The sequence below is a fragment of the Triticum dicoccoides genome, chromosome 4B (assembly GCF_002162155.2).
Source record: "Triticum dicoccoides isolate Atlit2015 ecotype Zavitan chromosome 4B, WEW_v2.0, whole genome shotgun sequence".
Lineage (NCBI taxonomy): Eukaryota > Viridiplantae > Streptophyta > Magnoliopsida > Poales > Poaceae > Triticum > Triticum dicoccoides.
This window is the reverse complement of record NC_041387.1, coordinates 380,296,484-380,440,662: the sequence shown is the minus strand read 5'-3', so window position 1 is coordinate 380,440,662 and position 144,179 is coordinate 380,296,484.

Sequence of the window (144,179 nt, the reverse complement as noted above, 5' to 3'; positions counted from 1 at the left end):
ACACATTTATATCATTTTTGGGACTAACCTACTAACCGGAGGCCCAGCCCGTATTGCTGTTTTTTTTTGCCTATTTCAGTATTTCAAAGAAAAGGAATATCAAACGGAGTCCAAATGGAATGAAACCTTCGAGAGCGTGATTTTTGGAACGAACATGATCCAGAGGACTTGGAGTGCAAGTCAAGAAGCAACCGAGGCCTCCACGAGATAGGAGGGAGCGCCCCCCTATAGGGCGTGCTCCCCTGTCTCGTGGGCCCCTCGGGCGGCCACCGACGTACTTCTTCCTCCTATATAAGCCTACGTACCCCAAAAACATCCAGGGAGCCAACGAAACACAATTTCCACCGTCGTAACATTCTGTATCTACGAGATCCCATTTTCGAGCCTTCGTCGGCGCTCTGCCGGAGGGGGAATCGACCATAGAGGGCTTCTACGTCAACACCATAGCCCCTCCGATGAGTTGTGAGTAGTTTACCACAGACCTACGGGTCCATAGTTATTAGCTAGATGGCTTCTTCTCTATTTTTGGATCTCAATACAATGTTCTCCCCTCTCTTGTGGAGATCTATTCGATGTAAACTCTTTTTGCGGTGTGTTTGTCGAGATCCGATGAATTGTGGGTTTATGATCAAGTTTATCTATGAATAATATTTGAATCTTCTCTAAATTCTTTTATGTATGATTGAGTTATCTTTGCAAGTCTATTCAAATTATCAGTTTGGTTTGGCCTACTAGATTGATCTTTCTTGCCATGGGAGAAGTGCTTAGCTTTGGGTTCAATCTTGCGGTGTCCTTTCGTAGTGACAATAGGGGCAGCAAGGCACGTATTGTACTGTTGCCATCGAGGATAAAAATATGGGGTTTATATCATATTGCTTGAGTTTATCCCTCTACATCTTGTCATCTTGCTTAAAGCGTTACTCTGTTCTTATGACTTAATACTCTAGATGCAGGCAGGAGTCGGTCGATGTGTGGAGTAATAGTAGTAGATGCAGGCAGGTGTCGGTCTACTTGTCGCGGACGTGATGCCTATATACATGATCATGCCTAGATAATCTCATAATTATTCGCTTTTCTATCAATTGCTCGACAGTAATTTGTTCACCCATCGTAATACTTATGCTATCTTGAGAGAAGCCACTAGTGAAACCTATGGCCCCCAGGTCTATCTCTTATCATATTTGCTTCCAATCTACTTTTATTTGCATCTTTACTTTTTTCATCTATATTATAATATACCAAAAATATATTTATCTTATCATACTATCTCTATTAGATCTCACTGTCGCAAGTGGCCGTGAAGGGATTGACAACCCCTTTATTGCGTTGGTTGCGAGTTCTTTGTTTGTTTGTGTAGGTGCGTGGGACTTTTGAGGAGCCTCCTACTGGATTGATACCTTGGTTCTGAAAAACTAAGGGAAATAATTATGCTACTGCTGCATCACCCTTTCCTCTTCAAGGAAAACCAACGCAAGCTCAAGACATAGAAAGAAGGATTTCTGGCACCGTTACCGGGGAGGTCTTCGCTCAAGTCAAGACATACCAAGTACCCATACAAACCCATCTCCCTCACATTTACATTATTTGTCATTTGCCTCTCATTTTCCTCTCCCCCACTTCACCCTTGTCGTTTTATCGCCCTCTCTTTCCCAATCTCCTCCTCTCTTTTTCGCTTGCCTTTTTCTGTTTGCTTGTGTGTTGGATTACTTGTTGCCATGGCACAAGATAATACCAAATTATGTGATTTCTCGAATACCAATAATAATGATTTCCTTAGTACTCCGTTTTCTCCTCTTAATAATGTTGAGTCTTGTGAAATCAATACTGCTTTGCTGAATCTTGTTATGAAAGATCAATTCACCGGCCTTCCTAGCGAAGATGCCGCTACTCATCTAAACAACTTTGTTGATTTGTGTGATATGCAAAAGAAGAAAGATACGGATAATGATATTGTTAAATTGAAGTTATTTCCGTTTTCACTTAGAGATCGTGCTAAAGTTTGGTTTTCGTCTTTGCCTAAAAATAGTATTGAGTCTTGGAACAAGTGCAAAGATGCTTTTATCTCTAAGTATTTTCCTCCCGCTAAGATTATCACTCTTAGGAACGATATTATGAATTTTAAACAACTTGATCATGAGCATGTTGCCCAATCTTGGGAAAGAATGAAATTGATGATTTGCAATTGCCCCACTCATGGTTTGAATTTATGGTTGATCATACAAAAATTTTATGCCGGTTTGAACTTTGCTTCTTGAAATCTCTTAGATTCGGCCACGGGAGGCACGTTTATGGAAATCACGTTAGGAGATGGTACAAAACTTCTTGATAATATTATGGCTAATTATTCTCAATGGCACACCGAAAGATCTTCTAGAAAAAAAGTGCATGCTATAGAAGAAATCAATGTTTTGAGTGGAAAGATGGATGAACTTATGAAGTTGTTTGCTACTAAAAATACTCCTCTTGATCCCAATGATATGCCTTTGTATACTTTGATTGAGAATAATAATGAATCCATGGATGTGAATTTTGTTGGTAGGAATAGTTTTGGAAACAATGCTTATAGAGGAAACTTTAATTCTAGACCGTTCCCTAGTAATTCCTCTAATAATTATGGAAATTCCTACAATAAGTCTTACGGTAATTTTAATAAGATGCCCTGTGATTTTGAGAATAGTATGAAAGAATTTATGATTTCTCAAAAGAATTTTAATGCTTTGCTTGAAGAAAAATTGCTCAAAGTTGATGATTTGGCTAGGAACGTTGATAGACTTTCGCTTGATGTTGATTCTCTTAAACTTAGATCTTCTCCTCCTAAGCATGATATCAATGAGTCTCTCAAAGCCATGACAATTTCCATTGATGAGTGCAAGGAAAGAACCGCTAGATTGCGTGCTAAGAAAGATAGCTTTGTAAAGGCGTGTTCTTCTAGTTTCCATGAAAATAATGATGAAGATATTAAAGTTATTGATGCGTCTCCTATTAGATCTATGTTTTGCAATATGAATCTTGATAATTATGGCACTGATGATGAGTCAACTTTACCTAGAAGGCGTCCCAAGAATTCGGAGTTTTTAGATCTTGATGCTAAATTTGGTAAAAGTGGGATTGGAGAGGTCACAACTTTAAATAGCATTGAACCCACTATCTCGGATTTCAAGGAATTTGATTATGATAATTGTTCTTTAGAAGTTTGTATTTCCTTGTTGCAATCCGTTGTTAATTCTCCTCATGCTCATAGTCAAAATAAAGCTTTTACCAAACACATTGTTGATGCCTTGATGCAATCTTATGATGAAAAACTTAACTTGGAAGTTTCTATACCTAGAAAACTTAATGATGAGTGGGAACCTACTATAAGGATTAGAATTAAAGATCGTGAGTTTTTTGCTTTGTGTGATTTGGGTGCTAGTGTTTCCACGATTCCAAAAACTTTATGTGATATTCTAGGTTTCCATGATCTTGATGATTGCTCTTTAAATTTGCACCTTGCGGATTCCACCATTAAAAAGCCAATGGGAAGAATCAATAATGTTCTCATTGTTGCAATTAAAAATTTGGTGCCCGTAGATTTTATCGTTCTTGATATAGATTGCAATCTTTCTTGCCCTATTATTCTTGGTAGACCTTTCCTTAGAACGATTGGCGCGATTATTGATATGAAGGAAGGGAATATTAGATTCCAATTTCCATTAAAGAAAGGCATGGATCACTTTACAAGAAAGAAAGTCAAATTACCTTATGAATCTATCATGCGGGCTACTCAAGGATGGCACTACTTAGATCTACCTTCGCTTTTATGCCTAGCTAGGGGCGTTAAACGATAGCGCTAGTTGGGAGGCAACCCAATTTTCTTTGTGTTTTTTGTTTTTGTTACTGTTTAGTAATAAATCTTGCATCTAACTTCTGTTTAGATGTGCTTTTATCTTTTAATTAGTGTTTGAGCCAAGTAGAACCTATAGGATAACCTATGATGATAGTTGATTTGATTCTGCTGAAAAAATAGAAACTTTTAGCGCACGAAATTAGTTTTGTTAAATCACAGAAATGTGATTTTGCGTTGATTATTTTTGCTGATTATCAATAGATAAATTGTACAGGACTTCCTATTTTGGTACGATTTTTAGAGTTCTATAAGTTTGCGGTAGTTACAGATTTCTACAGACTGTTCTGTTTTTGACAGATTCTGTTTTTCGTGTGTTGTTTGCTTATTTCGATGAATCTATGGCTAGTAAATTAGTTTATAAACCATAGAGAAGTTGGATTACAGTAGGTTTAACACCAAAATAAATAAAGAATGAGTTCATTACAATACCTTATGTGGTGGTTTTGTTTTCTTTCACTAACGGAGCTTATAAGATTTCCTGTTGAGTTTTGTGTTGTGAAGTTTTCAAGTTTTGGGTAAAGCTTTTATGGACTATGGAATAAGGAGTGGCAAGAGCCTAAGCTTGGGTATGCCCATGGCACCCCAAGATTTTCAAGGATATCCAAAAGCCTAAGCTTGGGGATGCCCCGGGAAGGCATCCCCTCTTTCGTCTTCGTTCATTGGTAACTTTACTTGAAGCTATATTTTTATTCGCCACATGATATGTGTTTTGCTTGGAGCATCTTGTATTATATTAGTCTTTGTTTTTTAGTTTACCACAATCATCCTTGATGTACACACATTTTGGGAGAAGCCTATTTGATTAGAATTTGCTAGAATACTCTATGTGCTTCACTTATATCTTTTGAGCTTGATAGTTTTTGCTCTAGTGCTTCACTTACATCTTTTAGAGCATGGCGGTGACTTATTTTTGCAGAAATTGCTAGTCTCTCATGCTTCACATATATTATTTTGAGAGTCTTTTAGAACAGCATGATATTTGCTATGGTTATAAAATTGGTCCTAGAATGGTAGGCATCCAAGTTGGGTATAATAAAAACTATCATAGGAAGTGAATTGGATGCTATGATCAATTTGATACTTGATAATTGTTTTGAGATATGGAGGTAGTGATATTAAAGTCATGCTAGTTGGGTGATTATGAATTTAAAGAATGCTTGTGTTAAAGTTAGCAAGTCCCGTAGCATGCACGTATGGTTAAAGTTGTGTAACAAATTTGAAACATTAAGTGATCCTGGCTTGTGCATCCTTATTAGTGGCGGTCGGGGACGAGCGATGGTCTTTTCCTACCAATCTATCCCCCTAGGAGCATGCGCGTAGTACTTGATTTTTGATGACTTCTAAATTTTTGAAATAAGTATATGAGTTCTTTTGACTAATGTTGAGTCCATGGATTATACGCACTTTTACCTTTCCACCATTGCTAGCCTCTTCGGTACCGTGCATTGCCATTTCTCACCTTGAGAGTTGGTGCAAACTTCGCCGGTGCATCCAAACCCCGTGATACGATACGCTCTATCACACATAAACCTCATTATATCTTCCTCAAAACAGCCACCATACCTACCTATTATGGCATTCCATAGCCATTCCGAGATATATTGCCATGCAACTTTTGATCAGGACATCAATACAATTGTTACACCCACAGCCCTTGCTGCTATACATACTGGACCAATTACTAGAGCTCGCGCACGCCAACTAAATTACCAGGTACTTTCATTTCTTGGTAATGATTCTAATGTTCATGAGAATATGATGCTGCCTAAATTGGATACATTTGTTTTGCTTACAAATGAAGGGCCTAGCTTGGAGAAGGATGAACATTGGAGCAAGAACAAGCATGGAGATGATGGCATGCGCAAGGGGAACCAGAACGGAGTTACAAGTGATGATTTCAGGACTTTGAAGCCACCATAATGGGTGCATGAAGCCTTGGACGAAATATACAAGATGCCACTTCATAAATTTCGTCTCGAGGCTATTATAGGTGCTGCGTCACCTTATTATTGGGCCAGGCCCATGTAATTTCGAAATACATAAGTCTAGGCTATTTTTAGAGTCCATATGTGTGGGGAAACAAGAGATAGGGTTGATTTTGGACCCCTCCACCAAGGGTCACGAAATTCCCCCCTCTTCCTCCATATATACAGCCCTTAGGGCATCGTTTAGACTTTGGGTTTTGTTTAGATTAAAAGTTCGCCATAGCTGCAACTTCGCGTACTTCGTTTGTGTTCAACGACCAGACAAAGGCGTCACAGAACCCCGCCTTGATCAATAAAGCTTTCATCTTATATTCGCAATATCCAGATTGCAATCTCAGTTTCTTGCTTGTTCTTCGTTTGCTCGCAGGAAATAGACCCTCGTGGTCAGGTTGATCATGCTCCGAGGTGGTCAATAACCTCTCGGAGTTTGTTTAGCGATTGCTAAGGCGCGACGTCCTCGCACGTTCGTTGTCGGATCGTCAAAGTCGACTGCCACCAAAGCGATATCCATCATCTCATCGAAAGACGGGACACCTTTGCCTCTATCAAGTGGTATCAGATTTCTAGGTTGCTCGGTGAGATTTTACAGTTTTTCGTAGTTTAGATCGAGTCTGTTATTCATACCTACAGTCCACGAAAAAGCCAAAAAAAAGGGTTAGTTCATCATATCCGAACCAATCTGAGCCTTTGCATAATCTTTTTAGGGTTTTGCTTTGTTGAATTTGCGGTTGCATCATTGTGTCTAGTTGCTGGTCTTAGCGTTAGTCTTTTAGAGTTTCGAGTTCTGGTCATAAGTTGTCACGCCGCCACCGCACCATCATCATCGCCCCTGTCACCTACCACCACCGCTCTGAATCCGTATCCATATACCACCACCAATCCGTATCCATATACCACCACTGATCCGTATCCATATATTACCACCGCTGCCATATACCACCACCATATATCCACCACCAATCCGAGTTCTTTGCATATTAGGTGTGTTTTCGAGATCCATCTAGTTTCCGATTCGTGTTTCCTTGCCGGAGTAGGTTTCGGAAAAAAAAGTCTAGAAACCACCCTCCGTTTAGGCCCAAAAATTTTCGAAAACGCATTTTTCGAAAAAAAATTCTGGCAATCCTATTTTTAGGTGTTTCTGAGTGTTTTGAGACAGGTGCCATTATAGGAAGTTTTTTTGGACCCGTTTCCAGTTTTTGGGTCCGGGCAGTCAAAAAAACGAAAAAAAAATTTGGTCGAAAAAATTTCGTGCCCATCCTGTCAGTTTGACCTAGGAAGAGTTTTGAGACACTTGCCATTATAGTGATTTTTCGCCAAAAAAAAAGCAGCGCAAAAAAAAGAGCGAAAACACAAAATTCCAGAGTGTGCTTTTCCCTTGTTTACGTGCAGCACCGTGATTTTGTTAGTGTTCTAGGCTCGCGTCTCTAGCACGGTCTAGCCTAGGACCAGCACAGTACCGTCGTTGAGCGTTTATTCAACTTTGCATCTCTGAATTGATTTTTGCTGACCCCTTTTGCTACCATATTATAAGCCTTCCCAGCTCCACATACATCTACGTCGTGCGGTTGACTCTCCCTGGTAATCTCTATCCAAGCTTTGAGAGTTTTGACTACAACGGTTGCCGATCACCACCTGCTGCTGGGTAAGAACTGGTAAGAATTTGAGATTTGCTTGACGAGTTTGTGATACACCACCACCACTTCTTAGTAGTCTGTAGGATCATATTCTTGTGTGTTTCTATTTGCTGCTAACCATGGTAGGATCACAAGCCGATGAGACTGATTGGGAGAACCTGACTAACAAACAACTACATGATAAATTTCAGCAAATGATGAGTGGACAGGTGCAAGATGTGCTAAACAGATTTGATGAGGCCATGGAGATGATAGATGGCATGGAGAAGACGTTCGAAACAAAGCTTGATAGCAAGTTTAATGAATTGCTCGCGCGTTTACCACTACCACCGCCGGCTGCACCTATCGCACCTCTGCAACACCAACAACAACGCATCCTTCCGAATCAGTATGGACGAGCGAAGCATGTTCCTATTGAGGATGGCCAAACTTCTGGTGCTGTTGTTCCTGTTATTGATGCTTCTTTTGCTCCTGCTACTGCTGCTGCTGGTACCCAGGAGGATGATGAGTATGCGGGCGATTATGAGGATGAGGTTGATCAAAATCAGAACTACGTGCACCCACCAGCACCACCACCAGCAGGTCGACCTCAGGTATATATTCGTAATGGTAGGCCTGCACCACCACCTCAGGTACGAGATGATGTCCATATTCCTAAACTGAAATTGAATATTCCACCATTTGAGGGTAGATATGTTCCTGATATATATCTTACTTGGGAGTTAGAAACTGAACAACATTTTACATGTTTACAATATCCCGAGGAGAGACGGGTTGCTGCTGCTATTTGTGCTTTCACTAGTTTTGCATGTGTATGGTGGTCTGAACATTGTAGATTATATCCTATTCCAACTACTTGGGCTGCTTTGAAAACTGCTATGTGTACGCGTTGGGTTCCACCATATTATCAACGTGAATTGCTTCAAAAATTGCAGCGTTTAAGACAAGGGAAAAATTCTGTAGAAGAATATTATCAGGAATTACAAACTGGCATGATTAGATGTGGTATTGTTGAGGAGAATGAAGCTATGCTTGCACGTTTTCTGGGTGGACTAAATAGAGAGATTCAGACCATTCTAGACTATAAGGAGTATACTAATATCACTCGTTTATTCCATCTTGCTTGTAAAGCCGAACGTGAAGTGCAGGATCGACAAGCATTGGCGCGATCTAACTTTTCTGCAGGCCGACCTTCATCATGTACACCGCGTGCATCTTCTACTTCAACTACACCAGCACCTCAATCAGGTGCCTCCTCCAGTCGTGATACAAGAAAACAGGCACAACCACCATTATCTACCAAGAGCGCACCTGCTGGGCCTGCACAGAGTTCTTCTTCTTCCATGGCATCAACAGGGCACACAAGTGATATTATTTGTCATCGTTGTAAGGGAGGAGGTCATTATGCGAGAGAATGCAAATCTCCGCATGTGATGATTGCTACCTCGGATGGTGGATATGAGTCCGCTAGTGACTATGATGAGGAGACTTTGGCTCTTATTACACGTGAAGAACATGGTGGAGACGATTCTGATCATGAGACGCAATACATGGCTCCTGAAGACGCTGACAGGTATGAATGTTTAGTTGCTCAACGTGTTTTGAGTGTGCAGGTCACACAAGCTGAGCAAAATCAGAGGCACAATTTGTTCCATACCAAGCGAGTTGTGCGCGTCATAATAGACGGAGGGAGCTGCAACAACTTGGCTAGCATGGAGATGGTGGAGAAGCTTTCTCTCACCACAAGACCACATCCACATCCTTACTACATCCAATGGTTCAACAATAGCGGCAAGGTTAAGGTAACACGTACTGTTTGTGTGCATTTTAGTATCTCTACATATGCTGATTATGTTGATTGTGATGTGGTACCTATGCAAGCATGTTCCTTATTACTTGGTAGACCATGGCAATTTGATAAAAATTCTGTACACCATGGTAGAAACAATCACTATACTCTTGTTCATAAGGATAAAAATATTACTTTGCTTCCTATGACTCCTGATTCCATTTTGAAAGATGATATTAATAGAGCTAATAAAGCAAAACAGGAGACGAATAAGAGTGAAAATCAGATTGTGGCAAAAGAATTTGAGCAACAAATGAAGCCTAATAATAAACCATCTAGTGTTGCTTCTGAAATTAAATTGAAAAGTGCATGTTTATTTGCCACCAAATCTGATATTGATGAGCTAGATTTTAGCAAATTTGTTTGCTATGCTTTTGTGTGCAAAGAGGCATTATTTTCATTCGAGGACGTGCCTTCCTCTTTGCCTCTTGCTGTCACTAACATTTTGCAGGAGTTCGCTGACGTCTTTCCACAAGACGTGCCACCGGGATTACCGCCTATTCGAGGGATTGAGCATCAGATTGACATAATTCCCGGTGCTTCACTGCCAAACCGTGCACCATACCGTACCAATCCAGAGGAGACGAAGGAGATTATGCGTCAAGTACAAGAGCTTCTCGACAAAGGTTATATACGTGAATCCCTTAGTCCTTGTGTTGTTCCTATTATTCTAGTGCCGAAAAAGGATGGAACATCACGTATGTGTGTTGATTGTAGAGGCATTAATAATATTACTATTCGTTATCGTCATCCTATTCCTAGGCTAGATGATATGCTTGATGAATTGAGTGGCTCTACAATATTCTCCAAAGTTGATTTGCGTAGTGGATACCATCAAATTCGTATGAAATTGGGAGATGAATGGAAAACAGCATTTAAAACTAAGTTTGGATTATATGAGTGGTTAGTCATGCCTTTTGGGTTAACTAATGCACCTAGTACTTTCATGAGATTAATGAACGAAGTTTTACGTGCTTTCATTGGACGATTTGTGGTAGTTTAGTTTGATGACATATTGATTTATAGCAGATCTTTGGAAGAACATTTGGAACATTTACGTGCTGTTTTTATTGCTCTACGTGATGCACGTTTGTTTGGTAACCTTGGGAAGTGCATCTTTTGCACCGACCGAGTATCTTTTCTTGGCTATGTTGTTACTCCACAGGGAATTGAAGTTGATAAAGCCAAGATTGAAGCTATTGAGAGTTGTCCGCATCCCAAAACGGTCACACAAGTGAGGAGTTTTCTTGGCCTCGCTGGATTCTATAGGCGTTTTGTGAGAGATTTCAGCACCATTGCTGCACCTCTCAATGAGCTTACAAATAAAGATGTGCCTTTTCTTTGGGGTACCGCACAGGAAGAAGCCTTCTCGGTATTGAAAGATAAGTTGACACATGCTCCTTTACTCCAACTTCCTGATTTTAATAAGACTTTTGAGCTTGAATGTGATGCTAGTGGAATTGGATTAGGCGGTGTGTTATTACAAGATGGCAAACCTGTTGCATACTTTTCTGAAAAATTGAGTGGGCCTAGTCTGAATTATTCTACTTATGATAAAGAATTATATGCTCTTGTTCGGACTTTAGAAACATGGCAACATTATTTATGGCCCAAAGAATTTGTTATACATTCTGATCATGAATCTTTGAAACATATTAAAAGTCAAGCTAAACTGAATCGTAGACATGCTAAATGGGTTGAATTCATTGAGACTTTTCCTTATGTCATTAAACACAAGAAGGCAAAAGAAAATGTTATTGCTGATGCATTGTCTCGCCGCTATACTATGCTTTCACAACTTGACTTCAAAATATTTGGTTTGGAGACCATCAAAGATCAATATGTGCATGATGCTGATTTTAAAGATGTAATGCAGAATTGTAAAGAAGGAAGAATGTGGAACAAGTTCGTCGTTAACGATGGATTTGTGTTTCATGCTAACAAGCTATGCATTCCAGCTAGCTTCGTTCGTCTTTTGTTGTTGCCGGAGGCGCATGGAGGAGGATTAATGGGACACTTTGGCGTGAAGAAGACGGAGGACGTACTTGCTACACATTTCTTTTGGCCAAAGATGAGACGGGATGTTGAGCTTTTTATTGCTCGCTGCACTACATGTCAAAAAGCTAAGTCACGACTCAATCCTCATGGTTTATATATGCCTTTGCCTGTACCTAGTGTTCCTTGGGAGGATATATCTATGGACTTTGTTTTAGGTTTACCTCGAACAAAGAAGGGGAGGGATAGCATATTTGTTGTCATGGATGGATTCTCGAAAATGGCACACTTTATACCATGTCATAAAAGCGATGATGTTGTTAATGTTGTTGATTTGTTCTTTCGTGAAATTATTCGCTTGCATGGTGTGCCCAATACTATTGTTTCATATCGTGATACTAAATTTCTGAGCCACTTTTGGAGATGTTTATGGGCTAAGTTGGGGACTAAACTGCTTTTTAGTACTACTTGTCACCCCCAAACTGATGGACAAACTGAAGTAGTCAATAGAATGTTGTCTACTATGCTTAGGGCTGTTTTGAAGAATAATAAGAAAATGTGGGAGGAATGCTTGCCTCATATTGAATTTGCTTATAATCGTTCATTGCATTCTACTACTAAGATGTGCCCTTTTGAAGTTGTGTATGATTTCCTACCTCGTGCACCTATTGATTTGTTGCCTCTTCCATCTTCGGAGAAGGTTAATTTTGATGCTAAACAATGTGCTGAATTGATTTTAAAAATGCATGAGTTAATTAAGGAAAACATTGAGCATATGAATGCTAAATATAAACTTGCTGGAGATAAGGGTAGAAAACATGTTGTGTTTGCACCTGGAGATCTTGTTTGGTTACATTTGCGTAAGGATAGATTTCCAGATTTGCGCAAATCAAAGTTAATGCCACGTGCTGATGGTCCCTTTAAGGTGTTAGAGAAAATAAATGATAATGCATATAAACTTGAGCTGCCTGCAGATTTTGGGGTTAGTCCCACTTTTAACATTGCAGATTTGAAGCCTTATTTGGGTGAGGAAGATGAACTTCCGTCGAGGACGACTTCATTTCAAGAAGGGGAGGATGATGAGGACATCAATACAATTGTTACACCCACAGCCCCTGCTGCTATACATACTGGACCAATTACTAGAGCTCGCGCACGCCAACTAAATTACCAGGTACTTTCGTTTCTTGGTAATGATTCTAATGTTCATGAGAATATGATGCTGCCTAAATTGGATACATTTGTTTTGCTTACAAATGAAGGGCCTAGCTTGGAGAAGGATGAACATTGGAGCAAGAACAAGCATGGAGATGAGGCATGCACAAGGGGAACCAGAACGGAGTTACAAGTGATGATTTCAGGACTTTGAAGCCACCATAATGGGTGCATGAAGCCTTGGACGAAATATACAAGATGCCACTTCATAAATTTCGTCCCGAGGCTATTATAGGTGCTGCATCACCTTATTATTGGGCCAGGCCCATGTAATTTCGAAATACATAAGTATAGGCTATTTTTAGAGTCCGTATGTGTGGGGAAACAAGAGATAGGGTTGATTTCGGACCCCTCCACCAAGGGTCGCGAAATTCCCCCCTCTTCCTCCATATATACAGCCCTTAGGGCATCGTTTAGACTTTGGGTTTTGTTTAGATTAAAAGTTCCCCATAGCTGCAACTTCGCGTACTTCGTTTGTGTTCAACGACCAGACAAAGGCGTCACAGAACCCCACCTTGATCAATAAAGCTTTCATCTTATATTCGCAATATCCAGATTGCAATCTCAGTTTCTTGCTTGTTCTTCGTTTGCTCGCAGGAAACAGACCCTCGTGGTCAGGTTCATCGTGCTCCGGTGTGGTCAATAACCTCTCGGAGTTGGTTTAGCGATTACTAAGGCGCGACGTCCTCGCACGTTCATAGTCGGATCGTCAAAGTCGACTGCCACCAAAGCGATATCCATCATCTCATCGAAAGACGGTACACCTTTACATCTATCAACTTTCCACCATTCCGTTCATCATCATCATGACATACTTTACTTTTGTCATATTGCCATTGCATGATCATGTAGTTGACATCGTATTTGTGGCAAAGCCACCATGCATTATTTTTCATACATGTCACTCTTGATTCATTGCACCATCCCGGTACACCGCCGGAGGAATTCATATAGAGTCATATCTTCTTCTAGTTTCGAGTTGTAATTCATATGTTGTAATCAATGAAAGTGTGATGATCATCATTATTAGAGCATTGACCAAAGGCCAAAAAAGGCCCAAATGAAAAAAAAGAAAATAAAAGAAACTAAATAAAAAGGGCAATGTTACTATCTCTTTTTCCACACTTGTGCTTCAAAGTAGCACTTTGTCATGTAGTGAGTCTCATATATTGTGCTTCAAAGTAGCACCATGTTTTTCATATAGTGAGCCTCATAAGTTGTCTTTTTCATACTAGTGGGAATTTTTCATTATAGAACTTGGCTTGTATATTCCTACGATGGGCTTCCTCAAATGCCCTGGGTCTTCGTGAGCAAGCAAGTTGGATGCACACCCACTAGTTTTCTTTTGTTGATCATTCATTTATAGCTCTAGTGCATCTGCTGCATGGCAATCCCTACTCCTCATGTTGACATCAATTGATGGGCATCTCCATAGCCCATTGATTATCCTCATCAATGTGAGACTTTCTCCTTTTTTGTCTTCTCGACACAATCCCCATCATCATATTCTATTCCACCCATAGTGCTATATCCATGGCTCACGCTCATGTATTGCGTGAAGGTTGAAAAAGTTTGAGATTATTTAAGTATGAAACAATTGCTTGGCTTTTCATCGGGGGTATAGAAGTTGGGAACATCTTTGTGTGACGAAAATGAAGCATAGCCTAACTATATGATTTTGTAGGGATGAACTTTCCTTTGCCATGTTATTTTGAGAAGACATGATTACTTTGATTAGTATACTTGAAGTGCTAATATTTATTTTATCAATATGAACTTTTATTTTGAATCATTTGGATCTGAACATTCATGCCACAATAAAGAAAATTACATTGAGAATTATGCTAGGTAGCATTCCACATCAAAAAATTCTTTTTTATCATTTACCTACTCGAGGACGAGCAGGAATTAAGCTTGGGGATGCTTGATACGTCTCCAACGTATCTATAATTTTTGATTGTTCCATGCTATTATATTACCCGTTTTGGATATATATGGGCTTTATTTTACACATTTATATCATTTTTGGGACTAACCTACTAACCGGAGGCCCAGCCTGTACTGCTGTTTTTTTTTGCCTATTTCAGTATTTCGAAGAAAAGGAATATCAAACGGAGTCCAAACGGAATGAAACCTTCGGGAGCGTGATTTTTGGAACGAACGTGACCCAGAGGACTTGGAGTGCAAGTCAAGAAGCAGCCGAGGCCTCCACAAGATAGGAGGGCGCGCCCCCCCTATCTTGTGGGCCCCTCGGGCAGCCACCGACGTACTTCTTCCTCCTATATAAGCCTACGTACCCCGAAAACATCCAGGGAGCCAACGAAACACAATTTTCACCGCCGTAACCTTCTGTATCCGCGATATCCCATCTTGGAGCCTTCGCCGGCGCTCCGCCGGAGGGGGAATCGGCCACCGAGGGCTTCTACATCAACACCATAGCCCATCCGATGAGTTGTGAGTAGTTTACCACAGACCTACGGGTCCATAGTTATTAGCTAGATGGCTTCTTCTCTCTTTTTGGATCTCAATACAATGTTCTCCCCCTCTCTTGTGGAGATCTATTCGATGTAAACTCTTTTTACGGTGTGTTTGTCGAGATCCGATGAATTGTGGGTTTATGCTCATGTTTATCTATGAATAATATTTGAATCTTCTCTGAATTCCTTTATGTATGATTGAGTTATCTTTGCAAGTCTCTTCGAATTATCAGTTTGGTTTGGCCTACTAGATTGATCTTTCTTGCCATGGGAGAAGTGCTTAGCTTTGGGTTCAATTTTGCGGTGTCCTTTCCCAGTGACAGCAGGGGCAGCAAGGCACGTATTGTATCGTTGCCATCGAGGATAAAAAGATGGGGTTTATATCATATTGCTTGAGTTTATCCCTCTACATCATGTCATCTTCCTTAAAGCGTTACTCTATTCTTATGAACTTAATACTCTAGATGCAGGCAGGAGTCGGTCGATGTGTGGAGTAATAGTAGTAGATGCAGGCAGGTGTCGGTCTACTTGTCGCGGACGTGATGCCTATATACATGATCATGCCCAGATAATCTCATAATTATTCGCTTTTCTATCAATTGCTCGACAGTAATTTGTTCACCCACCGTAATACTTATGCTATCTTGAGAGAAGCCACTAGTGAAACCTATGGCCCCCGGGTCTATCTCTTATCATATTTGCTTCCAATCTAATTTTATTTGCATCTTTACTTTTTGCATCTATACTATAAAATACCAAAAATCATATTTATCCTATCATACTATCTGTATTAGATCTCACTTTCGCAAGTGGCCGTGAAGGGATTGACAACCCCTTTATTGCGTTGGTTGCGAGTTCTTTGTTTGTTTGTGTAGGTGCGTGGGACTTTTGAGGAGCCTCCTACTGGATTGATACGTTGGTTCTCAAAAACCGAGGGAAATGCTTACGCCACTATTGCTGCATCACCCTTTCCTCTTCAAGGAAAACCAACACAAGCTCAAGACGTAGCAGTGTGCATCCAACTTGCTTGCTCACAAAGACCTAGTGCATTTTGGGGAAGCCCGTCATTGGAATATACAAGCCAAGTTCTATAATGTAAAATTTCCACTAGTATATGAAAGTGACAACATAGGAGACTCTCTATCATGAAGGTCATGGTGCTACTTTGAAGCACAAGTGTGGTAAAAGGATAGTAACATTGTCCCTTCTCTCTTTTTCTCTCATTTTTTTATTTGGTGGGCTTCTTTTGCTTCCCCCTTTTTTTCATAAAGTCCGGAGTCTCATCCCAACTGTGGGGGAACCATAGTCTCCATCATCCTTTCCTCACTTGGAACAATGCTCTAATAATGAAGATCATCACACTTTTATTTACTTACAACTCAAGAATTACAACTCAATACTTAGAACAAAATATGACTCTATGTGGATGCCTCCAACAGTGTACCGGGATATGCAATGATTCAAGAGTGACATGTATGAAAGAATTATCAAGGCGGCCTTGCCACAAATACGATGTCAACTACATGATCATGCAAAAGCAATATGACAATGATGGAGCGTGTCATAATAAACGGAACGGTGGAAAGTTGCATGGCAATATATCTCGGAATGGCTATGGAAATGCCATAATAGGTAGGTATGGTGGTTGTTTTGAGGAAGGTATATGGTGGGTGTATGGTACCAGCGAAATTTGCGCGGCACAAGAGAGGCCAGCAATGGTGGAAGGGTGAGAGTGTGTGTAATCCATTGACTCAACATTAGTCATAAAGAACTCATATACTTATTGAAAAAATCTAAAAGTTATTGAAATTAAGTACTACGCGCATGCTCCTAGGGGGATAGATTGGTAGGAAAAGACCATCACTCGTCCCTGACCGCCACTCAGAAGGAAGACAATCAATAAATAAATCATGCTTCAACTTCATCACATAACGGTTCACCATACGTGCATGCTACAGGAATCACAAACTTCAACACAAGTATTCCTCAAATTCATAACTACTCAACTAGCATGACTCTAATATTAGCATCCTCATATCTCAAAACTATTATCAAGTATCAAACTTCTCATAGTATTCAATGCACTTTCTATGATAGTTTTTATTATACCCAACTTGGATGCCCATCCTATCAGGACCAATTTTATAACCAAAGAAAATACCATGCTGTTTTAAAAGACTCTCAAAATAATATAAGTGAAGCATGAGAGATCAATAATTTCTACAAAATAAAACCACCGCCGTGCTCTAAAAAGATATAAGTGAAGCACTAGAGCAAAATTATCTAGCTCAAAAGATATAAGTGAAGCACATAGAGTATTCTAATAAATTCCGAATCATGTGTGTCTCTCTCGAAAGGTGTGTACAGAAAGGATGATTGTGGTAAACTAAAAAGCAAAGACCCATATCATACAAGACGCTCCAACAAAAACACATATCATGTGGTGAATAAAAATATAGCTCCAAGTAAAGTTACCGATAGACGAAGACGAAAGAGGGGATGCCTTCCGGGGTATCCCGAAGCTTAGGCTTTTCGTTGTCCTTGAATTATATTGGGGTGCCATGGCCATCCCCAAGCTGAGGCTCTTGCCACTCTTTATTCCATAGTCCATCAAATCTTTACCCAAAACTTGAAAACTTCACAACACAAAACTCAACAGGAAATCTCATAAGCTCCGTTAGTGCAAGAAAGAAAAACCACCACTTAAGGTATTGTAAGGAACTCATCCTTTATTTATATTGGTTTTAAACCTATTGTATTCCAACTTCTCTATGGTTCATACCCCCCGATACTAGCCATAGATTCATCAAAATAAGCAAACAACACACGAAAAACAGAATCTGTCAAAAACAGAACAGTCTGTAGAAATCTGTAACTTTAGAATACTTCTGGAACTCTAAATATCCTACCAAAATAGGAAGTCCTAGGAAATTTGTCTATTGATCTACTGCAAAAATAATGAACTAAAAATCACGTTTCTGTGATTTATTAAAATTATTCTCGTGCATGCAAAAGTTTCTGTTCTTCAGCAAGATCAAATTAACTATCACCGTAGGTTATCCTATAGGTTCTACTTGGCACAAACACTAATTAAAACATAAAACGCATCTAAACAGAAGCTAGATGAATTATTTATTACTAAACAGGAACAAAAATCAAGGAATAAAAATAAAATTGGGTTGCCTCCCAACAAGCGCTATCGTTTAACGCCCCTAGCTAGGCATAAAAGCGAGAATAGATCTAAGTATTGCCATAATAATAAGATAAATCACGAAAAATCATCTCATATTCCCTATGTTCAGCAGCAAGTTTTCTTTGTGGCAAGCAAAAGTAATCAAAAGGGCTATATTTAATGGGACAGAAGTCCCCAAGATCAAACTCGGGAGGTATGGGTTCCTCCTTTGGCCCTTCATATTGCACAACCAATTCATCATTATAAGCATTCTTTTGGCAGAAAGTCATGAGCCTATACTCAAGAGAATATCCTAACTCATTGTTTTGAATTGCAAAATCATTATTAAGCTCAGAAATTCTATCAAATAGAACATTGGTAGGAACCTTTTTTATAAGGTTTTCATTAAAAGCAACATGATCTAGAGATTGTAAAAGCATTATGTCCTCTTGATTGAAGAGGATTGCCTCTATGGGAGGACGGCCAGTGTCCACCCTATATTGCGCAAAAATTTCTTTGTCTTCTTTTATTATAAATCTGAACTCATGTGCGAAAAAGATAGTAGCTGCGCGCTTAACACAAGAATGCTCAATATTGGAAAATTCTAGGAAAATCCTTTGTATGCAAGGATGCATGTCCATAAACTGTCTTTCAAGTTCAACTATAAGCAAGGCGATAGCATCCACAAGACTACTAGTTCTATGAAGAATAGAACCACCCATAGAAGGTAAAGCACCGGCACAAGTAAAGAAATCTTGAATAACCCCTTTTCCAATCATATTACCACTACCGATTCGAAACTTTTTAGTATATAAGATAGTGGGTTCTTCAGCAGGAGCATCAAAATTTTCCATGTTATTACTATTGCCTTTATCAATGATAACCTCCCCAGTTTCATACATAGTGACGACAAAAACCACAAGAAGCGAGCAAAAAAGAGGCGAACGGGAAACAGAGGGCGAATAAAACGGCAAGGGTGAAGTGGGGGAGAGGAAAACGAAAGGCAAATGGCAAATAATGTAATGCGAGGGAGAAGAGTTTGTGATGGGTACTTGGTATGTCTTGACTTGAGCGAAGACCTCCCCGGCAATGGCGCCAGAAATCCTTCTTGCTACCTCTTGAGCACTGCGTTGGTTTTCCCTTGAAGAGGAAAGAGTGATGCAGCAAAGTAGCGTAAGTATTTCCCTCAGTTTTGAGAACCAAGGTATCAATCCAGTAGGATGCTCCACGCAAGTCCCTCGTACCTACACAAACAAAACAAGAACCTCGCAACCAACACGATAAAGGGGTTGTCAATCCCTTCACGACCACTTGCGAAAGTGAGATCTGATAGAGATAATAAGATAAGATAAATATTTTTGGTATTTTTATGATATAGATTGGAAAGTAAAAATTGCAAAATAAAGTAGATAGGAAACTTATATGATGGAAGATAGACCCGGGGGCCATAGGTTTCACTAGTGGCTTTTTTCTCAAGATAGCATAAGTATTACGGTGGGTGAAAAAATTACTATCGAGCAATTGATAGAAAAGTGCATAGTTATGAGAATATCTAGGCATGATCATGTATATAGGCATCATGACCGCAACAAGTAGACCGACTCCTGCCTGCATCTACTACTATTACTCCACACATCGACCGCTATCCAGCATGCATCTAGAGTATTAAGTTCATAAGAACAGAGTAACGCATTAGGCAAGATGGCATGATGTAGAGGGATAAACTCAAGCAATATGATATAAACCCCATCTTTTTATCCTCGATGGCAACAATACAATACGTACCTTGCTGCCCCTGCTGTCACTTGGAAAGGACACGGCAAGATTGAACCCAAAGCTAAGCACTTCTCCCATTGCAAGAAAGATCAATCTAGTAGGCCAAACCAAACTGATAATTCGAAGAGACTTGCAAAGATAACCAATCATACATAAAAGAATTCAGAGGAGATTCAAATATTTCTCATAGATAAACTTGATCATAAACCCACAATTCATCGGATCTCGACAAACACACCGCAAAAAGAGTTACATCGAATAGATCTCCAAGAAGATCAAGGAGAACTTTGTATTGAGATTCAAAGAGAGAGAAGAAGCCATCTAGCTAATAACTATGGACCCGAAGGTCTGTGGTAAACTACTCACAACTCATCGGAGAGGCCTTGGTGTTGATGTAGAAGCCCTTCGTGATCGATTCCCCCTCCCCCCCGGCGGAGCGCCAGAAAAGGCTCCAAGATGGGATCTCACGAGTACAGAAGGTTGTGGCGGTGGAATTAGGGTTTCGTGGTGCTCCTGGATGTTTTTGGGGTATGTAGATATATATAGGAGGAATAAGTAGGTTGGTGGAGCCATGAGGGGCCCACAAAGGTGGGGGACGCGCCCACCCCCCTAGGGCGCGCCCTCCTGCCTCGTGGCCGCCTCGGATGCTTCTTAACGTCCACTCCAAGTCTCCTGGATTGCGTTTGTTCCAAAAAGATCGCTCCCGAAGGTTTCATTCCGTTTGGACTCCGTTTGTTATTCCTTTTCTTCTAAACACTAAAATAGGAAAAAAAAACAGCAATTTGGGTTGGGCCTCCGGTTAGTAGGTTAGTCCCAAAAATGATATAAAAGTGTATAGTAAAGCCCATAAACCTCCAAAATGGGTAATATAATAGCATGGAGCAATCAAAAATTATAGATACGTTGGAGACGTATCACACCCCTGTAGTATCTACGTAGGGGCTGAAGCCGACGACTGGTAAACTTTCAGACATATAAACAACAAAATAGGAGGATAAACTAATAAGAAAGTATAATAACAACTATCATACATTACGAGTTCATTACATAACTCTTACAACCGGAAACAACTACTCAAATATTATGTCCTTGGAGCACTGGCCTTCTACAATACGGGCTCCCTTGAGGACCTCGTCGAAGTACCTCTCCGGTTGTCGGCGCTCCTTGCCCTCAGGTGGCCCTGTGGTGGCAATCTCGGTGGATTTCATCTGCACCCACTGAACCTTCACACGGGAAAAGGCCACTCGAGCACCCTCAATACAGGATGACCGCTTAAGGGCATCAATCTGAGGAAGCGCCTCCACCAGACTCTTCACGAGCCCGAAGTGGCTGCTGGGTATGGCCTCGGCTGGCCATAGATGGACTATTACGTCCTTCATGGTCAGGCCGGCCACCATATGCAGCTCGGACAACTGCTTCATTTGGTCGCTCAGGGGCACCGGAAGCTCTGGCGCAAGGTACTGCGACCAGAACAGCTTCTCCGTTGAGCTCCCCTCTTCGGCTCGGAAGAATGCGGCGGTATACACAATGCTCCTTGGCAAGTTGGCAACGGGACCTGGAGAACTCCGAACTCGGGTTAGTAAAATATATCTTCTACTAGCATACCTACTCTCATAATAAAGGCCTTACTGGCCGCAATCCGCCTCGCCTCTTCGAGCTCCTGGTGAGCGTCCTAGGCATCAGCCCGAGCTTCCTTCAGGCTCTCACGGGCTTTGGCGAGCTCGGAGGCCTGTTCCAAACTCGTCTGCTACAAGGACTCGCATATAGCAATGGCGTCCTTGAGCTCTTTTTCAACCTCACCCACCCGCGCCTCATGTTGTTGGCGGGTGGTCTTCTCCTCCTCTAAGCTTTTGGCCGCCTTGTCCGCGTCCGCCTTGCTCGCCTCCGCCTCCTTCTTGGCTTCAGCAAGGGCACTTTTGAGGGACTCGACCTCATCGGCGCCAACTGCGTGCATAGTTAAAATATTTTTAGTTTGTTTCAAACGACTAGCACATGTACAATTGGAGATATATACTCAATGCACGCATACCTTGCGTCTCCTCAAACCGCTTATTAATGCGGACAACCTCTTCATCGGCCAGCTGCAGCTTCCGAGTAAGTTCTGAAACTTCGGCGGACTGGGCGCTCGCCGCCAGTAAGGAAGCATGTTGCACAATAGAGTAAAATGTCACCTCATCCGAACACTATGTGATCCTCTATCCGTCTTTGCCAAAGCCGGATAGAGTCTCAGGGGCTACTATCTATGCACAGACATATTCCTTTATTAAAATTGGTTAGAACATTACATCACATACCTCAAAGCCTGTAAACAGGCTGGTAAAGTCTTTGTTCAGCCTGCTTTTGGTAGAATGGATCTTCTCAACCACCGTACCCATCAGGGTACGGTGCTCCTCCATGACGGAAGCATGACGAAGCTCTTCCGCCAAAGTATCCGGCCCTTCCGGATTGATGGAGGTCGCCAGTGGAGTCGACGCTCCCCCTCCCTCAAAGGGGGTCGCTCGCCCGACTCCGGAGCCGTATGGGTCTCCGGAACAGTGTTCAGCTGGGGGCCGGATTGGTCATGGCCCCCGTCATCAGTCTCCATGGAGATTGGTCCCCCATTTCTTCGGCAGCAGAGGTATTACCCTCTGGCACCGTCCTGGCGGCCTCCCGCGCCTCTCCATGGCCTAGGGAGGCTCTTTGGGACAAGACTTCGGTATCGTCCGGAGCGGTTGGTGGAGGGGCCTGCGAAGGCGTCTCACTCTCCACCATCCCTGGCTCCAGCGAGTTCCCCGGAGATGATACTTGAGGGAGATCGCGGGTCGGACTTAAACTCACAATATGGTGTATTAAAAACTACAATCATAAAAGCCAATATATGTGAAGGCATCCCTGGATACTTACGAGTCGTCCAGGGGCTTCGACCTGAGGCTCCGCTCGGGGATGACTTCGGCATCCGAATCCGAGTTGTCCGAGAGGGATTTCTTCCCCCTCTTGGACGCATTCGCCCCCGGGTCTTCGGAGGCCGCTCTCTTCTTCTTCCTCCCTTTAAGGGGAGAATCGCTTTCTCCCTCCTCCTCCTTTTCGTCTTCATCTCTCTCGTAGGAGGAAAAGGCTTCGGAATACCCGGCCACGACATCCAAGGGACCTTTACGGCGGGGGTCGCTCTTGACCTCCTTGCTCTTCTTCTTGGCTTTCTTCTCCGGCGCCTGGTATGGCACCGGGACCAGCATCCTCGTCAGCAGAGGGGCAGCTGGGTTTTCGGGTAGCGATGTCGGACACTTGCTCCGCTCCGCCTTCTTCGTCCAGCCCTGATTGAAGATGGGAGTCTCAATATTCCCCTTTGATTTCTAAACTAAGTTATGTCCGGAAACTAAAAAACTCACTGGGGAGGCTGGGTGAGCACAGTCGAGGCCGATGTCGTCGCTCGTCTCTGGCCACGACATCTGGGCCTTGAAAAGCAGCCTCCAGATATCTTTGTGCGTTGTGCCAAAGAATAGCTACAGGGTTCGTGGCCCTTCCGGATTGAACTCCCACATATGAAGAGGCTGGTGCTGGCAGGGAAGGGCCCGGCGGAATAGCATCACCTGAACGACGTCAGTGAGGGTGGTGTTCTTTTCTATCATATTCTTGAAGCACTTTTGCAGCATCAACACCTTGTCGGTTGACCCCCAGTATGGACCCTTGTTGATCCAACGACGCAAGTCGCATTGGGGTCCGGATCTAAACTCAGGAGTGGCTGCCCAGTTGGTGCCACGAGGTTCGGTGATGTAGAACCACTCCTGCTGCCATATCTTCACAGTTTCTACGAAGGCCCCTTTGGGCCAGGTGACATTGGGGAGTTTTCTCTCCATTGCACCTCCGCAGTCCACATGCTGCCCATCCAGCACCTTTGGCTTCATGTTGAAGACTTTGAGCCAAAAGCCGAAGTGGGGGGTATGCGAAGGAGCACCTCGCACACAATGATAAACGCCGAGATGTGGAGGAAGGAGTTTGGGGCTAGATCATGGAAATCTAGCCCGTACTAGAACATAAGGCCGCAGACAAAAGGGTGAAGTGGAAACCCTAGTCCACGGAGGAAGTGGGGGATGAATACCACCCTTTCGCCTGGTTCCGGAGTGGGGATGACCTGCTTCTTGGCAGGGATCCTGTACGCAATATCCGTACTCAGGTACCCCGCCTCCTGGAGCTCCTCGATTCCCTTCTCCTTCACGGAGGAGGCCACCCACTTGCCTTGAGAGCTGGATCCGGACATGACTGGAGAGGTTGGTGGCAGTGGGGAGGATCGAAGCTTGGGCGCTGGAGCTCGAAGATGGGAAGGCTGAGGAAGGAAGAAGGTGTGGGATAGAAAAGATGGATCTTTATCCGCTTATGTAGGCCGTGAATACCGAGCGCCCTCTCCCCTAGCCTTAAAACCTCGCCTGTTCGCAATGTGGGTATGCGCCACGGTCGGTTGGATTACCCAAATACCATTGATATGCAATCCCGCATTAAGTGGGCACGATCTCTGATTGACAGGATGTGCCAATGAGGCGTGGCCTCGAAACACGGAACGCGGGGTGAGAAAATGTTTCAAAATGCCGAAGGGTCAAGTCTAACGCTTCATCGAAAAAGTTGTCAGTAAAAGACGCTACTCTTATTTCTATCCTGCCTTCGCAGCTAAGGGTTGTATTTATTACGAAAAGCCAGATACAATTCTTTTACAGAGGAAAGCCGATGTGTATTCTCTAAGGAACCCGCCTTGCAATGCCGAAGACAATCTGAGAGCCGAATATATCATCATTGAAGACTGGTTTAGGGGCTACTGTGGGAGTCCTGGACTAGGGGGTCCTCGGGCGTCCGGTCTATTGATGTGGGCCAGACTGATGGGCCGTCAAGATACAAGATAGAAGATTATCTCTCGTGTCTGGTGGGGGCTCTCACATGCGTGGATGGCAAGTATAGGTGTCCGTATATTTTATTCCTTTCTGTGAAACCGACTTTGTACAACCCTAAGCCCCTCCAGTGTCTATATAAGCCGGAGGGTTAGATCGGAGACAGGATCACAACATTGCTAGGCTAGCTATCTAGAGTTAACCGAATCAATCTCGAGGTAGATCAACTCTTGTAACCCCTATACCCTCGAATATAATCAAGTATGAGTAGGGTTTTACCTCCATCAAGAGGGCCCGGACCTGGGTAAATACAGCGTCCCTTCTCCATTGTTACCATTGATCCTCAGACACACAACTTGGGCCCCCTACCCGAGATCTACTAGTTTTGACACCAACGCCGAGGCACCCCAAGATAATATTCAAAGAAGTAGCAAGCAACTAAGCTTGGGGATGCCCCCGAGTGGCATCCCCGCTTTCTTCTAACAACCATCGGTATTTTACTTAAAGCTATATTTTTATTCGTCACATATTATGAGTTTTTCTTGGAGCATCTTGTATGATATGAGTCTTTGCTTGTTTTGCTTTGTGTTCTAAGTCTTCAATCCTTGCTGGACACACCTTTTTGAGAAAGCCAAAAATTATGCAATGCTTGCTCCTATGCTTCACTTTAATTTTTAGAGCCAGGGATTTGCTCTAGTGCTTCACTTTATCTTTTTGAGCACGGTGTGCTTTGTTATTTTTGAAGAAACTCTCATGCTTCACTTGTGCATCCAAAACCCTTTAAACCAGTTTTGCCTTATGAGTCCACTATACCTACCTATATGCAGTAATTCCATGCTGTTCTAAGCAAATTTTCATGTGCCATCTCTAATTTTCAAAATAAATTTCTCTTTTGTGTGCTCTACCGCTCGCGAGGCGGTGAAGGGTGACTAATATTCTCCATGCTAGATGTGTTAGTCTCACAATGAGTGTTTATTCACTTGTTATTGCACGAGAGTACGACAAAGGTATTAGGGATGCCCAGTCTCGAAATGAATAATGAATTTACTTTATGTTGTAAAATAATAAATTCCATGGAAAGTGTTGGTATGGAGGGCACTGTGGATATGGTTAGCCATGGAAAGTGAAAGTAATGGTGGAAAAGGGAATAAACTTTATCTTCTGTTTGGGAACCGCCTATGATGTATCTAGCATGGAAAGTATTGAGATCTCTAAGTCATTTTCGTTGGTGGGAAAAGTATGCCTCTCAAAAATATTGTTATCTCTCAATTTAAGCTTTGAGCTTTCGCACCTCTACAAATCCCTACTTCCCTCTGCGAAGGGCCTTTATTTTACTTATGCAATTTTTCTTTTTGAATTTGAGTCTCCATCTTCTCTTATAAAGCACCAACTAAGGAGCACTATGATCGTATTTGAGCATTGGGTGTAGCTAATATTCGAGTGTGTTTCATGAATGGATCAATGATTGAGAATAATGGGCTAGGGATAACTTGCTTTAGTGTTGATATTTTGAAAGACATGGTTGCTTGTTGGTATGCTTGAGTATTAAAGTCTTCATGTCAAAACTAGACTATTGCTTTGAATCATATAATAGTCCATATGTCCATGCTATAAAGAAAAGAAATGTGATGAACATGTTAGGCAGCATTCCACATCAAATTTTTTGTTTCTATCATTTACCTACTCGAGGACGAGCAGGAATTAAGCTTGGGGATGCTGATACGTCTCCAACGTATCTATAACTTTTGATTGTTCCATGCTGTTATATTATCATTCTTGGATGTTTTACAATCATTTTATAGTCATTTTATATCATTTTTTGGTACTAACCTATTGACATAGTGCCTAGTGCCAGTTGTTGTTTTTTTTGCATGTTTTTTACATCGCAGAAAATCAATATCAAACGGAGTCCAAACGCAGCAAAACTTCTTTAGGATTTTTTTGGGCCAGAAGACATCCAGTGGGCCAAGGAAGCACCTGGGGGTGCCTCGAGGAGAGCAGCACCCACCTGGGCGCGCCAGGGGGCCCAGGCACGCCCTGGTGAGTTGTGCCCATCTTGGGTGCCCCTGAACCACCTCTTTGCTATATAAATACCCCAATATTCTAGAAACCCCAGGGGAGTCGACAAAAATTAATTCCAACCGCCGCAGAGTCCAGAACCACCAGATCCAATCTAGACACCATCACGGAGGGGTTCACCACTTCCATTGGTGCCTCTCCGATGATGTGTGAGTAGTTCTTTGTAGACCTACGGGTCTGTAGTTAGTAGCTAGATGGCTTCCTCTCTCTCTTTTGATTATCAATACAATGGTCTCTTGGAGATGCATATGATGTAAGCCTTTTTGCGGTGTGTTTGTTGGGATCCAATGAACTTTGAGTTTATGATCAGATCTATGTTTTTATCCATGAAAGTTATTTGAGTCTTATTTGATCTCTTATATGCATGATTACTTATAGACTCGTATTTCTTTTCTGATATTTGGGTTTTGTTTGGCCAACTTGATCTATTTATCTTGCAATGGGAAGAGGTGCTTTGTGATGGGTTCGATCTTACGGTGCTTGATCCCAGTGACAGAAGGGGAAACGACACGTATGTATCGCTGCTATTAAGGATGACAAGATGGGGACTATTTTTACGTAAATAGATTTTGTCTACGTCATGTCATCATTCTTATTGCATTACTCCGTTTCTCCATGAACTCAATACACTATATGCATGCTGGATAGCGGTCGATGTGTGGAGTAATAGTAGTAGATGCAGGCAGGAGTCGGTCTACTAATCTTGGACGTGATGCCTATATAATGATCATTGCCTAGATATCGTCATGATTATTTGAAGTTCTATCAATTTCTCAACAGTAATTGTTTTCCCACCGTTTGCTATTTTTCTCGAGAGAAGCCACTAGTGAAACCTACGGCCCCCGGGTCTCTTTTCATCATATTTGCCTTTGCGGTCTATTTTCCATTGCATTTATTTTCAGATTTATTAAACCAAAAATACAAAAATACCTTGCTATAGTTTATTTGTTCCGCGATCTATTTGTCCTATCTACCACTTTTACCTCACGCTATTTGCCTATCTTGAGGCGCCGTACCCGAAAGGGATTGACAACCCCGTTAACACGTCGGGTTGCGAGTATTTGTTATTTGTGTGTAGGTGCTGTTTACGTGGTGTGAGGAGGTTCTCCTACTGGTTCGATAACCTTGGTCTCATCACTGAGGGAAATACCTCCCGTCGCTATATTGCATCATCCCTTACTCTTTGGGGAAATACCAACGTAGTTCTAGCAGACATTAGTGGTGAAGGAGGAATCACCCTCGATGACCACAACGGATGAACTAATCTACAATGTTAACATTAGAAGTGCTGATGAGGTGTCACCCTCGCCACTTGATAGTAACCCAGTAGTGTCGTACAACAAAGGGGGGTGATGTGCGGTGTCGAGGCCTGGACGTCGATCACATTGATCGAGTCATCGAACATAAAGCGGGGCAACTGGGACAAGGTGGGGATCACTTATGGATCTCTAAACAACCTATACTAAGTAGTTTAGAATAAACAGGTAAGTTATGAAAGCAGGTAACAAAAACAGGCTATGCATCAGAATAGGATCATACAAAAGCAGTAGTAGTTCGAATGCAAGCATAAGAGAGAAGTGAATGGGTGATATTGGAATGATCAATGGGGGTTTGCTTGCTTGGAAGCTCTGTTCAAAAGGAAGAAGAGGCGTCGGTGACGTAGTCGATCACAGGGGCATTGGCAGCAGTCGCCGGGTCTATCGGAGAAGAAAGAGGAGGGAGAAGCAAATAAATAATGGGCAAACAAATGTACACAAATCATGACACAATACGCGGTGCTAGGGGTGACCTAACGGAAGGCTACACGTTGCCGACGGAGCGGGAAAATATCCGGGAATATTTTCCGGGCTCCGCGCATTTATCGGTCAGATGAATTGGAGGGGACGGATCCATGTTCATCATGCTAGAGGCATGTGACGGATGAACAGAGTGCATATTCGGACTCGTTGGATTTTTCTGAGAAATTTTCGTATATAAATTATTTTCATCCGACTTAAGGATTATTTTATACAGTTTTTAAAATTTATATGATTTTCATTAATTATATTAATTCGAAATAAAAGCAGTATACACTTTTGTCACCTCAAGCTTCTCTAGCCCGTGTGTATAACAATGGGACCAGAAGGGTTAGATTGACCTAGTCAAAATTTGACTGGTCAACAAATGAATAGTGTAAGCGGATCCCGTGCGTCATAGTCTTTACTTCAATTAGATGATTTTAGTTATCTTATTTAGGCAGCGGGGCCCAGCATCAGTGACTATTAGTAGTAAGACAACACTAACAGTACTTAATATTTAATCTAATTAGCCCTGGCCTAAAACGTGCGGTGGTTATGCCTTGGCTGTGCTTGCCATGGTCAGCATGTGACGAGTGCAGCGGGGCGCACTCGCGGACAGGCGAATGCGCGCGTGGTAGCGGCAGCAGGCAGTGTTAGCAGCAACTACAGTACAGAGTAGCAGTGACAGGGAGGCCTCACAAGGGCGCGCGCACATGAGGGCGCCAATAGGGGCGCGTTGGGTGGGGTTGCACGTGGGCATGGGGGCACGGGGCTGGGGCGGACGCGGCCAGTGAGTGGGGCAGGCGGGGCGCACGCGGGGGACACCTGCAGGCGGTGGCGACAGAAGCAGCAATACACGGCAACGGCAACAGCAACGCAGTAACAACCGAAGATAGTAGCACAGCAGCAGGCAGAGGTGGGTGCGAGCGTGGATGGGCGTGGCTAGAGGTAAGGCCAAAGGCGCGGCAAGGAGTGGGTGAGTACGCGCGCAGGCGGAGCTCCGGAGGTTCGGCCATGGTGGCGACAGGAGGCGCGGGTCGACGACGCTGAATCGAAGAGGGGAAACGGGATGGTCTCGAGAGATGCTCACCACGAGCACGAAGGTGAGGTTGGGGAGGCCGGGGGTGGACTAGAGAGGCGGCGGCGACGAGATTGCGACGTCCAGACGAATAAGATGATGCTGACGCCATATACGGAGTTCCCCTCCTTGCTCCAATGCCCAGAACGGACAAAGCCGAGCGGGACGATCCTCCTGGACGTGTCCCGCCACGTTGGCGATGATAGTGGCCGCAGTAATGAGGGCGAGGTAGCGGTGACCTTGAGTTCTCCGAGCTCGATTTCGAGCCACAGAGGAAGGGGGCGAAGGGGGATCAAGAGGGGGCTGAGCGAGATGGGGGCTAGGGTTTCTATGGACATAGTTATAGGACGTGGGAGGGGGACGTGTAGGCTATGCATGGCCATGGCCGTCGTGGATGTGCGCCACGCACCTCCTCTGCCGGGAAAGGCCGATGGTGGGCTGGGTTGCGTGCACTGTGGCCACTTTCGGCCCATTAGCATAGTAGGTCTTTAGTATTTTTCTTTTCTGTTTTTCTGTTTTAGTAGCTTTTGCATTTTCTTTTAGTCTCAAATGACTTTGCAAAGATATGCCACTGGCCAAAACAAATACAAAGAAATATTGAGCACCGCCATAAAAAGTTTGGAATCTAATTGCAGCTGTTAGAATTTTGCATAAATGGAAAAGCAATTAATTTGCTGATTTGGCACTATTTTAAATTGCTATAGTCCATCTTGGATTTGAGGTGATGTTGTATTCCTTAACAATTAAATGTTATGGAATTGTGGGTAAAAGATGAACTATTTTGCAGCAACTCCATATTTCACTTGCAAATTGAATTTGATTTGAAAGTGTAAATTTCAATGTATATTTGAATCAAAGGTGATCAAGCACTGTTTAGTACAATGGTTATCTTAATACCATAGGGTTACTGTAGCATGACACTGGGGTGTTACAAATCTCCTCCACTACAAGAAATCTCATCCCGAGATTTAAGAGGTGGAGTAAGGGGAAAGGAATTGGTTATGAAATTTTAATGATTCTTCTTATTCTTGTTGCTCTCATCGAAGAGGTTGATCCATAACGTTGATGTCTTCAATTCGTTGCATCAAGGCATCATGATGAAGTCCTCATCCTTTCTTCAGTAACTCCATCATACTTTCGAATAGGTAAGGGGTACCTCGACAATGATAGGATGCTATAAGGGGTCATCTTCTGGGGGTTATCCCATGAGTGAACACATGAGTATCTCTCGAGTTGAACAATGAAAAACATTGCGAGCTGAGTAAGAAGGTACAATAAGAAGTTTCAAGTGAATAGGCAATCGTTCGATGCCTGAAACAAGGTGTGAGTGGGGTTCAGAGCAACGAGAATAAGTATTGCATCTGATACCAGAATTGATGATCCCTCGGAAGGTGGCTCGTGAATTGCATAGGAAACCAAGCATGATGAATAATCTTTGGAAACAAGGATGTATAGAGGGTCAGGTTTCGATCCTGTGGAACTATGGGTTATGGGCCCACCATGAGGGTTAAAAATAGAAAGAGTGATGACATCTTGCATGGTTATGGTAGCAAGGCATGTGAGAGGATATCCTATCAGTTATGTTGGCAACAACGTCGATACCAAGGGCGAGAGACAAAAAGAACCATTTTCCTACTCGTTAAAACGAGGCGGACCAATAGGCAAAGTTCTCGTCCACTGGTGGTTATCGGAATGTTATCAACAATATAACAGGTTCTTACTGACAAAGTTGTACACCAAGGTGTTTGCATAAGGATGGAATTATCACTGCTCAGATTAGTTAGATTACAAGAAAGGTTAAACAAAACAATGGAAACAAAAATGTGATTGGTATATTAATCAGATCAATGGAAAGGAAAATGTGTTTATACTCGAGTATCAAGAGTATATCTTTCCCATCCATGACGGGACAGCAAGCAGAAATGTTTAACCATACAACAATGTTTGGATAGTTGATCAAGAAAGATTTACCATGGCGCTTCCAATGTTCTTGTGATATTCAGAGTACCACAGACATGCTTCGGGATAGCTTCGACATGGTCAGCGGGTAAAGGTCGGACTTTGGAAACACAAAGGATCCATCGAAGACAACTTATAAAATAAGTCACACAATTCACCAAGGAAAAGATGAGGATGTGGCTGATGGGTTCAGCAACAATCCATCAACATGTCCAAAAGGATGTATTCCCAAAATAATATGAACAGGTTTGTGTTGGGGGGGAGGGAAGGTAAGAATGTTGTCGATGATAACACAAATCATTGAGGGGCAAGGATGATATTTCTCATCATGAATTCAACTGATATCCTGAAAGAGCTCAGAATGTTGATGATGATCACGACACATTCGTCGAGAGATTTCATGGAGATGTAATCCATCTGTGATGACACCAAGTCAAAGGGATGATGAAACGAAAGGATATTGGAACCACGGGCATGACACAAACTCTAAATCAAGCTTGATGTTCAAGGCGAAATGATATGACGAGGAAGGACCAGGTAGCACAGTTAAAATTTTGCATGATAATGATATAGCCGACCAGGCTAGGAATGACTTGAAGGATTATTAAACTCATAAGCAACAAAAATTACTTAGAGTTACTGAATCAGAGTGCGGAATTGATTCATTTATCGATCTTCTCGAGTGACTAATAACTCAGAACCCGAGGAAAAGTTTGAAATCAGTGAGAAGCAATACTAGAGGAAGACTCATAGGAAGCAACACAGTTCTTTGATATTCTCGAGATACCGGAAGGTAATACTCGAAAGAAGATCAAAGTAGAGGTTGCGGAGATGTATTGATCTGTAGAAGACAAGTGCTTTAACTTGTCTGAGAAATGGAATCAAGGAGAAAATATGGTCGGAACCACGATTGCAACTGACCAAAGCCCAAATATAAGGTGAACTTATAACAAGGTTATGAGAAGATTATGTGATAAGATCTACATCGTGTCCATGGGCATGAATGCAAAGTTCAAGGTCGACTCCCACTTCTCCAATGCATACCCTTCCATTCACTTCTCGCTTTTGAAGAAGTTGTAGAGTTGAAAATTTATCCGACGAAACACCAGTAGATATAACTCGCATAATCTTCGGCTTCACACGGATTATGGAGGACATAGGTTCAACCCATCGAGGAATCTTAGGAGCATATACCACAAACTTTACGAGTAATTAACTCAAGCACAGAAGTAGAGCATGGTTGACAAGAGCAGGGGATACAATTTACCAAATCCATTATGTATCGAGGGAAGAACTCAAGGTTCTGATAATATGCAGGAATGGTCGGATAATAATCCACAAAAGGGTCTAGCAGACAACAAATGATCTGATGCGAGTAATGGTAGTCGGACAAAAGAAGAAAGAATGCAAAGGCATCAATTTATATAACATCTAAATAATTTAATGCTTAGATAACAAAGGAATTATGATTTCCAATATGAAGGATCGGAAGCAGACGCTCTGATCAAGGATGGATAAGTTGAATAGACTTAGGAGCACAATTTGGCAGCAATTTGATTGGCGAGAACCAACTCATATCCGGAATGATGTCTGAGCCGGAAGAACGAATTCTAGTTCGAGGGATGATTGCGAGCATTCATAAATATATCTAATCAAAAGTTCAAAATGATGATAACAAAGGATACTAATGAATATTTCTAGACATATGGAACGCAACCATAATGCAAGCAGACAAGAAGAATTTCAAACACGGTAAGCTATAGAGGATTCTCGGAAGAGTAGATAGCATTACGAAGTATTTTGTAAAACACATGAATCAACTGGGGATGAGCGGATACTCGATGAGTGCGAGGAGTTATTCATAGAGGTATTCATGCGGCAAAGACCTGTAAAGTAGTGTCACAAGGGATTCTTAGAAAGTCTGAGAACAATTCGATGCATCTTGTAATAACAAGAGCAGCTGGGAATGAAAGTAAGAACGACATGTGTATGTATTTATCCATAGGGATATATCAGTGGTACGGGATTCCAAAAGAGTCTCGAGAGAATCTTCAGAGAGTATCCTCGGAATCTTCTGGTGCAGCAAGCGATCATCTGGAGTGAGGCGCTCTCCGGGAGAAAGTATTTCGAGAACCTAAAGTTAGATTTTTAGCAAAATCATTTAACCCGAGTAGAAGAGAGGTCAGAGTTCAAGAGTAAAGACAAGGAATAGAAAATCCTAATACCACCCAATGGCGACGTGGGCCCGTAAGCCACATAGCCAAGTTAGTAAAACATTTTTCACATGCTAGACTCAACTTCGGCCAACGAGTTGGAAAGGGGGATTCCTACAGGCAGTCGGCTCTGATACCAACTTGTGACGCCCCCGATTCAATTGTACACTAATCATACATGCAAATGTGTACGATCAAGATCAAGGACTCACGGGAAGATATCACAACACAACCCTAGACACACATTAAAATAATACAAGCTTTATATTACAAGCCAAGCGTCTCAAGGGCTCAAATACATAAGCTTGAATACACAAGAGTCAACGGAAGCAACAATATATGCGTACAGACATAAGTTAAACAAGTTTTCCTTAAGAAGGCTAGCACAAAAGTAGCAACGATCGAAAAGACAAGGCCTCCTACCTGGGAGCCTCCTAACTACTCCTGGTCGTTGGCGGCCTCCACGTAGAAGTAGGCACCCTCGGTGTAGTAGTAGTCGCCAGTGGTGTCGCTGCCTCCTGGGCTCCACCAGTTGGTTGTAGCGTCCGGGAAGAATGAAAAGAGCAGGAAAAAGGGGAGCAAAGCAACCGTGATTACTCATCCAAAGTACTCACAAGCAAGGATCTATAGTACATATGCATCGGTATCAATGAAATGGGTAGTATCTGTGGACTAAACTGCAGAATGCCAGAAGAGAAGGGGAAAGCCTAGCCTATTGAAGACTAGCATCTTCAAGCAGCTCCAAGCATCTTGCAATATTCAGAAGAGTATAGAATAGCATTTTATATTTAAAAAACATGTTGTAGAAATAACGCCCAGAGATCCTTCCCCGACTCCCTACGGGAAAGCAATCTCGGAGCCACATATCCATTACATGCCTCAGCATTTAGTATCCAGTTCTAGTTGTATTGATCGGGACACAACTCCGTGCGCCCGTTACCATGGACCCGGCTATTCGAATAGATAATACTTCTCTGCAGGGGTGCACCAACTTACCTAACACGCTCGATTAACTCCGGCCGGACACACCATCAGGTCATGACCACCCTCGACCGATCAACACACCGCGGTCCTACCTAGGCTCAACAGAGAGGCTAGCACACCAGTCTACATCCTAAGTGCGTAGGGGTCTTGGACCCATCGCCCTTTGCACTCCTGCATATTGCGTAGGCGGCCTGTGAGCAGACCTAACTACCTCCTTAAAAAGGCAGTGTCAGGACCCCGATCCTAAGTCACTTACCAAAGCTGTCAGGACCCCGATCCTATGCCACACCGGTCTAGCATGTAACACCTCATATCACTTTGCGACCTCACGCACGTTATTCCCACGGGTGTCGTCTTACCAGGCCCGGGACCGTTTGCGCCTTTTGGCTCACGTATATGATAGTGTCACTAGCATCCATATGACAAAGAACCCGGGCTGACATGACTAGTCGTAAACCCAAAGTGGCACTAACTTATAGGGACAGGCATACATGACCCAGCAATGAACGTGTCGGTCATCAGCGAGTGAATCCGGTCTGTAGCAGCTGGGCTAGCAGGACTCTGGTAAACCGGGCTGTAGCAGGCTAACAGGACTCTGGTATACACCATGTGACATTTCCCCGAAGGGACAGACACAGGAACGAAGAAGGACACATGCCGGTCAGCCTAAGTGTTCCGGAGCAGTAGCAAGCTACCAAGGCTCAGTGGAAGCACTAGGAGACATTTCCTGGTAAGAGAGGCTACCAAGGATAAACAACTAGATTGTCAGATCACACACATACCAAGCATTTCAATATCATACACACAATATGCTCGATATGTGCAAATACAACATGGCATCACAACATGACTCTACAACTCAAGTATTTTATTCAATAGGCTCCGAGGAGCGATATATTACAAACATGGGTCTCATGACCCAACATTCAGAGCATACAAGTCAAAGCACAAGATCGTAGCTGAGGTAACAAGCTAAACATCGAAGTCCACGTGGAACTACTAGGGAGACTGAAGTCTCTCTGCAAAAACATAAATTAAGCAATGTGAGTACAAATGTACCCAGCAAGACTTACATCAGAGCTAACTACATATGCACCATTATTAACAAAGGGGTGGTGGGGTTTAACTGCAGCAAGCCAGCTTTGACTCGGTGGCTATCCTGAACTACGACTACAAGTAACTCTTTTGTCCGCTCCCGTCTCCCTACGAGAACGCCATCCATAGCACTCACGCTTATCTTGCGCATTTTAGAGTATCCACTTTCACTTGTCTATGAACTGTACAGCCAACCCAGAAGTCCTTTACCGCGGACACGGCTATTCGAATAGATCATATTAACCCTGTAGGGGTGTACTTCTTCACACACGCTCTCACCACTTACTGCCGTTTACACGACATGTACTCGGCAACCTTCAAGCAGAAGCCCAGCGAGGGTGTCGGCCACGACCTGACTAACCACACAAATCTCCCGTCCAGGTTTATCGCCTATTCGGGTTCCATCCGCAAGGAGATCCGGCCGGGGTGTCTCTCACGGCCCCTAACGATGTGTGCAGGGTTCCCAAGCCCACCTCGACGGGTGGATCTACGGTTGGTACACCATGCCATGGTGCCTAGTCTGCCCCAAGCCCACATGTACCGGGTGCCACTTGGTAGACTACTAACACAACCTACAAACACCAGAAACTAGTTGCAACTCCTGGACAAAGATCAGGTTTATTAATAAGTCGAGAGGGGCACTTAAGCATTCCAATGTGTGGTAGTAGCTGTTCATGGATCAAAAACAGAGAACTCAATTCCTGAGGACGGCTGCAATGAGACAACCCACCATGTACTCCTACATGGCCTCTCACCGCTACCTTTACCAAATCGTGTTCACACACTTAGCTCTCAATAGTACGACATGTTCACACACCTCTGATTCATCCCCGATGAATCAGACCTGACTCAACTCTAAGCAGTAGTAGGCATGACAAACAAACATGAATGAGTAGGCACATCAGGGCTCAAACAACTCCTACTCATGCTAGTGGGTTTCATCTATTTACTGTGGCAATGACAAGTCATGCAGAGGAAAAGGGGTTCAACTACTGCAGCAAGTAACAGATGAATCGGTGTTGTTCTAATGCATTAAAAGAGAGCAGGAGCGAGAGAGTAGGATTGTATCGGAATGAACAAGGAGGTTTTGCTTGCCTAGCACTTCTGAAGATAGTATAGTTCTTCATCGGTGTCATCGATCACATCGTCGGTACACGTCTATTGAGAGGGAACAAATACCGGCAAACAAGGAAGAACACAATCAATGCAATGCAACAATATGATGCATGATCATGACATGGCAATATGCTGTGGTTTGAGCTAATGCAACTAGCAACAATTTAAATGAAGTTGGTTTGAACCCTAGGTTCAAATTTAAACTCCATATGTGAAGGTTTAAATGACATTATATGATTTGGCCTAAACAGCAGCTATAAGTTGTTCTAACATGCATGAAAATAGTACAAATGGATAGATTGGATTTTTCTGATCATTTTTCATATATAACTTATTTCATTCTGAGTTACGGTTGAATTTATATGATTTTTAGAAGTAAACTACCGGCATACGATCTATATGATCCCTGCCACACCGATCTAGCATGTAACACATCATATCACTTTGCGGCCTCATGCGTGGTATTCCCACAGGTGTTGCCTTACCAGGCCCGGGACCGTTTGCGCCTTTTGGCTCACGTATATGATAGTGTTGCTAGCATCCATATGACAAAGAACCCAGGCTGACATGGCTAGTCGTAAACCCAAAGTGGCACTAACTTACAGGGATAGGCATACATGACCCAGCAACGAACGTGTCGGTCATCAGCGAGTGAATCCGGGCTGTAGCAACTGGGCTAGCAGGACTCCGGAGAATCCGAGCTGTAGCAGGCTAACAGGACTCCGGTAGACACTGTGTGACATTTCCCCGAAGGGACAGACACAGGAACGAAGAAGGACACATGCCGGCCAGCCTAAGTGTTTCGGAGCAGTAGCAAGCTTCCGGGGCTCAGTGGAAGCACTAGGAGACATTTCCCGGTAAGAGAGGCTACCAAGGATAAACAACTAGATAGTCAAATCCCACACATACCAAGCATTTCAATAACATACACACAATATGCTCATATGTGCAAATACAACATGGCATCACAACATGACTCTATGACTCAAAGTATTTATTCAATAGGCTCCGAGGAGCGAGATATTACAAACATGGGTCTCATGACCCAGCATTCAGAGCACGCGAGTCAAGCACAAGCGGAAGCTTAACATGTCTGAGTACAGACATCTACAAATGAAAAAGGCTGAAATGCCTGTCTATCTACCAGATCCTGCTGAGGGCACAAGATCGTAGCTGAGGTAACAAGCTAAACGTCGAAGTCCACACGGAACTACTAGCGAGACTGAAGTCTCTCTGCAAATACATAAATTAAGCAACGTGAGTACAAATGTACCCAGCAAGACTTACATCAGAACTAACTACATATGCACCATTATCAACAAAGGGGATGGTGGGGTTTAACTGTAGCAAGCCAGCTTTGACTCAGTGGCTAACCTGAACTACGACTGCAAGTAACTCTTTTGAGGTGGCGCACACGAGTCCACATATTCACCATATCAATACACCACTATGGATCCGCTCCCGTCTCCCTACGAGAACGCCATCCATAGCACTCACGCTTATCTTGCGTATTTTAGAGTATCCACTTTCACTTGTCTAAGAACTGTACAGGCAACCAGAAGTCCTTTACCGTGGACACGGCTATTCGAATAGATGATGTTAACCCTGCAGGGGTGTACTTCTTCACACACGCTCTCACCACTTACCGCTGTTTACACGACATGTACTCGGCAACCTTCAAGCGGAAGCCCAGCGAGGGTGTCGGCCATGACCTGACTAACCACACAAGTCTCTCGTCCAGGTTTATCGCCTATTCGGGTTCCATCGGCAAGGAGATCCGGCTGGGGTGTCGCTCAAGGCCCCAAACGATGTGAGCAGGGTTCCCAAGCCCACCTTGACGGGTGGATCTACGCTTGGTACATCGTGCCACGGTGCCTAGTCTGTCCCAAGCCCACCTATACCGGGTGCCACTTGGTAGACTACTAACACTACCTACAACACCAAAAACTAGTTGCAACTCCTGGACAGAGATCATGTTGATTAATAAGTCGAGAGGGGTCGAGTTACCGGAACCAAATGTGTGGCAGTAACTGTTCATGGATCACAAACACAGAACTCAGTTCCTGAGGACGGTTTCAATGAGACAACCCACCATGTACTCCTACATGGCCTCTCACCGCTACCTTTACCAAATCGTGTTCACACACTTAGCTCACACATAGTAGGACATGTTTACACACCTCCGATTCATTCCCGATGAATCAGACCTGACTCAACTCTAAGCAGTAGCAGGCATGACAAACAAGCATGAATGAGTAGGCACATCAGGGCTCAAACAACTCCTACTCATACTAGTGGGTTTCATCTATTTACTGTGGCAATGACAGGTCATGCAAAGGATAAAGGGGTTCAGCTACCGCAGCAAGTAACAGATGAATCAAATAACCTTGTGAAAATTATAGGTCGTGCAGAACAATTATATCGAGACATCATATTAGCGAGTGATTAAATTTTAGGTAGTAACTCCACAGATGGATAGATTGGATTTTGGGGTTACGCTAGTACATCAAGGAGAACATTAGAAGCGGAGTGCTAAATGTCTCTCGGTCGATCTTCCAGATTTTGATTCCTTGGCCTCGCTAAGGTGAAATCTGAGAAAGTGTTATCCTCCTTTGCATCTGCATCATCCATCGTTGTTCATCATGGTAGTATGATGTGTTGCCAGGATCCTCAGCACGGATGTTGGTAAAACCATGATGAATATGGAAATTCTCAAGTTCTTGAGAGCATGCTCACACACTAGGTTATATTCCCGGTATCAATCGGGATGTGCCTTCCGTTTGCCAATTGTCTTATAACTCTAGTTTCCTTTCCAAACTGAGTATGCCATTCTTTCGAATTCATTCAAACGATCAATTGTGAATTGCCTTAGGTTGGTATAAAGAGTCTTGTCAGTGTCAAAACCGGCGGATCTCGGGTAGGGGGTCCCGAACTGTGCGTCTAGGCGGATGGTAACAGGAGACAAGGGACACGATGTTTTACCCAGGTTCGGGCCCTCTTGATGGAGGTAAAACCCTACGTCCTGCTTGATTAATATTGATGATGTGTGTTACAAGAGTGGATCTACCACGAGATCAAGGAGGCTAAACCCTAGAAGCTAGCCTATGGTATGATTGTTGTTCGTCCTAAGGACTAAAGCCATCCAGTTTATATAGACACCGGAGAGGGCTAGGGTTACACAGAGTCGGTTACAACGGTAGGAAATCTACATATCCGTATCGCCAAGCTTGCCTTCCACACCAAGGAAAGTCCCATCCGGACATGGGACGAAGTCTTCAATCTTCTATCTTCATAGTCTTGGAGTCCGGCCGATGATGATAGTTCGGCTATCCGGACACCCCCTAGTCTAGAACTCCCTTAGTAGCCCCTGAACCAGGCTTCAATGACGACGAGTCCGGCGCGCATGTTGTCTTAGGCATTGCAAGGCAGGTTCTTCCTCCGAATAATTTATAGAAGATTGTGAACACCAGGATAGTGTCCGGCTCTGCAAAATAAATTCCACATACCACCGTAGAGAGAATAATATTACACAAGTTCAATCTGCTGACGTATTTTGTGGCGTGACGTCACACCATTACCAAGCCTTTACTCGAATTGTTTTTATTGTTCCACCTCCGCGCGTTTAGCTAGGCGGTTTCCTTGGCACGTCTTGTCGAAGCAGAGATCGTGTTCCCCTTATTCCGGGATTCCCATCAATACGGTCGTGGGCAACCCAACTACGCCATTGATTGTGACGCTTGGGAGATAAGCGAGTTTTACCAGGCCGGTGGGGACACATGTTTCTGTCCGCCCATATAAGGGGATAAAGATCCAACCCCTTTACCTACGCCTTCTTCCTCCTTGGCTTATCCATCTCCGCGAACTCGAGCTCCAGCGCCCAAGTCCGCACTTCTCACCTCAACCTTCTCCAACTATGTCCGGAGTGGGAGGCAAGTGGATGGCCTCCTCCGTCACGGAGGGGCAGATCCAGAAGCTGCGCGACGCCGGATATTTGTCCAGCGACATCGCGCATCGGCTCCCCAACGAGGGAGAGCTCATCCCCACCCCCAGGCCCCATGAGAGGGTAGTATTTCTTCCCCATTTCCTCCGTGGACTGGGCTTCCCACTTCATCCCTTTGTCCGGGGGCTCATGTTCTACTACGGCCTGGATTTCCATGATCTGGCCCCGAATTTCATCCTCAACATCTCGGTGTTTATCGTCGTGTGCGAGGCCTTCCTCTGCATCCAGCCCCACTTCGGCTTGTGGCTCAAGACCTTCAGTGTCAAGCCTAAGGTTGTGAAGGGCAGCCAAGCCGAGTGCGGAGGCGCCATGGTGGGCAGGATGTCCCACGTTACGTGGCTGGAGGGCACTTTCGTGGAAACCATCAAGGGTGGCAATCGGGGTGGTTCTACATCACCGAGCCGCGTGACCCTGATGGGGCAGCGGCCCCCGAATTCAGATCCGTCATCCCTACATGGCTCACCTCCTGGAAAGAGAGAGGCTGGATCTGGGGGGATTCGGAGGAGCTGACCGGACTCCAAGCCTGTATCCAGAAGCTGGTGGACAAGAAGCTCAAGCTTGTCAACATAGTCCAGGTCAAGCTCATCTGCCGGATTCTCCCGTGCCAACGACGGGGCTTCAACATGTGGGAGTTCGATCCGGCGCAGCACCAGACTCTGAGCGGGCTCTTCGACACTACGTACGAAGATGTCTGGAAGGTGTTGTTCAAAGGCGCCGAGGCTCCCGCATCCGCTACCAAAGATCGCGGATTCCGCTCGCAGCGTCCAGCTGACGAGGTAAGTGATTTTGCCACTTGTTTTCCATAGTTTGACTCTATGCGGGATCTAAACTCCCTTTACCTTTGACAGGACTGGCTGGCGAAGGCCGAACGGACTATCTGTCCGGCCCCATTGCCAGAGGACCTAGCAGATGCCCGCCTAACGGGGCTGCTGGCTCCGGCACCCCACGTGGTGCTGGAGAAGAAGGCCAAGAAGAAGGCCACGGGGACTCGGAAGAGTTCCCGTTTTCAGGTGTTATCGGATGATGAATCCGAGGCCGACTCCTCCCACCAAGGCGAGGAGGAGAAGAAGAAAGCCTCTCCCCCAGCGGGGGGAGGGAAGAAAAGGAAGGCCTCCCCAACAAGGGAGGCCGAGGGGTCCAAGAAGGGAAAAACTCTTCCCCCGGACTGCTCCGCCAACGACAGTGACGACGACGAGGACTAGCCTCCAAGGGCCAAGCCCCTGGCGAGATCGTAAGTATCCGGACTCCCGAATAACTTCAAGGTTTTTATTTTTCGCCACATAATGTCTTTCTAATGCCGCATACAACCCTACAGTCCGCCTAAGGATGATCTTCCTGCCTCGTCGAGCGGGTCCTTAGGTGCGTCGGATATGGATTCCCTTCCGACGGCCTCCACCCCAAGTGATGCGGACGATGCCGAGGTGGGATCCCAAGAAGGGACCCACCAGGAGGAGAGGGCCCCGGAGGTGTCGTAGGACAACCTCCCGGACTTTTCACCGGACTCGGCCCCGGAACCCACAGTGGCTCCGGAGTCCGGCGGGCGACCCCTTCGCAAGAAGGGCAAGACCATGACGCCGGCTGCCTCCGTCCAACCGGAGGTGCCGGATAACTTGCTGGAGGCGCTCAATGGCGCCTCCATCAAAGAGGAACACCGCACTGTTATGAGTGCGGTGATTCAGAAGGTGCAGCTCGCCAAGAGCGGGCTGACCGAAGCCTGCAGCATCCTTCTAACAGGCTTTGAGGTAAGAATTTCAATATGTATAAAATGGTACCACATAGACAGTAGCCCCTGATGCTCGGTTCGGTGTTCGGAAAGAAAAGCCGGACTAAGGATCTAAAAAGATATACGCAGGAGTTATAAAAAATATGTCAATATGGGATTGCAGGCTGCACTGCTGACCTCTGCCGCACTGACTGCGGAGGTCAATACTTTGAAGGAAAGCCTCGAGCGGTCCGAGAACGAGCTCGGCCATGCCAAGAGGCAGCTCAAGGACAAGGAAGGTGAGTAACACCTTATGAAAATTGTACCTTACAGAAAAGGATTTTGGTTGCAAAAAGAATGACAAGGATAACGCGGGTATTGCAGGGGCCACTAACGAGGTGGCGACCCTGAAAGAGGCGGTGGCTGCGGCCGAACAAAATGCGGCCGCAGAGCGCACCGAGCGAGAGAAACAGGAGGCGCGGGTGGCGGAGGTACAGCATGAGCTCCAGGATCTCGTGAGAAAACATGAGAGCCTGGAGCGTGACTCGAAGACTCGAGAGTCTGAGCTTGCAACGGCTCTTGAGAGTGCCAAAGCCGCTAAGGCCGAAGCCTACAAGGCCCTCCAGGAGATTGAGGCGGTGAAGAAATAGCAGCGAGTAAGGCATTTTTCATGCAAAGTAAGCATGTGAGTGTTAATTACCTATTGCTTACCCGAATTCGGAGCTCTCCAGGAGCGTTCGCAGATCTTCCTCGCAGCGTGTCCGATGCTGCCGCATTCTACCGGGCCGAGGAGGGGAGCTCGACGGAGAAGGTCTTCTGGTCTCAGTATGCTGAGGCTGGACATCCGGTGCCCCTTAGCGACCAGCTGAAGCAGTTGGTCGAGCTCCACAAGGCGGCCGAACAGGGCATGAAGGGCCTCATAGTTCGGCTGTGGCCTAAGGAGCCCATGCCTGGGAGCTACTTCGGCTTGGTGTGGCGGCTGGTGGATGCGTGCCCGTGGGTTGAAGTCATCAAGCACTCCGCCTGTATTGAGGGTGCCCGTCGGGCCCTTGCCCGCGCAAAGGTGCACTGGGGCAAGATGGATGCTCAGAAGCTTGTGACGGACCCGCCACCAGAGGGCAAGGAGCATCGCACGCCCGAGATGTATTATAAGAGTGTGCTGAAGGGCGCACGCACTATTGCGGGGAGTGCTCCAAAGATGTAATTTTTGAGTAGAATCGCATTTTGTTATCCTGTGCGCTGAAAACTTAGTTCATATGCGCTAAGCAACGCTTATTAATTTAAAATATTACCTTATGTGTGGCTGTTTATCAAATCTGAGAGATGGCAAGTCGTCGGCTTCAGCCCCCATGCCATGAGTGCTGGGGTGTTCGGGATAAACTTAAGCACTCTTGTTCCCATTTTTGGGTCCATCTAGGGAGGCGCTCAACACAGCGAACAAGGCAACCAAACTTATAATGCTTGAACACTCTCACTTAGCCATAGAATTCTATAATTTTAAATTTCGGCGAAGCCCCTAGTCTTTGGAAGGCCGAATTTGGGGCGCTATCCACGCCTGGGCCGGACAAGATCCGGCTCCTCGCTCTAAGTGGCATAAGTCTTTAAGGACTCGTAAAAACCTCTCGAACAGCGACCGGCTCTCGCCTCATCATGACGGTCAGTTTTAGCTTTCTCCACTGAGGCGTTAACCCAGCTCAACTGGGGCGTAATCGTAGTGGTTCTCCCAGTGCTACCTTAGCCGATACAACGGAACGTAAGGTACCAAAACATGGGAGCCGGGCAAACCCAACTATTGACCCAAGACATGATTCGGAGCCAATGCATATAATGCTATAAGTTCGGGGTGCCGCACTTGTGAAAGTGTTTGGACTTGTCACACCATGATGCGGGAACCATAAGCCCCTGGTGTGTTTTAACCGTACCAAAGTGTACGGATGCGATATGTCGTAAATGAACATATGTATGAAAAAGAAATGCAATTATAAGCAAAAAGGTGCTGCATTGTTTTATTCAATAAGTGCTGCTATGAATGCAGAACGATACAAATAGTGCGATAAGCAAGGGATGGGACTGTTAAACATGTCCTCCTCCAGGGGTAGGCTGCGGACTGGTGTAACAAAATGCTCGTAATGGAGACCACCTGTATATTCGTTGTAGCCTTTGATCCTTCCCTGGCTGTTGCATCGTGATTTTGGCAGGTCTGCTGCCGGACAGGGCCTCTGACGAACGGAGTCCTGTAGGTAAAAAATAAAAGGTGGAAAAAGAAAAAAAGAACGACACACTTGAGAGCCCCTGGTGTGGTTGAGCCGCAGTCTGGGCTTATTGTGGTCGTGCCCCTCTCCCCATGCCCATGGTATCTTCAGAGCGTAATGGTGTACGCGAAGGACCTGTTTGGATGTTTTGCAGGGGTTGGGGTTGGGGCCGCATTGCTATGCGTGCTCGGAACGTGCCAGGTGGTCTTGTTGTAGGTTACTCTGGGCGCGCTTAGCTATGTCCGGCCGCTTAACGGCCGGACTCGAGAATTGCCTTAAGAGGCTGCATTGTACTTCTGCCGCGAGAGCCGCTGTATGTTCCTCCGTTCGGAGAGAACGTTCATTGTTTCCGTTGACCGTGATGACTCCTCTAGGGCCTGGCATCTTGAGCTTGAGGTATGCGTAGTGCGGCACCGCGTTGAACTTTGCAAACGCGGTACATCCGAGCAAGGCATGATAGCCGCTGCGGAACGGGACTATGTCGAAGATTAACTCCTCGCTTCGGAAGTTATCCGGGGATCCGAAGACCACTTCCAGTGTAACTGAGCCTGTACAATTGGCTTCTACACCTGGTATGACGCCTTTAAAGGTCGTCTTGGTAGGTTTAATCCTTGAGGGGTCTATGCCCATTTTGTGCACTGTATCCTGATAGAGCAGGTTCAGGCTGCTGCCGCCGTCCATCAGGACTCTGGTGAGGTGAAATCCATCGACGATTGGGTCTAAGACCAATGCGGCGAATCCGCCGTGGCGGATGCTGGTGGGGTGGTCCCTTCGGTCAAAAGTGATCAGGCAGGAGGACCATGGATTGAACTTCGGGCGACTGGCTCCGTCGCGTATACATCCCTGAGTGCACGCTTCCGCTCCCTTTTGGGTATGTGCGTTGCGTATATCATGTTCACCGTCCGCACTTGTGGGGGGAAACCCTTCTTCCCTCTATTGTTCAGCGGTCGGGTCTCTTCCCCGTCATCGCTATGCAGCCCCTTGTCATTGTTTTCGGCAATTAACTTGCCTTCCTGCTTGAATACCCAACAGTCCCTATTGGTGTGGTTGGCTGGCTTTTCGGGGGTGTCGTGTATCTGGCACAAGCGGTCGAGTATTCGGTCCAAATTGGACGGACCCAGAGCAGTTCTTTTGAATGGCTTTTTCTGCTGACCGGGTTTGGAGCCTCTGAATCCGGCATTGACTGCCATATCCTCACTATTGTCGCCGTTGATGCGGCGTTTGCTTTTGTTACGACGCGACCTGCCATTCCGATCCTTGAAATCCGGACTGCCAGAATTTTTGTTGAGGTTGTTGCTGCGTGCTAGCCAGCTGTCCTCACCCGTGCACAAGCGGGTCATGAGTGATGTAAGGTCTGCCATGGATTTCGGCTTTTCCTGTCCCAGGTGCCGGGCAAGCCACTCGTCGCGGATGTTATGCTTGAAGGCTGCAAGGGCCTCCGCATCCGGACAGTCGACGATTTGGTTTTTCTTTGTTAAGAACCGTGTCCAGAATTGTCTGGCCGATTCGTCTGGCTGCTCAATTATGTGGCTTAGGTCATCAGCGTCTGGTGGTCGCACATACGTGCCTTGGAATTTATCGAGGAATGCGGCTTCCAGGTCTTCCCAACTCCCAATTGACTCTGCTGGCAGGCTGTTAAGCCAATGCCGGGCTGGTCCTTTAAGCTTGAGGGGGAGATATTTGATGGCGTGAAGATCGTCACCGCGGGCCATGTGGATGTGAAGAAGATAGTCTTCGATCCAAACCGCGGGGTCTGTTGTGCCATCGTAAGATTCCATATTCACGGGTTTAAACCCTTCGGGGATTTGATGATCCATTACTCCATCTGTGAAGCATAGTGGGTGTGCGGTGCCTCTGTACTGGGCGATATCACGACGGAGCTCAAAAGAGCTTTGTCTATTTTGTTCGGCCCGGCCGGACTTACTGTGTCCGGCGCGACGGTTGTCGTCACGTACCGTGGGGCGCCCACGCGATCCAGAGATCGATCTTGATTGTCTTGCCTTATCCTCCAATATATCTCGCAAGTCCGGAGCGTTCCCCTGTGGTCTTGTGCTTTTCGGGCGGTGCCAGGGTACGGGTCTAGTGAAGGGCCTAGAGGCCTCTCTGTCGCGACCACGGGGTGGTCGGTCAGCCGTATTGTCTCCTGGTGATGCGGGTTCATACGCTTCCCCCTCTAATCGGGGGAGCAGCTTGCATTTAGGGTAGCTTTTGGAGGGGCGTTCGAGCTCATGCTCTTCGGCCGCGAGGACTTCAGTCCATCTGTCGGCTAGCAGATCTTGATCAGCTCTAAGCTGTTGCTGCTTTTTCTTGAGGCTGTTCGCCGTGGCCATAAGCCTGCGTTTAAAACGCTCTTGACGGGATCCTCAGGCATGACGAATTCATCGTCGTCGAGGCTTGCTTCGTCTCCGGAGGGAGGCATATAATCCTCTACCTCTTCTTCTGCCGCTCTCTCATGAGGGTTGGCGTCTCCATCCTCCTGTGCTGGATCTTGCTGGAGTGGGTTGTCTTCGGCACTGTCCGGTGTATTGTTATCTCCGGTGCCAGAATCTTCATTCTTGCTATGGCGGGATTTAGAGCGGCGCCGCTGACGCCGGTGCTTGCGCTGTTTCTTGGAGGGGTCATCCTCCTCTGTTCCTTCGCCATTCCCATCCTTTGGGATATCCACCATGTATATGTCATATGATGAGGTGGCTTTCCAGTGCCCGGTAGGCGCTGGTTCTTGTTCGTCTCCGGCATCGTCGTCCATACCGTCGATGTCTTCGGAGTCGTAGTCTAGCATGTCGGTTAGATCATCGACAGCGGCTGCCAAGTGGGTGGTGGGTGGGCTTTGAATTTCTTCGTCGTCCGCATCCCAACCGTCCTGGCCGTAGTCCGGCCAGGGCTCTCCTGACAACGAGAGATACTTTAGCGAACTCAGGATGTCGTTGAAAGGTGAGTGTTGAAAGATGTCCGTTGTGGTGAACTCCATGATCGGCGCCCAATCGGATTCGATCAGAGGGGGCACGGGAGGTTCGGAGTCCGGCAAGGAGTCGGGCACCTCGGAGTCACGAGCTTTATGAGGGACAAGGTCAGTGTTCGGCTCTATCATCATAGAGGTTGCAGCTTCCGAGACGGTGTCTAGCCATCTGTCCTCGATCTGCGCAGCCGGCTCCGACTTAAAGATCGGAGCAAGTTCGAGTGCGGCCTCCAGGGTACTGTCCGGCTGCAGAGCTAAATCATGCTCGCCGTGACAGTGCGACACGCTCGGCTATGGCTCAAATCCATCGAGGATCAAGTCCCCGCGAATGTCAGCCGTGAAGTTCAAACTTCCAAACCTGACCTGACGGCCAGGGGCGTAGCTTTCGATCTGCTCCAGATGGCCAAGCGAATTGGCTCGCAGTGCGAAGCCGCCGAATACGAAGATCTGTCCGGGGAGAAAGGTCTCACCCTGGACTGCGTCGTTGATGATGGTCGAAGAAGCCATCGAGCCTATCGGTGACGACACAGAGGAACTCTCAATGAAAGCACCAATGTCGGTGTCAAAACCGGCGGATCTCGGGTAGGGGGTCCCGAACTGTGCGTCTAGGCGGATGGTAACAGGAGACAAGGGACACGATGTTTTACCCAGGTTCGGGCCCTCTTGATGGAGGTAAAACCCTACGTCCTGCTTGATTAATATTGATGATGTGTGTTACAAGAGTGGATCTACCACGAGATCAAGGAGGCTAAACCCTAGAAGCTAGCCTATGGTATGATTGTTGTTCGTCCTAAGGACTAAAGCCATCTGGTTTATATAGACACCGGAGAGGGCTAGGGTTACACAGAGTCGGTTACAATGGTAGGAAATCTACATATCCGTATCGCCAAGCTTGCCTTCCACACCAAGGAAAGTCCCATCCGGACACGGGAAGAAGTCTTCAATCTTCTATCTTCATAGTCTTGGAGTCCGGCCGATGATGATAGTTCGGCTATCCGGACACCCCCTAGTCCGGAACTCCCTCAAGTCTCAATGATCTCTATTTCAAAGGTAATTCTTTTTGCCACTTCAGGGATGATACCACGAGTCACCTCCTCCAAAATGTCTCGTTATGGTATCATGGCAATTCAACTCCTCGCTACGTTGACAACCATTCACCACCCTCTTAAGTGTGGAATTGTTGTCTACCTAGTGAACCTTCGTCACCTATTCTACTCCATTCCTCTAGATGTATGCTTCGTGCCTCAGCTCGAGAGATGTTGCTATGACTCACTCTGTGAGTTGATCCTAAGTTGATTGATCTTCGAGAAGATCAATTCTTCTGGAGTTGTCCCTTTCCTCTCGTTGTCATGTTAGATGGAGATCTCAGAGCAAGACGTCGAGACAAAGATGGTGATCGAATCAACGTTCTTATGAAGTGCACCCTGGATCGTGACGATTATGTTAGTTTGCGTTCCCCTTCATCTTACCCTACGCTTGAATCTCGGGACGAGATTCTTGTTTAGTGGGGGTGAGTTGTCACATCCCTAGTTCTGACCATGCCTAGTGCTAGCATCTGGTGTTGCATCATGTTTACTTTTCACAGAAAGTTGAAATGGGGATGACAGAACCCCCAGCACCCTCCCTAAGACAACTAGGGTTTACTAAAATCTTTTTCAATGAACCTGAAATGCCCTTCTAAAATGTCCATCATTTTTGTCCTGGGTTTGAACCTCTGGAAAAATTGGTTCACATTTTTTTAGGACAACATTGGGTCACTGAATTAAATCGTACTCTATTTGAATTTGGGCATTTAAATACTATAAAATATTTAAAATGTCCAAATAATCCTAAACTGAAATGTTCCATGTTGGATATATTCCAAACAGTGGCCATGAGCAGTTTGGTGATTTTTGAGTATGCCTAAGTATTTTTAGAAAAGCCACAAACTTACAGAAAAATAGATAAACAGAATAAAAGAGAGAAAGAGAGCTTACCTGTAACTTACCTGGACCTACTGCTGCGCAGCCCACTTGGTAGCCCAGCCAACTGGCCAAGCCCACCAGAAGCCCCACCGTCTTCAACCTCTGCCAGTAGGCAGAGGCGTGTTGACGCACGCGCGCGTCGATGCCACCTCCTGCTTCGCGCTGGAGGCTCATCCTCCTCCCTGTCCCCGCGACTGGAGATGCCTCGACACCCTCTATCCTTCCCCCCTACCCTCTTTCCTGGCTCTCTCCCTCCCCCTCGCTTGCCCGCAGCCATGGCCGAACGCCACCATCGCCACCGATGCGTTCGCCACGGCCACAGCCACGTCCTCGCCCCTCCGTCGTGACCAAGAGCTCCGCGCCGTCGTCCTCATCTTCTCCGTCAAGCCGTGCGTCTCCGGACGCCCTGTGGAGCCGCCATCGCCGTCGTCTTCACCTCCGGCCGCCCGAGATCATCGTCGCCGTTCTGCCCGCGCTGGACCTCCCACGAGCTCGCTGACGCCTCCTCCGGATCCACTGTGAGCCCTGTCGCCGTTTCCCTCTCTCGGTTTTGTCACTCGCGCGCCGTAGCCGTGCCAACCACCGGACCCGAGCGGTCGCGTCACCGTGGATCCTCACCGTCGCGGCCAGAGCCACCGCAGCTCACGCCCGCGCGTGTCATCGCGCTCAGGAGCCTCCCAGAAGATCAAAGCCGCCGCCTGCAGCTCCCGCTGTGCCCTGCAGCACCCCGTGCGCACCTGGCCATGCTCCGGCCGCCGCGGCCGAGCTCCTCGCTGTCGCCTCCGGCCACCCCAGGCCCGGCTGCCTCCACCACCGGACATGCGCTGGTCTGGGCTCTCGAATGAGCCCAACCACGCTGGGAACGGGGCACCACAGCCCGTTCCCCAGTGCCCCGCCGCGTCTGCTGCCGCCGGCGGCTAAACGCCGGCGGGTTTGACCCACTAACCAGGGGTTTGACCTCCCCCTGGGTCACTGACATGCGGGACCAGCCCACCTAATTAATCCAGGTTAGATTAAGTTAAAACGCTAATTAACCCAATTAGTTAGGTTAGTAACTGACATGCGGTCCACTGGTCAGTTTGACCTGGGCCGCCCGTTGACCTGCTGACATCAGCATGATGTCATCCTGACGCAGTAAACTATTTTCTGGTTTTAGTCTAATTTAAAATAACCAGGAAATTCCAGAAAATAGTATAAACTTCTAAAATTCATAGAAATTCAATTGTAACTCCAAATGAAATAATTTATATATGAAAAATGATCAAAAAAATCCAATCTATCCATCTGTCCCATTTTCATGCATGTTTAAACAACCTAAGGTTGCTGTATATGACAATTTTCATAATTGGCATTTAAATAAGCACATATGGAGTTTGAATTTGAATCTTGGATTCAAACCAACTTCATTTAATCTGGTTTTAGTTGCATTAGCATAAACCACAGCATATTGCCATGTCATGATCATGCATCATATTGTTGCATTGCATTGATTGTGTTCTTCCTTGTTTGTCGGTGCTTGTCCCCTCTCGGTAGATGATGTTCCGACGTTGTGATCGTTGACACTGATGAAGACTCAATGCTATCTTCAGAAGTGCCAGGCAAGCAAAACCTCCTTGTTCATTCCGATACAATCCTACTCTCTCGCTCCTGCTCTCTTTTAATGCATTAGGACAACAACGATTCATTTGTTACTTGCTGCGGTAGTTGAACCCCTTTTCCTCTGCATGACATGTCATTGCAATAGTAAATAGATGAAACCCACTAGCATGAGTAGGAGTTGTTTGAGCCCTGATGTGCCTACTCATTCATGTTTGTTTGTCATGCCTGCTACTTCTTAGAGTTGAGTCAGGTCTGATTCATCGAGGATGAATCAGAGGTGTGTGAACATGTCGTACTGTTGAGAGCTAAGTGTGTGAACACGATTTGGTAAAGGTAGCGGTGAGAGGCCATGTAGGAGTACATGGTGGGTTGTCTCATTGCAGCCGTCCTCAGGAACTGAGTTCTGTGTTTGTCATCCATGAACAGCTACTACCACGCATTGGAATGCTTAAGTGCCCCTCTCGACTTATTAATCAACTTGATCTCTGTCCAGGAGTTGCAACTAGTTTCTGGTGTTTGTAGGTTGTGTTAGTAGTCTACCAAGTGGCACCAGGTACAGGTGCACTTGGGACAGACTAGGCACCGTGGCACGGTGTACCAAGCATAGATCCATCCGTCGAGGTGGGCTTGGGAACCCTGCACACATCGTTTGGGGCCGTGAGCGACACCCCGGCCGGATCTCCTTGCGGATGGAACCCGAATAGGCAATAAACCTGGACGAGAGACTTGTGTGGTTAGTCAGGTCGTGGCCGACAACCTCGCTGGGCTTCTGCTTGAAGGTTGCCGAGTACATGTCGTGTAAATGGCGGTAAGTGGCGAGAGCGTGTGTGAAGAAGTACACCCCTGCAGGGTTAACATCATCTATTTGAATAGCCGTGTCCGCGGTAAAGGACTTCTGGGTTGCCTATACAGTTCATAGATAAGTGAAAGTGGATACTCTAAAATACGCAAGATAAGCGTGAGTGCTATGGATGGCGTTCTCGTAGGGAGACGGGAGCGGATCCATAGTGGTGTATTGATATGGTGAATATGTGGACTCGTGTGCGCCACCTCAAAAGAGTTACTTGTAGTCGTAGTTCAGAATAGCCACTGAGTCAAAGCTGGCTTGCTGCAGTTAAACTCCACCACCCCCTTTGTTGATAATGATGCATATGTAGTTAGTTCTGATGTAAGTCTTGCTGGGTACATTTGTACTCACGTTTGCCTATTTTATGTTTTTGCAGAGAGACTTCAGTCTCACTAGTAGTTCTGTGTGGACTTCAACGTTTAGCATGTTATCTCAGCTACGATCTTGTGCCCTCAGCAGGATCTGGTAGTTAGTCAGGCTTCTCAGCCTTTTTCATTTGTAGTTGTCTGTACTCAGACATGTTAAGCTTCCGCTTGTGTTTTGACTTGTATGCTCTGAATGTTGGGTCATGAGACTCATGTTTGTAATATCTCGCTCCTCGGAGCCTATTGAATGAATACTTTGAGTCGTAGAGTTATGTTGTGATGCCATGTTGTATTTACACATATCGAGCATATTGTGTGTATGATTTGAAATGCTTGATATGTGTGGGATCTGACTATCTAGTTGTTTATCCTTGGTAGCCTCTCTTACCGGGAAATGTCTCCTAGTGCTTCCACTGAGCCTTGGTAGCTTGCTACTGCTCCGGAACACTTAGGCTGGCCGGCATGTGTCCTTCTTAGTTCATGTGTTTGTCCCTTTGGGGAAATGTCACGCGGTGTCTATCGGAGTCCTGTTAGCCTGCTACAGCCCGGTTTACCGGAGTCCTGCTAGCCCAGTTGCTACAGCCCGGATTCACTCGCTGATGACCAACACGTTCGTTGCTGGGTCATGTATGCCTGTCCCTATAAGTTAGTGCCACTTTGGGTTCACGACTAGCCATGTCATCCCGGGTTCTTTGTCATATGGATGCTAGAGGCACTATCATATACGTGAGCCAAAAGGCACAAACGGTCCCGGGCCAGGTAAGGTGGCACCCGTGGGAATACTGTGCATGAGGCCGCAAAGTGATATGATGTGTTACATGCTAGATCGGTGTGACTTAGGATCGGGGTCCTGACAGCTTTGGTACCAGAGCTGTCAAGACCCCGATCCTATGCCACACCGATCTAGCATGTAACACCTCATATCACTTTGCAGCCTCACGCACGGTATTCCCACGGGTGTCGCCTTACCAGGCCCAGGACCGTTTGCGCCTTTTGGCTCACGTATATGATAGTATCGCTAGCATCCATATGACAAAGAACCCGGGCTGACATGGCTAGTCGTGAACCCAAAGTGGCACTAACTTACAGGAACAGGCATACATGACCCAGCAATGAACATGTCTGTCATCAGCGAGTGAATCCGGGCTGTAGCAACTGGGCTAGCAGGACTCTGGTAAATCGGGCTGTAGCAGGCTAACAGGACTCCGGTAGACACCGCATGACATTTCCCCGAAGGGACAGACACAGGAACGAAGAAGGACACATGCCGGCCAGCCTAAGTGTTCCGGAGCAGTAGCAAGCTACCAAGGCTCAGTGGAAGCACTAGGAGACATTTCCCGGTAAGAGAGGCTACCAAGGATAAACAACTAGATAGTCAGATCCCACACATACCAAGCATTTCAATAACATACACACAATATGCTCGATATGTGCAAATACAACATGGCATCACAACATGACTCTACAACTCAAGTATTTTATTCAATAGGCTCCGAGGAGCGATATATTACAAACATGGGTCTCATGACCCAACATTTAGAGCATACAAGTCGAAGCACAAGTGGAAGCTTAACATGTGTGAGTACAGACATCTACAAATGAAAAAGGCTGAGAAGCCTGACTATCTACGAGATCATGCTGAGGGCACAAGATCGTAGCTGAGGTAACAAGCTAAACATTGAAGTCCACGTGGAACTACTAGCGAGACTGAAGTCTCTCTGCAAAAACATAAATTAAGCAACGTGAGTACAAATGTACCCAGCAAGACTTACATCAGATCTAACTACATATGAATCATTATCAACAAAGGGGGTGGTGGAGTTTAACTGCAGCAAGCCAGCTTTGACTCGGTGGCTATCCTGAACTACGACTGCAAGTAACTCTTTTGAGGTGGCGCACACGAGTCCACATATTCACCATATCAATACACCACTATGGATCCGCTCACGTCTCCCTACGAGAACGCCATCCATAGCACTCACGCTTATCTTGCGTATTTTAGAGTATCCACTTTCACTTGTCTATGAACTGTACAGACAACCCAGAAGTCCTTTACCGCGGACACGGCTATTCGAATAGGTCATATTAACCCTGCAAGGGTGTACTTCTTCACACACGCTCTCACCACTTACCGCCATTTACACAACATGTACTCGGCAACCTTCAAGCGGAAGCCCAGCGAGGGTGTCGGCCACGACCTGACTAACCACGCAAGTCTCTCATCTAGGTTTATCGCCTATTCGGGTTCCATCCACAAGGAGATCCGTCCGGGGTGTCGCACACGGCCCCAAACAATGTGTGTAGGGTTCCCAAGCCCACCTCAACGGGTGGATCTATGCTTGGTACACCATGCCACGGTACCTAGTCTGTCCCAAGCCCACCTATACCGGGTGCCACTTGGTAGACTACTAACACAACCTACAAACACCATAAACTAGTTGCAACTCCTTGACAGAGATCGAGTTGATTAATAAGTCGAGAGGGGCACTTAAGCATTCCAATGCGTGGTAGTACCTGTTCATGGATCACAAACACAGAACTCAGTTCCTGAGGACGACTTCAATGAGACAACCCACCATGTACTCCTACATGGCCTCTCACCGCTACCTTTACCAAATCATGTTCACACACTTATCTCACACATAGTAGGACATGTTCACACACCTCCAATTCATCCCCGATGAATCAGACCTGACTCAACTCTAAGCAGTAGCAGGCATGACAAACAAACATGAATGAGTAGGCACATCAGGGCTCAAACAACTCCTACTCATGCTAGTGGGTTTCATCTATTTATTGTGGCAATGACAGGTCATGCAGAGGAAAAGGGGTTCAACTACCGCAGCATGTAACAGTTGAATCGGTGTTGTCCTAATGCAGTAAAAGAGAGCAGGAGCGAGAGAGTGGGATTGTATCGGAATGAACAAGGAGGTTTTGCTTGCCTGGCACTTCTGAAGATAGTATAGTTCTTCATTGGTGTCATTGATCACATCGTCGAAACGCGTCTATTGACAGGGGACAGATACCGGCAACAAAGAAGAAATACAATCAAGGCAATGCACAATATGATGCATGATCATGACATGGCAAAATGAATGTGTTTTGGGATAATGCAAGCTAGAACAGATTGAAATGAGTCCATATGAACCAAAGATTGAAATGCAAACCCATTTTATGAAGTCATAAAGGTGCATTAACTTGTTGAAGACAACGCAGTGGACGATTTTGCTTATCACCGGAAATGGATGGGACCCATGGTAGAATGGCACATTGGCGGTGCAAGCTGGGAACAAAATGCAAATGCTGGGAATGATTCTGGTAATTGAGGAGAAGCTTAACAGTAGAGAGTGAGCCCACTGCTGAAAAATTATAGCCTAACCGAAGAAAACAGAACAAAATAGAGAAGAGAGAGAGAGAATTTTACCTGGGCCACTTACCTGGCAGCCCAGCCAGCCCACCACTGTAGCAGCCCAGCCGGGCAAAGCCAGCCCGGCCCACCAGGGGCAGCACTGTCTTCTTCCTCTTGCCAGGAGGAGAGGCAGCTGCGTGCCCGGCCCGCAGGTAAGCCGCGCCAGCTCCTCCCTGCCTGCCTGGCCTCCCCGATCTTCTGGACGACACCACGCACCCCCCTGAACCGCTCTCACTCTCTCCCGTGCTCCTCCCCTCCTCTGGCTCTCTCCCTCGCACCACCCGAACGCGCCCGCCGCCGCCGACGTGCACCACCGCGGCCACCGCCTCCCCCTTGCTTCCTTGACCGCCTCAAGAGCTCTGCCTCGTCGCCCTAGACCTTCTGCTCCGATCCAAGCGACGCCAGAAGCTCCGAATCATCGTCCCCGCCGTCTTCTTCAACCTCGGTCCGCCGGAGATCCCTCTCGCCGCCCCGCTCGCTTGGTGCTTCCCCGAGCACGCCGAGGCCACCTCTGCAACCGCTATGAGCTCCGCCATTGTTTCCCCCTCTCCTCGTGCTCTACCTTCCTCTCTAGCCACCGTTTGCAACGAGCCCGAGAGCTCTTCACCGCCGGCCATGTCGCCACCGTGGCTACGGCTACTGAAGCTCGCCGTAGATCACACCACTGCACTCAATGCCTCCCCACGAGCCCGTAGCACGCCCCAGCTCGCCTTTCCGTGCCCCATAGCTCTTGGTCGCGTCTCGCCCGAGCTCCGGCCGCCGCCCGGCTCGACGCCATCGTCGTTCCCGGCCACCCCAGCACCAACCACCGTCACCGTTGGATGCACCACACCGCCAGCTACTCGTAGCACCCACCCGCGCATCGAACCTGGCCGGGGCAATGTTTCCGACGCTCTCCGCCGTCTCAGCCTCGTCGGCGGCTCAACGCCGGCAGGTTTGACCCCGCTGACCGGGTTGACCCGGGTGGGCCCAGTTTGACCTCTCTGGGTCTATGACAAATGGGACCCGCCTGCTAATTATGTTAGGATTAGGACTAACTAAAAAATTAGTTAGACTAATGACACTGGCACGCGGGACCCACTGGTCAGTTTGACCTGGACCGGCCCTGTTGACCGCTGACATCACAGTGATGTCATGCTGACGCAGTAACTCTTCTGGAATTTAAATAAATCTTAAATGATTTATTTATTCCAGAAAATATCCAAAACTTCTAAAAATCATATAAAATCAACCGTAACTCAGAATGAAATAAATTACATATGAAAAATGATTAGAAAAATCCAATCTATCCATCTGTACCGTTTTCATGCATATTAGAACAACTTATGACCACTATTTAGGACAATTCAATTAGATGGCATTTAAACCCTCACTTATGGAGTTTGAATTTGAATCTTGGATTCAAACCAACTCCATTTAACTTGCAGCTAGTTGCATTAGCTTAAACCACAGAATTTTGCCATGTCATGATCATGCATCATATTGTTGCATTGCATTGATTGTGTTCTTTCTATGTTGCCGGTGGTTGTTCCCCCTCAGTAGACGTATGTTCCGACGATGAGTTCGATGACACTGATGAAGAGCTATACTATCTTCAGAAGTGCCAGGCAAGCAAAAAACCCTTGTTCATTCCGATATAATCCCACTCTCTCGCTCCTGGTCTCTTTTATTGCATTAGGACAACAACGATTCAACTGTTACATGCTGCGGTAGTTGAACCCCTTTCCTATGCATGACCTGTCATTGCCACAGTAAATAGATGAAACCCACTAGCATGAGTGGGAGTTGTTTGAGCCCTGATGTGCCTACTCATTCATGCTTGTTTGTCATGCCTGCTACTGCTTAGAGTTGAGTCAGGTCTGATTCATCGGGGATGAATTGGAGGTGTGTGAACATGTCCTACTATGTCTGAGATAAGTGTGTGAACACGATTTGGTAAAGGTAGCGGTGAGAGGCCATGTAGGAGTACATGGTGGGTTGTCTCATTGAAGCCATCCTTAGGAACTGAGTTCTGTGTTTGTGATCTATGAACAGCTACTACCACACATTGGGCTCCGGGCCCTCCAAGCTCTCTCGACTTATTAATCAACTTGATCTCTGTCCAGGAGTTGCAACTAGTTTCTGGTGTTTGTAGGTAGTGTTAGTAGTCTACCAAGTGGCACCCGGTACAGGTGGGCTTGGGACAGACTAGGCATAGTGGCCCGGTGTACCAAGTGGGACCCGGATGGTGGGCTTGGGGAACCCTGCACACATCGTTTAGGGCCGTGAGCGACACCCCGGCCGGATCTCCTTGCGGATGGAACCTGAATAGGCGATAAACCTAGACGAGAGACTTGTGTGGTTAGTCAGGTCATGGCCGACACCCTCGCTAGGCTTCCGCTTGAAGGTTGCCGAGTACATGTCGTGTAAACGGCGGTAAGTGGTGAGAGCATGTGTGAAGAAGTACACCCCTGTAGGGTTAACATTATCTATTCGAATAGCCGTGTCCGCGGTAAAGGACTTCTGGGTTGCCTGTACAGTTCATAGACAAGTGAAAGTGGATACTCTAAAATGCGCAAGATAAGCGTGAGTGCTATGGATCGGGGTCCTGACATAGGATCAGGGTCCTGACAGCTTTGGTATCAGAGGGTAGCTGTCAGGACCCCGATCCTATGCCACATCGATCTAGCATGTAACACCTCATATCACTTTGCAGCCTCACGCACGGTATTCCCACGACTGTCGCCTTACCAGGCCCGGGACCGTTTGCGCCTTTTGGCTCACGTATATGATAGTGCCGCTAGCATCCATATGACAAAGAACCCGGGCTGACATGGCTAGTCGTGAACCCAAAGTGGCACTAACTTACAGAGACAGGCATACATGACCCAACAACGAACGTGTCGGTCATCAGCGAGTGAATCCGGGCTGTAGCAACTAGGCTAGCAGGACTCCGATAAACCGGGCTGTAGCAGGCTAACAGGACTCCGGTAGACACCGCGTGACATTTCCCCAAAGGGACAGACACAGGAACGAAGAAGGACACATGCCGGCCAACCTAAGTGTTCTGGAGCAGTAGCAAGCTACCAGGGCTCAGTGGAAGCACTAGGAGACATTTCCCGGTAAGAGAGGCTACCAAGGATAAACAACTAGATAGTCAGATCCCACACATATCAAGCATTTCAAATCATACACACAATATGCTTGATATGTGCAAATACAACATGGCATCACAACATGACTCTACAACTCAAGTATTTTATTCAATAGGCTCTGAGGAGCGAGATATTACAAACATGGGTCTCATGACCCAACAATCAGAGCATACAAGTCAAAGCACAAGCGGAACTTTAACATGTCTGAGTACAGACATCTACAAATGAAAAAGGCTGAGAAGCCTGACTATCTACCAGATCCTGCCGTGGGCACAAGATCGTAGCTGAGGTAACAAGCTAAACGTCGAAGTCCATGCAGAACTACTAGTGAGACGGAAGTCTCTGCAAAAACATAAAATAGGAAAACATGAGTACAAATGTACCCAGCAAGACTTACATCAGAAGTAACTACATATGCATCATTATCAACAAAGGGGTGGTGGGGTTTGACTGCAGCAAACCAGCTTTGACTCGGTGGCGCACACGAGTCCACATATTCACCATATCAATACACCACTATGGATCCGCTCCCGTCTCCCTACGAGAGCGCCATCCATAGCACTCACGCTTATCTTGCATATTTTAGTGTATCCACTTTCACTTGTCTATGAACTGTACAGGCAACCCAGAAGTCCTTTACCGCGGACACGGCTATTCGAATAGATCATATTAACCCTGCAGGGGTGTACTTCTTCACACATGCTCTCATCACTTACCGCCGTTTACACGACATGTACACGGCAACCTTCAAGCGGAAGCCCAGCGAGGGTGTCGGCCACGACCTGACTAACCACACAAGTCTCTCGTCCAGGTTTATTGCCTATTCGAGTTCCATCCGCAAGGAGATCCGGCCGGGGTGTCGCTCACGGCCCCAAACGATGTGTGCAGGGTTCCCAAGCCCACCTCGACGGGTGGATCTACGCTTGGTACACCGTGCCATGGTGCCTAGTCTGTCCCAAGCCCACCTGTACCGGGTGCCACTTGGTAGACTACTAACACAACCTACAAACACCAGAAACTAGTTGCAACTCCTGGACAGAGACCATGTTGATTAATAAGTCGAGAGGGGTCGAGTTAACGGAACCCAATGTGTGGTAGTAACTGTTCATGGATCACAAACACAGAACTCAGTTCCTAAGGACGGCCTCAATGAGACAACCCACCATGTACTCCTACATGGCCTCTCACCGCTACCTTTACCAAATCGTGTTCACACACTTAGCTCACACACAGTAGGACATGTTCACACACTTCCAATTCATCCCCGATGAATCAGACCTGACTCAACTCTAAGCAGTAGCAGGCATGACAAACAAACATGAATGAGTAGGCACATCAGGGCTCAAACAACTCCTACTCATGCTAGTGGGTTTCATCTATTTATTGTGGCAATGACAGGTCATGCAGAGGAAAAGGGGTTCAACTACCGCAGCATGTAACAGTTGAATCGGTGTTGTCCTAATGCAGTAAAAGAGAGCAGGAGCGAGAGAGTGGGATTGTATCGGAATGAACAAGGAGGTTTTGCTTGCCTGGCACTTCTGAAGATAGTATAGTTCTTCATCGGTGTCATCGAACACATCATCGGTACACGTCTACTGAGAGGGGACAAGCACCGACAAACAAAGAAGAAACACAATCAATGCAATGCACAATATGATGCATGATCATGACATGGCAATATGCTGTGGTTTGAGCTAATGCAAATAGTAGCAGGTTAAATGGAGTTGGTTTGAATCTAAGATTCAAATTCAAACTCCATATATGACATCTCAAATGCCATTCATTTCATTTGTCCTAAACAATAGTCATAAGTTTTTCTAACATGCATGAAAATGGTACAGATGGATAGATTGGATTTTTCTGATCATTTTTCATATATAATTTATATTATTTGTAGTTACGGTTGAATTTATATGAATTTTAGAAGTTTATACTATTTTCTGGAATAAATTAGTTAGTGGCTTGGTGTGCTAGGGAATTCATATGGAATGAAGATGATCAGTCTAACAGACCACGGAATACTTCGCACGTGCATAACTGACTTGGGATGATTCCAGAGGAGGTAAAAACATGCTTTCTCAAATTCACGGCGGCAACTTGCATCTGATGCACATGAATTAGAGGGAGTCACTTCTTTTCATCCAAGCATATGCTTCATGAACGGGACATGAAGATAATGCTTATAAAGTTTTCCAATACTAACTGGATGTTCAACACAAATCATGGAGAAGGTAACAATGTTGCTGATGGGCTCAACAACAATTCATCCAGGTTTCCATGAAGATGGAATTCCATAATTATGTGAACAGGTGATAGCATTGGTCAGACCCAAAAGATATAATGGTGTATGCTCGAGGAAACAACCACGAGTAAGACAACATTACAAATATCATTGGTTCTGATTTGATTTGACGATAGCCCATACTCAAATCAAAGATTGGGTAAGATGATAGGTCCATAAACTGATCACGAGGGTCAATAGATGAAAATACCATCTTTCTTCAACACACATACAAAATATCCCTTGGAAATGAGCTAAGTCAGGTAAGCCTTTATCTTCCAACCCTCCAAGTTGTTGTTTAGCTTAACCAACTAGCTCAGGGTATCCAACACAGATTCTTGGAGAAGGGGTGGTTCATAGAGAAACCAACTTGATCACGAGCTTAACATAGCGATCAGGTGACAACCTGGTGATACCTCCGAGAAGATATTCGGAAAATCACGAACCACCGATATGCTTCTAAGCTCGAGAACAATCTTGCTTTTCAAGGCAAGACGAGATGATCAAATAAGCAAGGGATTGGCATAGCCCTAACTCATTGATCGAAAGGTGCACCAAAAATAAGGACTAGATAGCACGATCAATCTTAGAATGGTGATGATTCAATAATCAACATGCTAAGAATGAGGTTATCGCCCATTAACTACCAAGAAACGGGGTTGCTAGGAGTATTGAGTTCACACATCACGATTCACTTGTCGGCACTCCGGCTGCAACAACATGGAACCGAGGAATGAAAAAGGATGGCGAGAAGTATCACTACGTCAAGAATTCACAAGAGGTGGTGCAATTCTCATGACAATCCTGACATAAAGAAGGTAATACTTCAAGGTAGAACAGACCAGAAGCTAGATTACATTTGATCTGTGGAATACAACTGCTTTGACCCAATCCTGGATATGGATGAGGTACTGGAGTTTGTTTCTCCTAGTCATTCCGGAATAGAATGGCTTGACAGACCACTAGAGTAGTGGCATCAATGAACACGGATGCATAACTACTCCTGACTATCAATTGACAGACGAGGTCAGAAGACAACTAAAGAGGGACAACCCAAAGGAACATATGTTTTTCTGAGTTGTGGATGCATGGATTAGTATGCCGAAAAAATTCAGCATATTTCTTCCAGATAACCCATGCTGAAGAGGAAGGACTGGCAGATTCACAACTATGAATGGAGGACACATCAAGAGCATTCTGGTTGCGACCTATAATTCATATAAAATGCAAAATAACTCCAAGGATAATAGTCTGACACACATATGATGGTACCACCTTATTTGCTCGGCATACTTCAAAATTAAATGAAGTTGGTTTGAATCCAAGATTCGAATTCAAACTCCACATGTGGTTATTTAAATGCCATTTAATTGAATTGTCCTAAACAGTAGTCATAAGTTGTTCTAACATGCATGAAAATGGTACAGATGGATAGATTGGATTTTTCTGACAATTTTTCGTATATAAATTATTTCATTTGGAGTTACGGTTGAATTTCTATGATTTTTAGAAGTTTATACTATTTTCTGAAATTTCCTAAAAGAATAAATCCAGAAAATGATTTACTGCGTCAGCCTGATGTCAGTGTGACATCAGCGGGTCAACGGAGCCGGGTCCAGGTCAAACCTGACGTGTGGGGTCCACACGTCAGTGACTAACTAACTAATCTAAATTAATTAGTGTTAAGCTACTACTAACTAAAATGGCCAGTGGAGTAATTACACTTAATTAAAAACTAATCTAGGATTAGCTGGGGCCCTGGGCCCACTTGTCAGGAACCCTAGGGGGGGTCAAACAAGGTCAACCCCGGGTCAGCGGGGTCAAACCCACCGGCGGCTTGACGCCGGCGAGGCCAGCCGCGGTGGCGAGCCTCGGGTTTGTGTCTCTGGCGACCAAACGGCCGGCGGAGGGCATCTACGTGATGTGGACGCACGCCCGCATCCGGTGGTGGTGGCAGTTGGGCCTGGGGTGGCCGGAGTTGTCGACGGCGATGACCTTGGCGGTCGTCGGAGCTCGGGTGAGCTCGGGGTCGGTGTTAGGGCGCACGGCAGGAGGAGCTGGTGCATGCGTTCGGCTCCTGGGAGCACGGTGAGAACGGCGACACGCTCAAAAGCGGGCGGAGGCAGCTCTGGCCGCGGCAGCGACATGGCACGACGGTGGTGAGATTCGGGCACGGCGGAAGAGGCGGGTAGAGGGCGGGAACGAGCTCTAGGAGGAAGGAAAAGGCGACGGGGCTCACAGTGGATCGAACGGAGGGGTCGGCGAGCTCGGGGAAGGCTTGGACGGCGTTGGAGCCATGGCAGCGATCGTCGGACCCGAGGATGAAGATGACATCGATGGTGATGATGCAGGGCACCCGGTGTCTCGTGGCTTAACGGAGAGGTCGAGGGAGACTTGGCGGGGCTCTTGGGCATGTCAGAGAAGCGAGGGGGAGGCAGTGGCCGCGGTGGTGCACGTCGGCGGCGGTGGGCGCGTTCGGGTGGTGCGAGGGAGAGAGCCAGAGGAGGGGAGGAGCACGGGAGAGAGTGAGAGGGGGCCAGGGGGGCTGCGTGGTGCTCCGTGGCATCGTCTAGGAGCACCGGGGAGGAGCCAGGCAGGCAGGAAGGAAGGAGGTGGCCACGGGTGGCTGTGCGCGCCGCACGCAACTGCTTCTCCTCCTGGCAAGAGGAAGAAGACAGTGCTGCCCCTGGTGGGCCGGGCTGGCTTTGCCCGGCTGGGCTGCTATAGTGGTGGGCTGGCTGGGCTGCCAGGTAAGTCCTTCTCTCTCCCTTTTAAATTCTGTTTTTCTATTTTTCTGTAAGTTTGTGGCTTTATTAAAAATAGTTAGACACCTTCAAAAATCCTGAAAATAATCATAGGCTCTGTTTAGATTAATTCCAATAGCCCATACTTATTTCCAGAATTATTTGAGCATTTAAATGCCTAAATGCAAAGTACATATGATTTAATTCAGTGACCAAATATGTCATGGAAAAATGTGCAACACCTCTGGTTATGGTTCTAGCATTTTCTAGAAATGATGAACATTTTTGAAAGCCATTTGGACTCACTGAAAATATTTTTTGGTTGAACCTATTTGAATTCCATTTGGTACTAGGGTTTGGACATCCCCATTTCAACTTTTTGGGAGATTTAAACATGATGCAACACCAGATGCTAGCACTAGGCAAACCAGAACTAGGGATGTGACAACTCACCCCTACTAAACAAGAATCTCGTCCCAAGATTCAGGCGTAGGGTAAGATGAAGGGGAAAACGCAACTAACGCAATCTTCACCATCCAGGTTGCACTTCAAATGAACGTTGATTCAATCACCATGTTTGTCTTGTCGTCTTGCTCTGAGAACTCCAGCCAACATTACAACGAGAGGAGAAGGAGACTCTAGAAGGATCGATCTTCTCGAAGATCGAACAACTTAGGATCAACTCGCGGAATGAGTCATAGCAACACCACTCGAGCTGAGACACAAAACACACATCTAGAGGGATGGAGTGGAACAAATGACAAGGGTTCACTAGGTAGACAACAATTCCACACTTAAAAGGGTGGTGAACGGTTGTCAACGTAGCGAGGAGTTGAGTTGCCATGATCCCACAGCGGGACATCCTGGAGGAGGGAGATTCGTAGATTATTACCTTAAGTGGCAAAAAGAATTACCTTTGATTCAGAGATCATTGAAACTCTTTTATACCAACCTAAGGCAATTCTCGAGCGACCATTTGGAGGGGTTCGGTAGAATGGCATACCCGGATTAGAATGGATGATGTGGACTATCTTGTTGAAAACAACACAAGGGATGATTTTAGTAACTGGGGAGAAGCTCAACGGAAGAGAGTGAGTCCACTACTGAAAAGTTATAGCATAACCGAAGAAACTAGGAGCAATCCCAGTTAGTGCCGATGATAACACCTAGCGCTTGCGCGTGCTCTCAAGAACTTGAGCATTTCCATATTCATCAAGGTTTTACCAATATCCGTGTCAAGGAACCTGGCAACACAACGTACTACCATGATGAATAGTGATGGACAATGCAGATGCAAAGGAAGACAACACCTTCTCAGATTTCACCTTAGCGAGGCCAAGGGGAACAAAATCTAGAAGATCGACCAAGAGACATTTAGCACTCCGCTTCTAATGTTCTCCTTGATGTACTACTGTAACCCATTCATAGATATGGTTTGATATCTAGAACATCAAGTAAAAGGTCGGACTTCGGGAACACAAAAATCCATAAGGAACGACTAGGGAGTAAATCCTATGAAATCCTTATGGGGAGGTGGCCAACTTTCTCAATCAAGATACTACAATAGTAGGTCTTCCGGCTGGGTGTGTTGGCCACGACGTCCACTTACCGCTTACGGAGAGGCCAATATTATAGTTCTTGGGAAAAGGTCCAACCATCATATCTACCTGAAATTTAGATCTGGTTGGTGTCAGAATAATCCAGACTCATCGAGTCTAGGAAGAAAAATGAAAGTTTTCAACATAAATCGACGAGATGACGTTGCGAGATTCTCGGGGAATGAACTACAATAGCAAGCTCCAAAACACGAGCTGGTTCTGCTACAACATGTGAACACGTTGTCCCAGACAAACATGATCACATGGTAGTCTTACAATAAAACACTACCGAGTTCAGGTTGGGAATCATCATCGAGGATATCGAAGTATTGTGCATGAACTAGTATTTGCAAAGCAACTCCTTTTCCTTGAACAAATCAGTCAGTGGCTAGGTGTGCTATGAAATTCATATGGAACAAAGATGATCAGTCTAACAGACCACAGAATTCTTCGCACGTGCATGACTGACTTGGGCTGATTCCGGAGGAAGCAAAACTAACTTTCTCGAATTCACGGCGGCAACTTGCACCAACTGCACATGAATTAGAGGAAGTCACTTCTTTCATCCAAGCATATCCTTCATGAACGGAACACGAAGATAATGCTTACACAAGTTTCAAACAATAGCCTGATGTTCATCATGAATTATGGAGGAGATAAAATGTTGCTGATGGGCTCAACAACAATTCATCTAGGTTTCCATATAAGTGGAATACCACAATTATGTGAACAAGGTGATAGCATTGGTCAGAACCAAAGAATATAATGGTGTATGCTCAAGGAAACAACCACGAGTAAGACAACATTATGAGTATTGTTGGTTCTGATTTGATTTGACGATAGCCCACACTCAAAGCAAAGTTTTGATAAGACAATAGGTCCAGCAACTAATCATAGGGACCAATCGATGAACATATCATCTTTCTTCAACATACATACAAGATATCCCTTAAAATGAACTAAGTCGGACAAGATTTTATCTTCCAACTCTCCAAGTTGTTGTCCAACTTAACCAACTAGCTTAGGGGTATCCAGCAGAGATTCTTGGAGAAGGGGTGGTTACAAGAAACCAACTTGACCACGAGCTCAACATAGCGGTCAGGGAACAACCCGGTGATACCTCCGAGAATGTTGGGGAACGTTGCAGAAAACAAAAAATTTCCTACTCGTTTCACCAAGATCATCTAGGAGTTCATCTAGCAACGAGTGATTAGATGCATCTACATACCTTTGTAGATCGCGAGCGGAAGCGTTCAAAAAAACGGTGATGATGTAGTCGTACTCGACGTGATCCAAATCACCGATGACCAGCGCCGAACGGACGGCACCTCCGCGTTCAACACACGTACGGAACAGCCACGTCTCCTCCTTCTTGATCCAGCAAGGGAGGGAGGAGAGGTTGAGGGAGATGGCACCAGCAGCAGCACGACGGCGTGGTGTTGATGGAGCTGCAGTACTCCGGCAGAGCTTCGCTAAGCACTATGGAGGTTGATGAGGTGTTGGGGAGGGAGAAGGAGGCAACCAAAGGCCGAGGCGTTCAGGTATGAAGTCCCTCCTCTCCCCCACTATATATAGGGGTGCCAAGGGGGGGTGGCCGGCCCTAGGAGATCCAATCTCCTAGGGGGTGCGGCGGCCTAGGGGGGTTTCCCTCCCCCCCAAGGCACCTAGGAGGTGCCTTACCCTCCTAGGACTCTTCCCCTTCTAAACCCTAGGCGCATGGGCCTATGTGGGGCTGGTGCCCTTGGCCCATTAGGCCAAGGCGCACCCCCTTACAGCCCATGTGGCCCCCCGGGGCAGGTGGACCCACCCGGTGGACCCCCGGGACCCTTCCGGTGGTCCCGGTACAATACCGATAACCCCGAAACTTGTCCCGATGCCCAAAACAGGACTTCCCATATATAAATCTTTACCTCCGGACCATTCCGGAACTCCTCGTGACGTCCGGGATCTCATCCGGGACTCCGAACAACATTCGGGTTACTGCATATACATATCCCTACAACCCTAGCGTAACCGAACCTTAAGTGTGTAGACCCTACGGGTTCGGGAGACAAGCAGACATGACCGAGACGACTCTCCGGTCAATAACCAACAGCAGGATCTGGATACCCATGTTGGCTCCCACATGCTCCATGATGATCTCATCGGATGAACCACGATGTCGAGGATTCAATCAACCCCGTACGCTATTCCCTTTGTCTATCGATATGTTACTTGCCCGAGATTCGATCGTCGGTATCCCAATACCTCGTTCAATCTCGTTACCGGCAAGTCACTTTACTCGTACCGTAATGCATGATCCCGTGACCAGACACTTGGTCACTCTGAGCTCATTATGATGATGCATTACCGAGTGGGCCCAGTGATACCTCTCCGTCATATGGAGTGACAAATCCCAGTCTTGATCCATGTCACCCAACAGACACTTTCGGAGATACCCGTAGTCTACCTTTATAGTCACCCAGTTACGTTGTGACGTTTGGCATACCCAAAGCACTCCTACGGTATCCGGGAGTTACACGATCTCATGGTCTAAGGAAAAGATACTTTGACATTGGAAAACTCTAGCAAACGAACTATACGATCTTGTGCTATGTTTAGGATTGGGTCTTGTCCATCACATCATTCTCCCAATGATGTGATCTCGTTATCAATGACATCCAGTGTCCATAGTCAGGAAACCATGACTATCTGTTGATCAACGAGCTAGTCAACTAGAGGCTCACTAGGGACATGTTGGTGTCTGTTATTCACACATGTATTACGATTTCCGGATAACACAATTATAGCATGAATAAAGACAATTATCATGAACGAGGAAATATAATAATAATGCTTTTATTATTGCCTCTAGGGCATATTTCCAACAGTCTCCCACTTGCACTAGAGTCAATAATCTAGTTACATTGTGATGAATCGAACACCCATGGAATTCTGGTGTTGATCATGTTTTGCTCTAGGGAGAGGTTTAGTCAACGGATCTGCTACATTCAGGTCCGTATGTACTTTACAAATCTCTATGTCTCCATCTTGAACATTTTCACGAATGGAGTTGAAGCGACGCTTGATGTGCCTTGTCTTCTTGTGAAACCTGGGCTCCTTGGCAAGTGCAATAGCTCCAGTGTTGTCACAGAAGAGCTTGATCGGCCCCGACGCATTGGGTATGACTCCTAGGTCGGTGATGAACTCCTTCACCCATATTGCTTCATGTGCTGCCTCCGAGGCTGCCATGTACTCCGCTTCACATGTAGATCCCGCCACGACGCTTTGCTTGCAACTGCACCAGCTCACTGTCCCACCATTCAAAATATACACGTATCCGGTTTGTGACTTAGAGTCATCCAGATCTGTGTCGAAGCTAGCGTCGACGTAACCCTTTACGACGAGCTCTTCGTCACCTCCATAAACGAGAAACATTTCCTTAGTCCTTTTCAGGTACTTCAGGATATTCTTGACCGCTGTCCAGTGTTCCTTGCCGGGATTACTTTGGTACCTTCCTACCAAACTTACGGCAAGGTTTACATCAGGTCTGGTACACAGCATGGCATACATAATAGAACCTATGGCTGAGGCATAGGGGATGACGCTCATCTCTTCTATATCTTCTGCCGTGGTCGGACATTGAGCTGAGCTCAATTTCATACCTTGCAACACAGGCAAGAACCCCTTCTTGGATTGATCCATATTGAACTTTTTCAATATCTTATCAAGGTATGTGCTTTGTGAAAGACCTATGAGGCGTCTCGATCTATCTCTATAGATTTTGATGCCTAATATATAAGCAGCTTCTCCAAGGTCCTTCATTGAAAAACTTTTATTCAAGTAGGCCTTGATGCTGTCCAAGAGTTCTATATCATTTCCCATCAAAAGTATGTCATCTACATATAATATGAGAAATGCTACAGAGCTCCCACTCACTTTCTTGTAAACGCAGGCTTCTCCATAAGTCTGTGTAAATCCAAACGCTTTGATCATATCATCAAAGCGAATGTTCCAACTCCGAGATGCTTGCACCAGCCCATAAATCGAGCGTTGGAGCTTGCACACTTTGTCAGCATTCCTAGGATCGACAAAACCTTCCGTCTGCATCATATACAATTCTTCCTTAAGGAAACCATTAAGGAATGCCGTTTTGACGTCCATTTGCCATATTTCGTAATCATAGAATGCGGCAATTGCTAACATGATTCGGACGGACTTCAGCTTCGCTACCGGTGAGAAAGTCTCATCGTAGTCAACCCCTTGAACTTGTCGATAACCCTTAGCGACAAGCCGAGCTTTATAGATGGTCACATTACCATCCGCGTCTGTCTTCCTCTTAAAGATCCATTTATTTTCTATGGCTCGCCGCTCAACGGGCAAGTCAGTCAAAGTCCATACTTTGTTTTCATACATGGATCCTATCTCGGATTTCATGGCTTCCAGCCATTTGTCGGAATCCGGTCCCGCCATCGCTTCTTCATAGTTCGAAGGTTCACCGTTGTCTAACAACATGATTTCCAAGACAGGGTTGCCGTACCACTCTGGTGCGGAACGTGTCCTTGTGGACCTTCGAATTTCAGTAGGGGCTTGATCAGAAGTATCTTGATCATTATCATTAACTTCCTCTCTAGTCGGTGCAGGCACCTCAGGAACATTTTCTTGAGTTGCGCCATTTTCCGGTTCAAGAGGCAATACTTCATCAAGCTCTACTTTCCTCCCACTTCCTTCTTTCGAGAGAAACTCTTTCTCCAGAAAGGACCCATTCTTGGCAACAAAGATCTTGCCTTCGGATCTGAGGTAGAAGGTGTACCCAATAGTTTCTTTTGGGTACCCTATGAAGACGCATTTTTCCGATTTGGGTTCGAGCTTTTCAGGTTGAAGTTTCTTGACATAAGCATCGCATCCCCAAACTTTTAGAAACGACAGCTTAGGTTTCTTCCCAAACCATAATTCATACGGTGTCGTCTCAACGGATTTCGACGGAGCCCTATTTAAAGTGAATGCGGCAGTCTCTAAAGCATAGCCCCAAAAAGAAAGCGGTAAATCGGTAAGAGACATCATAGATCGCACCATATCTAATAGAGTGCGATTACGACGTTCGGACACACCATTACGCTGAGGTGTTCCAGGCGGCGTGAGTTGTGAAACTATTCCACATTTTCTTAAGTGTGCCCCAAACTCGTGACTCAAGTATTCTCCTCCACGATCTGATCGTAGAAACTTGATTTTCCTGTCACGTTGATTTTCAACCTCATTCTGAAATTCCTTGAATTTTTCAAAGGTTTCAGACTTGTGTTTCATTAAGTAGATATACCCATACCTACTTAAATCATCAGTGAGGGTGAGAACATAACGATAGCCACCGCGAGCCTCAACACTCATTGGACCGCACACATCGGTATGTATGATTTCCAATAAGTCGGTTGCTCGCTCCATTGTTCCTGAGAACGGAGTCTTGGTCATTTTACCCATAAGGCATGGTTCGCACGTGTCAAATGATTCATAATCAAGAGACTCTAAAAGTCCATCAGCATGGAGCTTCTTCATGCGTTTGACACCTATGTGACCAAGGCGGCAGTGCCACAAGTATGTGGGACTATCATTATCAACTTTACTTCTTTTGGTACTCACATTATGAACATGTGTAGCATCACGTTCGAGATTCATAAAGAATAAACCATTCACCATAGGAGCATGACCATAAAACATATCTCTCATAAAAATGGAACAACCATTATTCTCAGATTTAAAAGAGTAGCCATCTCGAATTAAACGAGATCCCGATACAATGTTCATGCTCAAAGCTGGCACTAAATAACAATTATTAAGGTTTAAAACTAATCCCGAAGGGAGATGCAGAGGTAGCGTGCCGACGGCGATCACATTGACCTTGGAACCATTCCCGACGTGCATCGTCACCTCGTCCTTTGCCAGTTTCCGCTTATTCACAGCCCCTGCTTTGAGTTACAAATGTGAGCAACTGCACCGGTATCAAATACCCAGGAGCCACTACGGGCACTAGTAAGGTACACATCAATTACATGTATATCACATATACCTTTGGTTTTGCCGGCCTTCTTATCCGCTAAGTACTTAGGGCAGTTCCGCTTCCAGTGACCGCTTCCCCTGCAATAAAAGCACTCAGTCTCGGGCTTGGGTCCATTCTTTGGCTTCTTCCCAGCAGCTTGCTTGCCGGGCGCGGCAACCTCCTTGCCGTCCTTCTTGAAGTTCTTTTTACCCTTGCCTTTCTTGAACTTAGTGGTTTTATTGACCATCAACACTTGATGTTCCTTTCTGACTTCTACCTCTGCTGATTTCAGCATAGCAAATACTTCAGGAATGGTCTTTTCCATCCCCTGCATATTGAAGTTCATCACAAAGCTCTTGTAGCTTGGTGGAAGCGACTCGAGGATTCTGTCAATGACCGCATCAACCGGGAGATTAACTCCCAGCTGAGTCAAGCGGTTATGCAACCCAGACATAGTGAGTATGTGCTCACTGACAGAACTGTTTTCCTCCATCTTACAGCTGAAGAATTTGTCGGAGACTTCATATCTCTCGACCCGGGCATGAGCTTGGAAAACCATTTTCAGCTCTTCGAACATCTCATATGCTCCATGTCTCTCAAAACGCTTTTGGAGCCCCGGCTCTAGGCTGTAAAGCATGCCGCACTGAACGAGGGAGTAGTCATCGAAACGTGCCTGCCAAGCGTTCATAACATCTTGTTCTGCAGGGAGAACGGGTGCGTCACCAAGCGGTGCTTGTAGGACATAATCTTTCTTGGCAGCTATGAGGATGATCCTCAGGTTCCGGACCCAGTCCGTATAGTTGCTGCCATCGTCTTTCAGCTTAGTCTTCTCTAGGAACGCGTTGAAGTTGAGGACTACGTTGTCCATTTGATCTACAAGACATATTGCAAAGATTTTAGACTAAGTTCATGATAATTAAGTTCAACTAATCAAATTATTAGTGAACTCCCACTTAGATTAGACATCCCTCTAGTCATCTAAGTATTACATGATCCGAGTTAAACTAGACCGTGTCCGATCATCACGTGAGACGGACTAGTCAACATCGGTGAACATCTTCATGTTGATCGTATCTTCTATACGACTCATGCTCGACCTTTCGGTCTTCTGTGTTCCGAGGCCATGTCTGTACATGCTAGGCTCGTCAAGTCAACCTAAGTGTTTGCATGTGTAAATCTGTCTTACACCCGTTGTATGTGAACGTCTGAATAAAACACCCGATCATCACGTGGTGTTTTGAAACAGCGAACTGTCGCAACGGTGCACAGTTAGGGGGAACACTTCTTGAATTTTATTGTGAGGGATCATCTTATTTACTACCGTTGTTCTAAGCAAACAAGATGCAAAACATGATAAACATCACATGCAATCAAATAATAAACGTGACATGATATGGCCATTTTCACATAGCTCCTTTGATCTCCATCTTGGGGCTCCGTGATCATCTTGTCACCGGCTTGACACCATGATCTCCATCATCATGATCTCCATCATCGTGTCTCCATGAAGTTGCTCGCCAACTATTACTTCTACTACTATGGCTAACGCGTTTAGCAATAAAGTAAAGTAATTTACATGGCGTTTCTCGATGACACGCAGGTCATTAAAAGAATAAAGACAACTCCTATGGCTCCTGCCGGTTGTCATACTCATCGACATGCAAGTCGTGAATCCTATTACAATAGCATGAACATCTCATACATCACATATAGATCATTCATCATTCATCACAACTTTGGCCATATCATATCACAAACCACTTGCTGCAAAAACAAGTTAGGCGTCCTCTAATTGTTGTTGCAAGTTTTACGTGGCTGAATTAGGGTTCTAGCAAGAACGTTTTCTTACCTACGTTAAAGCCACAACGTGATTTGTCAACTTCTATTTACCCTTCATAAGGACCCTGTTCATCGATTCCGCTCCAACTAAAGTGGGAGAGACAGACACCCGCCAGCCACCTTATGCAACTAGTGCATGTTAGTCGGTGGAACCGGTCTCACGTAAGCGTACGTGTAAGGTTGGTCCGGGCCGCTTCATCCCACAATACCGCTGAAGCAAGAAAGGACTAGTAACGGCAAGAAAGTTGACAAATCTACGCCCACAACAAATTGTGTTCTACTCGCGCAAGAAGAACTACGCATAGACCTAGCTCATGATGCCACTGTTGGGGAACGTTGCAGAAAACAAAAAATTTCCTACTCGTTTCACCAAGATCATCTAGGAGTTCATCTAGCAACGAGTGATTAGATGCATCTACATACCTTTGTAGATCGCAAGCGGAAGCGTTCAAAAAAACGGTGATGATGTAGTCGTACTCGACGTGATCCAAATCACCGATGACCAGCGCCGAACGGACGGCACCTCCGCGTTCAACACACGTACGGAACAGCCACGTCTCCTCCTTCTTGATCCAGCAAGGGAGGGAGGAGAGGTTGAGGGAGATGGCACCAGCAGCAGCACGACGGCGTGGTGTTGATGGAGCTGCAGTACTCCGGCAGAGCTTCGCTAAGCACTATGGAGGTTGATGAGGTGTTGGGGAGGGAGAAGGAGGCAACCAAAGGCCGAGGCGTTCAGGTATGAAGTCCCTCCTCTACCCCACTATATATAGGGGTGCCAAGGGGGGTGGCCGGCCCTAGGAGATCCAATCTCCTAGGGGGTGCGGCGGCCTAGGGGGGTTTCCCTCCCCCCCAAGGCACCTAGGAGGTGCCTTACCCTCCTAGGACTCTTCCCCTTCTAAACCCTAGGCGCATGGGCCTATGTGGGGCTGGTGCCCTTGGCCCATTAGGCCAAGGCGCACCCCTTACAGCCCATGTGGCCCCCCGGGGCAGGTGGACCCACCCGGTGGACCCCCGGGACCCTTCCGGTGGTCCCGGTACAATACCGATAACCCCGAAACTTGTCCCGATGCCCAAAACAGGACTTCCCATATATAAATCTTTACCTCCGGACCATTCCGGAACTCCTCGTGACGTCCGGGATCTCATCCGGGACTCCGAACAACATTCGGGTTACTGCATATACATATCCCTACAACCCTAGCGTAATCGAACCTTAAGTGTGTAGACCCTACGGGTTCGGGAGACAAGCAGACATGACCGAGACGACTCTCCGGTCAATAACCAACAGCGGGATCTGGATACCCATGTTGGCTCCCACATGCTCCACGATGATCTCATCGGATGAACCACGATGTCGAGGATTCAATCAACCCCGTACGTTATTCCCTTTGTCTATCGATATGTTACTTGCCCGAGATTCGATCGTCGGTATCCCAATACCTCGTTCAATCTTGTTACCGGCAAGTCACTTTACTCGTACCGTAATGCATGATCCCGTGACCAGACACTTGGTCACTCTGAGCTCATTATGATGATGCATTACCGAGTGGGCCCAGTGATACCTCTCCGTCATACGGAGTGACAAATCCCAGTCTTGATCCATGTCACCCAACAGACACTTTCGGAGATACCCGTAGTCTACCTTTATAGTCACCCAGTTACGTTGTGACGTTTGGCATACCCAAAGCACTCCTACGGTATCCGGGAGTTACACGATCTCATGGTCTAAGGAAAAGATACTTGACATTAGAAAACTCTAGCAAACGAACTATACGATCTTGTGCTATGTTTAGGATTGGGTCTTGTCCATCACATCATTCTCCTAATGATGTGATCTCGTTATCAATGACATCCAGTGTCCATAGTCAGGAAATCATGACTATCTGTTGATCAACGAGCTAGTCAACTAGAGGCTCGCTAGGGACATGTTGATGTCTGTTATTCACACATGTATTACGATTTCCAGATAACACAATTATAGCATGAATAAAGACAATTATCATGAACAAGGAAATATAATAATAATGCTTTTATTATTGCCTCTAGGGCATATTTCCAACAGTCTCCCACTTGCACTAGAGTCAATAATCTAGTTACATTGTGATGAATCGAACACCCATGGAATTCTGGTGTTGATCATGTTTTGCTCTAGGGAGAGGTTTAGTCAACGGATCTGCTACATTCAGGTCCGTATGTACTTTACAAATCTCTATGTCTCCATCTTGAACATTTTCACGAATGGAGTTGAAGCGACGCTTGATGTGCCTTGTCTTCTTGTGAAACCTGGGCTCCTTGGCAAGTGCAATAGCTCCAGTGTTGTCACAGAAGAGCTTGATCGGCCCCGACGCATTGGGTATGACTCCTAGGTCGGTGATGAACTCCTTCACCCATATTGCTTCATGTGCTGCCTCCGAGGCTGCCATGTACTCCGCTTCACATGTAGATCCCACCACGACTCTTTGCTTGCAACTGCACCAGCTCCCAGCCCCACCATTCAAAATATACACGTATCCGGTTTGTGACTTAGAGTCATCCAGATCTGTGTCGAAGCTAGCGTCGACGTAAACCTTTACGACGAGCTCTTCGTCACCTCCATAGCAACACCACTCGAGCTGAGACACAAAACACACATCTAGAGGGATGGAGTGGAACAAATGACAAGGGTTCACTAGGTAGACAACAATTCCACACTTAAAAGGGTGGTGAACGGTTGTCAACGTAGCGAGGAGTTGAGTTGCCATGATCCCACAGCGGGACATCCTGGAGGAGGGAGATTCATAGATTATTACCTTAAGTGGCAAAAATAATTACCTTTGATTCAGAGATCATTGAAACTCTTTTATACCAACCTAAGGCAATTCTCGAGCGACCATTTGGAGGGGTTCGGTAGAATGGCATACCCGGATTAGAATGGATGATGTGGACTATCTTGTTGAAAACAACACAAGGGATGATTTTAGTAACTGGGGAGAAGCTCAACGGAAGAGAGTGAGTCCACTACTGAAAAGTTATAGCATAACCGAAGAAACTAGGAGCAATCCCAGTTAGTGCCGATGATAACACCTAGCGCTTGCGCGTGCTCTCAAGAACTTGAGCATTTCCATATTCATCAAGGTTTTACCAATATCCGTGTCAAGGAACCTGGCAACACAACGTACTACCATGATGAATAGTGATGGACAATGCAGATGCAAAGGAAGACAACACCTTCTCAGATTTCACCTTAGCGAGGCCAAGGGGAACAAAATCTGGAAGATCGACCAAGAGACATTTAGCACTCCGCTTCTAATGTTCTCCTTGATGTACTACTGTAACCCATTCATAGATATGGTTTGATATCTAGAACATCAAGTAAAAGGTCGGACTTCGGGAACACAAAAATCCATAAGGAACGACTAGGGAGTAAATCCTATGAAATCCTTATGGGGAGGTGGCCAACTTTCTCAATCAAGATACTACAATAGTAGGTCTTCCGGCTGGGTGTGTTGGCCACGACGTCCACTTACCGCTTACGGAGAGGCCAATATTATAGTTCTTGGGAAAAGGTCCAACCATCATATCTACCTGAAATTCAGATCTGGTTGGTGTCAGAATAATCCAGACTCATCGAGTCTAGGAAGAAAAATGAAAGTTTTCAACATAAATCGATGAGATGACGTTGCGAGATTCTCGGGGAATGAACTACAATAGCAAGCTCCAAAACACGAGCTGGTTCTGCTACAACATGTGAACACGTTGTCCCAGACAAACATGATCACATGGTAGTCTTACAATAAAACACTACCGAGTTCAGGTTGGGAATCATCATCGAGGATATCGAAGTATTGTGCATGAACTAGTATTTGCAAAGCAACTCCTTTTCCTTGAACAAATCAGTCAGTGGCTAGGTGTGCTATGAAATTCATATGGAACAAAGATGATCAGTCTAACAGACCACAGAATTCTTCGCACGTGCATGACTGACTTGGGCTGATTCCGAAGGAAGCAAAACTAACTTTCTCGAATTCACGGCGGCAACTTGCACCAACTGCACATGAATTAGAGGAAGTCACTTCTTTCATCCAAGCATATCCTTCATGAACGGAACACGAAGATAATGCTTACACAAGTTTCGAACAATAGCCTGATGTTCATCATGAATTATGGAGGAGATAAAATGCTGCTGATGGGCTCAACAACAATTCATCTAGGTTTCCATATAAGTGGAATACCACAATTATGTGAACAAGGTGATAGCATTGGTCAGAACCAAAGAATATAATGGTGTATGCTCAAGGAAACAACCACGAGTAAGACAACATTATGAGTATTGTTGGTTCTGATTTGATTTGACGATAGCCCACACTCAAAGCAAAGTTTTGATAAGACAATAGGTCCAACAACTAATCATAGGGACCAATCGATGAACATATCATCTTTCTTCAACATACATACAAGATATCCCTTAAAATGAACTAAGTCGGACAAGATTTTATCTTCCAACTCTCCAAGTTGTTGTCCAACTTAACCAACTAGCTTAGGGGTATCCAGCAGAGATTCTTGGAGAAGGGGTGGTTACAAGAAACCAACTTGACCACAAGCTCAACATAGCGGTCAGGGAACAACCCGGTGATACCTCCGAGAAGACATTCAGAGAATCACGAACCGCTGATATGTTACTAAGCTCGCGAACAATCTTTCTTTTCAGGGCAAGACGAAATGATCACAAGGGCGAGAGATTGGCACAATCCTAACTCATTGATCGAGGAGTGCACCGGAAATAAGGACTAGGTAGCACGATCAGACTTAGAATGATGATTCAAGAACCAACACGCTAAGAATGAAATTATTGTCCTTTAACTACCAAGCAACAAGGTTGCTAGGAGTATTGATTTCACACATCATATTTCACTTGTCGGCATTCCGGTTGTGACAACACGACACCGAGGAATGAAAATGATGGCGAGAAATATCACTACGTCGAGAATCCATAAGAGAAGGTGCAACCCTCATGACATTCCTGACATAAAGTGGGTAATACTTCAGGGTAGAACAGAATCAAAAGCCGGGTTGGCATTTTGATTTGCAGATTACAATGACTTGACCCAATCCTGGATATGGATGAGGTACTGGAGTTTGTTCCTCCTAGTCATTCCGGAGTAGAATGGCTTGGCGGACCACAGACTAATAGGCATCAAAGAACACGAATGCACAACATAAACTTGACTATCAACTGATAGACAAGGATCGAAATACAACTGCAGAGGGACAACTCAAAGGAACATATATCTTTCTGAGTTGTGGATGCATAGGTTAGTATGTTGAACAAGTTCAACATATTTCTTCCGGATAACCCATGCAGAAAGGTTGAACTGGCAGAGTCACAATATAGAATGGATAACTCATCGAGGCCACTCCTATTGTGATCTTTTGATCCAACAAACTTCTGCCATAAGTGGTTCATAGTATTTGGAAGAAAGAAATACCACGGACCTCGAGGACTAATGCAAAGGTTACTAGTATCCTAAAGGAATGAGCAAACACTAACAACACGAGGTAAGTAGAGTGAATCTTGGGTCAAGAACCCAGGAATAGAATGCCTACTAGCTAAGTGGCATCACGGGATGCTTTCGAGAATGATGGCCAGATTCATCACACTGGGAACATAAATCATGGCTAAGTTACTAGGTGATACACTAGACACCTAGGGTCATAATACTAGCTCCAACATATATGTCGAGGTAACAGACTACATTAACTCAGCAATTTCGTGTGGCTAACCTGGCCTAAAAAGACATTGAAACTAAAAGAAGGGATTTGGAAATGCATCAGATTATTTAGAAACCTGGGATGACTCGGACAGCATAATGGCTGTAAATGCTCAAAAGAATTTGAGACATGCTACAAAAATGGTGGCATAACCACTCAGAAGCACAATATCAAGGTTTCGAGATCAACAGTTAACATACGGAGGTAGAAACTGAACTGAGGCTTAAATCCAACGAGTCTACTGATTAGTAACACGTGATCCTAATAGAAAGAAGAGAAAGCCTAGTTCCTTAACCCCATAGAAAAGATAAGATGACTCAGATCAGAAGGGCATAAGGTATAAGGAGTAAAAAGAGCCTTACGTTCCCAATCACAATCAATTCCCTTATATAACTAAAGAATTTCTAGACTCAACTTCGACCAGTTTGGCTTGGTAATCCTACAGGCAGTCAGGCTCTGATAACCGCTGACGTGGCTCATTAGTTTAGCACTAATGATGCCATTAGTTAACCGTGTGCCATTGACAGATGGACCTCACGTCTAACTAACCCAGGTTTTACTTTATTTTTAGTTTAGCTTATAAGACAGCAGGACCCACGCGTCAGTGTTGACTATGCTGACGTGGCCGTTGACCAGGCCCACCTGTCTGTGACACTAGGCAGCACTGGCTCACTGACCAGTAGGCCCCACTAGTCAAGTTTGACTTGGACCAGCCCCGTTGACTCTGCTGACGTCACCCCGACGCGCTACTGACACAATTAATCATTTTCTGGAATAAAAATAATCCAGGAAATTCCAAAAAATAGTATAAACTTCTAAAATTCATATAAATTCAACCGTAGCTCCAAATCAAATAATTTATATATGAAAAATGATCAGGAAAATCCAATCTATCCAACTGTACCATTTGCATGCATGTCAGAACAATTATAGCTGTTGTTTAGTTCAAATCATATAAAGAGCATTTAAAACATCACATATGGAGTTTGAATTTGAATCTTAGATTCAAACCAACTCCATTTAACCTGCTACTATTTGCATTAGCTCAAACCACAGCATATTGCCATGTCATGATCATGCATCATATTGTGCATTGCATTGATTGTGTTTCTTCTTTGTTTGTCGGTGCTTGTCCCCTCTCAGTAGACGTGTACCGATGATGTGTTCGATGACACCGATGAAGAACTATACTATCTTCAGAAGTGCCAGGCAAGCAAAACCTCCTTATTCATTCCGATACAATCCCACTCTCTCACTCCTGCTCTCTTTTACTGCATTAGGACAACACCGATTCAACTGTTACATGCTATGGTAGTTAAACCCCTTTTCCTCTGCATGACCTGTCATTGCCACAGTAAATAAATGAAACCCACTAGCATGAGTAGGAGTTGTTTGAGCCCTGATGTGCCTACTCATTCATGTTTGTTTGTCATGCCTGCTACTGCTTAGAGTTGAGTCAGGTCTGATTCATCGAGGATGAATTGGAAGTGTGTGAACATGTCCTACTGTGTGTGAACACGATTTGGTAAAGGTAGCGGTGAGAGGCCATGTAGGAGTACATGGTGGGTTGTCTCATTGAGGCCGTCCTTAGGAACTGAGTTCTGTGTTTGTGATCCATGAACAGTTACTACCACACATTTGGTTCCGGTAACTCGACCCCTCTCGACTTATTAATCAACATGATCTCTGTCCAGGAGTTGCAACTACTTTCTGGTGTTTGTAGGTAGTGTTAGTAGTCTACCAAGTGGCACCCAGTACAGGTGGGCTTGGGACAGACTAGGCACCGTGGCACGGTGTACCAAGCGTAGATCCACCCTCGAGGTGGGCTTGGGAACCCTGCACACATTGTTTGGGGCCGTGAGCGACACCCCGGCCGGATCTCCTTGCGGATGGAACCCGAATAGGTGATAAACCTGGACGAGAGACTTGTGTGGTTAGTCAGGTCGTGGCCGACACCCTCGCTGGGCTTTCGCTTGAAGGTTGCCGAGTACATGTCGTGTAAACGGCGGTAAGTGGTGAGAGCGTGTGTGAAGAAGTACACCCCTGCAGGGTTAATATGATCTATTCGAATAGTCGCGTCCGCGGTAAAGGACTTCTGGGTTGCCTGTACAGTTCATAGACAAGTGAAAGTGGATACTCTAAAATACGCAAGATAAGCGTGAGTGCTATGGATGGCGTTCTCGTAGGGAGATGGGAACGGATCCATAGTGGTGTATTGATATGGTGAATATGTGGACTCGTGTGCGCCACCTCAAAAGAGTTACTTGCAGTCGTAGTTCAGGATAGCCACCGAGTCAAAGCTGGCTTGCTGCAGTTAAACCCCACCATCTGCTTGTTGATAATGATGCATATGTAGTTAGATCTGATGTAAGTCTTGCTGGGTACATTTGTACTCACGTTTGCTTATTTTATGTTTTTGCAGAGAGAATTCAGTCTCGCTAGTAGTTCCACGTGGACTTCGATGTTTAGCTTGTTACCTCAGCTATGATCTTGTGCCCTCGGCGGGATCTGGTAGATAGTCAAGCTTCTCAGCCTTTTTCATTTGTAGATGTATGTACCCAGACATGTTAAGCTTCCGCATGTGCTTTGACTTGTATGCTCTGATTGTTGGGTCATGAGACCCATGTTTGTAATATCTCGCTCCTCGGAGCCTAATGAATAAAATACTTGAGTTGTAGAGTCATGTTGTGATGCCATGTTGTATTTGCACATATCGAGCATATTGTGTGTATGATTTGAAATGCTTGATATGTCTGGGATCTGACTATCTAGTTGTTTATCCTTGGTAGCCTCTCTTACCGGGAAATGTCTCCTAGTGCTTCCACTGAGCCTTGGTAGCTTGCTACTGCTCCGGAACACTTAGGCTGGCCGGCATGTGTCCTTCTTCGTTCATGTGTCTGTCCCTTCGGGGAAATGTCACGCGGTGTCTACCGGAGTCCTGTTAGCCTACTATAGCCTGGTTTACCAGAGTCCTGCTAGCCCGGTTGCTACAGCCCGGATTCACTCGCTGATGACCGACACGTTCGTTGCTGGGTCATGTATGCTTGTCCCTGTAAGTTAGTGCCACTTTGGGTTCACGACTAGCCATGTCAGCCCGGGGTCTTTGTCATATGGATGCTAGCGGCACTATCATATACATGAGCCAAAAGGCGCAAACGGTCCTGGGCCAGGTAAGGTGGCACCTGTTACCTGCATGGTGTTATCATCTCAAACTATTTTCATTCTTGTCTAGGACCAGATCAAATCAACAGAAGACAACTAAAGAGGGACAACTCAAAGGAACATACGATTTTCTGAGTTGTGGGTGCATGGACTAGTATCTCGAACGAGTTCAACATATTTCTTCCGGATAATCCATGTAAAAAGGTTGAGCTGGCAGAGTCACAATATAGAATGAAGAACTCATCGAGAGCACTCCTGTTGTGACCTTTTGATCCAACAAACTTCTGCCATAAGTGGTTCATAGTATTTGGAAGAAGGAAATACCACGGACCTCGAGGACTAATGCAAAGGTTACTAATAACCTAAAGGGACTAGCAAACACTAACAACAAGAAGTAAGTAGAGAAATCTCGGGTTCAAAAACCCAGGAGTAGAATACCTACCAACTAAATTGCATCACGGGATGCTTTCGAGGATGGTGGCCAGAATCATCACACTGGAAACACGAAGCATGGCTAGATTACTAGGTGATACTCTAGACACCTAGGGTCATAATAATAACTCCAACATATATGTCGAGGTAATAGAATACCTCAACTCAGCAATTAGTGTGATTAACTTGGCCCAAAGGAACATCAAAACCAGAGGGAAAGGATTTTCAAGTGCATCAGATTGTTTAGAAACCTGGGAGGACTCGGACAGCATAACGACTGTAAATGCTCAAAAAGATTGGAGACATGCTACAAAAATGGTGGCATAACCACTCGATCATCATAATATCAAGGTTCTGAAATCAACTATAAACATACAAAAGATAGTAGGAAGTGAACTCAAGCTTAGAACCATCAATCCTATAAGTCTACGGATTAGTAACATGTGATCCTAATAGAAAGTAGAGAAAGCCTAGTTCCTTAACCTCGTAGGAAAGATAGGATGACTTAGATCAGAAAGGCATGAGGTAAAGGAGTAAAAAGAGCCTTACGTTCCATCCCACAATCAATTTCCCTATATAACTAAAGAATTTCTAGACTCAACTTTGACCAGTTTCAATGAATGGGATACGCTAGCACATCAAGGAGAACATTAGAAGCGGAGTGCTAAATGTCTCTCGGTCGATCATCCAGATTTTGTCCCCTTGGCCCCGCCAAGATGAAATCTGAGAAGGTGTTATCTTCCTTTGCATTTGTATCTTCTACTAGCATTCATCATGGTAGTATGTTGTGTTGCCAGGATCCTTGACACGGATATTGGTAGTACCTTGATGAATATGGAAGTGCTCAAGTTCTTGAGAGCATGCACAAGCACTAGGTGTTATCATCAACACTAACTGGGATTGCTCCCAGTTTCTTTGGTTATGTTATAACTTTTCAACAGTGGACTCACTCTCTACTGATGAGCCTCTCCCCAGTTACTAGAACCATTCCCAGCATTTGCACCTTGTTTTCCAGCTTGCACGCCATCGTGCCACCCTACCCTGGATTACCCTTCTCAGAAATTACTGATCAGGATCATTTTCATATGTGGTCCTACCATGGGTCCTATCCATCTCCGATGATAAGCAAAATCATCCATTGCATTGTCTTCAACAAGGTAGTCCACATCATCCATTCCAGTCCGAGTATGCCATTCTACCGAACTCCTTCAAATGATTGCTCGAGAATTGCCTCAGGCTGTTATAGAGAATTTTATTGATCTCTGAATCAAAAGTAATTCTTTTGCCACTTAGGGGATAATTCTACGGGTCACCCTCCTCTAAGGTGTTCCGTTGCGATGTCATGGCAACTCAACTCCTCGCTACGTTGACAACCGTTCACTACCTTCTTAAGCGTGAAATTGTTGTTTACCTAGTGAACTCTCGCCATCTGTCTCACTCCATCCCTTCAGATGTATGCTTTGTGTCTCAGCTCGAGAGATGTTGCTATGTCTCATTCCATGAGTTGATCCTAAGTTGTTCGACCTTCGATAAGATCAATCCTTCTAGAGTCTTTCTTTCCCTCTCATTGTCATGATAGTTGGAGTTCTCAGAGCAAGACTTCGAGACAGTGATGGTGATCGAATCAACACTCTTATGAAGTGCACCCTGGATTGTGAAGATTATACTAGTTTGCGTTCCCCCTTCATCTTACCCTACGCTTGAATCTCGGGACGAGATTCTTGCTTAGTGGGGGTGAGTTGTCACATCCCTAGTTCTGACCATGCCTAGTGCTAGCATCTGGTGTTGCATCATGTTTACTTTTCACAGAAAGTTGAAATGGGGATGACAGAACCCCCAGCACCCCCCCTGAAGACAACTAGGGTTTACTAAAATCTTTTTCAATGAACCTGAAATGCCCTTCTAAAATGTCCATCATTTTTGTCCTGGGTTAGAACCTCTGGCAAAATTGGTTCACATTTTTCTAGGACAACATTGGGTCACTGAATTAAATCATACTCTATTTGTATTTGGGCATTTAAATGCTATATAATATTTTAAATGTCCAAATAATCCCAAACCGAAATGTTCCATGTTGGATATGTTCTAAACAATGGGCATGTGCAGTTTGGTGATTTTTGAAAATGCCTAAGTATTTTTAGAAAAGCCACAAAGTTACAGAAAATAGAAAACAGGAAATAAGAGAGAGAAAGAGAGACTTACCTGGCCTTACCTGTGGCCCAGTAGGTAACCCACCTGGCCAGGCCTCTCTGGCAACCCAGCCCACCACCGCAGCTCCTGTCGTCTTCCTCCTCTGCCAGGAGGAGAAGCAGCTGCGTGTGGCGCGCACAGCCACCCGTGGCCACCTCCTGCCTCCCTGTTGGCCTCCCTGGCGCCCTGGAGTCGTCCCTGAGCGCTACATAGCCCCCTGGTCCCCTATCACTCTCTCCCGAACGCTCTCCCCTCCTCTGCTCTCTCCCCGCACGCGCTCGAGCGGAGCCCGTCGCCGCCGTTCGCCATAGCCGCAACCACCGCCTCCCCTTCGACCCCTCAAAAGGTCCACGAGCTCCACCTCGACCACCTCTTCCTCTTCGCCGAGCAACACATCGCCGGGTGCCCCGTGACGCCGCCTTGGAGGCCATCTTCAACCTCCTGCACCGAGTGTCGCCGTCGTCGATTCGCCGCTGTCCGTGCCTCCCCGGGCCACTAAGACCGTCAACGACCCCTACGTGAGCCACTGCCTCTTCTCCCCTCTCTACCGTGCTCTTTTCCTTGCCATAGCCGCCGCTTCATCGACGACCGAAACGTGCCGCCGCCTGAGCCCCTCGCCGTCATGGCCACAGTCACTGTAGCGCCCAACCGAGCACACCCACGTCCTCACCGCACTGCGTAGAAGCCGTAGGTGCCAACCCCGCATCGCCACGGCCGTTGTAGCCTCGACCCCGAGCTCAACCGAGCTCCGGCAGCCACCACGGCCGACGCCAACGAAGATTCCAGCCACCCCAGCTGCCGCCGCCTGTTGCTTTGGATGCGCGAGAGCCTGGGCTACGCATAGATGTCCTCCGCCGACCATTTGGTCGCCGGAGGAGGAATCCCGATGCCCTCCGTCGTCTCGGCCTCGCCGGTGACTCAACGCCGGTGGTTTAGCCCCGATTGACCAGGGGATTTGACCTCCCCTGGGTCTAAGACATGCGGGGCCCGCCCGGCTAATTAATCTAGTTTAGGTTTAAATTTAATTAGTTTAAACAAGGTTAGTGCTAATTAAACTAGGTTAGTTTAGTTAGTCACTGACACATGGGTCCCACAGGTTAGGTTTGACCTGGACCAGCCCTGTTGACTCTGCTGACGTCACCCCGACGCGCTGCTAACACAATTAATCATTTTCTGGAATAAAAATAATCCAGGAAATTCCAGAAAATAGCTTAAACTTCCAAAATTCATAGAAATTCAACCGTAGCTCCAAATCAAATAATTTATATATGAAAAATGATCAGAAAAATCCAATCTATCCATCTGTACCATTTGCATGCATGTTAGAACAACTTATAGCTGCTGTTTAGTTCAAATCATATAGGGGGCATTTAAAACATCACATATGGAGTTTGAATTTGAATCTTGGATTCAAACCAACTACATTTAATCTGGTTTTAGTTGCATTAGCACAAACCACATCATATTGCCATGTCACATTCATGCATCATATTGTTGCATTGCATTGATTGTGTTCTCCCTTGTTTGCCAGTATTTGCCCCCTCTCAGTAGACGATGTTCCGACGATGAGTTCGATGACACCGATGAAGAACTATACTATCTTCAGAAGTGCCAGGCAAGCAAAACCCCCTTGTTCATCCCGATACAATCCCACTCTCTCGCTCCTGCTCTCTTTTACTGCATTAGGACAACAATGACTCAACTGTTACATGCTGCGGTAGTTGAACCCCTTTCCTATGCATGACCTGTCATTGCCACAGTAAATAGATGAAACCCACTAGCATGAGTAGGAGTTGTTTGAGACCTGATGTGCCTACTCATTCATGCTTGTTTGTCATGCCTGCTACTGCTTAGAGTTGAGTCAGGTCTGATTCATCGGGGATGAATTGGAGGTGTGTAAACATGTCCTACTGTGTGTGAGCTAAGTGTGTGAACATGATTTGGTAAAGGTAGCGATGAGAGGCCATGTAGGAGTACATGGTGGGTTGTCTCATTGCAGCCGTCCTCAGGAACTGAGTTCTATGTTTGTGATCCATGAACAGTTACTACCACACATTGGGTTTCGGTAACTCGACCCCTCTCGACTTATTAATCAACATGATCTCTGTCCAGGAGTTGCAACTAGTTTCTGGTGTTTGTAGGTTGTGTTAGTAGTCTACCAAGTGGCACCCGGTACAGGTGGGCTTGGGACAGACTAGGCACCATGGCACGGTGTACCAAGCGTAGATCCATTCGTCGAGGTGGGCTTGGGAACCCTGCACACATCGTTTGGGGCCGTGAGCGACACCTCGGCCGGATCTCCTTGCGGATGGAACCCGAATAGGCGATAAACCTGGACGAGAGACTTGTGTGGTTAGTCAGGTCGTGGCTGACACCCTCGCCAGGCTTCCGCTTGAAGGTTGCCGAGATACATGACATGTACATGGCGGTAAGTGGCGAGAGCGTGTGTGAAGAAGTACACCCCTGTAGGGTTAATATGATCTATTCGAATAGCCGTGTCCACGGTAAAGGACTTCTGGGTTGCCTATACAGTTCATAGACAAGTGAAAGTGGATACTCTAAAACACGCAAGATAAGCGTGAGTGCTATGGATGGCATTCTCGTAGGGGGACGGGAGCGGATCCATAGTGGTGTATTGATATGGTGAATATGTGGACTCGTGTGCGCCACCTCAAAAGAGTTACTTGCAGTCGTAGTTCAGGATAGCCACCGAGTCAAAGCTGGCTTGCTGCAGTTAAACCCCACCATCCCCTTTGTTGATAATGATGCATATGTAGTTAGTTCTGATGTAAGTCTTGCTGGGTACATTTGTACTCACGTTGCTTAATTTATGTTTTTGCAGAGAGACTTCAGTCTCACTAGTAGTTCCACGTGGACTTCGATGTTTAGCATGTTACCTCAGCTACGATCTTCTGCCCTCGGCAGGATCTAGTAGATAGTCAGGCTTCTCAGCCTTTTTCATTTATAGTTGTCTGTACTCAGACATGTTAAGCTTCCACTTGTGCTTTGATTTGTGTGCTCTGAATGTTGGGTCATGAGACCCATGTTTGTAATATCTCGCTCCTCGGAGCCTATTGAATGAAATACATTGAGTCGTAGAGTTATGTTGTGATTCCATGTTGTATTTGCACATATCGAGCATATTGTGTGTATGATTTGAAATGCTTGATATGTGTGGGATCTGACTATCTAGTTGTTTATCCTTGGTAGCCTCTCTTACTGGGAAATGTCTCCTAGTGCTTCCACTGAGCCTTGGTAGCTTGCTACTGCTCCGGAACACTTAGGCTGGCCGGCATGTGTCCTTCTTCGTTCCTGTGTTTGTCCCTTCGGGGAAATGTCACGCGGTGTCTACCGGAGTCCTGTTAGCCTGCTACAACCCGGTTTACCGGAGTCCTGCTAGCCCAGTTGCTACAGCCCGGATTCACTCGCTGATGACCGACACATTCGTTGTTTGGTCATCTATGCCTGTCCCTGTAAGTTAGTGCCACTTTGGGTTCACGACTAGCCATGTCAGCCTGGGTTCTTTGTCATATGGATGCTAGCGGAACTATCATATACATGATCCAAAATGCGCAAACGGTCCCGGGCCAGGTAAGGTGGCACCCTGGGAATACTGTGCGTGAGGCCGCAACCACACATACCAAGCATTTCAATAACATACACACAATATGCTCGATATGTGCAAATACAACATGGCATCACAACATGACTCTATGACTCAAGTATTTATTCAATAGGCTCCGAGGAGCGAGATATTACAAACATGGGTCTCATGACTCAACATTCAGAGCATACAAGTCAAAGCACAAGCGGAAGCTTAACATGTCTGAGTACAGGCATCTACAAAAGAAAAAGGCTGAGAAGCCTGACTGTCTACCAGATCCTGCCGAGGGCACAAGATCGTAGCTGAGGTAACTATTGGGGAACGTTGCAGAAAATTAAAAAATTTCCTACGGTTTCACCAAGATCCATCTATGAGTTCATCTAAGCAACGATTCATAGGAGAGAGATTACATCTACATACCACTTTGTAGATCGCGTGTGGAAGCGTTCAAGAGAACGGTGATGATGGAGTCGTACTCGCCGTGATCCAAATCACCGATGACCAAGTGCCGAACGGACAGCACCTCCGTGTTCAACACACATATGGAGCGGATGATCTCTCCTCCTTCTTGATCCAGCAAGGGGGAAGGAGAGGTTGATGAAGATCTAGCAGCACAACGGCGTGGTGGTGGATGCAGCAGGACTCCGGCAGGGCTTCGCCAAGCTGCTGCGGAAGGAGGAAGAGGTGTAGCAGGGGGAGGGAGGCGCCAAGACACACGGTGCGGCTGCCCTCCCCCCCGCCCTCCTTTATATTGGCCCCCAGGGGGGGCGCCGGCCCTGGGAGATCTAATCTCCCAAGGGGGGCGGCGGCCAGGGGGTGGAGTGCCCCCCAAGGCAAGTGGGGCGCCCCCCCTACCTAGGGTTTCCAACCCTAGGCGCAGGGGGGGCCCAGGGGGTGCACCAGCCCACTAGGGGCTGGTTCCCCTCCCACTTCAGCCCACGGGGCCCTCTGAGATAGGTGGCCCCACCCGGTGGACCCCCGGGACCCTTCCGGTGGTCCCGGTACAATACCGGGTGACCCCGAAACTTTCCCGATGGCCGAAACAGCACTTCCTATATATAATTCTTTACCTCCAGACCATTTCGGAACTCCTCGTGACGTCCAGGATCTCATCCGGGACTCCGAACAACATTCGGTTTGCTGCATACTCATATTCATACAACCCTAGCGTCACCGAACCTTAAGTGTGTAGACCCTACGGGTTCGGGAGACATGCAGACATGACCGAGACGGCTCTCCGGTCAATAACCAACAGCGGGATCTGGATACCCATGTTGGCTCCCACATACTCCTTGATGATCTCATTGGATGAACCACGATGTCGAGGATTCAAGCAACCCCGTATACTATTCCCTTTGTCAGACGGTATGTTACTTGCCCGAGATTCGATCATCGGTATCCCAATACCTCGTTCAATCTCGTTGCTGGCAAGTCACTTTACTCGTACCGTAATGCATGATCTCGTGACCAGACACTTGGTCACTTTGAGCTCATTATGATGATGCACTACCGAGTGGGCCCAGTGATACCTCTCCGTTATACGGAGTGACAAATCCCAGTCTTGATCCGTGTCAACCCAACAGACACTTTCGGAGATACCTGTAGTGCACCTTTATAGTCACCCAGTTACGTTGTGACGTTTGGTACACCCAAAGCACTCCTACGGTATCTGGGAGTTACACGATCTCATGGTCTAAGGAAGAGATACTTGACATAGGAAAAGCTCTAGCAAAACGAACTACACGATCTTGTGCTATGCTTAGGATTGGGTCTTGTCCATCACATCATTCTCCTAATGATGTGATCCCGTTATCAACGACATCCAATGTCCATAGTCAGGAAACCATGACTATCTGTTGATGAACGAGCTAGTCAACTAGAGGCTCACTAGGGACATGTTGTGGTCTAAGTATTCACACGTGTATTATGATTTCCGGATAATACAATTATATCATGAATAAAAGACAACTATCATGAACGAAGAAATATAATAATAATCCTTTTATTATTGCCTCTAGGGCATATTTCCAACAGTCTCTCACTTGCACTAGAGTCAATAATCTAGTTACATTGTGATGAATCGAACACCCATAGAGTTCTGGTGTTGATCATGTTTTGCTCGCGGAAGAGGTTTAGTCAACGGATCTGCGACATTCAGATCCGTATGTACTTTGCAAATATCTATGTCTCCATCTTGAACATTTTCATGGATGGAGTTGAAACGACGCTTGATGTGCCTGGTCTTCTTGTGAAACCTGGGCTCCTTGGCAAGGGCAATAGCTCTAGTGTTGTCACAGAAGAGTTTGATCGGCCCCGACGCATTGGGTATGACTCCTAGGTCGGTGATGAACTCCTTCACCCAATTGCTTCATGCGCTGCCTCCGAGGCTGCCATGTACTCCGCTTCACATGTAGATCCCGCCACGACGCTCTGCTTGCAGCTGCACCAGCTTACTGCCCCACCATTCAACATATACACGTATCCGGTTTGTGACTTAGAGTCATCCAGATCTGTGTTGAAGCTAGCATCGACGTAACCCTTTACGACGAGCTCTTCGTTACCTCCATAAATGAGAAACATGTCCTTTGTCCTTTTCAGGTACTTCAGGATATTCTTGACCGCTGTCCAGTGTTCCTTGATGGGATTACTTTGGTACCTTCCTACCAAACTTACGGCAAGGTTTACATCAGGTATGGTACACAGCATGGCATACATAATAGATCCTATGGCTGAGGCGTAGGGGATGACGTTCATCTCTTCTTTATCTTTTGCCGTGGTCGGGCATTGAGCCGAGCTCAATCTCACACCTTGCAATACAGGCAAGAACCCTTTCTTGGACTGATCCATTTTGAACTTCTTCAAAATCTTATCAAGGTATGTGCTTTGTGAAAGACCTATGAGGCGTCTCGATCTATCCCTATAGATCTTGATGCCTAATATGTAAGCAGCTTCTCCAAGGTCCTTCATTGAAAAACACTTATTCAAGTAGGCCTTAATGTTGTCCAAGAATTCTATATCATTTCCCATCGAAAGTATGTCATCTACATATAATATGAGAAATGCTACAGAGCTCCCACTCACTTTCTTGTAAACGCAGGCTTCTCCATAAGTCTGCATAAATCCAAACGCTTTGATCATCTCATCAAAGCGAATGTTCCTACTCCGAGATGCTTGCACCAGCCCATAAATAGATCGCTGGAGCTTGCATACTTTGTTAGCATTCTTAGGATCGACAAAACCTTCCGGCTGCATCATATACAGCTCTTCCTTAAGATAACCGTGAAGGAATGCCGTTTTGACGTCCATCTGCCATATCTCATAATCATAGTATGCGGCAATTGCTAACATGATTCGGATGGACTTAAGCTTCGCTATGGGAGAGAAAGTCTCATCATAGTCAATCCCTTGAACTTGCCGATAACCCTTAGCGATAAGTCGAGCTTTATAGATGGTGACATTACCATCCGCGTCCGTCTTCTTCTTAAAGATCCATTTGTTTTCTATCGCTCGCCGATCATCAGGCAAGTCGGTCAAAGTCCATACTTTGTTTTCATACATGGATTCTATCTCGGATTGCATGGCTTCTAGCCATTTGTTGGAATCTGGGCCCGCCATCGCTTCTTCATAGTTCGAAGGTTCATCGTTGTCTAACAACATGATTTCCAGGACAGGGTTGCCATACCACTCTGGTGTGGAACGTGTCCTTGTGGACCTACGAAGTTCAGCAGCAACTTGATCCGAAGTACCTTGATCATCATCATTAATTTCCTCTCCAGTCGGTGTAGGCACCACAGGAACATTTTCCTGAGCTACACTACTTTCCGGTTCAAGAGGTAGTACTTCATCGAGTTCTACTTTCCTCCCACTTACTCCTTTCGAGAGAAACTCTTTTTCCAGAAAGGATCCGTTCTTGGCAACAAAGATCTTGCCTTCGAATCTAAGGTAGAAGGTATACCCAATGGTTTCCTTAGGGTATCCTATGAAGACGCATTTTTCTGACTTGGGTTCGAGCTTTTCAGGTTGAAGTTTCTTGACATAAGCATCGCATCCCCAAACTTTTAGAAACGACAGCTTAGGTTTCTTCCCAAACCATAATTCATACGGTGTCGTCTCAAAAGGATTTAGACGGTGCCCTATTTAAAGTGAATGTAGCTGTCTCTAGAGCGTATCCCCAAAATGATAGCGGTAAATCGGTAAGAGATATCATAGATCGCACCATATCCAATAGAGTGCGATTACGACGTTCGGACACACCGTTACGCTGAGGTGTTCCAGGCGGCGTGAGTTGTGAAACGATTCCACATTTTCTTAAGTGTGTACCAAATTCGTGACTTAAATATTCTCCTCCACGATCCGATCGTAAGAATTTTATCTTTCGGTCACGTTGATTCTCTACTTCATTCTGAAATTCTTTGAACTTTTCAAAGGTCTTAGACTTGTGTTTCATCAAGTAGACATACCCATATCTACTTAAGTCATCAGTGAGAGTGAGAACATAACGATATCCTCCGCGAGCCTCAATGCTCATTGGACCACACACATCAGTATGTATGATTTCCAATAAGTTGGTTGCTCGCTCCATTGTTCCGGAGAACGGAGTCTTGGTCATTTTGCCCATGAGTCATGGTTCGCATGTGTCAAATGATTCATAATCGAGAGACTCTAAAAGTCCATCAGCATGGAGCTTCTTCATACGCTTGACACCAATGTGACCAAGGCGGCAGTGCCACAAGTATGTGGGACTATCGTTATCAACTTTACATCTTTTGGTATTCACACTATGAATATGTGTAACATTACGTTCGAGATTCATTAAGAATAAACCATTGACCATCGGGGCATGACCATAAAACATATCTCTCATATAAATAGAACAACCATTATTATCGGATTTAAATGAGTAGCCATCTCGCATCAAACGAGATCCAGATACAATGTTCATGCTCAAACTTGGCACTAAATAACAATTATTGAGGTTTAAAACTAATCCCGTAGGTAAATATAGAGGTAGCGTGCCAACGGCGATCACATCGACCTTGGAACCATTCCCGACGCGCATCGTCACCTCGTCCTTCGCCAGTCTCCGCTTATTCCATAGCTCCTGCTGTGAGTTACAAATATGAGCAACGGCACCGGTATCAAATACCCAGGAGTTACTACGAGTACTGGTAAGGTACACATCAATTACATGTATATCACATATACCTTTAGTGTTGCCGGCCTTCTTGTCCGCTAAGTATTTGGGGCAGTTCCGCTTCCAGTGACCCTTCCCTTTGAAATAAAAGCACTCAGTCTCAGGCTTGGGTCCATTCTTTGACTTCTTCCCGGCAACTGGCTTACCGGGCGCGGCAGCATCTTTGCCGTCCTTCTTGAAGTTCTTCTTACCCTTGCCCTTCTTGAACTTAGTGGTCTTATTGACCATCAACACTTGATGTTCTTTCTTGATTTCAACCTCTGCTGACTTCAGCATTGAAAATACTTCAGGAATGGTCTTCACCATCCCCTGCATATTGTAGTTCAACACAAAGCTCTTGTAGCTTGGTGGGAGCGATTGAAGGATTCTGTCAATGACCGCCTCGTCCGGGAGGTTGATCTCCAGCTGGGACAGGCGGTTGTGCAACCCAGACATTTTGAGTATGTGCTCACTGACAGATTTTTTTCCTCCATCTTACAACTATAGAACTTGTCGGAGACTTCATATCTCTCGACCCGGGCATGAGCTTGAAAAACCATTTTCAGCTCCTCGAACATCTCATATGCTCCATGTCACTCAAAACGCTTTTGGAGCCCCGGTTCTAAGCTGTAAAGCATGCCGCACTGAACGAGGGAGTAATCATCAGCACGTGATTGCCAAGTGTTCATAACGTCTTGGTTCTCTGGGATGGGTGCTTCACCTAGCGGTGCATCTAGGACATAATCTTTCTTGGCTGCTATGAGGATGATCCTCAGGTTCCGGACCCAGTCCGAATAGTTGCTGCCATCATCTTTCAGCTTGGTTTTCTCTAGGAACGCGTTGAAGTTCATGTTGACATGAGCGTTGGCCATTTGATCTACAAGACATATTTTGCAAAGACTTTAGACTAAGTTCATGATAATTAAGTTCATCTAATCAAATTATTTAATGAACTCCCACTCAGATTGACATCCCTCTAGTCATCTAAGTGTCACACGATCCGAGTCGACTAGGCTGTGTCCGATCATCACGTGAGACGAACTAGTCATCATCGGTGAACATCTCCATGTTGATCGTATCTTCCATATGACTCATGTTCGACCTTTCGGTCTCTTGTGTTCCGAGGCCATGTCTGTACATGCTAGGCTCGTCAAGTTAACCCTAAGTGTTTATGCATGTGTAAAACTGTCTTACACCCGTTGTATGTGAACGTAAGGATCTATCACACCCGATCATCACGTGGTGCTTCGAAATGACGAACTTTAGCAACGGCGCACAGTTAGGGGGAACACTTTCTTGAAATTATTATAAGGGATCATCTTATTTACTACCGTCGTTCTAAGTAAACAAGATGCATAAACATAATAAACATCACATGCAATTATATAATAGTGACATGATATGGCCAATATCACATAGCTCCTTTGATCTCCATCTTCGGGGCTCCATGATCATCTTCGTCACCGGCATGACACCATGATCTCCATCATCATGATCTCCATCATCGTGTCTTCATGAAGTTGTCACACCAACGACTACTTCTACTTCTATGGCTAACGCGTTTAGCAATAAAGTAAAGTAATTTACATGGCGTTCTTCAATGACACGCAGGTCATACAAAAAATAAAGACAACTCCTATGGCTCCTGCCGGTTGTCATACTCATAGACATGCAAGTCATGATTCCTATTACAAGAACATGATCTCATACATCACAATATATCATTCATCATTCATCACAACTTCTGGCCATATCACATCACATGACAATTGCTGCAAAAACAAGTTAGACGTCCTCTAATTGTTGTTCCATCTTTTACGTGGCTGCAATTGGGTTCTAGCAAGAACGTTTTCTTACCTACGAATAACCACAACGTGATTTTGTCAACTTCTATTTACCCTTCATAAGGACCCTTTTCATCGAATCCGCTCCAACTAAAGTAGGAGAGACAGACACCCGTTAGCCACCTTATGCAACTAGTGCATGTCAGTCGGTGGAACCTGTCTCACGTAAGCGTACGTGTAAGGTCGGTCCGGGCCGCTTCATCCCACAATACCGCTGAAGCAAGAAAAGACTAGTAGCGGCAAGCAAGTTGACAAGATCTACGCCCACAACAAAATTGTGTTCTACTCGTGCAATAGAGAACTACGCATAGACCTAGCTCATGATGCCACTATTGGGGAACGTTGCAGAAAATTAAAAAATTTCCTACGGTTTCACCAAGATCCATCTATGAGTTCATCTAAGCAAGGAGTCATAGGAGAGAGATTGCATCTACATACCACTTTGTAGATCGCGTGCGGAAGCGTTCAAGAGAACGGTGATGATGGAGTCGTACTCGCCGTGATCCAAATCACCGATGACCAAGTGCCGAACGGACAGCACCTCCGCGTTCAACACACGTACGGAGCGGATGACGTCTCCTCCTTCTTGATCCAGCAATGGGGAAGGAGAGGTTGATGAAGATCCAGCAGCACAACGGCGTGGTGGTGGATGCAGTAGGACTCCGGCAAGGCTTCGCCAAGCTGCTGCGGAAGGAGGAAGAGGTGTAGCAGGGGGAGGGAGGTGCCAATACACAGGGTGCGGCTGCCCTCCCCCCTGCCCTTCTTTATATAGGCCCCCAGGGGGGCGCCGGCCCTGGAAGATCTAATCTCCCAAGGGGGGCGGCGGCCAGGGAGGGTGGAGTGCCGCCCAAGGCAAGTGGGGCGCGCCCCCCACCTAGGGTTTCCAACCCTAGGCGCAGGGGGGGCCCAGGGGGGGCACACCAGCCCACTAGGGGCTGGTTCCCCTCCCACTTCAGCCCACGGGGCCCTCCGGGATAGGTGGCCCCACCCAGTGGACCCTCAGGACCCTTCCGGTGGTCCCGGTACAATACCGGGTGACCCTGAAACTTTCCCGATGGCCGAAACAACACTTCCTATATATAATTCTTTACCTCCGGACCATTCCTGAACTCCTCGTGACGTCCGGGATCTCATCCGGGACTCCGAACAACATTCGGTTTGCTGCATACTCATATTCATACAACCCTAGCGTCACCGAACCGTAAGTGTGTAGACCCTACGGGTTCGGGAGACATGCAGACATGACCGAGATGGCTCTCCGGTCAATAACCAACAGCGGGATCTAGATACCCATGTTGGCTCCCACATACTCCTCAATGATCTCATCGGATGAACCACGATGTCGAGGATTCAAGCAACCCCGTATACTATTCCCTTTGTCAGACGGTATGTTACTTGCCCGAGATTCGATCGTCGGTATCCCAATACCTCATTCAATCTCGTTGCTGGCAAGTCACTTTACTCGTACCGTAATGCATGATCCCGTGACCAGACACTTGGTCACTTTGAGCTCATTATGATGATGCACTACCGAGTGGGCCTAGTGATACCTCTCCGTTATACGGAGTGACAAATCCCAGTCTTGATCCGTGTCAACCCAACAGACACTTTCGGAGATACCTGTAGTGCACCTTTATAGTCACCCAGTTACATTGTGACGTTTGGTACACCCAAAGCACTCCTACGGTATCCGGGAGTTACACGATCTCATGGTCTAAGGAAGAGATACTTGACATAGGAAAAGTTCTAGCAAAACGAACTACACGATCTTGTGCTATGCTTAGGATTGGGTCTTGTCCATCACATCATTCTCCTAATGATGTGATCCCGTTATCAACGACATCCAATGTCCATAGTCAGGAAACCATGACTATCTGTTGATCAACGAGCTAGTCAATTAGAGGCTCACTAGGGACATGTTGTGGTCTAAGTATTCACACGTGTATTACGATTTCCGTATAATACAATTATAGCATGAATAAAAGACAACTATCATGAACAAAGAAATATAATAATAATCTTTTTATTATTGCCTCTAGGGCATATTTCCAACAGTAAGAAGCTAAACATCGAAGTCCATGTGGAACTACTAGCGAGACTGAAGTCTCTCTACAAAAACATAAATTAAGCAACGTGAGTACAAATTTACCCAGCAAGACTTATATCAGAACTAACTACATATGCATCATTATCAACAAAGGGGATGATGGGGTTTAACTGCAGCAAGCCAGCTTTGACTTGGTGGCTATCCTGAACTACGACTGCAAGTATCTCTTTTGAGGTGGCGCACACGAGTCCACATATTCACCATATCAATACACCACTATGGATCCGCTCCCGTCCCCCTACGAGAACGCCATCCATAGCACTCACGCTTATCTTGCGTGTTTTAGAGTATCCACTTTCACTTGTCTATGAATTGTATAGGCAACCCAGAAGTCCTTTACCGTGGACACGGCTATTCGAATAGATCATATTAACCCTGCAGGGGTGTACTTCTTCACAGACTCTCGCCACTTACCGCCATGTACACGTCATGTATCTCGGCAACCTTCAAGCGGAATCCTGGCAAGGGTGTCGGCCACGACCTGACTAACCACACAAGACTCTCATCCAGGTTTATCGCCTATTTGGGTTCCATCCGCAAGGAGATCCGGCCGGGGTGTCGCTCACGGCCCCAAACGATGTGAGCAGGGTTCCCAAGCCCACCTCGACGGATGGATCTACGCTTGGTACATCGTGCCACGGAGCCTAGTCTGTCCCAAGCCCACCTGTACCAGGTGCCACTTGGTAGACTACTAACACAACCTACAAACACCAGAAACTAGTTGCAACTCCTGGACAGAGATCATGTTGATTAATAAGTCGAGAGGGGTCGAGTTACCGGAACCCAATGGGTGGTAGTAACTGTTCATGGATCACAAACACAGATCATTTAAGTTAGCCAGGTATTTCTCTCTCTCTCTCTTCTATTTCCTGTTTTCTATTTTTCTGTAACTTTGTGACTTCAGAGTTTGAGATGACCCAAACTATCATATGTGATTAAATTCTAGGTAGTCAAATGGATAACCTATTGGATAGATTGGATTCTGTTGATTGGCATATCATTGTAAGACTGCCAGGTGATCATGCTTGTCTGGGACAACGTGTTCACGTGTTTCTAGCAGAACCAGCTCATGTTTTGGAGCTTGCTATCGCAGTTCATTCCCCGAGAACCTTGCAATGCCATCTCGTTGATTTGTGTTGCCAACTTTAATTTTTCTTTCTAGACTTGATGAGTCTGGATTATTCTGACACCAACCAGATCTGAATCTCAGGCAGATATGATGGTTGGAACATTTTCCAAGAACTATAATATTGGTCCCAAGATAACCGGTAAAGTGGATGTCGTGGCCAACACACCCAGCCGGAAGACCTATTATTGTAGTATCTTGATTGAAGAAGTTGGCCACCTCCCCATAAGGATTTCATAGGATTTACTTCCTAGTTGTCCCTTATGGAATTTGTGTTCTCGATGTCCGACCTGTTACTTGATGTTCTAGATACTAAACCATATCAATAAATGGGTTACGCTAGCACATCAAGGAGAACATTAGAAGCGGAGTGCTAAATGTCTTTCGGTCGATTATCCAGATTTTGTGACCTTGGCATTGCTAAGGTGAAATCTGAGAAGGTGTTATCCTCCTTTGCATCTGCATCATCCATCACTATTCATCATGGTGGTATGTTGTGTTGCCAGGATCCTTGACACAGATATTGGTAAAACCTTGATGAATATGGAAATGCTCAAATTCTGGAGAGCACGCGCAAGCAAAATCATCCCTTGCGTTGTCTTCAACAAGGTAATCCACATCATCCATTCTAGTTTGGGTATGCCATTCCTTTGCACCCCGCAAAACGATTGTTGGTGAATTGCCTGAGGCTGGTATAAAGAGTTTCAATGATCTCTGAATCAAAGGTAATTCTTTTTGCCACCTAAGGGGATATATCTACGAGTCGCCTTCTCTAAGATGTTCCGTTATGGTATCATGGCAATCCAACTCCTCGCTACGTTGACAACTGTTCACCACCCTCTTAGGTGTGGAATTGTTGTCTACCTAGTGAACCTTCGTCATCTGCTTCACTCCATTCCTCTGGATGTGTGCTTCGTGTTTCAGCTCGTGAGATGCTTCTATGTCTCATTCCGTGAGTTGATCCTAAGTTGTTTGATCTTTGAGAAGATCGATTCTTCTGGAGTTGTCCCTTTCCTCTCGTTGTCATGTGAGATGGAGTTCTCAGAGCAAGACGTCGAGACAAAGATGGTGATCGAATCAACGTTCTTATGAAGTGCAACCTGGATCATGAAGATTATGTCAGTTTGCGTCCCCCCTTCATCTTACCCTAGGATTGAATCTCGGGACGAGATTTTTGCTTAGTGGGGGTGAGTTGTCACATCCCTAGCTCTGACCATGCCTAGTGCTAGCATCTGGTGTTGCATCATGTTTACTTTTCACAGAAAGTTGAAATGGGGATGATAGAACCCCCAGCACCCCCCCTAAGACAACTAGGGTTTACTAAAATCTTTTTCAATGAACCTGAAATGCCCTTCTAAAATGTCCATCATTTTTGTCCTGGGTTAGAACCTCTGGCAAAATTGGTTCACATTTTTCTAGGACAACATTGGGTCACTGAATTAAATCATACTCTATTTGCATTGGGGCATTTAAATGCTATATAATATTTTAAACATCCAAATAATCCCAAACTGAAATGTCCCATGTTGGATATGTTCTAAACAATGTGCACGTGCAGTTCGGTGATTTTTGAAAATGCCTAAGTATTTTTAGAAAAGCCACAAAGTTACAGAAAAATAGAAAACATGAAATAAAAGAGAGAGCGAGAGAGAGACTTACCTGGCTTACCTGGACGGCCCAGTAGGCAGCCCACCTAGCCGGCCCAGCCCAGTGCCACTGCCAGTCATCTCCCACCTCTGCCAGAAGGCAGAGGCGAGGCGTGGCGCGCGCCCGAGAGCCCCTGGCCACCTCCTGCTTCCACCTGGGAGCCCCGGGCCTTCTACCAGCGCTACGGAGACGCCCGAAGCCCCTATCCCCTCTCCCTCACTCGCTGCTCTCTCTCCCCTCCCCTGGCTCTCTCCCCTGAGCTCACCCGAACCGTGCCGCCGCCGATGAGCTACACCACGGCCACAGCCACCCCCTCGCTCCCTCTCCGCATCCCTGAGCTCCGCCCCGACCCCGTGGAGCTACACACCCAACGCACGCGACCAGAGGAGGCCGCAGTCGACCGGAGCATCGTCGTCTTCATCTCCGGAGCCTGGAGATCGCTATCGTCAATTCGCTGTCGCAGAAGCTTCCCCGAGCCCGCCGAGCTTCTCTTCCGACCCCTTGTGAGCTCCTGCACCTTCCACTATGCCCGCCCCCCTCCGTTTCTCTCCGCTAGCTCGATTCCGCCGGAGCCGAGAGCTCATCGCCGCCGGCCATGATGCCGCCGTCGTTTTAGCCACCACAGCTCGTGCCTGAGCGCGTCAACGCGTTCGGTGCCTTCCCAGGAGCACGCAGCTCCCACCAGCTCCTCCTCCCGAGCACCCTAACGCCGAGCCCAAACTAACCCGAGCTCCGGCCGCCGCTGCCGAGCTCGTCGCCGTCAGCTCCAGCCATCACACGCTCATCTAACACCCCCATCCGATGCGCGCTGGCAAGAGCTCTCTAACGAGCCTAGCCGTGCATCGAACGGAGCACTGCAGCCCAATCCCGAGCACCTCCGCCGCGTTTGACCCCGCCGGCGGCTAAACGCCGGCAGTTGACCGGTTTGACCGGCGATGATGACGTGGCCGCTTAATTAGGCACTAATCACCTCCAGTTAGCCCCTAACAAACACTGACAGTGGGCCCTAGGCCACTAACTAAACTAAATTAGTGTTAGTTTAACGCTAACTAAATTAGATTAGTTAGGTTAGTCACTGACCAGTGGGTCCCACAGGTCAGGTTTGACCTGGCCAACCCAGTTGACCTACTGAGGTCACACCAACGTCATGATGACACAGTAATATTGTTTTCTGGATTTTAAATAAATCTAAAATGATTTATTTATTTCAAAAAATATCCAAAACTTCTAAAAATCATATAAAATCAACCGTGACTCCAAATGAAACAAATTATATATGAAAAATGATCAGAAAAATCGAATCTATCCATCAGTACCATTTTCATGCATGTTAGAACTACTTATAGCTGCTGTTTAGCACAGATCATATAAATGGCATTTAAATCCTCACATATGGAGTTTGAATTTGAATCTTGGATTCAAACCAACTCCATTTAACTTGTTGCTAGTTGCATTAGCTTAAACCACAGCATATTGCCATGTCACATTCATGCATCATATTGTGCATTGCATTGATTGTATTCCTCCTTGTTTGCCGGTGATTGTCCCCTCTCAGTAGATGTTGCTTCGACGATGTGATCGATGACATCGATGAAGAACTATATTATCTTCAGAAGTGCCAGGCAAGCAAAACCCCCTTGTTCATTCTGATACAAACCCACTCTCTCGCTCTGCTCTCTTTTACTGCATTAGGGCAACAACGTTTCAACTGTTACATGTTGCGGTAGCTGAACCCCTTTTCCTCTGCATGACCTGTCATTGCGACAGTAAATAGATGAAACCCACTAGCATGAGTAGGAGTTGTTTGAGCCATGTTGTGCCTACTCATTCATGCTTGTTTGTCATGCCTGCTACTGCTTAGAGTTGAGTCGGGTCTGATTCATCGGGGATGAATCAGAGGTGTGTGAACATGTCCTACTGTGTGTGAGCTAAGTGTGTGAACACGATTTGGTAAAGGTAGCGGTGAGAGGCCATGTAGGAGTACATGGTGGGTTGTCTCATTGAAACCATCCTCAAGAACTGAGTTCTGTGTTTGTGATCCATGAACAGTTACTACCACACATTGGGTTCCGGTAACTCGACCCCTCTCGACTTATTAATCAACATGATCTCTGTCCAGGAGTTGCAACTAGTTTCTGGTGTTTGTAGGCAGTGTTAGTAGTCTACCAAGTGGCACCTGGTACAGGTGGGCTTGGGACATACTAGGCACTGTGGCACGGTGTACCAAGCGTAGATCCACCCGTCGAGGTGGGCTTGGGAACCCTGCACACATCGTTTGGGGCCGTGAGCGACACCCTGGTTGGATCTCCTTGCGGATGGAACCCAAATAGGCGATAAACCTAGACGAGAGACTTGTGTGGTTAGTCAGGTCGTGGCCGACACCCTCGCCAGGCTTCTGCTTGAAGGTTGCCGAGATACATGACGTGTACATGGCGGTAAGTGGTGAGAGCGTGTGTGAAGAAGTACACCCCTGCAGGGTTAATATGATCTATTCGAATAGCTGTGTCCGCGGTAAAGGACTTCTGGGTTGCCTGTACAGTTCATAGACAAGTGAAAGTGGATACTCTAAAATACGCAAGATAAGCGTGAGTGCTATGGATGGCGCTCTCGTAGGGAGACGGCAGCGGATCCCTAGTGGTGTATTGATATGGTGAATATGTGGACTCGTGTGCGCCACCTCAAAAGAGTTACTTGTAGTCGTAGTTCAGGATAGCCACCGAGTCAAAGCTGGCTTGCTGCAGTCAAACCCCACCACCCCTTTGTTGATAATGATGCATATGTAGTTAGTTCTGATGTAAGTCTTGCTGGGTACATTTGTACTCACGTTTGCCTCTTTTATGTTTTTGCAGGGACTTCCATCTCACTAGTAGTTATGCATGGACTTCGGCGTTTAGCTTGTTACCTCAGCTATGATCTTGTGCCCATGGCAGGATCTGGTAGATAGTCAGGCTTCTCAGCCTTTTTCATTTGTAGATGTTTGTACTCAGACATGTTAAGCTTCCGCTTGTGCTTTGACTTGTGTGCTCTGAATGTTGGGTCATGAGACCCATGTTTGTAATTTCTCGCTTCTCGGAGCCTATTGAATAAATACTTTGAGTCGTAGAGTTATGTTGTGATGCCATGTTGTATTTGCACATATCGAGCATATTGTGTGTATGATTTGAAATGGCTGCCTGCCCCGCTTGGACAGCATGGCGACGCCTCGAAGCCACTCCTCGGCGCCGCCCCGATCCTGCACTTCTCCCCTCTCTCCCTGGAGCTCTCCCCCTCCTCTGGTTCTTCCTCCCTCGCCTTTTCCCCACCTCACCGAACCGCGCCGCCGCCGCCGATGAGCACCACTGCGGCCACAGCCACTCTCTCGCTCCCTCTCCGTATCCCCGAGCTCCGCATTGTTGCCCTCTTCGTCCACGCCGAGCCAAGAAACCGGGGAAGCACCGCGTCGCCGTCCTGGATGTATTCTTCAACCTCGGTGCCGGCAATCCCCATCATCGGTTCGCTACAGCCAGGCCGTCCCCGAGCCTCCCGTGCTGATCTTCAGGACCGTTGTGAGCTCCTGCTGCTTATCCCTTGCTCGCCCCCTCCGTTCCCGTCCCCTAGCCCCGTCCTCCGACCACGGTCGAGCTTGCCGCCGCCGTGCCATGTCGTTGTCGTGGCCACAGTCGCCCCCATCTGTTTTTGAGCATGCCTCCGTGCTCACCGAGCTCCCAGGAGCCGAACACGACCAACACCGGCCCCTGTCGTGCACCGTAGGTCCTTCTCCCCTCCCCGCCGAACTCCGGCCGCTGCCCAAGTGGACGCCGCCGTCGTTCTAGGCCACCTCTGGCGAAACCAATGGCACTAGTCGATGCGGTCGAGCCTCCTCGTCACATAGATGGCCTCCGCCGTTGGTTTGGTCGCCGGAGACGCAATCCCGCAGCCCTCCGCCGCGTCTGGCCTCGCCGGCGTCACGCCGCCGGTAGGTTTGACCCTCCTCACCAGGGATTTCACCCCCTGAATCCATGACATGCGGGCCCTGCCCGGCTAACTAAACTAGGTTAGTGTTAGTTAAATTAGATTATTTAGTTAGTCACTGACTTGTGGGCCCCACAGGTCAGGTTTGACCTAGGCTGGCACCTTGACCTGCTGACGTCACCCCGACGTCATGCTGACGCAGATAACCTTTTCTGGATTTATTTAATTCAGGAAATTCCAGAAAAAGGCTTAAACTTCTAAAAATCATATAAATTCAACCGTAACTCAGAATGAAATAAGTTATATATGAAAAATGATCAGAAAAATCCAATCTATCCATTTGTACTGTTTTCATGCAAGTTAGAACAACTTATAGCTGCTGTTTAGGCCAAATCATATAATGGCATTTAAAGCTTCACATATGGAGTTTAAATTTGAGTCTTGGATTCAAACCAACTTCATTTAACCTGTTGTTAGTTGCATTAGCTCAAATCACAGCATATTGCCATGTCATGATCATGCATCATATTGTTGCATTGCATTGACTGTGTTTCCTCTCTGTTGCCAATAATTGTCCCCTCTCAGTAGACGTGTACCGACGATGTGATCGATGACACCGATGAGGAACTATACTATCTTCAGAAGTGCCAAGCAAGCAAAACCCCCTTCTTCATTCCGATACAATCCCACTCTCTCACTCCTGCTCTCTTTTACTACATTAGGACAACACCGATTCAACTGTTACATGCTGCGGTAGTTGAACCCCCTTTCCTCTGAATGACCTGTCATTGCCACGGTAAATAAATGAAACCCACTAGCATGAGTAGGAGTTGTTTGAGCCCTGATGTGCCTAATCATTCATGTTTGTTTGTCATGCCTGCTACTGCTTAGAGTTGAGTCAGGTCTGATTCATCGGGGATGAATTGGAGGTGTGTAAACATGTCCTACTGTGTGTGAACTAAGTGTGTGAACACGATTTGGTAAAGGTAGCAGTGAGAAGCCATGTAGGAGTACATGGTGGGTTCTCTCATTGCAGCCATCCTCAGGAACTGAGTTCTGTGTTTGTGATCCATGAACAGCTACTACCACGCATTGGAATGCTTAAGTGCCCCTCTCGACTTATTAATCAACCTGATCTCTGTCCAGGAGTTGCAACTAGTTTCTGGTGTTTGTAGGTAGTGTTAGTAGTCTACCAAGTGGCACCCGATACAGGTGGGCTTGGGACAGACTAGGCACAGTGGCACGGTGTACCAAGTGGCACCTGGATGGTGGGCTTGGGAACCCTGCTCACATCGTTTGGGGTCGTGAGCGACACCCCGGCCGGATCTCCTTGCGGATGGAACCCGAATAGGCGATAAACCTGGACGAGAGACTTGTGTGGTTAGTCAGGTCATGGCCGACACCCTCGCTGGGCTTCCGCTTGAAGGTTGCCGAGTACATGTCGTGTAAACAGCGGTAAGTGGTGAGAGCGTGTGTGAAGAAGTACACCCCTGCAGGGTTAATATGATCTATTCGAATAGCCGTGTCCGCGGTAAAGGACTTCTGGGTTGCCTGTACAGTTCATAGACAAGTGAAAGTGGATACTCTAAAATACGCAAGATAAGCATGAGTGCTATGGATGGCGTTCTCGTAGGGAGACGGGAGCGGATCCATAATGGTGTATTGATATGGTAAATATGTGGATTCGTGAGCGCCACCTCAAAAGAATTACTTGCAGTCCTAGTTCAGGATAGCCACCGAGTCAAAGCTGGCTTGCTGCAGTTAAACCCCACCATCCCCTTGTTGATAATGATGCATATGTAGTTAGATCTGATGTAAGTCTTGCTGGGTACATTTGTACTCACGTTGCTTAATTTATGTTTTTGCAGAGAGACTTCAGTATCCCTAGTAGTTCCACGTGGACTTTGACGTTTAGCTTGTTACCTCAGCTACGATCTTGTGCCCTCAACAGGATTTGGTAGATAGTCAGGCTTCTCGGCCTTTTTCATTTGTAGATGTCTGTACTCAGACATGTTAAGCTTCCACTTGTGCTTTGACTTGTATGCTCTGAATGTTGGGTCATGAGACCCATGTTTGTAGTATATCGCTCCTCGGAGCCTATTGAATAAAATACTTGAGTTGTAGAGTCATGTTGTGATGCCATGTTGTATTTGCACATATCGAGCATAATGTGTGTATGATATTGAAATGCTTGGTATGTGTGGGATCTGACTATCTAGTTGTTTATCCTTGGTAGCCTCTCTTGCCGGGAAATGTCTCCTAATGCTTCCACTGAGCCTTGGTAGCTTGCTACTACTCCGGAACACTTAGGCTGACCGGCATGTGTCCTTCTTCGTTCATGTGTCTGTCCCTTCGGGGAAATGTCACACGATGTATACCGGAGTCCTGTTAGCCTGCTACAGCCCGGTTTACCGGAGTCCTGCTAGCCCAGCTGCTACAGCCCGGATTCACTCGCTGATGACCGACATGTTCGTTGCTGGGTCATGTATGCCTGTCCTTGTAAGTTAGTGCCACTTTGGGTTTACGACTAGTCATGTCAGCCCGGGTTCTTTGTCATATGGATGCTAGTGACACTATCATATACGTGAACCAAAAGGCGCAAACGGTCCTGGGCCTGGTAAGACGACACCCATGGGAATACTGTGCGTGAGGTCGCAAAGTGATATGAGGTGTTACATGCTAGATCGGTGTGGCATAGGATTGGGGTCCTGGCAGCTTTGATGAAGAGCTATACTATCTTTAGAAGTGCCAGGCAAGCAAAACCTCCTTGTTCATTTCCGATACAATCCCACTCTCTCGCTCCTGCTCTCTTTTACTGCATTAGGACAACACCGATTCAACTGTTACATGCTCCGGTAGTTGAACCCCTTTTCCTCTGCATGACCTATCATTGCCACAGTAAATAGATGAAACCCACTAGCATGAGTAGGAGTTGTTTGAGCCCTGATGTGCCTACTCATTCATGTTTGTTTGTCATGCCAGCTACTGCTTAGAGTTGAGTCAGGTCTGATTCATCGGGGATGAATTGGAGGTGTGTGAACATGTCTTACTGTGTGTGAGCTAAATGTGTGAACACGATTTGGTAAAGGTAGCGGTGAGAGGCCATGTATGAGTACATGGTGGGTTGTCTCATTAAGGCCGTCCTTAGGAACTGAGTTCTGTGTTTGTGATCCATGAACAGTTACTACCACACATTGGGTTCCGGTAACTCGACCCCTCTCGACTTATTAATCAACATGATCTCTGTCTAGGAGTTGCAACTAGTTTCTGGTGTTTCTAGGTAGTGTTAGTAGTCTACCAAGTGGCACCCGGTACAGGTGGGCTTGGGACAGACTAGGCACCGTGGCACGGTGTACCAAGCGTAGATCCATCCGTCGAGGTGGGCTTGGGAACCCTGCACACATAGTTTGGGGTCGTGAGCGACACCCCGGCCGGTTCTCCTTGCAGATGGAACCCGAATAGGCGATAAACCTGGACGGGAGACTTGTGTGGTTAGTCAGGTCGTGGCCGACACCCTCGCTGGGCTTCCGCTTGAAGGCTGCCGAGTACATGTCGTGTAAACGGCGGTAAGTGGTGAGAGCGTGTGTGAAGAAGTACACCCCTGCAGGGTTAATATGATCTATTCGAATAGCCGTGTCCACGGTAAAGGACTTCTGGTTGCCTGTACAGTTCTTATACAAGTGAAAGTGGATACTCTAAAATACGCAAGATAAGCGTGAGTGCTATGGATGGCGTTCTCGTAGGGAGACGGGAGCGGATCCATAGTGGTGTATTGATATGGTGAATATGTGGACTCGAGTGCGCAAAACAATTTCAAGTTGGAGTCTCGTAGGATAGTTTAGCCAAGAGTCAAAGCTGGCTTGCTGCAATAACCCCACCAACCCTTCTTGATAATGTGCATGTATGTAGGGTCTGATGTAAGTCTTGCTGAGTACCTTTGTACTCATGTTGCTTTAATTTACATTTTACAGAAGATGTTACAACACCTTCTGACGGGTTCTTCGTAGACGTTGACATCGATGAGTAGACTGAGGCCCAGGTGGTGATCCTGAGCTTGTGAAGGACCATGTAGTATAGCTAGGCTTACCCAAGCCTCTTTTATTTTACTAGTTGTCTGTACTCAGACAAGTTACTTCCGTTGTTGGCTTGTATGCTTGTATGACTTGAATGTGGGTCGTGTGACCCGTACTTGTGTGTATGATATGTATGGCTCTATGAGCCTTTAAATAAAGTACTTGTGTTGTAGAGTCATGTTGTGATGCCTTGTTGTATTTGCACATATCGAGCATATTGTGTGTATGATTGAAATGCTTGGTATGTGTGGGATCTGACTATCTAGTTGTTTATCCTTAGTAGCCTCTCTTACCGGGAAATGTCTCCTAGTGCTTCCACTGAGCCATGGTAGCTTGCTACTGCTCCGGAACACTTAGGCTGGCCGACATGTGTCCTTCTTTGTTCCTCTGTCTGTTCCTTCGGGGAAATGTCACGCGATGGTTACCGGAGTCCTGCTAGCCCAGCGCTATAGCCCGGATTCACTCGCTGATGACCAACACGTTCGATGCTGGGTCATGGATGCATGTCCCTGTAAGTTTGTGCCACTTTGGGTTCACGACTAGCCATGTCAGCCCGGGCTCCTTATCATGTGGATGCTGGCGACACTATCATATACGTGTGCCAAAAGGCGCAAACGGTCCCGGGCAAAGGTAAGAGACACCCGTGGGAATACCGTGCGTGAGGCCGCAAAGTGATATGAGGTGTTACATGCTAGATCGATGTGACATTGAGTCGGGGTCCTGTCAGCGTTGGTAGCAAAGCTGTCAGGACCCCGACTCAATGGCACACCGATCTAGCATGTAACACCTCATATCACTTTGCGGCCTCACGCACGGTATTCCCACGGGTGTCGCCTTACCAGGCCCGGGACCGTTTGCGCCTTTTGGCTCACGTATATGATAGTGTCACTAGCATCCATATGACAAGGAGCTCGGGCTGACATGGCTAGTCGTGAACCCAAAGTGGCACTAACTTACAGGGACAGGCATACATGACCCAGCAACGAACGTGTCGGTCATCAGCGAGTGAATTCGGGCTGTAGCAACTGGGCTAGCAGGACTCCGGTAAACCGGGCTGTAGAAGGCTAACAGGACTCCGGTAGACACCGCGTGACATTTCCCCGAAGGGACAGACACAGGAACGAACAAGGACACATGTCGGCCATCCTAAGTGTTCCAGAGCAGTAGCAAGCTACCAAGGCTCAGAGGAAGCATTAGGAGACATTTCCCGGTAAGAGAGGCTACCAAGGATAAACAACTAGGTTGTTAGATCCCACACATACCAAGCATTTCAATAACATACACACAATATGCTCGATATGTGCAAATACAAAATGGCATCACAACATGACTCTACGACTCAAGTATTTATTCAATAGGCTCCGAGGAGCGAGAAATTACAAACATGGGTCTCATGACCCAACATTCAGAACACACAAATCAAAGCACAAGCGGAAGCTTAACATGTCTGAGTACAGACATCTACAAATGTTAAAGGCTGCGAAGCCTGACTAACTACCAGATCCTGCCGGGGGCACAAGATCGTAGCTGAGGTAACAAGCTAAATGTCGAAGTCCATGCAGAACTACTAGTGAGACTGAAGTCTCTATGCAAAAACATAAAATAGACAAACGTGAGTACAAATGTACCCAGCAAGACTTACATCAGAACTAACTACATATGCATCATTATCAACAAAGGGGGTGGTGGGGTTAAACTGCAGCAAGCCAGCTTGACTCAGTGGCTATCCTGTACTACGACTGGAAGTAACTCTTTTGAGGTGGCACACACGAGTCCACATATTCACCATATCAATACACCACTATGGATCCGCTCCCGTCTCCGTACGAGAGCGCCATCCATAGCACTCACGCTTATCTTGTGTATTTTAGAGTATCCACTTTCACTTGTCTATGAACTATACAGGTAACCCAGAAGTCCTTTACCGCGGACACAGCTATTCGAATAGATCATATTAACCGTGCAGGGGTGTACTTCTTCACACACGCTCTCGCCACTTACCGCCATGTACACGTCATGTATCTCGGCAACCTTCAAGCGGAAGCCTGGCGAGGGTGTCGGCCACGACCTGACTAACCACACAAATCTCTCGTCCAGGTTTATCGCCTATTCGGGTTCCATCCGCAAGGAGATCCGGCCGGGGTGTCGCTCACGGCCCCAAACGATGTGTGCAGGGTTCCCAAGCCCACCTCGACGGGTGGATCTACGCTTGGTACACCGTGCCATGGTGCCTAGTCTGTCCCAAGCCCACCTGTACCGGGTGCCACTTGGTAGACTACTAACACTACCTACAAACACCAGAAACTAGTTGCAACTCCTGGACAGAGATCGAGTTGATTAATAAGCCGAGAGGGGTCGAGTTACCAGAACCCAATGTGTGGTAGTAACTGTTCATGGATCACAAACACAGAACTCATTTCCTGAGGACGGTTTCAATGAGACAACCCACCATGTACTCCTACATGGCCTCTCACCGCTACCTTTACCAAATCGTGTTCACACACTTAGCTCACACACAGTAGGACATGTTCACACACCTCCAATTCATCCCTGATGAATCAGACCTGACACAACTCTAAGAAATAGCAGGCATGACAAACAAGCATGAATGAGTAGGCACACCAGGGCTCAAACAACTCCTACTCATGCTAGTGGGTTTCATCTATTTACTGTGGCAATGACAGGTCATGCAGGGGAAAGGGGTTCAACTACCGCAGCATGTAACAGTTGAATCGTTTTTGTCCTAATGCAGTAAAAGAGAGCAGGAGCGAGAGAGTGGGATTGTATCGGAATGAACAAGGGGGTTTTGCTTGCCTGGCACTTCTGAAGATAGTATAGTTCTTCATCGGTGTCATCGATCACATCGTCGGTACACGTCTACTAAGAGGGGACAAGCACCGACAAACAAAGAAGAAACACAATCAATGCAATGCAACAATATGATGCATGAATGTGACATGGCAATATGTTGTGGTTTGAGCTAATGCAACTAGCAGCAAGTTAAATGGAGTTGGTTTGAATCCAAGATTCAAATTCAAACTCCATATGTGAGGGTTTAAATGCCATTTAATTGAGTTGTCCTAAACAGTAGTCATAAGTTGTTCTAACATGCATGAAAATGGTACAGATGGAAAGGTTGGATTTTTCTGATCATTTTTCATATATAACTTATTCCAATCTGAGTTATAGATTATTTTCTATGAATTTTAGAAGTTTAAGACATTTTCTAGAATTTCCTGAAATAAAATAAATCTAGAAAATACATATTGCGTCAGCATGACATCACCCTGATGTCAGCAGGTCAACTGGGCGCCTCCAGGTCAAACCTGACCAGTGGGGTCCACTGGTCAGTGACTGGGGCTGGTTAGTGACGCTGACAGGTGGGCCCGGTCAACAGACACGTCAGCTTGGTCCACTCTGACACGTGGGGCCATTGGGTTATGAACTAATTTAGGCAAGAAATTAAACTAACCTAAGCAGGCACTAGGGCCCACATGGCAGTGGCCCTGGGGGTGTTTAGCGGGGTTATTAGCGCTAATTAACCGGTGCCACGTCAGCAGGTGACGCCGGCGACCAAAGCAGTGGCGGGAACTCGCCGGAGTTGGTCGGGGCGGCGCTACAGGCTGCGGCTGGGCACGCTGAGGGCACCAGGAGGGAGCCCGTGCTCCCGCGCATCTAGGGGCGCACGCAGCTGGGCACAGGGAGGCCGGGGTCGATGGCGGCGACCAGAACAGCGGCGGCCGGCTCTCGGCTCCGGTAGAACCACGATCTACAGAGAGCAAAAGAGCGCGGGGAGAGAGAGGTTCGGCGCAAATGCTCACGATGAGGTCGAAGATCGGGTCGGCGTGCTCGGGGAGGCGGCGGAGACGGTGAATCGGGCGGCAGCATCCGGTGGCCGTGGACGGGGAAGAAAGGTTGCGGCATTGTCTTGGGGTCCTCCGGCCTTGCGTGGGTCGGTGGAGAGGTGCTCGGGTTCTAGGCGGAGCTCGTGGGCTGGTCAGAGAAGCGAGGGGGAGGCGGTGGCCGCGGTGGTGCACGTCGGCGGCGGCGGGCGCGTTCGGGTGAGCTCAGGGGAGAGAGCCAGGGGAGGGGAGAGAGAGCAGCAAGTGAGGGAGAGGGGATAGGGGAATTGAAATGCCCTTTTGAATTAAATTAGGATGATCTAGCATGTAACACCTCATATCACTTTGTCCCAAGCCCACCTATACCGGGTGCCACTTGGTAGACTACTAACACTACCTACAAACACCAGAAACTAGTTCCAACTCCTGGACAGAGATCAAGTTGATTAATAAGTCGAGAGAGCTTGGAGTGCCCGGAGCCCAATGTGTGGTAGTAACTGTTCATGGATCACAAACACAGAACTCAGTTCCTGAGGACGGTTTCAATGAGACAACCCAGCATGTACTCCTACATGGCCTCTCACCGCTACCTTTATCAAATCGTGTTCACACACTTAGCTCACACGCAATAGGACATGTTCACACACCTCTGATTCATCCCCGATGAATCAGACCTGACTCAACTCTAAGCAGTAGCAGGCATGACAAACAAGCATGAATTAGTAGGAACAACAGGGCTCAAACAACTCCTACTCATGCTAGTGAGTTTCATCTATTTACTGTGGCAATGATAGGTCATGCAGAGGATAAAGGGGTTCAGCTACCGCAGCAAGTAACAGATGAATCGTTGTTCTCCTAATGCAGTAAAAGAGAGTAGGAGCGAGAGATTGGGATTGTATCGGAATGAACAAGGGGGTTTTGCTTGCCTGGCACTTCTGAAGATAGAATAGCTCTTCATCGGTGTCATCGATCTCGTCGTCGGTATCACGTCTAACGAGAGGGGACAAATACCAGCAACATAGAAGGAAACACAATCAATGCAATGCACAATATGATGCATGCTCATGACATGGCAATATGCTTATGATTTGAGCTGATGCAACTAAAACCAGATTAAATGAAGTTGGTTTGAACCCTAGGTTCAAATTCAAACTCCATATGTGAAGGTTTAAATGTCATTATATGGTTTGGCCTAAACAGCAGCTATAAGTTGTTCTAACATGCATGAAAACAGTACAGATGGATAGATTGGATTTTTCTGTCATTTTTCATATATAACTTATTTCATTCTGAGTTACGGTTGAATTTATATGATTTTTGGAAGTTTATAACATTTTCTGCAATTTCTGGAATATTTAAAATTAAACTAAATCCAGAAATAGATTTACTGTGTTAGCATGACATCATCATGACGTCAGCAGGTCAACCCAGTTGACCAGGGTCAAACCTGGTTGGTGGGACCCGCGTGTCATTGACACAGGAACTAATGCCGGTCAAATCCAGCGCTGACTGGGTTTGACCCCGCGCTGGGGTCCATTGTCAATGGTTGTGGGTTCTAACTAAACATGGTTAGTACCTAAGCTAATGACGCCACGTCGGCACACCGGAGAATGGCCGGCGGCGACCTCAAAACACGGCGGAGGGTCGCCGAAGTGGCGCTACATGCGGTGTTGGGCCAAGCCAAGGGCACCAGAGGGTTGCCCTTGCTCGCGCGCACCCAGGGGAGGCACGCAGGAGGGCGCGGGGTGGCCGGAGCTCGCCGGAACGAGCTCGTGGCGGCGGCCGAGGTACGGCTTCGAGCGGGCGCCGGCTAGGGTGCACGGAGAGAGGCTTGGGCGGTGGCATTGGGTTTCTTGGGAGGTCCTGAGCACGTTCCAGTGCTTGGACGCAAGCGGCGGCGGCTGTGGCCACGACGGCATCGAGGCCAGCGGCGAGGAGCTTTCGGGTGAGGTGGAAATGGTGGCTACGGAGGCCAAACGAGCACGGGAGCTAGGGGAGAGGAAGAGGAGCTCACAGCGGGGTCGGAGAGGGGGTCAGCGAGCTCGGGGAGGCCCTGTGGACGACGAATCGGCGGCGACGATCTCCGGTGCCCGACGGTGAAGACGACGATGCTGACGACATTCCAGGGCTTCCGGGCTTGCCTCCATTGGCTTGGAGCTCCAGGGCGATGTGGCGGAGCCGATGGATACGTCGGGGAGGCGAGGAGGTGGCTCGGGACGCGGCAGCGGCGAGCGACAGCGACGGTGCCGCTCGGGTGTGCGAGAGGGAGAGGCGAGAGGACGAACAGGGGGGCGTGAAGGCTCTGGGGTCCGCGTGGCGCACCTAGCGACGTCCAGCAGCAAGCGGCAAGCATGAGGTGGCTGGCGCGTGCGCGCGCGCGTCGGGCACACGCCCTCCTGCCTACTGGCAGGAGGTTGAAGACGGTGGCGGCTGCGGTGGGCTGGGCCGCACAGTGCTGGACCAGCACAGGAGCTGGGCCGGCTCTAGTGGGCTGCACGGGTAAGCACTTCTCTCTCTCTCTCTCTCTCTCTCTCTCTCTCTCTTGTTTCTATTTTCTATTTTGTTTCTCTGTTTTGGTTTAGTAATAATGCTAAACCATTTCATAAAATCCTGGAAATAATTATGGGTGCTTTATGAATTATTCCAGTGACCCTTAACAATTTCCAACATTTTTGGAGCATCTAAAATATACATAGCATTTAAATAGCCCCAATTCAAATATGTCTGGATTAATTCAAAGTCCAAATATGTCCTGCAAAAATGTGAACCATTTTTGGTAGATGCTTCCACCTTGATCCAGAAATGATGAACATTTTTAAAGGGCATTTTGAAATCATTAAAAAATATTTTGGTTGAACCTATTTGAATTCCTTTTGATGCTAGGGTTTGAACATCCCCATTTCAAATTTCCATGAAAGTTAAACATGATGCAAGCAAGATGCAAACACTAGGCAGCACCAGAAGCTAGGGATGTGACAACTCGCCCCCACTAAACAAGAATCTCGTCCCGAGATTCAAGCGTAGGGTAGGATGAAGGGGGAATGCAAACTAACATAATCTTCACGATCTAGGTGGCACTTCATGAGAACGTTGAATCGATCACCATCTTTGACTCGATGTCTTCCTCTGAGAACTCCAACTAACATGACAAGAAGAGGAAAGGAAAACTCTAGAATAATCGATCTTCTTGAAGACCAAACAACTCAGGATCAGCTCATGGGGTGAGATATAAACATCACTTGAGCTGAGACACGAGACACACATTCAGAGGGATGGGGTGTAACAGATGATGAAGGTTCACTAGGTAGGCAACAAATCCACGCTTGATCACGACGTAGCGGGGAGTTAACTGTCATGATTCCCCAATGGGGCACCTTAGGAAAAGTGACTCGTAGAATCATCCCTTAAGTGGCAGAAAGAATTACCTTTGATATAGAGATCATTGAGACTCTCTATACCAGCCTAGGGCAAATCTCGAGCGATCGTTTGGAGGGGTTTGGTAGAATGGCATACCCGCATTAGAATGGATGATGTGGATTACCTTGTTGAAAACAACACAAGGGATGATTTTAGTAACTGGGGAGAAGCTCAACAGTAGAGAGTGAGTCCACTGTTTGAAAAGTTATAGCATAACCGAAGAAACTAGGAGCAATCCCAGTTAGTTCCGATGATAACACCTAGCGCTTGCGCGCGCTCTCAAGAACTTGAGCATTTCCATATGCATCAAGGTTTTACCAATATCCGTGTCAAAGATCCTGGCAACACAACGTACTACCATGATGAATACCGGTGGAGGATGTAGATGCAAAGGAAAGATAACACTTTCTCAGATTTCACCTTAGCAATGCCAAGGTCGCAAGATCTGGATAATCGACCGAGAGACATTTAGCACTCCGCTTCTAATGTTCTCCTTGATGTGCTAGTGTATCCCATTCATAGATATGGTTTGATATCTAGAACATCAAGTAAAAGGTCGGACTTCGGGAACACAAAAATCCATAAGGGGCAATTAGGGAGTAAATCCTACGAAATCCTTATGGGGAAGTGACCAACTTTGTCAATCAAGTTACTACAATAATAGGTCTTCTGACTGGGTGTGTTGGCCATGACATCCACTTTACCGGGTGACAGAGAGGCCAATATTATAGTTCTTGGGAAATGTTCCAACCATCATATCTGCCTGAGATTCAGATCTGGTTGGGGTCAGGACAATCCAGACTCATCGAGTCTAGGAAGAAAAATGAAAGTTTGCCACACAAATCGACGAGATGACGTTGCGATATTCTCGGGGAATGAACTACGATAGCAAGCTCCAAAACATGAGCTGGTTCTGCTACAACATGTGAACACGCTGTCCCGGACAAGCATGACCACATAGTAGTCTTATGATAAAACACTACTGAGTTCTGATTGGGAACCATCATTAAGGATATCGAAGTCCTTGTGCACTTATCGATGAACTTCTTGTCCTTGAGCAAGTCAATCAGTGGCTTGGCGTGCTAGGGACACATATAGAATGGAGGTAGCTAATCTCACAATCCAATGTATACTTCGCACATGCATGACTGACTTGGAATGATTCCAAAGGAAGCAAAACAATCTTTCTCGGATCCATGGCGGCAACTTACACCAAGTGCACGTGAATTAAACAAAGTCACTTCTTTCCTCCGAATATATACCTCATGAATGGAACACGAAGGTAACGTTTACAAAAGTTTCCAACACTAGATGGATGTTCAACATAATCATGGAGAGGTTAAATATGTTGCTGATGGGCTCAACAACAATTCATCCCGGTTTCCATGAAGAAGGAATTCCATAATTATGTGAACAAGTGATAGCACTGGTCAGACCCAAAAGATATAATGGTGTATGCTCGAGGAAAATCCACGAGTAAGACAACATTACGAACATCGTTGGTTCTGATTTGATTTGAGGATAGCCCAAACTCAAATCAAAGATGGGGTAAGACAATAGGCCCAACAACTGATCACAAGGACCAATTGATGAAGATATCATCTTTCTTCAACACACACACACACACACACAGAAAGATATCCCTTAACATGAACTAAGTCAGAAAAGCTTTTATCTTCTAACTCTCCAAGTTGTTGTTTAGCTTGACCAACTAGCTCAGGGGTATCCCACACAGATTCTTGGAGAAGGGGTGGTTTACAATAAACCATCTTGATCACGAACTCAACATAGCGATCAGGTGACAACCTGGTAATACTTCCGAGAAGATATTCGGAAAAGCACAAACCACCGATATGTTACTAAGCTCAAGAACAATCTTGCTTTTCAGGGCAAGACAATATGATCAAAGAGCGAGGGATTTGGAATAATCCTAACTCATCGATCGAAGAGTGTACCAGGAAAATGGACTCGGTAGCACGATCAACCTTAGGGTGATGATTCAATAACCAACACACTAAGAATGAAAATATTGTCCTTTAACTCCCAAGCAATGGGGTTGCTAGGAGTATATATTTCACACATCATGATTCACTTGTCGGTATACCGGTTGCAACAACACGGGAGCCGAGAAATGACTAAGGAGGGCGAGAAGTATCACTGTATCAAGAGTTCATAAGAGGGTGTGCAATTCCCATGATATTCTTGATATAAAGATGGTAACACTCCAAGGTGGAACAGAACAAAAACTTGATTAGTATTTTGATCTGCGGAGTATGACTACTTTGACCCAATCCTAGATATGGATGAGGTACTGGAGTTCATTTCTCCTAGTCATTCTGGAATAGAATGGCTTGATGGAACACAAGAATAATAGGCATCGATAAACATGAATGCACGACTACTCCTGACTATCAATTGGTAGACGGGGGTTAGAAAACAACTAAAGAGGGACAACCCAAAAGAACATATGATTTTCTGAGTTGTGGATGCATAGGTTAGCATGTTGAACGAGTTCAGCATATTTCTTCCGGATAACCTGAGGAGGAGGGGAAAAGGCGGCGGGGCTCACAATGGATCGAACGGAGGGGTCGGCGAGCTCGGGGAAGGCTTCGACGGCGTTGGAGCCACGGCGGCGATCGTCGGACCCGAGGATGAAGATGACGTCGATGGCGATGATGCAGGGCACCCGGCGTCTCGTGGCTTAACGGAGAGGTCGAGGGAGACTTGGCGGGGCTCTTGGGCATGTCAGAGAAGCGAGGGGGAGGCGGTGGCCGCGGTGGTGCACGTCGGCGGCGGTGGGCGCGTTCGGGTGGTGCGAGGGAGAGAGCCAGAGGAGGGGAGGAGCACGGGAGAGAGTGAGAGGGGGCCAGGGGGGCTGCGTGGCGCTCCGTGGCGTTGTCTAGGAGCACCGGGGAGGATCCAGGCAGGCAGGGAGGGAGGAGGTGGCCACGGGTGGCTGTGCACGCCGCACGCAGCTGCTTCTCCTCCTGGCAGAGGAGGAAGACAACAGGAGCTGCGGTGGTGCGCTGGGTTGCCAGAGAGGCCTGGCCAGGTGGGCTGCTACAGTGCCAGGCCAGGTGGGCCTTGCCAGGTAAGTTCCTTTCTTTTATTAATTCATGTTTTCTATTATTTCTGTAACTTCAGGGCTTTATTAAAAAGTCAGGGCATTTCCAAAAATCACAAAATTAATCATGACTACTGTTTGGAATATATCCAATAGTAACATTTTAGTTTATGATTATTTGAGCATTTAAAATGTTTAATAGCATTTAAATGCCCAAATGCAGATACTATAAGATTTAATTCAGAGCCCAAATATGTCATGGAAGAGAAGATCGAGCAACTCACGGAATGAGACGTAGAACCATCTCTCGGGCTGAGACACGAAGCATACATCTAGAGTGATGGAGTAAAACAGATGACGAAGGTTCACTAGGTAGGCAAAAAATCCACGCTTGAATCTCGGGACGAGATTCTTGTTTAGTGGGGGCGAGTTGTCACATCCCTAGCTTCTGGTGCTGCCTAGTGTTTGCATCTTGCTTGCATCATGTTTAACTTTCATGGAAATTTGAAATGGGGATGTTCAAACCCTAGCATCCCGTGATGCCATTTAGTTGGTAGGTATTCTACTCCTGGGTCTCCGAACCCAAGATTTCTCTACTTACTTCATGTTTTTAGTGTTTGCTAGTTCCTTTAGGTTATTAGTAACCTTTGCATTAGTCCTCGAGGTCCATGGTATTTCCTTCTTCCAAATACTATGAACCACTTATGGCAAAAGTTTGTTGGATCAAAAGATCACAACCAGAGTGCTCTTGATGAGTTCCCCATTCTATATTGTGACTCTGCCAATCCTAGCTCTCTACACGGGTTATCCGGAAGAAATATGCTGAATTTTCTTGGCATACTAATCCATGCATCCACAACTCAAAAAGGCATATGTTCCTTTGAGTTGTCCCTCTTTAGTTGTCTTCTGACCTCGTCTATCAATTGATAGTCAAGAGTATGCGTGCCTTCGTTCATCGATGCCTATTATTCTTGTGTTCTGTCAAGCCATTCTATCCCAGAGTGACTAGGAGAAATGAACTCCAGTACCTCATCCATATCTAGGATTGGGTCAAAGTAGTCATACTCCGCAGATCAAAATACTAATCCAGTTTTTGTTCTATTCCACCTTGGAGTGTTACCATCTTTATATCAAGAATATCATGGTAATTGCACATCATCTTATGAATTCTTGGTGCAGTGATACTTCTCGCCCTCCTTAGTCATTTCTCGGCTCCCGTGTTGTTGCAGCCGGTATACCGACAAGTGAATCGTGATGTGTGAAATATATACTCCTAGCAACCCCGTTGCTTGGTAGTTAAAGGACAATATTTTCATTCTTCGTCCTAATGCAGTAAAAGAGAGCAGGAGCGAGAGAGTGGGATTGTATCGGAATGAACAAGGGGGTTTTGCTTGCCTGGCACTTCTGAAGATAGCATAGTTCTTCATCGGTGTCATCGAACTCATCATCGAAACCACGTCTATCGAGAGGGGACAAACACCGGCAAACAAGGAAGAACACAATCAATGCAATGCAACACTATGATGCATGAATGTGACATGGCAATATGATGTGGTTTGAGCTAATGCAACTAGCAGCCAGTTAAATGAAGTTGGTTTGAATCCAAGATTCAAATGCAAACTCCATATGTGAAGGTTTAAATGCCATTTATATGATTTGTGCTAAACAGCAGCTATAAGTTGTTCTGACATGCATGAAAATGGTACAAATGGATAGATTGGATTTTTCTGATCATTTTTCATATATAATTTATTTCATTTGGAGTTACGGTTGATTTTGTATGATTTTTAGAAATTTTGGATATTTCTTGAAATAAATAAATCATTTCTGATTTATTTAAAACTCCAAAAAACATTTACTGTGTCAGCATGATGTATTAGTGACATCAGCAGGTCAACGGACGGCCTAGCTCAAACCTAACCAGTGGGGCCTACTGGTCAGTGACACGGAGTCAGCTACAGAGGCTAACATGTGGGACCCGGTCAAAGATGACGTGGCCAAGTCAACGTTGACAGGCGGGGCCCACTGTGGTTAGTGTTAATCTAACAGATAAATAATACTAATTAGTTTAGGCATTGGGACCCACATGGCAGTGGCTCTAGGGGTGGCTTAGCTGGGTCATTAGTGGCTAATGACGACCATGTCATCAGTCGCCGGAGTTCGGCCGGCGACGACCAAACCAACGACGGAGGCTCGCCGGAGTTGAGCTACAGGCAGAGGCTGGGTGCGCTGAGGGCATCTACGTGGAGCTGGAACTCGCCCGCATCCACTCGTGGCAGCGGCTGGAGCTGGGGGGGCCGAAGACGACCGCGGCGAGGTCATCCGCGGCGGCCGGAGTTCGGACACGCGCGGGTTCGGTGTTCCGGTGCACGGCAGGACCAGATGGTGGTCGGGGTCGTCTCCTAGGAGCAACCCGAGCACGATGACGCGCCCAGGCGCAAACTACGGCGTCTGTAGCCACAACGGCGATCGTCGGACCCGAGGATGAAGATGACGTCGATGGCGATGATGCATGGCACCCGGTGTCTCATGGCTTAACGGAGAGGTCTAGGGAGACTTGGCGGGGCTCTTGGGCATGTCAGAGAAGCGAGGGGGAGGCGGTGGCCGCGGTGGTGCACGTCGGCGGTGGTGGGCGTGTTCGGGTGGTGCGAGGGAGAGAGCCAGAGGAGGGGAGGAGCACGGGAGAGAGTGAGAGGGGGCCAGGGGGCTGCGTGGCGCTCTGTGGCATCGTCTAGGAGCACCGGGGAGGAGCCAGGCAGGCAGGGAGGGAGGAGGTGGCCACGGGTGGCTGTGCGCGCCGCACGCAGTTGCTTCTCCTCCTGGCAGAGGAGGAAGACGACAGGAGCTGCGGTGGTGGGCTGGGTTGCCAGAGAGGCCTGGCCAGGTGGGCTGCTACAGTGCCAGGCCAGGTGGGCCTTGCCAGGTAAGTTCCTTTCTTTTATTAATTCATGTTTTCTATTATTTCTGTAACTTCAGGGCTTTATTAAAAATGTCAGGGCATTTCCAAAAATCATAAAATTAATCATGACTACTGTTTGGAATATATCCAACAGTAAACATTTTAGTTTATGATTATTTGAGCATTTAAAATGTTTAATAGCATTTAAATGCCCAAATGCAGATACTATAAGATTTAATTCAGAGCCCAAATATGTCATGGAAAAATGTGCAACACCTCTGGTTATTGCTTCTAGCATTTTCCAGAAATGATGAACATTTTTGAAAGCCATTTGGATTCACTGAAATTATTTTAGTTGAACCTAGTGAATTCCTTTAATGCTAGGGTTTAGGCAATCCCCATTTCAGGTTTAAAAGAAATTTAAACATGATGCAACGCAAGACTAACTAGACCAGACCATAACAGATCTAGGGATGTGACAGGTAGGTGCGTGCAACCCAGCACGCCCCTCCATCGCTGATGTCCGCTGAGCTTTCGGCTGATACATACGATGCAGAGTGCCCATACTTATTCCCGCGTGGTGGTTAGTGCGAAAAAGGCCGGAGGCCTACTCAGATCAAATATCCAAACCGTTAGTGAATTAGGAGCGCGTGGTAATGAGCAGAGACTCACGTCGATGTGACCCCGTTGCCCCGTCTCGTGGACTTGCGGCAAGGGTTAAGAATGCCTGGCTACGCCACATAGTTATCTCGCGGGCACCTTCCAGGTCAACCCGACTCCACACCACTTGCAAATATGCTCGCGCGGGTACCCCTCAGGGCCGACCCAACTTTATTGTCATGGTTATGTGGTAAAGCCATAGTAACTATGTGTTCAAAACACCAAGTGGGAACCCTGAGGAATCGCCCTCGGTGGAATTCCACCTGATGTAATGGTCAAGGTGAACCTAGGAGAAATCACCCTCGAGGTCCACTCTTGAGGAGTTGCACGACAGCGTCGTTATCGGGAGTGGTGAAGGAGGAATCACCCTCGATGACCACAACCGATGAACTAATCTGCAATGTTAACATCAGAAGTGCTGATGAGGTATCACCCTCGGCACTCGATAGTAACCCGGTACTGTCGTACAACAAAGGGGGTGATGTGCAGTGTCGGGGCCTGGACGTCGATCACATTGATCGAGTCAACGAACATAAAGCGGGGCAACTGGGACAAGGTGGGGGTCACTGATGGATCTCTAACCAACCTATACTAAGCAGTTTAGAATAAACATGTAAGTTATGAAAGCAGGTAACAAAAACAGGCTATGCATCAGAATAGGATCATACAAAAGCAGTAGCAGTTCTAATGCTAGCATAAGAGAGAAGGGAATGGGCGATATCAAAATGATCAATGGGGTTTGCTTGCCTGGAAGCTCTGTTGAAAAGGAAGAAGAGTCGTCGGTGACGTAGTCGATCACAAGGCATCGGCAGAAGTCGTAGGGTCTATCGGAGAAGAAAGAGGAGGGAGAAGCAAATAAATAACGGGCAAACAAGTGTACACAAAGCATGACACGACAATATGCGGTGCTAGGGGTGACCTAACGGAAGGCTACACGTTCCAGACGGAGCAGTAAAATATTCAGGAGTATTTTTCGGGCTCCGGGCATTTATCGGTCAGATGAATCGGAGGGGACAGATCCATGTTCATCATGCTAGAGGCATGTGACAGATGAAAAGAGTGCATATTCAGACTCGTTAGATTTTTCTGAGAAATTTTCGTATATAAATTATTTTCATCCGACTTACGGATTAAAGTTTATATGATTTTCATTGATTATATTAATTCGAAATAAAAGCAGTATATACGTTTGTCACCTCATGCTTCTCTAGCCCGTGTGTATGACAGTGGGACCATAAGGGTTAGGTTGACCTAGTCAAAATTTGATTGGTCAACAAATGAATAGTGTAAGCGGGTCCCGTGCGTCATAGTCTTTATTTCAATTAGATGATTTAAGTTATTTTATTTAGGCAGCGGGGCCCAGCGTCAGTAACTATTAGTAGTAAGACATCACTAACAGTACTTAACATTTAATCTAATTAGCCCCGGCCTAAAACGTGTGGTGGTTGTGCCTTGGCTGTGCTTGCCATGGTCAGCATGTACGAGCACAGGACCACGGCGACCATGGCTAGCTAGGAGCGGCTGCACAAGGGGGCGGCGAGTAGCATCGGCAGCGGCAGCAGGCAGCGGTAGCAGCAGCAGAGCAATAGCAGCAACAGTACATAGTAGCGGCAACGGGGAGGCCACGCACGGGCGCGCGCGCGTGAGGGCGCCGACAGGGGCGCGCTAGGCAGGGCGCGCGTGGGCGTGGGGGCACGGGTCCGGGGCGGACGTGGCCAGCGAGCGGGCAGGTGCAGGCGGCGGCGACAGAAGCAGCAATACGCGGCAGCGGCAGCGCAGTAACAACAGAAGATAGTAGCGCAACAGTAGGCAGAGGTGGGTGCGAGCGTGGATGGGCGTGGCTGGAGGTGAGGCCAAAGGTGTGGCGAGGAGTGGGTGACTACGCGCGCGGGAGGAGCTTCGAAGGTTCGGCCATGGTGGTGACAGGCGGCGCGGGTCTACGATGCTGAATTGAAGAGGGGAAACGGGGGGATCTGGAGAGATGCTCACCACGAGCACGAAGGTGAGGTCGGGGAGGCCGGGGGTGGACCGGAGAGGCGGCAGCGACGGCGAGATTGCGCTGGCCGGACGAAGAAGATGATACTGACGCCGTCTACGCAGTTCCCCTCCTTGCTCCAATGCCCGGAACGGACGAAGCCGAGCGCGATGAACCTCCTGGACGTGTCCCCGTACGTTGGCGATGACGGTGGCCGCGGTAATGACGGTGGCCGCGGTGACCTTGAGTTCTCCAAGCTCGATTTCGAGCCACGGAGGAAGGGGGCGAAGGGGGGTCGAGAGGGGGCTGAGCGAGATGGGGGCTAGGGTTTCTGTGGACATAGTTATAGGACGTGGGAGGGGGACGTGTAGGCCATCCACGGCCATGGCTTTCGTGGATGTGCGCCACTCACCTCCTCTGCCTACTTTTTTTTAGACAATCAACAAAGCTTTTATTAAACCGTCATAGCATTTACACAGACGAACTGAAGTTCACCAGGGTTGCCTAACCAGACATGGCGGCCAATCCCTAGTTTCAAAGCATGCTTCGCTAGATTGTGAGTCTCAAAATTCGAGCTCCTAAATTCATGCACAAAATTGCATGACTGTAAACTACGAGAGTAATCTATGATCTCATGTATAATAGCACCATAGCTAGGACTATTCTTTTGACTGGTATCCTCTACAATGCCCTTGCAATCAGTTGCAACATGAATCGCCTGCAGGTGGAGGTCCTGTGCTAGTGCCATTGATTCCCGGACTACCAACACTTCTAGAGTTGCTGGGTCGGAAATACCTTTGAACACAAATGCTGACGCTCCCAGAAAAACTCCCTCCCTATTCCTACAGACTGCAGCAACCGCATCGAAGCCCGATCTCCGCCTAGTAGCAGCGTCAACATTTACTTTCATCATGCTAGGAGGAGGTTGGATCCAATGTGTCGGTTTCACGGGTACCGTGTTAACTGCAACACTATTCGGTTTCTTCACTATTTCAATATCATTAAAAAATGAGTTAACAAAGTTATGGGTTGAAAAAGGACTCTAAAATATGTCCTCATAAATGGCCTTTCTTCTTGCTGCCCAAATAGCCCATAGTGTGACAGTCAGACGGACAAATAGATCGCTCGTCAAGGCCTTCTTCATAGCAAATAGCCAGCCCTTATGTTATCGCTATCAAAACGACTCATCTGGTCCAAAATCTCCTCATCTGCCAGCGCCCATACGCTGCAGGCCATCGAGTAGTTCAACAATGCATGTCTCCACAGGTCCCTCGCCCCACATAATGCACATGCCGACGATGTTGCCATGTTTCTATGCTCCAATACATCTGCTGTTGGAATGGAACTCCGTGCAAGCCGCCATAGAAACAACTTGATTTTTGAAGGTACTTCAGTCTTCCATAGATCCTTCCATTCACTACCAGCATTGTCCGCTACGGAGGTACTGTCATGCTCCTCAATCCAGTTCTCCCTCGTGATCTTTGTGTGCATGATAAGTCTAGATGCTGATTTGACAGAGAAAGAACCTCTTCTCTCTCCGCTCCAGGCCCAAAAATCATCTAGATTTCGTGTACACAAGGGAATTGCCAAGATTTCTTCAGCATCAATTGGCAAGAAAACCGCCCGAACTAGCTGCTCATTCCAGTTTGCTGTCGCCGCATTTATCAGTTCTGAGACCAAATGTGGTGGGTCGGGGATTAGTGGTGCTACAGGCCTCATCATACCAGAATGCGGCAACCAGTTTTGTGTCCAAATTTCGGTTGTTAGCCTATTGCCAATTCACCGTATTAAACCTTGCCTGAGCATGTCTCATCCATCTAGGACTGCTCGCCAAATTTGCGAGGGTCTGCTGCCAAGCTCCGCCTCCATCAGAGAGGTTTGAGGGAAGTAAGCTGCCTTCAAAATTCGTGCACTGAGTGATGAGGGATCACATAGTACCCTCCATGCCTGTCTTGCTAATAAAGCAAGGTTAAAAACCTCCATGTCCCAAAAGCCAAGGCCTCCAAGATGTTTTGGCCATGTCAAAATATCCCATGCCACCCATGCTGGTTTGCGTTTACCCACTTTGCTTCCCCACCAGAATTGTCGAATTATGGAGGAGATATTCTCACATAGACCCCTACGCAATCTGAAACATTCCATAGAATAGACTGGCGGGGCTTGAGCCACTGCTTTAATCAGGACTTCTTTCCCTCCTACCGATAAGAGCTTCTCCATCCAACCCTTCACCTTTTCCCAAACTCTGTCTCTGAGATATTTGAACGTGCTCATCTTGGATTGTCCCACATCCATGGGCATGCCCAAATAGCGCTCCATTAGTGACTCGTTATGAACGTTTAAAGTAGCTTTGATGTTATCTCTCATCTGTTGTGGGCATCCTTTACTGAAAAATATAGATGATTTGTCGTGGTTGATTCGCTATCCCGATGAATTACAATATATCTCCAAAAGGTTAGAGACCTCCACTGCCCCCTCTGTACTAGCCTTGAACAACAACAGGCTATCATCCGCAAAGAGGAGGTGGTTGACAGTCGGAGCTGTGTTTGCCACCATAATCCCCTCAAGCGCAAATGACTGAGAACTGGTTTTTAGTAGGCACGAAAGGCCCTCTGCTGCGATCAAGAAAAGATAGGGGAAGATGGGATCTCCCTATCGGATACCTCATGATGGTTTGAAAGATTCAAGCTTCTCTCCATTGAACATTTGTGAAAAGGATACTGAACTGATCATGTTCATTATGATATGTACCCGTTGTTGTGCAAAGCCCAATTTGATCATGATAGCCTCAAGGTATGACCATTCTAATCTGTCATATGCCTTCATCATGTCCAACTTCAATGCACAATGACTATTTGTTTTGGCTTTGCTTCTCTTCATAAAATGCAAGCATTCATAAGCACATATAATATTTTCAGTTATCAACCGACCTGGGACGAACACTGATTGCTCCTCTGATATTATCTCTGGCAGGATAAGTTTCAACCTGTTCACAACAACTTTGGAAGCAATTTTGTATATGACGTTACATAAGCTAATAGAACGAAATTGCGTTAAGAGTGTTGGATTTATCACCTTGCGGATCAGCACCAGCACCGTGTCATTAACACACTCTGCACTCTCCTCCCCTGAATTATTTTTAGTACAGCCGTGGTCACCTCATCTCCACAGATTTCCCAATGTTTCTGGTAAAAATGTGTTGGGAACCCATCTGGGTCTGGTGCCTTGGTCGGTCCCATTTGAAAGGGTGCCTTCTTAACCTCTTCTTTCGTATATGGTGCCATCAACATCTCATTCATCTGATGTGTAACCTTTGTAGGGACATGTTGGAGGACCAGCTCCATGTTAGTTACCCCCTTGGTGGTATACAGGCTCTTGTAGAAATCAGTAACCATCTCCTTTAGCTCGGATGGATCCTCAACAGTAACACCAAGCGCAATTGCCAGCGTTTTTATCATATTTTTCTTTCTCCTCCTACTTGCTTGAAGATGGAAGAATTTAGTATTCTTGTCCCCCGATGCTAACCATTCAATTCAAAACCATTGCCGCCACATGATCTCTTCACGGTGATAAAGTTCAACTAACCTTTCATTGATTTTAATCTCAAGGTGTGCTGGATCCCCACGTAGGCGTTCAAGCTCCTCCAACAGTTGTTTAATCTCCTTTCGAACACTCCCGAACGTCTCCCTATTCCACTTGCCCAAATTGTTCGCCACATCAGTAAGTTTAGCTCGCAAGTCCTCCAGGTTCAAAGCCAGGTGATCACCGTTCCAGCATTGCCTCATAGTATCATTCCATTCCCCATGAGTCTCCCACATCACCTCGTATCGGAAGGGAGGTTTAGCTGGAGGCTGAACTTGTTCGTCCTCCATATTGATCAGGATCGGGCTATGATCACTTGACGATGTAGTAAGATGCTTCACATATGCATTCGGGAATCTCGCACCCATTTGGCTGATGCAAGCGCCCTATCCAGACGAACATGGGTGTAGCTCCCTCTCGTGACCTTTTTCTCCCATGTCCAAAAGTTACCCTCATAGCCTATATCCTCCAACATGCAAACATCCACTGCATCCTGAAAGCCCTGTATTTGGGCATTATTCCGCTCCCCAACTCCTTCTTGTTCTTCTGGATGTAGTACCTCGTTGAAATCACCAAAACATATCCACGAAAGCTCACTCAAACTTGCAATCCCTTTCATCGTATCCCGCGTCTCGTGACATAGTTGTGTTTGTGCCTCTCCATAGAAACACGAGGCTCTCTAGGGGTCATGTCCTGGTTCATCCACCTTGCAATCTATACGATACATCGAATAGCCAAAAATTTCAATCTTTATTGGATTATTCCAGAAAATTCCGAGGCCACCACTGCGGCCCTGACTACTAACAGCAAAAGCATTATCATACCCGAGGGTACTTGCTAGATTTTCTACCCTAGTTCTATCAATCTGAGTTTCCACGATACAAAGCAGGGTAGGGGGCAAATTTCCTTGCTAGCTCACGGATCTCTTGGACTATCGCGGCTTTGCCCGCACCGCGGTAGTTCCAGCTGAGGAGACTCATTGTGCCCGGTGGTACTCCACATGTAAGTCCGCCAATGTTGCATCTGATGATTTGTTGCCTTTCTTGGTGTTCTTCTTCTCTTGTGTACTCTTCTCTCCTGTCATTCCTGTTTTCACCCTCTTCTGCTCTTGCTTTGTTGGTGGGCTCAACGGTGTCTGTGGCAGAGGCAAAGCTAGCACACTGTCGTTACTGGATCCGCCTGATGTGACCACCTAGGCAACCCCCATCATGTTCGGTTGCGCCATCTTCCTGTTGCGCTTTGCCTCATCCATCTATGTATTAGCATATATGCCAAATTCACCCCCTCCATCATGAGCAGCATCATGGTCAGTCCGTGCATTGCTTCCACGGCCACTACAGCCTCCTCGGCATCCACCTCTACGTCCATGGCCACCACCAGGGCCCTGTCCCGTACGCATAACCCAAGATGCCCTTACATCCTTGAACACCAATGCAGATGGGGGTGGATACCCGTGCCATGCTCCTTGAACAAGTGGCCCAACATGCCACAAACTACACACCAATCAGGGAGTTTCTCATATTTCACCCCTATAGATCTGCCTTCGTCCTTCCCGTATCATAGAGATTGCATTCTTCAATGGCTTAGTAACATTGATCCTCACCCATACACGATGGAAATTACCCGTGAAATCTTGCGATTATGGTTCAACAAATAGCACTTCGCCCAGCTTTGCCGCCAAAGATGGCACTAGGTGATCATACAGGGGTGGTATATCATGAATTTGCACCCAAATCTCAATGGTGTCAAGCTGGACAGTTGAAGGTTTCGCCAAACCATCATAAGGCTTAAGAATAACGACGTCTCTTCTGAAGTGCCAAGGGTCGTCTTGGGTTACTTTTTCCCAATCTCCCAAGCATGAAAACTGAACCGTGTACATGTTTTCTTCTAATGGCTTGAAGTGGACCTCTTGGGCAAGATCCCATGCTGCTCTCATGTTCTTGAAGAACCAATATTGGCTATAGGTTTTGGCAGAATGGACCCTCGCAAGTGCAATCCATCGAGCCGCCTCTGGCGGTGTGTCCTTGTCATCAAACACCACGTCGCCGAGATCCTCTCCACACAGGCCAAGCTCCTCCATTAGTGTCGCCACATCGTCCATCTCCGGTAGTCCAGCCGTAGCAGACCCCGAAGCCCCGTCTGATGCCATCTTCTCTCGATTCCTAACCTGACAGATCAATCGGGCCTTCTATAGGAACCCTAAACCCCCCCTCCCCACCACCGCCTAGACCAGTGAGCACCAAGACGCCCCCTATCGAGGATGGATGGTCGGAGATCATAGCGGAGCCAGGGAATCACAGGTCTCAACGGCAGCGACGTAGATCGCCCGAGAGGAAGGAGTGTTGGAAATATGCCCTAGAGGCAATAATAAATTGATTATTATTATATTTCCTTGTTCATGATAATCGTTTATTATCCATGCTAGAATTGTATTGATAGGAGACTCAGATACATGTGTGGATACATAGACAACACCATGTCCCTAGTAAGCCTCTAGTTGACTAGCTCGTTAATCAATAGATGGTTACGGTTTCCTGACCATGGACATTGGATGTCGTTGATAACGGGATCACATCATTAGGAGAATGATGTGATGGACAAGACCCAATCCTAAGCATAGCACAAGATCATGTAGTTCGTATGCTAAAGCTTTTCTAATGTCAAGTATCATTTCCTTAGACCATGAGATTGTGCAACTCCCGGATACCGTAGGAGTGCTTTGGGTGTGCCAAACGTCACAACGTAACTGGGTGGCTATAAAGGTACACTACGGGTATCTCTGAAAGTGTCTGTTGGGTTGGCACGAATCGAGATTGGGATTTTGTCACTCCGTGTAAACGGAGAGGTATCTCTGGGCCCACTCGGTAGGACATCATCATAATGTGCACAATGTGACCAAGGGGTTGATCACGGGATGATGTGTTACGGAACGAGTAAAAAGACTTGCCGGTAACGAGATTGAACAAGGTATCGGTATACCGACGATCGAATCTCGGGCAAGTACCATACCGCTAGACAAAGGGAATTGTATACGGGATTGATTGAGTCCTTGACATCGTGGTTCATCCGATGAGATCATCGTGGAACATGTGGGAGCCAACATGGGTATCCAGATCCCGCTGTTGGTTATTGACCGGAGAACATCTCGGTCATGACTACATGTCTCCCGAACCCGTAGGGTCTACACACTTAAGGTTCGATGACGCTAGGGTTATAAAGGAAGTTTGTATGTGGTTACCGAATGTTGTTCGGAGTCCCGGATGAGATCCCGGACGTCACGAGGAGTTCCGGAATGGTCCGGAGGTAAAGATTTATATATAGGAAGTCCTGTTTCGGCCATCGGGACAAGTTTCGGGGTCATCGGTATTGTACCGGGACCACCGGAAGGGTCCCGGGGGCCCACCGGGTGGGGCCACCTGCCCCGTGTTGGAAATATGCCCTAGAGGCAATAATAAATTGATTATTATTATATTTCCTTGTTCATGATAATCGTTTATTATCCATGCTAGAATTGTATTGATAGGAAACTCAGATACATGTGTGGATACATAGACAACACCATGTCCCTAGTAAGCCTCTAGTTGACTAGCTCGTTGATCAATAGATGGTTACGGTTTCCTGACCATGGACATTGGATGTCGTTGATAACAGGATCACATCATTAGGAGAATGATGTGATGGACAAGACCCAATCCTAAGCCTAGCACAAGATCATGTAGTTCGTATGCTAAAGCTTTTCTAATGTCAAGTATCATTTCCTTAGACCATGAGATTGTGCAACTCCCGGATACCGTAGGAGTGCTTTGGGTGTGCCAAACGTCACAACGTAACTGGGTGGCTATAAAGGTACACTACGGGTATCTCTGAAAGTGTCTGTTGGGTTGGTACGAATCGAGATTGGGATTTTGTCACTCCGTGTAAACGGAGAGGTATCTCTGGGCCCACTCGGTAGGACATCATCATAATGTGCACAATGTGACCAAGGGGTTGATCACGGGATGATGTGTTACGGAACGAGTAAAGAGACTTGCCGGTAACGAGATTGAACAAGGTATCGGTATACCGACGATCGAATCTCGGGCAAGTACCATACCGCTAGACAAAGGGAATTGTATACGGGATTGATTGAGTCCTTGACATCGTGGTTCATCCGATGAGATCATCGTGGAACATGTGGGAGCCAACATGGGTATCCAGATCCCGCTGTTGGTTATTGACCGGAGAACGTCTCGGTCATGTCTGCATGTCTCCCGAACCCGTAGGGTCTACACACTTAAGGTTCGGTGACGCTAGGGTTATAAAGGAAGCTTGTATGTGGTTACCGAATGTTGTTCGGAGTCCCGGATGATATCCCGGACGTCACGAGGAGTTCCGGAATGGTCCGGAGGTAAAGATTTATATATAGGAAGTCCTGTTTCGGCCATCGGGATAAGTTTCGGGGTCATCGGTATTGTACCGGGACCACCGGAAGGGTCCCGGGGGCCCACCGGGTGGGGCCACCTGCCCCGGGGGGCCACATGGGCTGTAGGGGGTGCGCCTTGGCCTACATGGGCCAAGGGCACCAGCCCCAAGAGGCCCATGCGCAAGGAAACTTGGAGAGGGAAGAGTCCTAAAGGGGGAAGGCACCTCCGAGGTGCCTTGGGGAGGATGGACTCCTCCCCATCCCTAGCCGCACCCCTTCCTTGGAGGAGGGGGCAAGGCTGCGCCCTCCCCCTCTCCCTTGGCCCTATATATAGTGGGGAAAAGGAGGAGCAATCAGACCTAAGGCCTTTGGTTGCCTCCCTCTCCCTCCCGTGACACCTCCTCTTCTCCCGTAGGTGCTTGGCGAAGCCCTGCAGGATTGCCACGCTCCTCCATCACCACCACGCCGTTGTGCTGCTGCTGGATGGAGTCTTCCTCAACCTCTCCCTCTCTCCTTGCTGGATCAAGGCGTGGGAGACGTCACCGAGCTGTACGTGTGTTGAACGCGGAGGTGCCGTCCGTTCGGCACTAGGATCATCGGTGATCTGAATCACGACGAGTACGACTCCATCAACCCCGTTCACTTGAACGCTTCCGCTTAGCGATCTACAAGGGTATGTAGATGCAAACTCTCCTCTCCTTTCTACTCGTTGCTGGTCTCTCCATAGATAGATCTTGGTGACATGTAGGAAAATTTTTGAATTTCTGCTACGTTCCCCAACAGTGGCATCATGAGCTAGGTCTATTGCGTAGATTCTTTGCACGAGTAGAACACAAAGTAGTTGTGGGCGTCGATATTGTTCAATATGCTTGCCGTTACTAGTCTTATCTTGATTCGGCGGCATCGTGGGATGAAGCGGCCCGGACCAACCTTACACGGACGCTTACGTGAGACCGGTTCCACCGACAAACATGCACTAGTTGCATAAGGTGGCTGGCGGGTGTCTGTCTCTCCCACTTTAGTCGGATCGGATTCGATGAAAAGGGTCCTTATGAAGGGTAAATAGCAATTGGCATATCACGTTGTGGTTCATGCGTAGGTAAGAAACGTTCTTGCTAGAAACCCATAGCAGCCACGTAAAACATGCAAACAACAATTAGAGGACATCTAACTTGTTTTTGCAGGGTATGCTATGTGATGTGATATGGCCAAAAAGGATGTGATGAATGATATATGTGATGTATGAGATTGATCATGTTCTTGTAATAGGAATCACGACTTGCATGTCGATGAGTATGACAACCGGCAGGAGCCATAGGAGTTGTCTTTATTTATTTGTGACCTGCGTGTCAACTTAAACGTCATGTAATTACTTTACTTTATTGCTAACCGTTAGCCATAGTGGTAGAAGTAATAGTTGGCGAGGCAACTTCATGAAGACACGATGATGGAGATCATGGTGTCATGCCGGTGACAATGATGATCATGGAGCCCCGAAGATGGAGATCAAAAGGAGCAAAGTGATGATGGCCATATCATGTCACTATTTGATTGCATGTGATGTTTATCATGTTTATACATCTTATTTGCTTAGAACGACGGTAGTAAATAAGATGATCCCTTACAACAATTTCAAGAAGTGTTCTCCCCTAACTGTGCACCGTTGCGACAGTTCGCTGTTTCAAAACATCACGTGATGATCGGGTGTTTTATTCAGACGTTCAAATACAACGGGTGTTGACGAGCCTAGCATGTACAGACATGGCCTCGGAACACACGCGAAACACTTAGGGTTAACTTGACGAGCCTAGCATGTACAGACATGGCCTCGGAACACAGAGACCGAAAGGTCGAACATGAGTCGTATAGAAGATACGATCAACATGAAGATGTTCACCGATGATGACTAGTCCGTCTCACGTGATGATCGGACACGGCCTAGTTTGACTCGGATCAGGTAATCACTTAGATGACTAGAGGGATGTCTATCTGAGTGGGAGTTCATAAGATGAACTTAATTATCCTGAACATAGTCAAAAGGTTTTTGCAAATTATGTCGTAGCTCACGCTGTAGTTCTACTGTTTAGATATGTTCCTAGAGAAAAATTAGTTGAAAGTTGATAGTAGCAATTATGCGGACAGTAGAAAGCTTATGTCCTTAGTGCACTGCTCAGTGTGCCGAACCCCAAACGTTGTTTGTGGATGTTGCGAACATCGGACATACATGTTTTGATAACTACATGATAGTTCAGTTAAACGGTTTAGAGTTGAGGCACCAAAGACATTTTTGAAACGTCGCGAAACATATGAGATGTTTTGAGGGCTGAAATTGGGATTTCAGGCTCGTGCCCATGTCAAGAGGTATAAGACCTCCGATGACTTTCTTAACCTGCAAACTAAGGAGAAAAGCTCAATTGTTGAGCTTGTGCTCAGATTGTCTGAGTACAACAATCATTTGAATCGAGTGGGAGTTGATCTTCCAGATAAGACAGTGATGGTTCTCCAAAGTCATTGCCACCAAGCTGTTAGAGCTTCGTGATGAACTATAACATATCAGGGATAGATATGATGATCCTTGAGGTATTCGCGATGTTTGACACCGCGAAAGTAGAAATCAAGAAGGAGCATCAATTGTTGATGGTTGGTGAAACCACTAGTTTCAAGAAGGGCAAGGGAACAAAGGGATACTTCATGAAACGGCAATTCAGCTGCTGCTCTAGTGAAGAAACCCAAGGTTGAACCCAAACCCGAGACTAAGTGCTTCTGTGATAAGGGGAATAGTCACTAGAGCAGAATTACCCTAGATACTTGGTAGATGAGAAGGCTGGCAAGGTCGATAGAAGTATATTGGATATACATTATGTTAATGTGTACTTTACTAGTACTCCTAGTAGCACCAGGGTATTAGATACCGGTTCGGTTGCTAAGTGTTAGTAACTCGAAATAAAAGCTACGGAATAAACGGAGACTAGCTAAAGGTGAGCTGACGATATATGTTGGAAGTGTTTCTAAGTTTGATGTAATCAAACATCGCACGCTCCCTCTACCATCAAGATTAGTATTAAACCTGAATGGTTTATTGAATCTCGATCGTAGTGATACACATTTTCATGCCAAAAGATAGTAATGATAGTACCACTTACTGGTGGCACTGCCATGTAAGTCATATTGGTTTAAAACGCATGAAGAAGCTCCATGTTGATGGATCTTTGGACTCACTCATTTTTGAAAAGTTTGAGACATGCGAACCATGTCTATTGGTGTATACGCATGAAGAAACTCCATGCAGATGGATCGTTTGGACTCACTTGATTTTGGATCACTTGAGATATGCAAATCATACCACATAGGCAAGATGACTGAAAAGCCTCGGTTTCAGTAAAATGGAACAAGATAGCAACTTGTTGGAAGCAACACATTTTGATGTGTGCAGTCCAATGAGTGCTGAGGCATGCAGTGAATATCGTTATGTTCTTACTTCACAAATGATTCGAGTAGATGTTGAGAATATTTACTTGATGAAACACAAGTCTGAATTATTGAATGGTTCAAGTAATTTCAGAGTGAAGTAGAAGATCATTGTGACAAGAGGATAAAATGTCTATGATATGATCATAGAGATGAGTATCTGAGTTACGAGTTTTGGCACACAATTAAGACATTGTGGAAATTGTTTCACAATTAATACCGCCTGGAACACCATAGTGTGATGGTGTGTCCGAACATCATAGTTGCACCCTATTGGATATGATGCATACCATGATGTCTCTTATCGAACTGCCACGATAGTTTATGGGTTAGGCATTAAAGACAACCACATTCACTTTAAATAGGGCACCACGTAATTCCGATGAGATGACACCGTATGAATTATGGTTTAGAGAAACCTAAGTTGTCGTTTCTTAAAGGTTTGGGGCTGCGACGCTTATGTGAAAAAGTTTCAGGATTAAGCTCGAAGCCAAAGCGGATAAAATGCATCTTCATAGGAAACCCAAAACAGTTGGGTATACCTCCTAATTCAGATCCGAAAGCAATATGGATTGTTTCTAGAATCGGGTCCTTTCTCGAGGAAAGGTTTCTCTCGAAAGATTTGAGTGGGAGGATGGTGGAGACTTGATGAGGTTATTGAACCGTCACTTCAACAAGTGTGTAGCAGGGCACAGGAAGTTGTTCCTGTGGCACGTACACCAACTGAAGTGGAAGCTTATGATAGTGATCATGAAACTTCGGATCGAGTCACTACCAAACCTCGTGGGATGACAAGGATGTGTACTACTTCAGAGTGGTACGTAATCCTGTCTTGGAAGTCATGTTGCTAGACAACAATGAACCTACGAGCTATGGAGAAGCGATGGTGGGCCCGGATTCCGATAAATGGCTCAAGGCCATAAAACCCGAGAGAGGATCCATGTATGAAAACAAAGTGTAGACTTTGGAAGAACTACTTGATGGTCGTAAGGCTGTTAGGTACATATGGATTTTGAAAGGAAGACAGACAATGATGGTAAGTGTCACCATTGAGAAAGCTCGACTTGTCGTTAAGATGTTTTTCGACAAGTTCAAGGAGTTGACTACGATGAGACTTTCTCACTCGTAGCGATGCTAAGAGTCTGTTGGAATTATATTAGCAATTACTGCATTATTTATGAAATCTTGTAGATAGGATGTCAAAACATTGTTTCCTCGACAATTCTTGAGGAAAGGTTGTATGTGATACAACCGGAAGGTTTTGTCTATCCTGAAATATGCTAATAAGTATGCAAAGCTCCAGCAATCCTTCTGAGGACTGGAGTGAGCATCTCGGAGTTGGAATGTATGCTTTGATGATGATCAAAGATTTTGGGTGTATACAAAGTTTATGAGAAACTTGTATTTCCAAAGAAGTGAGTGGGAGCACTATAGAATTTCTGATAAATATGTTGTTGACATATTGTTGATCAGAAATGACGTAGAATTTCTGGAAAGCATAAAGGGTTATTTGGAAAGTATTTTTCAATGGAAAACCTGGATTAAGCTACTTGAACATTGAGCATCAAGATCTATAAGGATAGATCAAAACGCTTAATAGTACTTTCAAATGAGCATATGCCTTGATGTGATCTTGAAGGTGTTCAAGATGGATCAGTCAAAGAAGGAGTTCTTGCCTGAGTTGTAAGGTATGAAGTTAAGACTTAAAGCTCGACCATGGCAGAATAGAGAGAAAGGAACGAAGGTCGTCCCCTATGCTTAAGACATAGGCTCTACAGTATGCTATGCTGTGTACCGCACCTGAAGTGTGCTTTACCATGAGTCAGTCAAGGGGTACAAGAGTGATCCAAGAATGGATCACAGGACAGCGGTCAAAGTTATCCTTAGTAACTAGTGGACTAAGGAATTTTCTCAATTATGGAGGTGGTAAAAGAGTTCGTCGTAAAGGGTTACGTCGATGCAAGCTTAACACCTATCCGGATAGCTCTGAGTAGAGATACCGGATACGTATAATGGAGCAACAATTTAGAATAGCTCCAAGTAGAACAGTTATTTGGAATAGCTCCAAATAGAACGTGGTAGCTGCATCTAGGAGATGACATAGAGATTTGTAAAGCACACACGGATCTGAAAGGTTCAGACCCGTTGACTATAACCTCTCTCACAAGCATAACATGATCAAACCCAGAACTCATCGAGTGTTAATCACATGGTAAATGTGAACTAGATTATTGACTCTAGTAAACTCTTTGGGTGTTAGTCACATGGGGATGTGACCTTGAGTATTAATCACATATCGATGTGAACTAGATTATTGACTCTAGTGCAAGTGGGAGACTGTTGGAAATATGCCCTAGAGGCAATAATAAATTGATTATTATTATATTTCCTTGTTCATGATAATCGTTTATTATCCATGCTAGAATTGTATTGATAGGAAACTCAGATACATGTGTGGATACATAGACAACACCATGTCCCTAGTAAGCCTCTAGTTGACTAGCTCGTTAATCAATAGATGGTTACGGTTTCCTGACCATGGACATTGGATGTCGTTGATAACGGGATCACATCATTAGGAGAATGATGTGATGGACAAGACCCAATCCTAAGCCTAGCACAAGATCATGTAGTTCGTATGCTAAAGCTTTTCTAATGTCAAGTATCATTTCCTTAGACCATGAGATTGTGCAACTCCCGGATACCGTAGGAGTGCTTTGGGTGTGCCAAACGTCACAACGTAACTGGGTGGCTATAAAGGTACACTACGAGTATCTCTGAAAGTGTCTGTTGGGTTGGCACGAATCGAGATTGGGATTTTGTCACTCCGTGTAAACGGAGAGGTATCTCTGGGCCCACTCGGTAGGACATCATCATAATGTGCACAATGTGATCAAGGGGTTGATCACGGGATGATGTGTTACGGAACGAGTAAAGAGACTTGCCGGTAACGAGATTGAACAAGGTATCGGTATACCGACGATCGAATCTCGGGCAAGTACCATACCGCTAGACAAAGGGAATTGTATACGGGATTGATTGAGTCCTTGACATCGTGGTTCATCCGATGAGATCATCGTGGAACATGTGGGAGCCAACATGGGTATCCAGATCCCGCTGTTGGTTATTGACCGGAGAACGTCTCGGTCATGTCTGCATGTCTCCCGAACCCGTAGGGTCTACACACTTAAGGTTCGGTGACGCTAGGGTTATAAAGGAAGCTTGTATGTGGTTACCGAATGTTGTTCGGAGTCCCGGATGAGATCCCAGACGTCACGAGGAGTTCCGGAATGGTCCGGAGGTAAAGATTTATATATAGGAAGTCCTGTTTCGGCCATCGGGATAAGTTTCGGGGTCATCGGTATTGTACCGGGACCACCGGAAGGGTCCCGGGGGCCCACCGGGTGGGGCCACCTGCCCCGGGGGGCCACATGGGCTGTAGGGGGTGCGCCTTGGCCTACATGGGCCAAGGGCACCAGCCCCAAGAGGCCCATGCGCAAGGAAACTTGGAGAGGGAAGAGTCCTAAAGGGGGAAGGCACCTCCGAGGTGCCTTGGGGAGGATGGACTCCTCCCCATCCCTAGCCGCACCCCTTCCTTGGAGGAGGGGGCAAGGCTGCGCCCTCCCCCTCTCCCTTGGCCCTATATATAGTGGGGAAAAGGAGGAGCAATCAGACCTAAGGCCTTTGGTTGCCTCCCTCTCCCTCCCGTGACACCTCCTCTTCTCCCGTAGGTGCTTGGCGAAGCCCTGCAGGATTGCCACGCTCCTCCATCACCACCACGCCGTTGTGCTGCTGCTGGATGGAGTCTTCCTCAACCTCTCCCTCTCTCCTTGCTAGATCAAGGCGTGGGAGACGTCACCGAGCTGTACGTGTGTTGAACGCGGAGGTGCCGTCCGTTCGGCACTAGGATCATCGGTGATCTGAATCACGACGAGTACGACTCCATCAACCCCGTTCACTTGAACGCTTCCGCTTAGCGATCTACAAGGGTATGTAGATGCAAACTCTCCTCTCCTTTCTACTCGTTGCTGGTCTCTCCATAGATAGATCTTGGTGACACGTAGGAAAATTTTTGAATTTCTGCTACGTTCCCCAACAAGGAGAAACCCTAACTTGAGGGAAACGATACATGCTCTGCCTCCTGTAGCGGAAGGTGAGGGAAGGCCGGTGGTGGGCTGGGCTACGTGCATTGTGGCCACTTTCGGCCCATTAGCATAGTAGGTCTTTAGTATTTTACTTTTCTATTTTTCTTTTTTCAGTAGCTTTTGCATTTTCTTTTAGCCACAAATGACTTTGCAAAAATATGCCACTGGCCAAAACAAACTCAAAGAAATATTGAGCGCTGCCACAAAAAATTTGGAATCTAATTGTAGCTGTTAGAATTTTGCATAAATGGAAAAGCAATTAATTTGCTGATTTGGCACTGTTGTAAGTTGCTATAGTCCATCTTGGATTGGAGGTGATGTTGTATTCCTTAACAATTAAATGTGACGGAATTTTTGGTAAAAGATAAACTATTTTGCAGCAACTCCATATTTCACTTGCAAATTGAATTTGATTTGAAAGTGGAAATTTCAAAGGATATTTGAATCAAAGGTGATCAAGCACTTTTTAGTAAAATGATTATCTTAATCACATAGGGCTACTGTAGCATGACACTGAGGTGTTACAGAAAGATAGGTCAACAAGTATAACAAATAAAAATAGGCCTGTGGATCAAACCCTATCAAGTGCACTAGAAACTTTGAATCGAGCCAAATTTAAGGCGGACCTATTTTTGGTGGATTTTCGGATTTGGGCAAGAAAAAACAAAAGAGAAATAGAAAGATGGAGGGATTGAGAACAGTGATATAACCAATTCGTGGCAACTTATGCTCTCATACCAAATGACAAGGATTTTGGCGGATCTTCACGTATTGAAAGAGGGAGAAGGAAGAAATAAGGAATGTGAGGACAAGCGAAGCATACATGGCATAGCAAGAACCAACAACTTATCAATATGCAAATCTTTGGAACTCGTTTCAAAGTCAACAACGCTCTTGCAACCGTTTTCCACACCACAAAGTTGAGATGGCTTCTCACAAACACAAGGGAGAGCAAGGAAAAAGGTAGGAGGATTTTCCATACAAAAAGTAGAGGTCTTATAGCAGCTCCATGATGGGAGGACTTGGATACACCACCATGATAGGTGGACTTAGTCATATCCATGAGGAGACATTGGGGGGGGAGGTGGAGGGGTGACAAGCTCTATGTTTTAATTTCTAATCTTAGCTTCTCCTATATCTAGGAGGGATGTGAGTATACATAGGGAATTTCCTAATGGACGCACGTTGCGTCAAGTTGTCCATGTTTCGCAAAAACCCGAGCGACTAGCGACCAAGATGGGCTGGCCCAATTACAAGATCACATATGCGCTACAGTGTCCGGTTTGGGGAACCTTCTAGGAGGTTCCTGAGCGATTTCGGGAAACTTCTCAAAGGTTCCTAAACCGGTTGTCATTGGTTTTTTCTGGTTTTAATTTTTCTTTCAATCTCATTTTTTTGTTTCATTCTTTATTTTTCTTTTTTCGTTTTTCTTTATTTCATTTCTATTAATTTTTTATTTCCTTTTCCTTCTCGTTTTGTTTTCAGAATTAAAAAATCGTTAAGAAAATATTCTTGTTTATAATTTTCGTTCGCAAATTCAAAAATGTTCTTCATTTTTTCAAAAATCTTCGCATCTTCAGTGTTTTTCAACATTTAAAAAAATCATTTTCAAAATATTGTTCAAAAATTACAAAGTTTGCTCTTTCCAAAAGTTTTTCAGAGTTTCGAAATTTGTTCGCAGATGCAAAAAAGTCTACTTTTCCCAAACATGTTCATATTAAAAAACTGTTCTTTTTCTAAAATTTGTTCACAAATTCAAAAAAAATCCCATTTATAAAATCTGTTCACACATTCAAAAATTGTTCACATGTTTCAAAAATTCTCAAAATTTGTTCACAAATTCAAAAAAGTTTCGATGTTTATATTTGTTCGCAGATTCAAAAATTGTTCACATCTCTAAAACTTGTTCATGATTTTCAAAAAATGTTCCCGTTTAAAAAAATCACAAATTCAAACAAGTTCCTGTTCTGAAAATTTGTTCACAAACTAAAAAAATGTTCATTTTTTTAAAAAGTATTCACAAATTGAAAAATTGTTCGCATTTTGTCAAAACTTGTTCGTGATTGTAAAAAATTGTTCAGAATTTGAAAAAATGTTCCCTTTTTTCAAGATTTGTTCACAAATTCAAAAACAATTCTTGTTTAAACTTGGTCCATAATTAAAAAAACATTCACGTTTATTAAACATCTGAATTTTTTTCGTGTTTATCAAAATTGGTCAGAATTTTAAAAATTGTTCCCTTTTTCAAAATTGTCCACAACTTCAAAGTTGTTCCTGTTTTTAAAATTTGGTTACAAATTCGAATAGTTGCTAACATTTTTTTAAACTCGTGTGTGTTTTTGCTAAAACTGTTTGGAGTTAAAAAATAGATTCAAAATTAAAAAAATAAAAAGGAAAAAATAATGCAAATCTGCTGATGTGACTAGTTCTAAAGTATTCGCATTGCCATTTCCCCACAAACATGAATTAGTCGTTGTGGCTAGGTAGGTTTGTATACGAGAGCACGATCGCGAGTTTGAATCCCAGTTGTCGCTCTAAGTTTTTTGTTGCTTTTTTACACCGCGCGCTGCCTGCGTGTGTCGGCCCAGTCGGGGCGACTAACCTGTGCGAACCCTCGACATTCTGCCACATTCTGCGGAAGATAGGAAGCTTTTTTACACCGCGTGCTGCCTGAGTGTGTCGGCCCAGTCGGGGCGACTAACCTGTGCGAACCCTCGACATTCTGCCACATTCTGCGGAAGATAGGAAGTTTGTATATATTGCCAAGGGAAAGGGATACATGGGCTTTGCCCTCTTCCTACGCAGAGAGTAGGTCAGACGGTCCGACAGATTCAGCCCTGACATTCTGCATGTGAAAGACTCCATGCTTCAATTACAACTTGAACGAACTCTAGTACTCGACGCTTCGGTCCAATTTCAAGGGAGCGTTCGAGGAGGCTTGGGTTGGGCCCCGAACAGTTTAGCGTTTGGGCGTAAACGGTCGAGCTTCAACTCCCCGAACGACGGGGGAGCGACTGTGTCTCGCCTATATAGTGCGAGCCAGTAGATCGCCTCGCTTGCAGGCAGCTGGTTCGTGGGCCAGCATAGCAGTGATGATGTCATGATGACGTCACACATAGGTTCTCTTTTATGTAGTTTATATTTTCATTATTTGTTTCTATTTTTCTCTTTTGTTTTTTATTTTTATTTTATTTTCCCCTTTCACTTTTCTAAAGTGTTCACCACACATTTAAAAAATGTTAATCATGTATTTGAAAAATGTTAAACGTGCATACAAAAATATTCATGGTGTAGACAAAAAATGTACAATGTGTATCAAAAACTAGTCATCAAAGTATGTACTCCCTCCGTCCCAAAATAAGTGTCTTGAGCTTAGTACAAAGTTGAGACACTTATTTCGAGACGGAGGGAGTATTTAAAAGAAATCTTAACCATGTATTTAGAAAGATGTTAAATGTATATAGAAATATTCCAGGTGTATATGAAGAATGTAGAACGTGTACGGAAAAATTGAATATGAGAACATATTTTTTCTCAAATGTTGACCCTGTATCAAAAAATGTGAATCATATATTTCAAAAATGTTAAGCATGAAAAATATGTTCCTGATATATATGAAAAATGTATAAGGTGTATTGAAAAAAGTAGACATCATGCATTTTTTAAAATGTTAATCATGTATTTTAATTTTTTTCAAACATGTATATAATGTTCCTGGTGTATAAAAGAATGTAAAGTTTGTATGAAAAAAGTTGCCATCAAACACATATATTTTAAAAATATTAATCATGTATAAGAAATGTTGCGGATGTATAAAAAAATGTCCA